Source organism: Marmota marmota, unplaced genomic scaffold (assembly GCF_001458135.2).
Source record: "Marmota marmota marmota unplaced genomic scaffold, marMar, whole genome shotgun sequence".
In the NCBI taxonomy this organism is placed as follows: Eukaryota; Metazoa; Chordata; class Mammalia; order Rodentia; family Sciuridae; genus Marmota; species Marmota marmota.
In genome coordinates, this window is record NW_025999869.1 from 23652477 (window position 1) to 23784329 (window position 131853).

Sequence of the window (131853 nt, forward strand, 5' to 3'; positions counted from 1 at the left end):
CCCCCCCCACCCCCACCCCCCCAACCCCATCCCCCCCTTAGGGAATCCCTCTGACTCAGGTTTTGACAGAACCATTCTGACTGCTGTGAGAAGTAAGGAAGGTGGGCCATGAGGCTCCCAAAGAAATCCAGGCAGGAAATGAGAGGAGACATGGCGGTGGGGGAGTGAGAGGTAGGAACATTCTGGAAGATGTGTGTGTGAGAGTATGTATGGATTAATGTAAATATCAACACACATATTTACATAAATATGTAAGATATTATGGACATAAATACATACAAAGGTGTACATGACATTAAGAAATATTAAATACATTTAAGTTTGCTATCCATAGAAGTTTTTGTTGTTATTGTTGTTTTGCTTTTTGGGGTGCTGAGGATTGAACCCAGGGCCCGGCCCATGCTCAGCAAGCACACTATCACTGAGCTATGCTCCCAGCCCCTTTAAGGCTTTAAAGTCTCTTATTATAGAAAAGTTGAAGGATTTAAGCCAGGCATGGTGGTGCACGCCTATAATCCCAGGAACTTGGGAGCGGGAGGCGGGAGGATCACAAGTGCGAAGCCAGCCTCAGCATCTTAGCGAGACCCTGCCTCAAAAATTAAAAAGGTTTGGGGATGTGGCTTAGTGGTTAAGCTCTGCTGGGTTTGAGTCCTGGTACCAAAAAAAGAAAGGAAAAAAGAAAAGTTAAAACATTTACAAAAGTAACTTCCTGGCGTCCATTGTCCTACCTCATCAGTTAGTGACTGAAGGCCAATTTCGTCTCATCCCTACACCCTCATATCCCTCCAACAATATTATATCATTAAGTCTGAACACAGTGCAGAGGCTGTGAGGAGGTTGGATGTGGGTGCGTGAGATTTTTAGGAGCAACTTGAAGGATAGAGTTGCCATTTGCTGAGCTGGGGAGGCCTGTGCTCCAGAAGATTCCATCGAAATGCAACTATAAACCAGGCCTCCATCCCCCTTGCAGCCTGAACCCCAGCAAAGTCTGCCTTTCACACACCACAGGCTCCTTCCAGCCTGCATCTGTTCTCACTGCACTCGGAAAGCATCTCACAGATGTCACCACTTATCAGTCCATCGCTGAATCCAGCTGACAGTCTTGTGCCTTATCTTGCCTCACCTATGAGGACCATCTGATGTGCTGACCACTTGCTTCTCCTTTCTGAGACTCTCATATCTGGGTTCTTAGCCTGCCCTGCCCAGGGCCTCTTGTCAGGTCTGCTGCCCCCTCTTCTGCCTCGTTACCTCCCAGTGTTCTGGTGTATCTTACGTCATTTCTTGTCCTGCTCTTCCCTTGACCCCTGACGATACATTTTCCCCCTGTAGCTTAGTCTATAGACTAAGAATTTCCTCCATGCTCAGATCTGTGGTCACACCTCAATTTACCATTCCAAACCACCACCTGCCCTCCTAAACCACCATCTTTTTGAAGGGCAGCTCCCTGAGCCAGGAACCTGGGGCCCCATGATTCTCCACTCTTCCTCACCCTGGGTGAATCTGGATTCAGCTGATTCCAAATGCTGCTGCTTATATCAACAGCTGGCTTTTTTGATTCGCCAGGCACCATGCAAATAGTTTCTATGTATTACCTCACACAATCGCCCCATACCCCAATAATTAGGCCAGGTTATTTATTTATTTATTTATTTATTTTTTTAATACCAGAGATTAGGTACCCAGGGGTGTTTAACTACTGACCCACACCCCCAGCCCTATTTTGTATTTTTCTTAGAGATAGGGTCTCACTGAGGTGCTTAGGGCCTCAATAAATTGCTGGGGCTGGTTCTGAACTTGTGATCCTCCTGCCTCAGCCTCCTGAGCCACTGGGATTATAGCCCAGTTTTATAGAGATGCTTGGATGGGGTAGCTTTTCCAAGGACAGAACTAGCTGGGTGCCCTCAATCCTAGACACTATATAACTGCTCATTGACAAATCCACAGTATTCTTTCCTATAGCGCTTTTTCCAGTCCGGCCATGCCAGCTTCTCTGTCCAGGGATGACTCCCTGCCATGGCTCCAGTCCCCACCCTGCCAGCCCTCTACTTCTAACAGAAATACATTTATTCCAATCTCCACTTAAACATCATTCATGCACAGAATTATCATTTCTTCAATAAGCCTGTTAGGAGCTGAACAGGGTTCTTGCCACCTAAGTAAGGGAAGAGGAAGGAAGGTGAGAGCCACAGGGCACAGGTTGGGCAGGGGCTGTGGGGATGGCTGCCTAGGCAAGCCTGAGGGGGGGAAACAGCTGCAGGGAAACAGCTGCCTTGCTGAACCTCAGTTCTTCTCCCCTTCTAGGGTGCCTTCCAATACTGCAGACTTGAATGAGCACAGTGACATTTCTCAGACTCCCTGAAGCGAGGGTCTGGATGCAAACTGGCTTCTCTAACGAGCTGTGGATGGGAGAGGAGAGGTCATCACCATCTTTCTTTTCCTTTGGGCTGTGGGGAGATAAGATTTTCTCCTGGAGCAGTTTTGTAGGTGATGGGAGGCTGTTGGGGCAGCATCCCCACATTGCAGCCCTGTAGGGTGGGGTAAATGACATAGCCTCAGAGGCAGGGCCCCCCCTGTGGGTCAGCTCTTTAGAATCCAGAGCCCAGGCTGGAGACTGCTCCTCTCCCTCCCAACACAGTTATAGCACCTGCTTAAGTCCTGTTCTGACTAAAGCATCCATGGCAGTGTGTATTTCCTATCTGGAATCCAGCAACAAGAGTCTGAGGGCTGCAGAGTAACAATCATAACTCACCAGAAACAAGGACAGGGATCCACAGGCTAACAAGGAGACACCTGGGAGGGACAAGTGTGGGTAGCATCCATGAGGCTCCGTTGCCCAGTCCAGCCTTGGATTTGCTAACATCTGGCCAACCAAGAGAGGACTAATGATAACAATCTTGCCACTCCCGGAGGGCTCACGTATGTGGGCACTTTTCTAAGTACTTTAAGTTTTAACTTATTTATTCTTCATAACAACCTCAAGAGCCAAGTACAGCTGCCCCTCCCCCACACTGTACAGAAGATGCTGAGGGCATGCTCAAGGTCATCTTGGGAGGACACAGTGCAACTAGGCCTGATGGGCTGTGGAGCTGAGTCTCCTCTCTTAGCCATGTGAGCTGGGGCAGCCTCTGGGAACAGCCACCCTTTAAAGAGTGACCTGTGCCAAGTGCTAATCTTTCCTTCACTCCTCAAAGGAATCCAAAAGGAAGAGCGACACCATTCCTGAGGAAACTGAGGCCCAAGGTTAGTGATCCGCCCATGTCACAGAATCAATAACTGACTGCTGTTTCAGGGTCTGAGTGGAAAGTTCTTTGGCCAGGGAGAGGCTAGTGCTGGTTCTCAGCTTGTCTGAAGGGCAAGGGCAAGGGCAAGGGTCTGAGATGGATACTGCCAGAGCCCAGGAGCGTCTTTCTGCTTCTCTCCTAAACTTTGGTGCCCACCTGCCCACCAGTCACTGCCCACAACTCCCGCTGGCGTGGTGGTTCCTTCGTGGTGATAGCTGCTGCTGTCCTCTCTGTCTGTGATGGTGCAGACATCCATCTTCCCAACCTCTGCCTGGCCGGCCACACTCACAGGTGCCATGGTGCTGTCACTGCAGGGCAGGACAGCCACTTTCTTCCCTTTGAGAAGGGAAACTTCTGGTTACTTTCCAAAGTTCATCCTTTTTTCTCTTGCCTCATTCAACAAACAGAACAGTCAGTATTCTGCTTCTGAGCTAAAGGCTCCCATATTATATTCCTTTTCTGACTCACCTCCCACTGCCTCTGAGATGCTCCAGAACCCAGACTGCCTCCAGCTCTGGCTCTGCCGCCTGGCCTTTCCTTGAGAATCTGAGCTATTTAGCAGGACTCCTCCAGCGTGGCAGTGCTCTGAACAGACTTCCTCTGCTCACTCTGAGCCGCTACCCTGCCTCACTCCACACAAGGGTTAATCTGAGCTGATGTCCCCACCTGTCCTGCAAGAAACCTCATGTTCTTCTCACAGACTCTCCCCTGACTTCACTCAGAGAGGTCTGGCTCTTGGTCCAATGGCTACGCCCCTTGGAATAAAGAATGCAGTTATTCTTTTTCACTAGTGCCTGGAAAAAATCCTAAATCCATGGGATTTCCTGAGCAATAGGCATATCTTTGTTATTCATGGTGGGACCTGATCATTTGCACCAGTCAAGAGACTCCTGATGGACCCCGAGATACTTTTTGCTAATGAGACGAATCAAGATGAGGTTGGCCACACCACTGAGAGACTATGGTCTTGGTCTGGCCTCTGCCAGTGGAGGGGGCCCAGAGAATGGGTTCAACTGAGTGACCAGTGGTCCAATCAACCATGCCTGCACAGCACAACCCCAGGAAAAACTCTGGACACCAACACTCAGGGAAGTCTCCCTGATTCGGAAATACTCTGAATTCTGTCACACACTGAGGAGCTGAGAAAGTGAGGCTCTGGGACTTCATGGGGGAGAAGATAACGGAAGCTGAGTTTGGGTTCCTCCTAGACTTCACCCTCCACTTCTCCTCTTTGGGCTTGTTCTCATTTACATTTTTGTTCTAAAGAAAAAAAAATTGTGCCAGATGCAGTGGTGCACACCTGTAATCCCAGCAGCTCGGAGGGTGAGGCAGGAGGATTGCAAGTTCAAAGCCAGCTTCAGCAACTTAGGACCTAAACAACTCAGTGAGACCCTGTCTCTAAAAAAAAAAAAATACAACAAAGAGCTGGGGATTTGGCTCAGTGATTGAGCACTCCTGAGTTCAATCTCCAGGTCAGAAAGAAAGAAAGAAAGAGAGAGAGAGAGAGAGAGAGAGAGAGAGAGAGAGAGAGAGAAAGAAAGAAAAAAAGAAAGAAAGAAATTATGACTTTATGTAGCACTTTCATGATTCCCTGAGTCATTCTAGCAAATTACTGAACCTGAGAGCGTAGTGGGAACCCCCAAATTTGTAGCCAGATGATCAGAAGTGAGGGGGGGATGAGGTCTCCCAAATTTGCAACCAGTATCTGCAGGAGGGTGGTCTTGTGGAAGGCTGTGCCTTTAACTGTGAATTGTGGCACAACTGCAGGAAGCTGATGTCAGAAGTCATAGCACCGAGTTTGCATGGTCCCAAGAGAAGGATCCTGAACAAGGTCTAAGGATCCTCCTGACACATTTTCCAGAGTCTCAACTTCACAGAGCCTGAGACACTGCAATAAGTTCCAAAGCTGCATGTGCACAACAGAACGCTATTCAGCTTTAATAAAGAAGGCTACTGGGACACCTGTGACAACGTGGATGACCTGGGAGGATGTCATGCTTAGGGAAATAAGCCAGGTCCAGGACAAATACCACATGATCTCCTTTACTTGTGGAATCTAAAAAGTTAAACTGACAGACACAGAGTAGAATGGTGGTCACCAGGAGGAGAGAGAGGGAAGGCAGGGGCGATATTGGTCAAAACATACGAAATATCTCATATACTTAACAGCAATGCATTGTATTTTTTATATTTATTTTTTAGTTGTAGTTGGACACAATACATTTATTTTATTTACTTATCTTTATGTGGTGCTGAGGATCGAACCCAGGGCCTCGCATGTGCTAGGCAAGTGCTCTACTGCTGAGCCACAACCCCAGCCCCAATGCATTGTATTCTTAAAAATCATGGACTGTAGGTAGATTTGAAGTGTTCTCACCACAAATGAATACTGTGTTTAGTGCATGCTTAAGCAATTCCACAATACACACATTTAAAAAAAATATTCAGAAGCCTATCTGAACAACTCAGTGAGACCCTGTCTCAAAATAAAAATTAAAAAGTGCTGGGAGGTAGCCTGTGGTAGAGTGCTTGCCTTGCATGTGCAAGGCACTGGGTTTGGTCTCTAGCATCAAAAAAAAAAAAATCGAAACAACAACAATTTCATATGCCATAAATACACAATTTTTGTCTTTAGGCTGACTAACAGTGTGAGGCAATGTTCACCTCACCAGAGTCACAAGAATTAGATTAAGAAAGCATGTGGGTGACGGGGTATTCACAAAGAGAACTGATGGGTGACTTGGAAGATTGTAGTCCCTTTTCCTAAGTAGCTGGGAATGTGTTCAAGTTTCTCTTAAAAAGTGGTCACTCCTGAAGCCTCAGGATAGACAACCTTCAACCTTGCCCAGGGCCTTCTTCTTGGTATAGACCTTAAAGGACCTGGTGGGACCCAACCTGGGCCCCACCTGATGTTACTTGTCCCTCACTGAAGACATGATAGCCTCAGGATAGACAACCTTCAACCTTGCCCAGGGCCTTCTTCTTGGTATAGACCTTAAAGGACCTGGTGGGACCCAACCTGGGCCCCACCTGATGTTACTTGTCCCTCACTGCAAAAACAGCAGGTCCTGTACTAGGACAGGAGAAGGCCTGGGCCTGTTATTCTTCCACTCAGAGAAGAACCCAGGTCAGCTTTCCCATGACAGGAGAGTTTCCAAGATTCCCCCCATACCTGGAAGAAGCCAGGTAGAAATACCATGCAAGTCAAACTTTCCTGACATTACTCGATCTTTCCCCAGGAGGATGGCACTAACACAAATTCGGACACCTGTGGCCTCTTCCTTCTATGCAAAGTAAAAAGCCAGCAACAACCCCAAGCTGATAAGATTAATCTACAGAGCAAATTATGGTGTAATTTCCTATGCTGAAACTTTGTAGTTAATTTTAAAAAAAGGTTTCATTTTCCTACTGGTCTGATTTCACAGGAACATTTTACCTGTTTTTATGAAGTATTTTTTCTCCTGGAAGAGAGGCGCTGATTGGCCTCAAATAACTGACAATCTGGTGTAACGAAAATTTCCAATGTAAACTTATTTTCCTTTGGTTTCAGCAATTTTAAATCTATATATAGAGATATCTTTGTCAGAATTGCATTGTTAGCCTCCCCTGATAAACTAATCGTCTCACATTGTCACTGCCAAAAGACACCTATTGATGGGTCTCACCCCCCTGCTGATTGCCACTCTCTTCTGTCTCCTAGTATGCCCTGGCAACTTCACCCACGGATGCAACGTTACCTTAGAAGAGATCATCAAAACTTTGAACACACTCTCAGGGAAAAAGGTGAGTAGCCTATCTGGTACCATCTCTCCAGATGTTCTGGTGATGCCGTGGGTAGTTCCAGATTATGAGAAAGACATAGTTTGTGGGAGAAATTGATAGTGGATGTTGGTGGCCAGGCAGGGAGCATAGCAAGACTTTTCCCTGGCACTTTCTTCTGGGGAAGTCTGGGAAGTTTTCCCAATGTGAGGGAGTAGGAAATGCTTATCAGGGATTTCTCTGTCCTGTTGGAGGCTAACTCTGTCTCTTGCTCTCTCGTTCCTGCTTGTGCCAAAGACTACATGCATGGAGGTGATGGTAGCAGACGTCTTTGCTGTCCCCAAGGTAAGAAGCTGTTCTATGGTCTGCTTTGGCAGATGAGTGACTTGGGAGAGGAGGGCTATCCACAAAAGTTTGAATGGAACATTTCTTTAATGAAAAATGAACAGACGCAAATTAATTATAGGGTGTTAAATGTTTTCATATAATCGGAATTCTGATTTTTTACTCTTAAGCGTGTTTTGAAGTTTTCGGTTTCACTTGATTTAGAAGATACATAATAGAAAACTTGGAGTTTGTAATCCTAATTTAGATCTTGTCAAAGAAAAGCTCTCTAGGGTTTAACTCAGCATTGGGTATAATACCTGGAACACAGGAGGCACTCAATACATGCCTGCTGAATGGGAGAATTTTTTTTTGGCCCATGCAGTTTTGAGAACCAAATACTCTCACAAAAACAGATATTGAGATTACAGGTTGAGGGCTCTTTCACTTTGTCTAAGAGACTTCCTATGGCAACAGAGAAGGTATTGCCAGAGCCCCTTCTCTCTCACAGCCTGGTCACCTAGCAGTCTGCTGGGATCTGGGGCTGGCTCTCCAAAGACCTCAGCTTACTTGGTCCTGCCAAAGCTCCTGCAGCCTTGTCTACCGCCATCCTGCCAGATAGAGTCCAACATATTCCTGCTTCTTACTGCTTGGGCATCTCGCCTTTCTGCCTCCTGCAGTCTCACCACCCCCCATCTGTAGTGGGAGGAGATAGATGTGACAGCTGATAGTGCATTTTCTCTGACAAACACATGACTACAGCCATATCAATAGCTTTGTGCACTTCAGTTCCTGTTTTCATGGAAACACACAACTGAGAAGGAAAGCCCCAAAGCCTCAATTCACCAGTGGTCCCTTAGCTACCTGCTTGCCATGTGAACTAAGGGCTGACTTGGCCAGCACGGAAGCCCCTGTTCAGCACCCAGGCCATGAACAGGGCCCATCCTACTCCACAAGGAAAACTCTTCTTCAGCCTTTTATCTGGACTATCTCATTTCACTAAAGATTATTCTGAACTCTGATGCAGGATAAGATTCTGAAAGATAATACACACACACACACACACACACACACACATATATATATATATAATTTTATATATATATATAAAATCTCTAAGTCCTTCCAACCCATATGGTACCCACTGGAAGCCAAGAGTCCCTGGATTGTGCCTTGGGTTCTCCCATGGCTTGCTGCATGTGGAGAGGGCTGTACCAAAGCCAAGGAAAGGGACCAGCTCATCAGCATCTGGCCCTCATGGAGGTAGGAGGGTCTAGAAGTGAGAGAGCCTGAGATTTTAGCCTCAGTTCTGCCATTAACTATCTGTATGGTCTGTGATAAGTCTTCACACCTCTCAGAGCCTCAGCTTCCACATTTAAGGATATGAAAGTGATCTTGAAGGTGATTTGAAGGTTGATTGGAATGTAGCTCTTGAGTTAGTGGAGAGTGTTAATATAAGATAATATAACCATGATTAAAGTCACAGATTGGATTGTAGAGAAGTGATGATTCTGAGGAGGCCCAGCAGTTGGAAAAAAACTTAAAATATAATCTGCACTTCTGAGGAGGTCCAGCAGTCACAGGAGGTCCCCCTGTGACTCTGGGCTGCATCTAGATGACCCCTCCCCACCTGCTGACTCCTAGTTCTCACACACAGGGTGTCCTGTGTGGCTGCTTTCATGCTAACCCATCTCACAACCTTACCCCAGACTGTGTCTCGTCCTGCTGGAATTGACAACCTCACTTTTCCATTCTTTTCTTTCCCTCAAACACTCAGCACTGCCTACTTATATATTAAGATGTTTCTAAATGGAGAAAGAGTGTTATTTTCAAAATCCCACAAAGTGGTATATGGTAGGAAAAGCTACTTCTTTGTGTTCCCCAAACACAATATCTTTCTAAAACCAAGCATATTCATTTGATTTCTTTTGGGAATCAAGAATTCCAGTAGCTTGGCCAGGTATGATGGTGCACACCTGTAATTCCAGCAACTCAAAAGGCTAAGGCAAGAGGATCGGAAGTTCAAAGTCAAACTCAGCAACTTAGTGAGGTGCTAAGCAACTTAGAGAGACCATATCTCAAAATAAATAAATAAAAGGACTGAAGATGTAGCTCAGTGGAAAAGTGCCCTCGGGGCCAGTGGTCACATTTTGAGTCTCTTTTTTAGCAGGTCTGAGCTACAAAGTGTGCTGGGTTGTCAAAGTATGCTCTGTGAGCCACTGCCAGACCCACTGAGGCAGAAAGTTCCACAGGCAGATGACAAGAAGTCAGGGATGGGGTGGAGTGTTGTTCTTTGGCGGCAAAACCAATAAGCTAAAATTTAAGGTCTTTAACCAAAACTGCCTTTAGAATTAGTTCCTTTAAAATTTTTCCATTTGATGCAGATTCTTTTCAATTACAATTTTATCTTAATTACTTTTAGAAAGTTCTTTGAAAAATATTGTTAGAGGGTTTTTTTTTTTTCCTATATGATGTAGCTATAGACTGGTTTAAACTAATAGGCAATTTAATTCCCAGGTTCCAAGCCAAAGTTCCAGAAAAGTCTCACTAGGTTTTGATGAGGAAATAAGCAGAGGGGCTCTTCTTTCTGCCCTCTCGGATCTCAGGTTCTCTCTCCAGCAGCAAGGGTGTTGCCCCTCTTTGCTCACCACACAGCCCTGAGCCCCTGGCACTGCTCTCAGTTTGCAACTAGAGTCAGAGACCAGGAGTGACTTGCAGCTGGTTCACTAAGTGTTCTTCCATCTGCCTGGCCCTGGGACCCCAACCCCCACATGGCAAAGGAGAAGCCTGTGTAGTCTGGGGTTCTGGTGCCTCAGTCTGGGTCTAAGTCTTCTTGGAAAAACCTTAAAATATAATCTGCACTTCTAGAATTTAGTCTTCAGAAATGAGATGAACGCAGAATCACTCACTGCTACATTATTTACAGAAGCAAAAAACTGCTACCTTAGAAGATTGACAAATCATGGTACAAATACATGGGAACAGTGGGTTCCTATGTAGTTCTTGGTCCCACTTATTATTTTTTTTTTTTTAGCAGTACTGGGGTTTGAATCTGGGAGTTCTTCACCAATGAGATTCATCTCAAGTCCTTTTTGTTTTTATATTTTAAATTTTGAGACAGGGCCTCACTAAGTTGCTCAGGCTGATCTCGGTCTTTCTATCCTCTTGCTTTGGCCTCCCAAATCGCGGGTATTACAGGCATGTGTCAGCGCACCCTTCCTAATCCCACTTTCTTAAAAGACTTAAATGGCTTTAGAAAATGTTTTTAGTGTATATTGTGTGAAAAGATTATGAAACAGTTAGTTCCTGTTTGGGGAAAAATGTGTTTAAAAAAAACCTGGGAAGATATTTACCAAAATATATTAGTAGTTATATCTGGCTGGTGGGTTGAATGAATTTAATTTTGTCAATGAATGAGGTAATGTTACATTACCTTGATAATTAGGGGGGTAAACACAACTGTAAGAACTCAGATGCTTCTCATGTAAATTCCGAGGGGATCTTGTCATCGCACACTCTGACTCAGTGGGTCCAGGATAGGGGACGGGGAGTTGTGTTTCTAAAAAGTTCCCAGATGATGTTCATGCTGCTGGTTCATGGACCGCACTTTGAGTAACAGGGGCCCCAGGCATGTCCTGGCAGAGGCTAGAAGCAGCTTTTCATCAGACTCAGTTAAAGAAACTGGGCCCAAGCTAAGACCACTCTGGGTTCTGTGCCTGTGTTCTTTAATGGAAAATGGGAGAACACTTAGGCCTGGTATAGACTAAAACACAGTTCCTCTCCCAGGTTCCCAGCAAGAGCTTCTCTAGCTTCTCTGCTGCTTGTACATTCCCTTTTCTAAGGCTCAATGTCCCCAAGAAGAGCCATGTGGCCAGACCCACATCAGCACTGCCAGCATCCACTCTATACCATTTTATGTCCAAGCCTTGTTATAGCAACTCTTTCCAAGGCCTAGCTCAATGGTGTCTTTCCAAGAAGCCTCCCTGATCTCCCCAGACCAGACTCCTGGGCACCTTTCCCAGAACTGGGCACCTACCTCATGCTGCATGGGGACATGCCTGAACTCCTCACTTGGACCATGCCTTTTACACACACACACTCTATCTCACAGGGAGGGTCACGTAGAAAAGGCTATGCAGTGCAGGCCAAGGACAGGCATTTGTTTATCCAACAAGTATGTTGGGTTCCAGGGAAAGCTGGATTTTAACCCCTTGTAAGAATGAAAGCACCTAAGAACTCACGTGGGCATCTCTCATGGTGCATAGACGCCGCACCAGATGGCCCTGCATTCAAATCCCCACTGCCATATACCTACTTGGTGACTTTATTCAGGTACCCCTTCAGCAAAACTCTCCAAGGGAAGAGAAACTTGGAGGTTCAGAGGAGAAGGTTGCTGCATTTCCAGGTAATAAATAGAGGTTATTTATAGAGATTTATGACTGATACCAGCCTTTATTCATGTCACAGAAAGACTTGAATGTAGCTCCACAGTTGAGCAAATTCATCTCCATGTGTTTTCCTAGGAGGAGGAAACAAGGAGGAAAAATCTCTCTCCCATGCTCAAAATAGTGTAGCACATGGCTCATCTAGGCCATTTCTCGTCCTAGAACACAACCGAGAAGGAAATCCTCTGCACGGCTACAACTGTGCTTCGGCAGACCTATCAAGACCACCCGGTGTCTAGGTGTTTGAACAAAAATGGAAAACTTGACATTCTCAAACTCCTGAGAGGACTCTACAGGAACCTCCGAAGCATGGCCCAGTTGGTAAGCTACACTGTCCTACTGGTGGGTTGAGATTGTGGCTGCTGGTGGACAGCAGCCTCTCTTGTAAATGACTCTCCTTATTAGTTGTAATGCCCTTGATCAATGAACCCATTCATTCAGCAAGTATTTGTTGAGGCTTTACAAGTGCCAGGTGCTGGCCTAGGCATTGGGGATGCAGCATTAAAGATTGGGGGGCAGAGTAGGGACTCATGAAATATTCTAGTGGGGGAATTAGACAAAAGAATCAGATGTCTGGTTATAATACTGGCTATGAACGAAAATATAGGAATAAAGAACATAGGTCATAGGAGCAGGGGGGTTAATTTAGGAGTCAGTGATATATTCTGAGCAGATACTTGAATTAAGTGCGGGAACAGGCCACATGACTTACATGCAGAAGGAATAGCTATGCAAAGGCCCTAAGGTGAAAATAAGCTTCAGGTGTGGCTGAAGCAGAGCAAGTGAGGGGAGGTTTACTAGATCAGCTCACACAGGCCTTTGGATCCTGCCCCAGGTATGGTGGAAACACCTGTACGGGTTCAGGCAGGTCACTCTGGCTCCCATGTGAATCCACTGAGTAGGAAGTGAAGAGCCAAGGGCCTCCTGGGAGGCTGCCACAGTAGACCAGGCTGGAGATAACAGTGGCCTAGTGAGGCTGAGACCAGGGAGGTGGTTCAATGTGGGGTATAATGAAAAATAGACCCCAAAGGATTTGCTGACAGGTCAATTGTGAGGGTTGAGGGAAAGAAATAAAAGGTACCCTCTTGGTTCCCACCTGAACTCCTTTGGGGATGGCTGGGACTGTTTACAGAGACATGGAAGACCTGGGGCAAAGCAGGGTTGGAGACTGAGCAGAGAAAGAGTTCAACATTGTTCATAATGAATGCAAGGTACCGAGTAGAGAATATGGCTCAGAGGTAGAGTACTTGCCTAGCATGTGCAGGGTCCTGGGTTCAAACCCCAGTACTATGCCTCATCCCCCCAAAACTGAGTGGATAACAAAGTGGAAATGGTTAAAAAGGCTGGAGCTTAGGGGAGAAGTCAGAGCTCATAACATAAAATGGAGAGTCCTCTGATAAGTGCTAAAGTACAAATGAAAGAAAATAGAGAAAGCAAGAGATCCAAGGCCCCATCCCAGAGGCATATATAGAGTTCAGGGAAGAGGAGGACTGAAGATTATTACCAGTGAAGTGGGAGAAAATCAGAGTGTGGTTTCATCCCTGAAGGGAAATGAAAAAACCCCTGGGCAGGGGATGGACCTTGTCCAACATCCTGACAAATCAAGTGAGATGGAGGGAGAGTGATGGCCACAGGTCTGGCGTGATGGAGGCCATCAGTGATGCTTATGTAAATAGAGAGGAGGGATGAAAGCCCACCTGGAGTAAGCTCAGTAGAGGATGGGTGGGCAGAGGTAATAAAGAAGTCACAGTGTGTATGGAAAACTCTTTTGGGGTGTTTTGCTATAAGGTTGCAGAGAAATGGAATCGCAGTTGAAGGGCAGTTGCAGAATGAGGAGAGTTCTTGAAGGTGGGGTCTGTTCAGCATGTTAGTATCCCAATGGGAATAATCCAGTAAGAAGAGAGAATGGATGCCACAGGAAAGAGGGAGAGTGGGACCAGAAGTCTTGCAGCCACGGTGGGTGTTGTCTAATGCCAAGTGGAGGACCTGACTTTCGAGAAGGGCAGGGACATTCATCCCCACCCTGCCTACTGCTGCATTTAAAAGGAAAGCTAATGAATAGGAGCTGGCACAACACACATTTTCTTTTAATCCTCTTAATTAACTTATGAAGTAAGCACTATTGTCTCCACCTTACAAAAAGAGGAACTGAAGCTTTTATAAATTAAGTCGTTTGTCCTAAGCTATGCAATTAATAAGTGGTAGAGCTGAGATTCATACTGGACTGGAGGCCAAGCGGTAGAACAGCTGCAGCTGTTCCGTGGGCAGGAGGGTAACATGACTTGTCTCGTCACCGTCCAGGTGGCCAGGCAGTGGCACCGGGCAGGTCTGAGCCTGCACGTCACATTACTCTCTCTGAGCCTCTGCTAGCTGTGACACACTGTTCAGAGACTGTAGCACACCCTGAAGGCAGGCAGGGGTTGGTGCTACAGTAACCAGCTCTGCAAGTGGAAGTAGCATCCTGCTGGACTCCCAATCAAGCTAGACGACGGGAGGTCCCAGTTTGCCAATTGTTCAGGCCACGTGAGCTTGACCAAGCAGACAGACGTAGTGGAGAGACTTGGATGCCTACTCATGCAAGCTAATGCAATGTTTCTTTTGTAGCACAACTGTCCCGTGAGTGAATCCAAGCAGAGAACATTGAAAAACTTCTTGGAAAGCCTAAAAAACACCATGCAAAAGAAATATTCACAGTGTGGAAGGTCCAAGTTTTAATTTATAAGTTTTTAATGGCTTTATTTTTTAAATATTTATATATTTATAATTCATTATAAAATAAAGTATATGTAGAACCTAAAATGACGTTTAATGGTATTGGCTATGTTTACTCAGCAAATGAAGTTATGGTTTGCAACTTTTAGGGAAACTGATTTAATTTTTACTGAGAAGCAACAAATGGTGTAGCAACAAAACAGACCACTTTCTTTTCAAGGAGTTCTCTGTCTAGTTGGGGACATAAGGCACAAGATAGCTAAAGAATAAAAGGTCACACGAGATGTAAGTGATTAGAGTGAGTCCATGATTCCTCCTAACTACCACATTTTTCTGAGTCACAAAAGTATCAAAGGGATGCTTAGAACATTCTTCTCCCATTGGGACAAGAAGCATTTTATTGAATCTGTAGGAAAAACAAGTAATCCTTACACAACATATGGCTCTGAGGTGAATAATAGTTAAAGTCATAATAACGCACTCTCTTGATTTTCAAATCCAAGAACCAACCAACAGACAAAGCCCAGAAGACTTACGGTTAGAGAACAGGCTCTACCTGACAACACAAAAGGCATAGCCCAACATGGTCAGAGCAGAAGCAAAGAAAGAGGTGCAGCAGTAACACCCCCAGCCTCAGCAGGGAGGAGCTCAGTTAAACAATAAAGTTGATGAAACCAGACCAAGAGATTAAGGTGCTCAAAACTGCAGAGATAATAAAACTAAAAATAATTTACTCAAAAAAATTTGGAAAGGAAGTCAGGCATGGTGGTGCATCCCTGTGGTTCAGCTCCTCAAAGTCTGAAGAGGGATGATCACTTGAGCCCAGCCTGGGCAACACGGTGAGATCCCATCTCAAAAACAAAACAAAAGCAAACAGAAAAATACTTGGAAGAGGTAAATTAGGGGTAAAGCCTCATTCTTTCAATGGGGGAAATATATAATATTTGAAGTTGACAAAAATAGAAAGAGTGGTCCTGGGTTGACAATTGTCGTAGCTGGGGATGGGGATATGGGTCTGCTTTTAAATCTACTTGAAATTTTTGTTTAAAAAAGTGAAAAAAAAAATAATGAATCAAGAAATCTTTGGATTATGATGATAACCACTAGAACAAAAACAAAGGTAGGATGATGGTTCGCTTGGAAAGCTATTTAGATGGGAGAATATTGCCTTTCTTGTGTGTGTGTGTGTGTGTGTGTGTGTATGTGCACGCATATACATAAATGATTGCATGTATTTTAAAATAAAAGAAGAAATAAAAACCTAACAATAACTAGTATGGGTGAAAATGTGGAAAAACTGGAACACATAGCTGGTGTGATTGGAAAGCGGTGTGGCCACTTTGGAAAAACAGTTTGGCAGTTCATCAAATGCTTAAACCTAGTTGATGGGCTAGCAATTTCAATCCTATACCTCCCCCAGAGACCTGAAAACATATGTCCACACAAATTCCTCTACACAAATATTCACGGTAACATTATTAACAGCAGCAAAAGGGTAGAAGTAACCCAAATGCCATCAACTGAGGAATGGATAAGCAAAATGTGATATATCCATACAATGGAAGATTATTTGATGATAAAAAGAAATGAAGTACTGAGACATGCCCAAAATGGATAAACCCTGGAAACATTATGTCAAGTGAAAGTCGCCCAGGTCCAGAAGGCCATGCCTGGTAAGATTCTATTTATACAGAACAGGAAAATACACAGTGGCAAATAGGAGGTGGAGCAGTAGATGGAAGAAGGGGGAGTGACTGCTAACAGGTATGGAGTTTCTCTGGGGGGTGATGATGATGTTCTGATATAAGACAGTGGTATAGGATGTACAATTCTATAATAGAATAAAAACCACTGAGAATGTGAGTTATATCCCAACAAAATTCTTTATTTAAAGAAATTAAAGGGAGAGAAAAACAAAATCAAGTGTCAAGACATCAAAATTTTCCTTTTGATGCATTCTTTGCAAGAGTATGGATCTTTTAACAGTGATTGAGCGCTTTTCATCCTCGCTTACACATGTGACAAAATTAATACTAGTTCTAAAATTACACCAAAATATACAACATCTTTTTAACCCTTTCAAAATAAGGGGAAAAAATCAAAAGCTTAAAGTCTCACCCTGACCACAGCCAGTTTCACCCTGCCCACATAAAATACCAGCATGCCAAGGGCAATAAGTAATAGAGAGAGTCATGGAGGCTTGTAAGGCCAATCGGAGAAGATACACGCTGAAAATTTTAATTTCCTTTCTCCTTTGATTGAGGCTCATTTGCATTCAATGGCTAATGTGAGCTGTAGTCTGCCACAGGATATGAATTGTGGGTTACACTTTGGGTATGAGGCCAGGATGATAAAGGAGAGGCTGTCAAAAAGAAAGAATTAGAATAGGCCACAGAAAGGACACGTGCTCTTGAGCCAGGGCTGTGATAAGATGAACTTGGATGGTCAAGGTGTAACTAACATTCCTATTTACTTCCGGACAGGAAGTCCTGGAATCTGGATTTAAACATCCAACAATGTCTTTAAATTTACCAAGAATACGAATCAAGGATACACATTTTTTAAAAAGTGAGTGAAGACAAATTGGATTAAGATGGCATTTGAGTAGTTACTTAGGCAACTTAGTGGCAGCCAGTGCCTGCTCCATGGGACGAACCTCTTGTCTGTGCAGTCTGTGACATTGACAGCAAAGACCAAACTCCATCCCCGACTGGGCTACCTCTACCTTTGGCCCAGGAAGTATTTACCTCTGAAGTCTGGCAGTAAGTATTTATTGAATGAATGAATGAAAAAAAACATAAGGATCATATCTATAACTACATGTCTCCCTGAAATATTCTTGAGTTACAATTAGAAATGCTGTCCTCTAATAAAAATGCCACAGGGACTTTGTTTTGGATCTGTCCATGCCATGGACTCTGACTTTGGTTTTCCTCTGCCCTCTGCCAAGAGTCTTAGCTAGCTGCCAGAGAAGAACACTGAAAATTCACCTTCCTTTACCTCAGCCCTCAATGTGTTCATTCTCCAGTTTTGAGGCCACCTGCCCTCTGAGGGAGGCTGAGTTTTGCAAGGGCTGGCATTCCTGTGTTCCCAAAGACATTCTACTCAGCATAGGGCAGGTGCCTAGTAAGTAAAGAGGAGATGTACATGTACAACATAATGGGCTAAAGCAGAAGAGACACATTAAAAAGAGGACAACTTTTAAGTAGAAATCAAGGCAATACATACTTGTAAAGCAAAACACAGTTTGTAAGGCAATACACAGTTTCTGTAATGACTCTGGCACTTTTGGATTGGATTAAGCAATATCCTCTTGCTAAGATACGTATCGACCCTGAGAAATTTTATTCAGTTTGTAAAGTCCCAGTTAAATTCTTTTGTACAATTGGAGAAATAAAAGCCTTTGATTACAAACTAAAATTTCCCCAGCCCTCTTAAAAAGGGATGGGGGAGGGGAACAGGTGTGGAAGAATGTCTGATCTGTCATATTCTGTAGTCAGAGCCATAAACGTGTTTGGGTAAGGCAATCTGATGTTCTGATAACGTTGATAGAAGTAACATGAAGATTGGGTCACAGGAAGCCCAAGATAAATGCTGAGAGGAAACAGGTTCTTTTTGAAGTAGCCTCTTCATAATCATTTTCCCACACATTTGTTCAACTTCCGAAGGAAGAATGAATACCTGATTTGCTTTGCAAATGAAAGAGCTTAAGAACAAGATATTCAGCTAATATTATAACAAGTGTGTTTGGAGGCTGCTCCAGCTCCCTTTGAATTCAGGCTGGGGCTTCAGAGCTGTGCTAACTGTTCCCATAAGACAAAGGCTGTGGTCTTCATTTATTTGGATATATTTGTTTGATAGTTGGATTCAAAATGACTTATTGAAAAAGATTAGAGCAGAAAAATAACAAAAATGTTATTAGGGGAGTAGAAGTAGAAAGGGAGTAGAAGTGATGATCCAGGGTGACACAGATGGTACAAGAGGCTACCAAATTTTATTATCCCATCAGCCAAAGCAAAATTCTCATCATTTTACCTAATTCTTGCTTTTACCTAATACTTAGCTTTTAGAGATATTTAATGAGATGACACGATGGACAATGTGCTCAGCCACCACCCAACGAAACTGGCAGTTGCAGAAAGGAGCACCTTCGTGGTATTGCATGAAGCTCTGAAATTGAGGGAGGGGCAAAGCTGCAAAGGTGGCCCTACTTTTTACCTTGCTAAGGCCATGGCAAGCTTTTAATTTATTGTCATGTTCTGCATGCATCTAGGAGTTTTATATAAGCTGACCATTGTGAAAAGAAAGAGAGCCAGAGGAATCTCCTCCTCTACATGCAAAAAAAAAAAAAAAAACACTTAAAAAAATCCTTTGATACTAGCCACGGGAGGCTCAGGAGTCTGAGGCAGGAGGATCACGAATTCTAAGCCAGCCTTAACAACTTAATGAGGCCCTAAACAATTCAGTGAGACCCTGTCTCTAAATAAAACACAAAAAAGGGATGGGGATGTGACTCAGTGGTTAAGCGCCCTTGAGTTCAATACCAGGTACCAAAAAAAAAAAAAAAGTCCTCCTTTGAAACTAGTCCACAAATCCAAAATTTCTCCAGACCCACTTTGAATTTCTGATAGCTGCCTGGCACAGTGCCTAGTAATTGGTGTTTGTCAAAAGAACATGTGATTGATAATATAATTGATAATATATAATCCAAGAACTATGATTATTTTGGAGATGCTCTAAGCTTATGAAGAGTTTTGAAATGAGATCATGGTCTTGTTACCAGTAGGTAACACTGCCCCTGACTTTCCATGGGATACTTTCTACATACACATTTCTTTACGTTATGACCTAAAAACTGGTTTTTGTTCTCCAAAACCTAATGAAAAGGATAACAAAAATTGGCTAAAATATTTTTGGTGAAAAGGAAATTTTATCAATGAGAAAAAGTACATTTAAAAATACTTCTGCCAGGCGTGGTGGCATATTCCTATAGTCCCAGTGGCTCAGGAGGCTGAGGCAGAAGGAAGGATCACGAGTTCAAAGCCAGCCTCAGCAAAAGCAAGATGCTAAGCAACTCAGTGAGACCCTGCCCCTAAATAAAATACAAAATAGGGCTGGGCATGTGGTTCAGTGGCCAAGTGCCCCTGAGTTCAACCCCAGTATTCCTCCCCCCAAAAAATTTCTTCCTAATTTGTTTCATGACTTCTGTTTAAAAGACCTACAACATTAAGAATTTCTGGGTGTGAAATTAAAAACACAGGCCTCTTTTAACCACACAAAATTGAGATGTTAAGCACAAAGAAACTGCTCATTAATATCAGGCTCAAAGTAAACATAAAAGTAGTTCAGAAAAAAAGACCATCACTACAGGCTTTATAAAGGTAAAAGATTTTATTTCTTATCTAACCATGCTGCATGTGTACATACAATATTGATATATACAACTTGAACAAATACAATTTATACATGAAATACCATGAAAGTGTGGCTTTTAAATTTAACACAACAAACTTGTACAATTTGTAATTTTGGCCAGTATACAGTATTGTTAGTAATGCTATTGAAGTTATTAAGGATTTAAATTACACTAAAGTTAAGTTCAAAGGCACTAGAAAAGATCTATGTTTTCTTGTAGTATTTTACGAAAAAAGAAAAGTTAAAAAGGAAAATAAATGCATACATTAAGAAATTGGGCAGATACTGGCGTGCTTAAATGTAAACTCTACCCATTCCTTAATTCACAGCCCTGTAGGAAAGAGAGGGACTTTCCTTAAAAATTAAGGGGAACACATGTGCCACTACATAATGACTATATACTGTATAATTACTTATGTTCTAATTTTAAAAAAGGAATTAAGGGGAAAGATATTAAAACAGACTAAAAAAAGAAGCAAAAACAAAACCCCCAAGCTATAATAATTTAAAAAACATGTTACAGATGATATTATAACACTTCCTTCCCCCAAAGTAATGTTAAATTTTTTAAAGAAAAAATTCTTCTTTTTCTAAAAAGTACATGAAATAGCTTATCAAATGAATTCTTACTTGTGCAATAAATGTGTAGATGCAGAAGTCCCCCACCCCCCTTAAGGAATCTTACACTTCACAAGAATCTAAGCACAAATGGGGAATACCATTTTATATTTTAAATTACAACTATCTATATATATATAATTACAAGGTTTACTGAAGACCATACTTAAACTAAACATGGTAGCAAGGCCTCTTTTAATAAATAAATATTACTTTTTAAATTAAAGGGAAAGAGAATATTTGTTCAATAACCTATTATATATTTGTGATATTTTAAATCTGCACATTTACTTCAAATAATGAGCAAATTTTGTTCGTTTATATTCTTTTAGGAAATTAACACTGAATTTATAAAATATTTCATTTGTGAAATAAAACACAGTAAATGTGAAAAAAACAGAACTACTGTGACTGGAGCTAAATGAATACCTCTGAAGTCAGTGTCCTATATATTCAAATGGATATTCAGACCTGGCTTGAATATTTGATTTTGGTATATTTAAATATTTAATGTCCATCTAGCAGAATCAGTTCTAGCATTAATTCTTTTTTTAATAAATTGCTAAAGCAGGCTGCTCAAGAATTTCTCAACATTTGACACTTCATAGATTTCTTTTTGTTCTTGTGTTGGGGTGGGATAGAAAAAATATTTTACATACTGTGGCTTAAATTTCTATAATGTTTTAAGCTTAATTCAAAAGGTATTCCTTTCCTATTAAATAAACTGTTGAAGGCTAGAAACATGGACTTTTAAAAAGAAAGAGCACTGGTCACTTTTTTCCTACAGGTAAAGATATCTGTAGACTAATTACTTAAGTTAAGTGTGCATCATCAAAAACATTTTACAATTACCAAGATATTCTACTCACATAAAGTCTTGACAAGACATACTCACCTCAAGTCTTCACAGTACCTAAACAATGCCCCTCGGAGCAAAGTTATATACTTCTAACTCTCTCATACACTACAAAGAAAATGCTGCCAAGTGAAATGCAGTTCTCATTACCTAGCAAATACCACACAGGACATTCAGGACTCCACTTCCAAAAAGTACTTCAATCATATGGACACATTTTTACTACCACCTCACCAGTATTCTACCTCCACTTACCACCACTCTAACACAACTCTAACACCCCAGTATAATTATTAAACTAATGTTTAATCAAACTTATTTAAATAATGTTAATTTAATAAATCCTAACTTGAGAAGTCTCAAAACCTTTGCAACTCACACATGTTAGGGTTGATTATGAAATTTTAAAACTCACAGAACAGAAGACTAAGTGGTTTAAGAATAGAAAAACTTTTACAAAAAAAAAATTAAAATTGTTAAGTAGCCAACCAAAAACAAATTATCTATTACTTAGATTACTATGAAATAAATAAATAAATATAATTTTTATATTGAGAGGAATATGGTCCAACTGGGTTTATCAATAGAAGAAATTTAGAAAATATTTTCTTTTATAAAATATTTTAAAAAATAATAAAGTGGTGTTTAGTTTTTGTTTTGCGGTACTGGGATCTAATCCAGGGGCACTCTACTACTGAGCTACCTCCCCAGCCCTTTTTATTTACTTTTTAAAATTTTGTGACAGGGTCTTGCTAGGTTGCTGAGGCTGGCCTCAAACTTATGATCCTCCTGCTGCAGACTCCTGAGTCATTGAGATTACAGGTGTGCACCACAACACTTGGAAAAATAAAATGTTTTAAAGGTCAAGGATTCAAAAAGATTTTTCTGACTTAGTTGCATTTTCTGGAAAATAAAAGCCCTTTTCAATTGGGATATAGGTAATTTCCATCAAAATTTAAAACTTATACAAGGGAAAGCATACACAAATCATACTTCAAAGAGAATTTTTAAAAATAGACAATACAGGCAAAGATACTCCTTTACGTTTGTACAATTCAATGTTTCAAGAGAAGATGAAGCCAGAACAACAAAAAAAAGTGTATTTAATTGAACTCAAAGTAGTAAAAAAGGTCAGAAGAGATCGAAATGAAATATATTTTCAATATTTGGTTTCAAAATGTATACTTGCTAGGACTGACCATTTAATTACAAAATTTTCTACAGAACATGAATAAGATCAGTCATCTCATACTTAAATTCAATGGATATTAATATAAAAAATAAAATATATATGAACAGGCCAACAGGGTTGGTGTTAGGACAGAGTCATTTCTTACATGTGCAGCCCAACATTCACATACAGCAGCACAACATAGGGTAATTCAACCTGCTACTTTCTACATGCAAAACATTTTTTTTTCCCCTGTACTTTGAAATTATTTATCTAAATATAGAGTAGTTGGGTAAATAGCTAACAGACTTATATTACATCAAATTGCAACTCTATAGCATGAACTGCTCCCCCAACTTTCTGGTACAGTACAGTTCAAGAGTAGTATAACAATCTGAACAATCATCAATTGTACAATTTTAATATGTTAACTTAATGTATATGTTTAAAAATTATGCAAATCATCGTTTCCAAGTCTTATATCATGATAGTTTTCATTATATGAAATTACACAGAAGTCTTCAGTGTTTTAATTAAAGATTTGTCCAGGCATAGGAACATCACTAATTTTTATTGTGACTTTGACTCTATAACATTTACTGAAGTAAAGAATCAATTACTGTCTCAGGCTTTGCAGAACGCTTTCTGTTTGAAGAAGAAAAAAAGAAAACATGAATGCTTTTAAAAAGACAAAAATGCAAACACTTTACAACATGTAGTAGAAAAATAATGGGGTGGCTATAGAATCTGGAAATTGGCTGACATCACACCCTAGTATACAGAGTAGTGAGAGATTGGGGAGATGCTAGTGTCCAAAACTGGACTAGACGATGTGGCCACGTAAAGTGGGTTGCACGCTACCAGTTTGGAATCTCTTACTAATCTCTTTTGGGCTATGCTAATGGCACAGGTGGATTGTGTAAGAATTAGACACAAATCATCTTAAGCAACAACTCACAGATACCTATATAGGGACTGATGGAAATGCTATATTATTGTACTGTTTATGCAATTAAGCCCAGCACAATGAATTATGTATTTCTAATGAGGACTATCACATTGAACATATCATGTAATATAATATCGATGAACCATTTATTGTGTATATTTGCCTAGATTTATGGCTATCTACAATTTTTATGATACAACAGGATATTTCTGGTATACAAAGATGCTGATTTTGGCTCACATAATGTTAGCCCACACTGTTTTTTTTTTAGCTTAACCTAAAGCTAAGCTAAAAAAAAAAAAAAAAGGTACATATTTAAAAATGAACATTATGGAAGCCATATCCAAAGAGCTCATCAAATTTGATGTTTTAGGTCTACAAAATAAAAAAGTAACTAAAAACTGAGGGATCTCATGTAAGTAATCTGAATTTCTTGCTTCTCCTTAGAAAAGAGAAGATTCAGAAACAACAGGCCCACTATTCCCACAACTAATTAGGAACTTTTAAAAGCACAGCTCTCCAGCTTGCCCCAGTCCCCTCCACTAGCTACTTTCTACTATGCCAGGACCAACTATCTTACCATCATATTTGTAGTGTCATATTTCCTAGTAACTGCAGAGTTAAGAGGAAAATATTTCTAGTAAAAGTGGAAAAGTAAAACACAAGATCTAAAAGAACTTGTGTTTCTTAGAACTGATTTGCTTCATTCCTTAATATTGCATGTGTGTCTTCGGTGGGCACATGAAAGTTTTTAAACTGCTTATCTAAATGCTGAAGAATGCAAAAATTTGTACACTAAAGAAGTTGGAAGACCTTAATTCTTTAGTCAGATTTTACTTGCTCAAATTGTGACTACATAAGAAATTTGATTTTTAACTTATTAACCAAAATATTTATCATGCTAGATAAATTTTAGTTTCCTCTAAGTGTATTAATCATCATTTTATTGGATTCAAGGATGGTCCTTACCTTCTCCCTGTTTTTGGCCTTGTTTTCCCCTTTGATGTCCGTGGCCTTTCTAATTTCATCAAAGACTGACGCAAACTCTCCTCAGTATAGGCAAGATACACATGGGAAAGATCTACTTCAAAGGGCTAGTGAAAGAAAAAGTTAAACCAGATACTCTTTAAAAAGTTAAACCAGATTTAGGGGAAGATGTAAAATACTGAACAAACACCTAGCAAAAAAAAAACCAGAGAAGATAAAACTAAATAAATATTTAAAGACTTCTTCTAATTCCAATATCTGAAATGTATTCACCAAAGTTTGGTGAATTAGAACGTCTGAAACACTATAAATTTCCTCAGACATAAAGAAAAACTGTTACTAACTTCCCTAAACCTTGTTCCTCTTCTTGTTGACCTACAACTAGAACAAACTTTGAAAGGGAAGGCAGATGCATTCTTGTCTCTCACCATATCCCCATGACCTAGAGAGGTGAAAAGAAGATTCCAAAGAGTGTCTCCAGGCCATTCTTATGACAGAAATAAGCTGGCCATCAGGATAAGCCTGAGAGTGAGCAGAACTGTCCTAACAACTGCTCCATCCTAGAGGAGCCCACTTTTCAGCAGAGCTGATTAACAGATACCAGGTTAATAGCACACTGTAATGACCCACATTCCTATAAAGAAATATGTGTAATTTTTTAAAAAAAGTATTCTTACATCTTTCTCCTTTTTATCAGGTACTGGTGTTTGCTTCCTCATGTTATTTCCTGTATAGGCAACACATTTCTCAAAAAAGGAAAGGGTGGGGAAGAAATGTCTTGATTAGTAATTAGTACTGTGAATTAGGCAAACTACTGTGAGATATCCTGATGTTTCACTAGTAAAACATGATTTGAATATTGATACAGAAAAGGAACCAGAGGTCAATCAGTTCCATATCTCCCAATCTAGGCCATTTCTACCACATGATCTCTGTTACAGTTAATTAGAAAACCATCTTAAATGCCCTACTAAATTCTCATCTGATTGATCCTCTGGACCACTTCCCACCTCACGGCAGCCAGCACAATTTCTAGTCCAGAGAAAGTAGTTCACATTATTTCATGAAAGGATGAAGATAATACTCACTAGCTGCCATTCTCCTATGTCTTCATTCCAGTGTACATAGTTTTCAATCATTTCCTTTTAAAAGTCAAGGACAGTTCATTTTTAATATTTAATAGCATTTAAATTATTGAAAAATAGTCATAGAATGCTTAAGTGACAAAAGTTTCAAGACATTATATTACTGCATGATACCATTTCTATTAAGTTTTAAAATATACATTCTTTTTTTTTTTTAATATTTATTGTTTAGTTATTGGCAGACACAACATCTTCGTTTGTATGTGGTGCTGAGGATCGAACCCGGGCCGCATGCATGCCAGTCGAGTGCGCTACCGCTTGAGCCACATCCCCAACCCTTAAAATATACATTCTTAGGAACATGTGTAGGAACTATTAAACTATATAAAAATAGGGCCAGGGATATTATTATTCAGTGGTACAGCACTTGCTGAGCATGTATGAGGCCCTAGGTTTCATTCCCAGCACCACACACACACTCTCACACACACACAAATATGTTATACTGTATGTGTACACTATTGTGTGTGTGTGTGTGTGTGTATATATATATACACACACATACATTTACATATATACATATGTCAAGAGAATGAGAACACAGGAATCAGAATGATGGGTACATTTGGTTGGAAGAAGCATGGATGGAAGAGTGTGGGAAACCATTTGGTTAAAAGTAGGTTACTGTCAAGGTCCTAGCTTTTGTTTTGGGTGATGAATTCACTACAAAATAACTAACTAAATTAAAGCAGACCATCCAAGGACAAATAAAGAGAGTGGGCTATGTATCCAGTATTAATTTTATACACCTGAGGTCCAAAGGAAAAAGTACTAAGGCTTATTTTCAGACAAATTCAAATTTGTCTGACATTCAAAACAGATTTTTAAGAAAATCATGTTCAAAGTTGATTAAAATGAATTGGAAAGAGAATTTTTGGTTATGAAAAAGAGGATAAGATTTTTAAATTATACTTGACTAAGAATTATCATACATTTGGAGATGAATGGTGGTGATGGCTGCACAACAATATGAATATTCTTAACATTGGTGATCTGTACACATTAAGGATGGTTAAAATGATAAATTTCATGTATGCTCATTTTACCAACCAGACACACAAAAATTAACATCCATAAACAAGGCAAAATAGCCTAGGGGTTCTATTTACTGGACCTATACCTTGATTCTGATTGCATTTACATGAATCCGAGTTCTCCAAATGGAAGAGAAATTCTTAGATACTTACATATTAAGGGAACCTTAATTAGATATTTAGATATTGAGGGAAGTTAACCGAAGTTAACTGGCATTGTTCAAGAAACTTTTATAGATAATAGCTAAATTAAATTAAATTACAAATTTTATTTCCTTTTTTTAACCCCAGTCCAGTGACTAACATCTAGATTAGAGAACTTCCTGCTTACCTGATAGTCCTGAGGTATAAAGTTATCAATAATAAGCATTTGAAGTCGAAGCTCCCGGCTAAGTTGCCGAATGTTTTCCAGTAGGCCTTCAATTTCCCTCTGATGTTCTTGTTGGAGATCTGCCATCTACCAGAAAATCCATAAAAATATTATAAATAAATAAGATTTTGAGTACAAAAGTTCCTCTGACATAGGACATTGGCTTGTCAAACCTTATGCAGTTCTTTTATAAAAATAAAATAGACTGACACTATCACTATGTCAAGTTATTAGTCAAAATTGGGGAAAAAATTAGTTTGATAGCTAAAACTAAAAATTGCACATAAAGGCAAAGTATTTTATTTATTTCTTTAAAACTGTAAGCTCATGTTATGATTACGTATGCATTCTTAATCAAAGGAATTTCTTCTTTAAAAATTCAGAACTAGGGCTGGGGCTGTGGCTTAGTGATAGAGCACTTGCTTAGCATGTGTGAGCCATTAGGTTCGATTCTCAGCATCACATATAAAAATAAATAAAATAAAGGTCCATCAACAACATCAACAACAATAAATATTTTTTAAAAATTCAGAACTACATTTGTAGATCATTCTAAGAAACCAACCTCTGACTTTGCAGCCATCAGCATAGTCCAAACTTTCTTTAATTTCTTGGTCTTTCCCTGTGCTTCCTCTTGTAAACTGGTATATTTTTCTTCAATATCTAAGCGTTCTTGCTATGATAAAAATTGGTAAACTTCAGAATCATTTTAAGACACAAATTTAAATTATTTTAAAAAGTTAGTGACTATTATCCTCAAAGTAAACCATAAATCTGCTTTTAGTGCCTGTCTCCCAGTTATTTAGGAGGCTAAGGCAGAAAGATCACAAGTTCAAGGTCAATTCAGGCAACTTAGTGAGGGCCCATCTCAAAATAAAAAATAAAAAGGGCTGGAAATGTAGCTCAGCACTCTGGTTCAATCCCTAAACCCCCTAACACACACCCTATTTCAAAATTTTATTAAGATTATAGATATTAAAAGATAAATAACTTAGGCAACAAATATTAAACTTAAAGCAAAAAGTCACATCACCTCTTTTTCCTCAAGTTCTCTGCGAAGCTGCTCTGCTCTTTTCCTCCTTTCTTCCAGCTCCATGTTAGATTCTTCAAGAAGTTTTTCTTGTTCCTCAGCTTTGGCCAACAAGTCAACACCACCAACAATTACCTTCTTCTCCAGAGCAGATAATTTTTCCAGCAAAGATTGATGCTCTTGTCTATTGATTCAAATGAGAATACTCTAAATTCACTGATCAGCTACTGTTCTAATAATGGCATTTCTCAAAATTTGATAAGAATTTTAGATGTACAATTTCAAAATTAAAAAATAATTATATAACATTTCTATAAAACTATACCTCTGTGTAGTTTTAATTCATTAACCTCTAATTCAAACTCACCAATATTTTTCCTCCCACAGAGATTAAATAATTGAAACAGATTTAATCTTTAGAAATATATCACATACATGGCATTTTCTACCCCAGAACAGCTATAAACAACAATCAAGCTTTTAGTTACTATTCAATTTTCCTGCTTATATATCTTATGAAAACTATTAGAAATTTAAATCATGAATTCATCTCAATTCAATAAAACTCACTGAGCTTTAAGAAGATCTTTTTCCCGCTTCTCTAATTCAGCTCTAGCCTTGTTTCTTTCTTCTTCTTCCATGTCAAGCTTTGTTTCAAGTGCTTTTCTCTCCTCATCAATTTTTGCTTGCATTTCAACCATCTTATCTGGAGAAACTTTCTTTTTACCTATTTGAGTCATTTAATTGCAACAATCACTAAAACAAGTGAGTGTTTCAGACATGTAAATTATCTTTGATATAGAACTGACTAGACTCCTCAATAATACAAAATATCAACATTTTAAGAAAATCAAACTGATAGTATCACTCATTTCCATTTATGTTCTAGAAGAACTTTTTTTATATATATTTTTTAGTTGCCAATGGATTTTTCATTTTATTTATTTATATGTGATACTGAGGATCAAACCCAGGGAGGGCCTCACACATGCCAGGCAAGTGCTCTATAACTGAGCCACAACTCCAGTCCTAGAAGAACTTTTTAATTCACTGCTAAATTCAAATTGTTGTTCAATTGTACAATGATATCTAAGAACAAAAGTAGGTTAAAGAGAAGCAAAACAGATGGGCTGAAAATAGGGAAAGAAAGAGTAATAGGAAAGCCAAATAAAATAGCAAAAATTTCTGTGTCCCCAAATAATACATATAGGATAAAAAAGAAAGCAAAATGATTCTTCAGTTTCTTTCTCCTGATAATTAAGTACAATCACAAGTGGCTTCTCAAAAACCGTCTCCCAAATAACAGAAATTAAAGACACATATAGATATAAAATACAGATAAAAATATCAGAATTTGTATCAGGTAGTTTTTAATTTATTCTTGAGAGTTTTAAAATTTTATTATTCAGGGTTTTTCTAAAACTTTTGTTTAATAAAATTATTAGAAAGTATTTTCTACCACATAGTATATTTCTAAAGAAAGAAATTCTATAATAATTATACAACAGTTACATAGTATTAACCAAGCATTTTATAGCTGATTAGCTGTCATGATTATCATCAGATCCTAAATGAGCAACTAAAATGCTCATTACTATGACAAACTCAGGATCCTAAATCTCCCTAATTCAGATTAAATAAGTGTCAAATATAATCAAAAATACTACCAAATAATAAAGCTGGAACATAACTTCCAGTTGATTATTTTGATTATAATGTCTAATAGTGTTCTATATACATATAATAGGTATTCAATGAAAGTTTACTGATGAATTTCAAAAATCATGAAATTCATATGAAAAATCAAAAAGAAAATAAAAACTAGCTTACTAAAATGGTTATGGAACTGAATCAATGACAATTCATTTCTGGCAACTATTTCTCAGAAACATATGTTCCTTCAGAAAACCAATCAAACTTTTCACAGAATTGGTCTGAGGCTCTCCTGAAAGCTTTGTCATTCTTAACTTCCTTCCCAAAGGACTGTAGAAGAAAAGGGTAAACCAGAAGAGTTTATAAATTGTTAATGCCTCTACCCCAATCCAACCCCTTCTGCTAATAATGAGGAAAAAAACTGAAAATAATTATGATGGTAACATATATCTGAATATATTCTTTGAAGAACCATGAGAAGAAGAATCATTCATAGGCTTCATTTAACTCTTCAGGCCAAAATTATATTAAAAACAAACAAACAAGGGTTTAAAATACAATATCCTTCATTTCTAAGATCTGTAAATTCAAAGCAAAATCTAAGCCACAAAACAAATTAAAATAAAAGCACTGATCCAAATTCATGCTTTGGTATGGTGTGATTCATTGCATTCCAAAAGTCAGGATGTGGACCTGAATCTGTTGGCTTGTTTATCACAGTCCCCTGTATGGTACCTTCTGGGTTATATGGTTAAAAAATAACTTTTAAAAATAATTTAACTCCTTTTCTCAATGAATACTTAGAAAGAATTTCCCATAAGTAATTCAATTTCTCAGAAATTTGAGGGACAAAAGATAAATTTAGGTGTGTGCATTTAAAAACCTGTAACTTCCTTTCCACCTCAGAATTACAAATATTTAAAGAAAAAATGGCAAATATGTTAAAAGGAAAACAACACAGGTATGAAGACATGGATGCTTGACATATGAACATGAATATTTTTAGGCCTTTAGGATTCTAATTGTTTTTGTTAATAGTTAAAAATAGTTTTTACAGGGCCTGGTGGCACACAGGTAATCCCAGCTACTTGGGAGGCTGAGGCAGAAGGATCACAAGTTCAAGCTTAAAGTCAGCCTCAGCAACTCAGTGAGACCCTGACTGGGGATGTAGCTCAGTGGTAAAGCACCACTGGTTTTAATCCAAACAAAACAAAACAAATAAAAATAGTTTCAAAACCTACAAAGTGGTGAAAAAATAAAAAGATTGAATATGTAGAAATATAAAAATGCATGCCTCTTGATGAATTAATACTATGCCTGAATTATATTAGTAAAAACCATCTGGTAATGTTTTTCAAAGTGATGCTTTCGCAGCAAAAAACACTACTATGCTGCTCTTGTAACATTTTCATGAAGATGACCATGCATATATAATCAGTATAGCTAGAATCAATTTCAAAAGTCTGATATTTACCATGTTAGTCTAGCCAGAATCACTTTGATAAATCATTATATTTCTTCAAATAATACTTTAAGCTAACCTTGAATATGTTCCAACTCTCCTAACCAATCATTTTAAAATGGGGCATTACTAATAGTCACTTTTACATGTACTTTTTAAATTAATTTATTTATTTTTACCCTGTTCTTTATGATACAAATAAGGTTTAGTCTCCAGGGGGCTGGCCTGTGGACTCCTGGGTTAGGGTTAAGGTGCTTTAGTCTGGGGGAAGGTGGATACCAGGGGCAAGAGCCTGGTATCCAGGAGCACAAAGGTGATCTCCCCTCGTCACCGTCACCGTTAAGTAAGAACTTTGATTCTTCTAACTACAAATATTTTAAAAGACTTTTTTAAAGGGTAGGGGAGTAAGGCTGGGAAGTAAAGCACTTGCTTAGCATTGGTAAGGCCCTGGGTTTGATCCCTAACAACATACACACATAGCCTCTTTTAAACAAAGCCAGTTAATTAAAAAAACAACAACCACCACCCCATAACAACATAGTTTCTAATATTACATGATAAAATTTCAGCACAAAATTTCAGGTAAGTAAATTTTAATAATGCCAGAATAAAGAGTATTTAATTAAGACAAACAGAACTAGTAACATTTTCCAGTTGCACTTTGTCATGTGTTCTAACCAAAACTGTGATGGTGAACTGGCAAGGAAAGTCTGAGGGGAAGAACTTCAGGGAAGTATTAACTGAATTCATTTCATATTATTAAATGAGTACCCACCAGCATAGCTCACAGGCACGTTATTCTTGGCTTTAAAAGAAAAGAGTGGAAAATGTTTGTGAAATCATTTATAATTGTATTTCTAAAATATGACTTTAAGAATTTAGGAAAAAAGAAAGTTTTATTTTGTTTTTGGTATCTGGGCTTGAAACCCATAGTGCTGAGCTACATCCTCAGTACTTTTTTTTTTTTTTTCATTTTGATACAGTTTTTGCTAAGTTGTTTAGGGACTCACTAAGGTTGCTAAGGCTAGCCTTGAACCTGTGATCCTCCTGCCTTAGTCTCCCAAGTGTTTTTTTTTTTTTAAGTTGAAGTTGAAAGAGTTTTTGAATACAAAAAAATGGATACTTACCTTGCAAAAAAATATTAAATTAAAAAATGCTGTTTAATTAACAAAGTTCTTTATAAGATAAATAACTACCAAGTGGAGTGCAAATCAATCACACCAACCTGCTTGATCTTGCAATAAGAAGTGGTAAGCAAATCGTAGACAGGAAGCATATGCACAGAGATGAGGAAGAAAAAAAGGAAAACATTATTTCCTTTGTAAAACAAAAAAAATGTATAATAGCATTTACAGTATAAGTAGAGAAATAAATCAAATCATTATCAAAACGGAAATAAGAGCCCAAGTAAAAAGAAAGCATACTGAATATAATGAGAGATACAATTTAAGCAAAGAGAAGATTACTTTACTCTAAGATTACAACTCAAAGAGCTCACACTGACTCCCAAATTCCTGCAAATTTAACAATTCAGCATCATGTGGTTATGTTAAATGGTAGACAAAGAATTGGGAACCTGTTAAGACCTGGGAAATTCCAAAAGAACAAAGCAGAAAATTAAGCCAATTTTTAAAATTAATAAGTTGAAAGTAACAAAATTCACATTGTCCATTTCCAAAATTTCCCAATTCAATGTGTCTCCTAGTACAAAGATCCATTACAGGTGTGCCCCATTTTAAGAAAATCCAACTCAAAACCCTGAACCAAAAAGAGATAAAAGTTTATAATTTTCACTATTTGACAAAAAAATTTTATGAAGAATTTTTAAAGACAGCAAGTTCACAATACACTGTTTTCCAACTTGATTTATAAGCAATGTTTTCAGAGGAAAAAATTTACTACATAAAATGGAGTACACCTGTATAGTAACAAACTTACATTCAACCTATTAGTAGATTACAGAAGTAAATGACAACTGATGATTCAAGCAAGGGACACCTAAAAAAAAAAAAGGCCACTCGGGTTTTATAAAGGGAGGGTACAAACATAACAAGTTACACACAGCAACCACATGCTTGGGACAACTATCTCTCCACTTCACCAATCTACCCATGTTACAACAACAACATATTTTATGTGCTAAGTATGTAAATAGCAATGAAAACTTCTTGAATTGAACAAAGTACAACTCATTTCACACTGTAAGTTCATGTAACCATTCTTTAAGAACTAAGATAAGTTTTGCATTAGAAAAAATGCAAGGTTACCTATTCAGATATTTCTCATATTTTAGTTTATAAAATAAAATTAACCTCTATATGGTCTCTAAAGCAACATCATGTATTTTTTTCAAATTATCCTCTGAAGTGAATCATTTTGGTAAATTGCTTAAGAATCGTCAATAGACAGATTTTTGCTATTCTTGGATTCTTCCTCTAAAAAGCTAAATGCATAAGAACAATAAGCAATTATTTTGTTATTAGTTTGGGAAAGGTAAGAATATAGATAATGCTTTAAAAAGACAGTAAGCTGCAAGCTGGTACAAGAAGGTATCATCTCCCTTCTGAGAATAAAATATGAATAGATAAAATTAAATAATATTTTTCAACTTAATTAAAGTTTAAGAAAAAGTCTTTAAGTCTGAAATAAGTCTAGACAGATCCTGAGTAAACTTCATGTGGTTCTTAATTCTTTAATCACATCTTGGAAAAATTCTTAAAACCTATCAGGTAATTAGAAATGGAGATAAAGTCCATTTGAAATAAAATACTACTCAATTTATTTTTACTTGCTTGAAACACTCCATTTTTCTTTATTTGGGAGCCTTTAATCTTAAGCTACTGCTAAGAATAGGACACCAAAGTGTAAAATTTTTATAACTGTATGACATGTTATAATGGGTACTGATATACTGCCAAATGTAATTGGTACTTTTAGAAATTCAGGATTTGTTGTTACATGTCCCTTATACTGACCAAGATTAAACATTTATAATGAAACATAAAAAACAACCATAAGAATTTTTCTTTTATACAGCTTACTAGCTCTCTTTACATTATCTCAACTGCAAAAGCATGAATCTCTCTTCCATTGTCTCAAACATAAGCTAAAGCATATGTTTTAACAATTATGGTTAACTGGAAGCAATGAAGGGGCATAGGGGATCATCAACATGCTTTGTTCTACTGAGAAGTCCAACATGTATTCTTCAAATAATGACAGGGAGCGGTGCAGCATTGCTCAAATGAAGCCCATGGGTTATGGAGAAGCCAAAGCTCTGTTAGAGAATTTAAGAGCTACCACTCACTAGTCAAGAACTTATCCAGAGGTTTCTCTATGACAGAACATGTGGAGTCTGAACTACTGCTGCTGCTACTGCCTGGAAGACAAAGAAATGAGCCCAACGCCAACCAAAGAAAGAAAAAACAGGAATATGAACACACATATAGAGAAAAATTCAGTTCCAGAGAAAGAATTTTAAAGGACAAACAAGCTTTGTATTAAAGAATCAAAACTTACTTTCCCTTAAAACCAGTTTTGGTAGTAGTCTATCCAATGTTCTCTACTTCCCAAAGCCATATGGGGGGGATTAAAAACTGTATAAAGATTCACTGTGTGCAAATTTTACTACTCATTTAAAACACTGCATGTTGAAATGACAAGAATAAAAAATATGTTATTTGGTGACATTTAAGTCTATTTAAATTATTTAGGTTATAAGTTAAAGGAAGTTTTAAAACTTAAAGTCAAATTCAACTAACGTTATAGGTCTGTCACCAATTTCCCTCTCTCCCCTCATGGCATCAAACTATCAAATACAAATATTTATGTTTAAGGTATGACAGCAAAACTGAAAAGGCTCATTGAAAAAATTTAAATTTCTAAGCCTGGAAGGCATATTATCATTAAATATTTTAATATATTAAATAGTGGCATTTTTCTACATAAAGTTTTATTCTTAATAAATCTATTATATGCTTTATAGCTTTCTAAACAACAGTTCATTTTGTTAAAAAAAAACTAGATATGAACAAAAAATACATTTCTCTAAGTCAGGGTTTGGCAAACATTTTCTACAAAAGGACAAATAATATGTGTTTATAGGCCATAAGCCATGTGAAAGCAGCCACAGAACATATGTAAACAAATGAACATAGTTGTTTTAATAACATTTTACAAAACAGATATGGGCTAGACTTGGCCAGCAGGTTGTATTTTACCAGCTCTTGCTCTAAATCATGCTTTTCCTCTCTTCTGAATTTATACAATCTTTACAGTTTTTAAATTTGGGACTCCTGATCAAACGGTGATGGGTTTATTTTCAGCAACATCATTTAAATAAGACAAGCAAAATATGCACCAGCTGGAAAACAATGATCCACACTAATGGAAGAGAGTTCTGAAATAAATATTTAGGATAAATAGGCTTGAAATGCAGGCCATTATAATATGTCCATCTCTTTTGCATGTTATCTATAATCTTAGCATGACAAAGTCTTAATTCACACATGATAACATATGCCCCACATTGGGGTGAGAATGAGCACATATTATAAAGAAAAGGAATTAAATTTTAAAATACAATACTTAAACAAATTTATTATTTAAAAATCTAATGAATTCTAAAGATTAACCTTACTTGAGGAAAAACTCCACATTTTCCTAATTTATTAAAATATGTAGGTTCCTAACAGATCCAAGTCCTCACGTAAAATCAAAACTCTACCTAAAATTTCAAAATGTTATATCCACTCTCATAGTTTTATAATTCTAAAAAAAAAAAAAAATCCAAACTATTCTGAGTAAGCTAAGAACAGGTTAGTGGAGAAAAAAACAATGCAAAGTTAACCAGGTATATGGCATACATCCTCTGTTCTAATTGTTACCATAACTATAAAAGCAAAATAGAAGGCATGCACTCTATTGTCTTAGAAATGTGAAAGCATTATTAGGTAGCAATCCTAATTATTTCTACCAATTAGAACACTTAACAGAACTTACCCCTTCTCTTTTTCCTTTTCTCTCCATCTTCTCCAACCTCACCCTCTTCATCCTCTTCCTCCTCTGATCCACTGATATCAGAGCCTGATATTTCTTCTCCTTGGATAGAAATTTAATGCAGTGATTTTAGTCTGTACAAGTCATTGGTTATTTCAGAAGTACTTATACCAATTTTCTTCATTAAGCTTTTTTTTGACTCAAATATACTTATACTTTTTGCAGTACTGGGATTGAACCTGGGCAGGGGTGCTCTATCACCCCAGCCCTCTTAATTTTTAATTTGAAGATAGGGTCTCAATAAGTTGCCCAAGCTGGCCTCAAGTTTGTGATCTTCCTGCCTTGGCCTCTTGAATAGCTAGAATTACAGGAGTGTATCACTGTGCCTTGCTCAAAATATAAATTTAAATGTTTCAGGGCTCCTAGATAGTATATCAGTTGTGCTAATCTCAGAAATAGCTAAGATGTACACAGAGACTTTATTTTTCCAAAGTTCCTAAAAAAGTTAAAATCTGACCCATTTAAAACTTCAAATAATTATTTTAAATAGAGTTCTAAACATATACAAAAGATTATGTGTTAGAATTATTAGTTCAGTCTTTTTAAATGTGATGTCTTTGGGGAGTATCTTCTCCTTGTTTCCTGCTTAAGATTTCAAATAATTCAATCTGTATATTTTTTGAACCACAAAACTGTCAGTTAACACAGTGATCCCATATCTAGGATTATATCACAAAAAAATTTCAAAGACAGCTTTATCTGTACAAAGATAATGTTAACTACATATTCTCTTAAAGACAAAAAGTCAATAAAATGGAACCATTAAATAGTAATACAGAGAAGCACTAAATTAACTTCAAATTAGTTATTTAAAAACATCATTGTCCATACATGAAGTTTTTAAGAAAGCAAAGGTGATTGGGGGAAAAAAGTAAAATACATACAAATTGCAACTAGATTATATAGTTATAAATAAAGGCTGGAAAGAGAATAGTGTCTTAGGTAAAGAAATCATTTAAAATATTTTATTCTTTGAGACTAGAAACAATGATTCTTATCAGCAATGACCATACATAGTGTCCCATTCTATATACCATTCTCCAATAAAAGGAACCAGGGAGAAATGTATTTTAAGATTATGGTAGGGAAGATACAAAATGAGCCTAAAACATTATCTTGCAGGACCAGAAAAACAAGCAGGTGCCTAAAAATAACTTGATGAGAACACCCTGAAAGAATATAGGAACTACCCCACTAGAGCTCCTAATAGCCAAAACTGTGACAATATGAGCAACCTAATAAATGATAAAATACTGGATTGTAACACACAGGCTAAATAAAATAAAAATTTGAATAAATAAATGGAGATTCCTCTTCCTAGTAACAGAATTCCAAACACTAAAAAAATGAATGATGAGAATAGAAAATCATCATTGAACAAATGCAACAGAATTATAGTCACAGGCAAGAACCACTGATACATGCTAAAATTAGGAATAAGGTACTTATTTTCTCCTACTATCTCTTAGTAGGAGAACCAGGATATTTACAGAATCTCAAAGTATCTCCCCACAAGATACATATTAATTGCAAATGAAAAAAATAGTAGGTTTACAGTGGAGGAGGCTTCAGAGCAACTATGAGAGAACTGCAGACTAGTCCAAATTAAAGGACAATCTAAACATTCAGGATCAGCACTTTTCAGGAAAGTCAAGATTCTTCATTTTCTTTTTCTTTTGCAGTGCTGAGAATCAAACCCAGGGCCTTGAACATGCTGGACACATGCTCTACCACTGAGCCATATTCCTACTACTGAAGTGTCAAGATTTTGAAAAACAAAAGGAACTAAGGCAATTGGAGGAGATTTAAAAGACAGAAAAAAAATAGACTAATAAAATTATTGTGTGTGATCCTGGATTGAGTCATAGACTAAAATAAGAAAAAAAAAGGGGGGGGGCTGGGGATGTGGCTCAACTGATATCGCGCTCGCCTCACGTTTGTGCGGCCTGGGTTCGATCCTCAGCACCACATACCAACAAAGATGTTGTGTCTAAACTAAAAAATAATATTAACAAAAATTCTCTCTCTTGCGCGCGCATGCACGCTCTCTTTTTCTCTCTCTCTCTTAAAAAAAAAAAGGAGGCATTGGAAAGATAACTGGCAAAATTTGAAACAGCATATAGATTAGTTGGTGAGATTGTACTGATGTAAATTTCCTGGTTTCAATAATGGTACTGTGACAGATGTTAACATTAGGTAGCTGGATAAGGGTAATGAAGGGTATCATAGAAACTCTGTACTACATAAATTTTCTGTAAGTCTAAAATAATTTTAAAATAAAAAGTTTAAAAATTACTTTAATGCTTTTACCTACTTTTTATTGTTTATATGATCAACTCTATTAACTAAGTTATAAAAACAAAAGTGCAGAGCAAATAAAATAAAATGTGCTAAAAATACTATTACCATATGATCCAGCAATTCTACTGTTGTTTTTTACCCAAAACATTTAAAACAAGGACTGTCTGCATCCATGAACACAAAGTAAGCCACACAGGCCAAAAGGTGAAAGCAATCCAAATATCCACCAATAGATAAATTGATAAACAAAGTGCAGTGTGTGTGTGTGTGTGTGTGTGTGTGTGTACACATACATACATACACACACATTGGAATACTTTTCAGCCTTAAAAAGAAAATAAATTGTGACATGCTACAAACATGGATGAATCTTTAAGGTATTATGCTAAGTGAATAAACTTACATAAAAATTAAACTTAGATAAAAAATCATTATTTAACAAGTAGACATAGGAAATCTACAAAATACTGTATGATTTTACATATCTAAGGTACCTAGAATGGTTAAATTCATAGAAAGTAGTACAGTGGTCCCCAGGGACTTGGGGGAGAAAGGAATGGAGAATTAGTATTTAATGGGTACAGAATTTCTGTATATGGGATGATAAAAAAGTTCTGGAGATGAAGAGTAATAATAGTTTGCACAACAATATGAATGTATTTAATGCCACTAAACTGGTTAAAATGATACATTTTATGTTTCATATATTTTTGCCTCCTAATAATGTTAAAAATAAAGACAGCAAAATAAAGGTATGCACTGAAAATCAACATAACCAAGAAATTTAAACTCTTTAAAGCATAGTGGCTATAAATACCACCTAGTGGTCACATTTAAAACACCAAATTTCATTAGTTCACTCATTGCTTTTTCTCAATTATCTTACTCTAGTTGATTGAATTAGCACCTTCTCCAAACATATGTGATGGGGTTAGCATCTCTAAATTTCACCTGTGATGGAACTAGTTTCCTTCCCCAAAGACTGCACAAGTGCAGTTTCTAAGCCCTCTATTTACGTGATACACAGAGGAGTTCCTTGCCAATAAGAAGGACCTATCTGTCCCTAACAATGAAGGTGCAGGGAGTGACTAGGTACTTAATGATGACTGAGATGAATAAGATCTTTAAATTTCCCAACCATTTTGCATTATCATGTTAGAAAATAATTTCCAGCCAGGTGCAGTGACACATACCTATAACTCTAGCATCTTAGGAGGCTGAGGCAGGAAGATCACAAAAGTTCAAGGCTAGCCTTAGCAACTCAGTGAGACCCTAAGCAACTCAGTGAGATCCTGTCTCAAAATAAAAAATAAAAAAGGCTGGGGCTACAGATCAATGGTAAAGCACCCCTGGGTTCAATCCGTGCTTTAAAAAAAAAAAAAAAAAAAGAAAGAAAGAAAAAAAATTTCCAAAATAGAATCTCACATTCAAATTTGAGTATGAAAGCATATTTTAAGGCTATGCAATGCGCTTTTATTGATAGCAAAAACAACTACTATCTTTCCTTAACAACAGTGAGAGGACTGGGGCTGTAGCTCGGTGGTAGAGCACTTGCCTAGCATGTGTGAGGCCCTGGGTTCGATCCTCAGCACCACATAAAAATAAATAAATAGAATAAAGGTATTGTGAAAAAAAAATCTTAAAAAAATAATAATAGTGATACTAATCACAAAGCCAGAACTCTGATCTTTTTCACAATACACACACAGTAGAATGTGCTTCTATACATAGATAAAAATTTATTATTTCATATGTAAACATAGGAAATTTACAAAAGGTCATGGGAATAAAGATGACAGCTTTAATTTAAAAAAATACAAATGTTATATAATTTATTTATTTATTTATTTTTTTAATTTATTTTTTGTATTGGTTGTTCAAAACATTACAAAGCTCATGATATATCATCTTTCATACATTATATAATTTATACTTAATTGAAAATGCTAGGTATTAATTGTTTTCAGAAATATTCTTTTAAAAATTAATGTTAGAAGCTCAAAAAAGTTTAATAGGTGATTTCTGTTAGAATGCTTCTCCGTTAACCAACATACTTTTAGCCAAAATTAAGATTTATATTTTTCAAAGAATTTACCTTCTTCCAGCTTTTTCTTCAGTTCTTCTATTTCTTTCTGAAACTGGCGAAGCAGAGCATCTTTTGGATCTTCATTAATTCTAGCTTTATTTTTAATATTCTTAGCACGGTTGGCGTACCGTAATGTACTAATAGTTTCATCATAATTATAATCTGCTGGCCCAATATTTGCACACTGTTGAATTAGAAATGCAAATCATTTTACACTACCATTAATTAATAGTACAACTACAAATATATCAGAATAGATGTCTGAAGTACATAGGCACTTTGACCTTCTTAAAAAAGAAAGTGTCATTTATATGGGTTTCCAAGTGATACTACTGCAAACTAATACACATGATATATTACAAAAAGGATAATAAAAAATCAAAGAAGTAAAATAGTTAATTTTTTTAAAAATGAACATAATATCCTTTTTATGTATTTATTTTTATATGGTGCTGAGATTGAACTCAGTGTCTCACATGTGAGAAGTAAGTGTTCTACCACTGAGCAATAGCCCCAGTCCATAATAGTCAATTTAAAAAATGTTATTTATATTACTTATGGACAAATTAGAATCTTAAATTTGCTAGATGTTAACGATACCACAAATGAAGTCTTACCATCATGGTTTTTGAGTTTCCTCCTAAAGAATCCTGAAGAAGACGAGTCAATTTAGAGTTACGATAAGGCACATGAGTGCTTTTTCCATCAACCAAGGCAGAAATTACATTACCAAGGGTGGAAAGTGAAAGATTGATTTTTGTAGCTTCCTTCAGGCGCTGTCCAGTAGCTCCAGTTTTTGCTTGTCTTTCTGAGCCCTAGCAATATACAGAGACAAAACTCAAGCTAAAATTATAATAATAATACAGAATATCCTTTTTTTTTTTTTAATATTTATTTTTTTTAGTTTTCGGCGGACACAACATCTTTGTTGGTATGTGGTGCTGAGGATCGAACCCGGGCCGCACGCATGCCAGGCGAGCGCGCTACCGCTTGAGCCACATCCCCAGCCCCAGAATATCCTTTTAAGGATTTTTTTAAAACGCAATTTAACAGTAATATACCTGATATAACACCCGAGATTCACTTCAAAATAATTAAGGAAAGGAAAAAGTGAGCAAGAAAAGATGAAACAAGACTGACAACGAGTTGATAACTGTTAAAAGTTGGGTGACAAGAACATAAGGAATCATTATGCTAGTCTACTTTCATATACATTTGAAATACTCCATAATGAGTAGTAAGTTAAACACAAGTCACAATTTTAAAATCTCATGTAAATCACACCTTTCCACATTAATTCTTATTTATGAGATAAATGTAAGTCATAGTACAAGTTATTCCTTAAGTAGGATCCTGTTACTTACAGCAAGATCTACAAGATGAAGCTTCCCCATCCTGACATGCATATTACCATCGACACCTTTTTCACTGCACTCTATAGTAATTGTAAAGATGGCATGCGAACGGGAACTATGTTCATTCATATTAGTTGCACCAACAGAACCTTTAATAAAGGAAGGAAATCCTTAAAAACTGTAACAGAGAGTGCGTACGGTAATAATTAAATACCCAGAATAGTTCAAAATACTTAATATCATTATAATAAAAGCCAGAGAACATGGCTAGACCATAAAAGTAAAGGTGTGCATTTAGCCATTATATGAAGTTTCCCTTACATTTTTTTTTTTTTTTTTTTTTGGTGGTGCTGGGGATTGAACCCAGGGCCTTGTGCATTCGAGGCAAGCACTCTACCAACTGAGCTATAGCCCATCCCTCTCTTACAATTTTTGTTGAAATAAATAATTTACAAAGCCAGACAGGGTGGTATGGTGCCTATATAATCTCAAGTACTTGGGAGGTTGAGAGAGGAGGATCCCTGATACCAGTAGTTTAAGACCAGCCTAGGTAATATAGTGAGAACCCCCTTCCCCCCACTCTAAAAAAAAAATTACACATAAAGAAGAAACGTGTTAAATAACTGGAACAATTATTGCTGATTCAGCTCTCTCTAAAGATAATTATGGATGGGCTATAGCTCAGTTGGTAGAATGCTTGCCTCGAATGCACAAGGCCCTGGGTTCAATCCCCAGCACCACCAAAAAAAAAAAAAAAAAATGTAAGGGAAACTTTAGTTCTAGCAAACTAAACCACGGAAATACTTGCAAATGTGCTTTAGGAATATATAGTGTAACATTGTTTGCAACAACGAAAGACCAGAAACAACAAATAGGATAATGGCTAATCAATTATAGAATAGTCGCACTTTGGACAACTAAGCAGTCATTTAAAAAAAAAATAGGCAGAAATGTATCCAATGATGTGAAAGATGCCCACAGCATTTAAATTAGGGTGTGGAGCATATCGAAGATTGAATCCAGGGGCACTTAACATTAAGCCACATCCCCAGTCCTTTCATTTTTTCCTTTTTAAAAAAAAAAATTATTATTTATTTTTATTTTGAGACAGGGTCTCACTAAGTTGCTTAGGGCCTCACTAAATTGCTGATGCTGAGTTGAAACTTGTCTTGCCTCAGCCTCCCAAACTGCGGGGATTACAGGTATGCACCACCATGCCCAGCTAGCATCTGACTTTTTAAAAGTAAGAGAGGAATATATAGTTTGATCTCATTTATATGAAGCAAAAACAAAAGCATCCACTTAAAATATACAAAATATTCATGTACTTATACAATTTTACATGAATATATTGCATAAACATGCTTTTTTTACAATAGTCACGTGCTAATTTTTTTCTTAAATTCCAAAGTATTATAAAGCATTAATTTCTATCTTCCTACTATTTATGCAGAACTTCTCTGTGCAAACATTGATTTTAGAAATGAGACATTAAAAGAGTATATTAGCGTGTGGCTATATTAGAAGTCATATAACTGGAATGTAAACTGCATTGATAAAGTTCAATGAAAGAAAGTACATGAAAAATCAGTGAAAGAACAAAGAAATAATTTATATGAGGACTAGATAGAATTAATCAAAGAAAACACAGGGATCTGCGATTCTATATTTTTCTATTTTCTTTTAAATTAAAATATGAATTTTCTCCAAAAAATACAACCATTAAATTTGATACCACTTTTCAAAAATCATCTAATCAGTCAGTAGCAATATACAAGCCTCTACAGTGTGTTAGGTCTCACTTTATCTTGTTTTTCCCTCACTTAACATTATCTCTTATGTATATAGTATTTTTGTACCATAATTATAAAAAAAATAGTGATTTATTGATGGTTAGATTGTTTACATCTAAAAATATTTTTCTAGACTATATATCAAGAGTTAGAAATACTAGATCAAAATGAACATTTTTTTAAATGTCAACAGATATTGTTAATATTGTCCTTCAAAAATGCCATATCAATTTCCACTCCCGCCCCAGTGCCCATTTCTTCAAAGCATAAAATAATCTGGAGCTGGGAGAAGTGGCACATGCCTGTAATCCCAGTGGCTCAGGAGGCCGAGGATGGCAAGTTCCAAACCAGCCTCAGCAACTTATCAAAGACCTAAGTAACTTAACAAGACTCTGACTCAAAATAATAAGGGTTGAGAATGTTGCTTAGTGGTTAGGTGTCACTGAGTTCAATCCCCTGCTACCTGCCCCCTGCCAAAAGAATATCTCTTACTATAGTTTTAATCTGCATTATCCTGATTACTTATGAAGTAATTTCATGTGATCATTGCTCTGTATGATTTTTCTGTGAATAACACATTATCTTTTGCTCATCTTTCTGTTGAGATTTGGTCATTTTCTTATTGATCATTTTTCTGTTAGTTTATGTATAAAAATTGAATAATGTTTAATTTCTTTGTGTTTGCTAGATCTATAGTCAAGACACAGAAACTTAATATTTTCACTTTCTATGTTCTTGTCATTTATTTCTAACTTCTAATTGCTATTGGTAACATCACTAGTACTAGGCTTTGGGCACCTATATTTAAAATATTGCTGAAGTTTCTTATTCTTTAGATTAAAAACATAAAACAACTACTAAGATAAATGTAATTTTGATAAGATTTTATTTTGCTTTCCCTCTCAACAAAAGGGAAGCAGTATAGTGCCTGGTTAATACTAATAGCCTACATTCAAATACTCACTCTGCCACTTAGGAACTATACTACCATAGAAAAGTTACTTAAACTAAGTCTCAGTTGGTCATTCAAAAAGTAGGACTTTAGTATCTCCACAGACTACAGTGAGAATTAAGAGATCATCTTCATGAAGCACTGAGCACAAGTGCTTCCCACTTATTAAGTGCTCAAAAAATGCTCTCAATATTTAGTGTAACTAATAAAAGACAATTATATGAGAGTTTCAAAGATTAGCATAATTAAAAAGAAAAATTTTGGTCAGCATGGAAAACAATCTGATATCTTTCATTCATTTATATTCTCTACATAGTAATCATCAAAGGGAAAGAATTTTCAAGAAACCTTAAAGTTCAGTCTCTATAGAGCAAAGAATCACACTGTTTTTGTCTCTCAACCAATCTATTCAACACATAGACATTTAATCACAATTATGCACTATACTTACGATTTTTATGGCCTAGTGTCATAATTCTATCCATATCATCAGCATTATTTACCACATAAGCTGATAAATCTTTGATATAAACTCCCACATCAGGCCTTTCTTTAACCTAAAAAAAAAAGTAAGACTTTACTTACATTTATCATAATAATTCTTCCACAATTTGTTATTTATCATTTGACTCTCAAAAAAAAAAAAAAAACTATGGTAGAGGACATGTACACTTCTAATCTGGCAAACTAAAATCTTTGTAAAATATAAAAATACTTGGGTGCAATGGCAATGTCAAACTGCTATGGAAGTTTTTAAGCACTTTCTATGTTCACATTACTGCTAACTGGAAACATTCTTCAAGTTCATATCTGTTCGTGAACTATTGGTCTTCATGAACTTTAAGGTCTTTTCCAATCACATATTAATTCAAAATTCAATTAATAACTGATTAGCTATGAAAGATGAAGAAATAAAATACAATCTCGAATTTGTTAAGGTTTAAAAACTGAGAATTTGTTAAGGTTTTAAAAATATGCTTAATGTGCATAAGGCCTTGGGTTCTATTCTCAGCACCAAAAAAAAAAAAAAATTTTATTGTCAGGAGCTATCCATGGGTTGCATGTGAGTCACCAGGCATAGAAGCCTCATGGTAGAGACGTCTGGTGTCTGGGAATGACCAGTGGACATTCTTTTGGTCAATTACCCAGGGACAATGTGAATCTCTATCTGGCTCTGCAGTGACCCACCACAGCACCTGAGATGAGTGTGACCTGTGAAGACGTCAATCAACCTGCTGACTGCAAGATATCACCAAGCAAGACTCTGCCCCTGAAACCTTATCCCTGCTTTTGATGTACCCCCTAAAATAAACCACCAGAGCCATTTTTGTCATGTCTAGTTCCAGAACCCATGAGCACTAGATCTATCAGGGGCTTTACTTTCTGAGTATTTGTGCTTTGTTATTCACTAATTATTTTGAGATTGATTATAAATCTTAGGGTGGCTTGGATTATCCTGGGCAGGAAGAAGAACCCCTTAATGAGATGTTGGCCGTTATCCCCTTGAAAATTTATCATAAAAAATTTAATTTCTATAACAATACAGTTATAGTGGGGGCGTTTATGGTTTACTTGAAACACAATTAGTATTTATAGGCAAGGAGCAAGGATACTAAACATTCTGAAATGGGTGGGAGGGCTCACCCAAAGAACAACTGTCCCATATAAATTTCAATGTCCTAGTAGATATTTACATGGATTAAAAAACTATTCATAATTATCTGAGACTAAGATATAAAGACAAAGGTCTTTTCCATAATAATAATAACAATAATATAAAAATACAGAAAAACTGAGGAAAGAATTGTACTTAATTTTTCTCAGAACTCTACCAAAAGCTAATCACTCTTTTAAAAGACCAGGTCATTGACAACGATACCAATCAAGTGTTCCGATTACTATTACAACATACTTGTATGTTATAATATTCTATATCTGTAGTTCTTGCAGTCATGGTGATTCTCCATGCCTCTAACTATTTCATTACATCCTCAACTGTGGTCCCCCATCTAATCATTTCCACAATGAAGTACTAGCATTTTATTTTTAAATTACTGTTATTCTCCTTTTTATTACAGTAGGGCAGTATACTAACTTTTTTAAAATTACATGTGTTGGTAGATTTTATCACCTGTGAATTTCATTTCAGGATAGTCAAAAGGGCATTACAAAATGTTATTAAAAAAAGAGCACAAGGTCTAACAGGGTTGAGAACCACTGGTAAGAATGTTCCTGAGAATAAATCTGATCTATAATTTAAAGTACAAAAACAGAAGTGTTCCTTCTAAATAATTTTTTTGCCAAAAGTTTGAAAAATAAAACAATAAACTTTTCAGAGGCAAAAACACTAAAAGATAAGAAAACTAAAGATGACAACTAGCAACAAAAAAAATTATTTCTACAGTTTGCTATGTACATGTTATCATTACAGAATAGCCTTCATTATTACAAATAATTATTTTTTTTTTAATATTTTTAGTTGTAGATGAACACAATACCTTTATTTTACTTATTTATTTTTATGTGGTGCTGAGACTCAAACCTAATGCCTCACACATGCTAGGCAAGCTGAGCTACAACCCCAGCCCAACAAATAATTCTTAATGCTCCAATATGCTGTACCAAAACTCTATTTATATAAGCTTAAAATGAAAAATGCTAACAAATATTATTACATGTCAGACACTGACTTAAACACTTTAATTTGTTAATGTTGGCATCAATCCTATGAAGTAGATCCTATTATTATTTCCATTTTCATGTGACAGAACTAAGACTCACAGAGGTTAAGTAATTTGATCAAGATCAGAGCTAGAATTCAAGCTAAGATAGTAGGACCCCAGAAACCATCCTCTTAATCCTAAATGATATTACAATTCACTTGCTACATGACCTTGAGCAATGGATGAAACCCCTGTAAATTTCAGTTACCACATCAGGAAAAGTAAACTGCTGGGAAGATTAAATGAAATGAAATATCACTACTACCAACTGCCATTGACTACATCAAATGTCTACACAATTGGAAAGGCTCAGTAATGGTGGCTGATGCAATGCTGCATATATTCTTCACCATCCTACAATGGTGGCTATTGTAATTCTACCCCATTCTACTGTTATTCTGCATATGTTATTCACCTCTATTTTACTGAAAATGCAATTTCAACAAAAAATTTTAATATTAATATTTAAAGGCTATTCTTTCCTTGTTATTTGTCTCATATTTTATAGGGTGAAAAATTTGACAGTATCAAACAAACTGACATCATTTACTACTTGACTCACAAGTCTTGCTTCAGTAACTCCCCATCTCCTTTGTCTAAATTTAATAAGAAATAAATGTACAAGGTTATTTAAAACATTAAAAGTATTTTTTATACAAAAAGATTCTTAACTTAGAAAATATTCTATTGCTTTGGAAAGTATTCTAATTTCAGTTACCCTTACCTCTAATCTCTGTGTCTGATCCTTGCCCAAAAGGTCACGAACTTCTTCATTATATATTTCCAAATATGACACTCGAACCAAAAATCTATAAATATTTTAAGCACATAAAAAGCAGTGAAATGTTTATGGGACCCATTTTAAAATGAGTTTATAACTGTAAAACTTTCTTGTGTTTGTATTTCTTATTAATAGAAAATAAAAGAATTCCCTTTTACCTTGTATCACCCTCTGCTTTTGCAATATGACCAAATATGTGAGCAAATGAATTGGGAATGATTCCTCTAAGTTCAGGAACAGCTCGAACACCTTCCATGGTAAAAGTTTTGCCTGTTCCAGTTTGTCCATATGCAAAAATAGTTCCTGAAAATGATCAAGATAATCAGCCACTTTTTACAACCTGATGCGACAGAACAATAACTCTTAAAATTAATTAAAAGGAACTCTTAATTCCTTTGATATTGTGATGTAATTTCTTCCATGAATTCAAAATTTGCTCTAGTACAGATTCCATCTTTATTATCAACATGTACAATATGAACTCTGTGCCACATAAATAAAACACTGCTAAAGCACTAATCAATAAGATATTACTAATTAATAAAAAAATCTTAAACCCCAAATGCAAGAATCTTATTCTTAATTATAAGAAATTTCTTTTAATATGTATTATTTATTGTAGACATTAAATTGTAGAAGGCAGCAGAAGAACACAGGATCTGGAGCAAAAAGACTTCAATCTGAATCCATATCTGCCCATTTTTAGCTACTTGACTTTGGACAATTTATCTACCCAGAGATTGTCTCCCTGATGGTAAAACAGGGTTGAGAATATTCTATATTGATAGTTAAGAATCAAATGAAACAATTTAATTCAAATAACCAGGGCTGGGGTTGTAGCTCAGTGGTAGAGCACTTGCCTAGCATGTGTGAGGCACTGGGTTCGATTCTCAGCACCACATATAAATCAATTAAAGTCCATCAATAACTAATAAAAATATTTTTAAAAACACAAATAACCAACACTGTGCCTGGTAGAAAGTACCAGTAAATGGTGGGGTTTTTTTCCCTTATTAATCCTGAATAAATTCATTTTTTTAAAATTGTTTTAAAGTAACATTTATAAGAAATATGGGGTGTTAACTAAAAAAGTGACAATGCAATTCTTACAGATTAACTAGAGACACAACTTAAAACCTTCTAAATACTTAAACTTTTTCATCCCACAAATATTTACAACACACCTGAGTGTGGCATTGTGCTAGGCACCAGGGCCAGAGTCACAAACAAGACTAATAAAATCCTTAATCTTAAAGTGCTTATAATCTTAGGAAAAAGATACTGGCAAAACAATTTTTAGCCTGATGAGTACTGAGAAAACTGTTCCAGATGAGAGTAGGATATAAACCAGACCAGGGAATGGCTAGGAGTAGCGGTCAGAAAAGGCTTTCCAGAAGAGGTATGGTTTAAGATAAGATCTGAAACACAAATGAGATGGGAATAGAGTAGAAGAGGCAAAAGGGAAGAAAGAGAATGGAGGTTTTCAGACACTGAAATGAGATCAGAAAGAAAGAAACATGTAAAATGTAAGGTAGATACATAGAGAGCAAGAGAAACTAAACTAGCAATGTCCTAATCACACAGGGTCATGAAAACTGTATTAAAGTTTTTAGGCCTTATCCTGAAGCAGAGTGAAGCCATAGAATGATTTTTCTATGGTTATATTGTGGACAGTTGGAATAAAGCAACGGTAGACATAGAGAAACCAGTTAGAGAGTTAGAGTCAGGAGATGATATGGCATGAGAAGATAGCCTAGGATGTACAGCATAAATGAAAAAAAGTTCCTTAACTATGAATACTCTATTCAGTTAACCTCAAAGGACACCATCATTTTCAGACATTTTAAAAAATAAATCAATCACACCAGAAATAATTTTTTACACATTGGAATATAAAGTCTCAGTTTTTTCAAACTGGCTATTTCAAATTCTGCCATTAGGAATGTAACTTATTACATTCAAAGGATCTGAAAATATTGTAACTTATAGAGACACAATGAATTACTAAATAATAAGCTCTATCATGATATAGCTACTATTTACTGATCATTTCCTATGTACTAGGCCATGCACTTTACATGCAATTATATTTCTTTTTTTCACCCCAATCCTAAGGGATAGACACTATTTGTATTTCCATGATTTATTTAGGGAAATAGAGGCTTAAGTTTAGTAATTTGGTCAATGTTATAAATGCAGAGACAAGGTGTGAACATAGTCCATCTGGCTACACAGCCCATATTTTTTCAACAGTATGCAATGGCCAAAAATTTTTTTAACTCAAAATTAGTTCCTATTTCAATTTCTGTGACTTCATTAAATACTTAAAATTTACTAATTAAAAAAAAAAACCTATTAATCTATACTTTTTACACCTGAGAAAAGAAGATCATGGATTTCCTATAATAAGAGAATCTCATCTCAATTTTAGAGAGTCAGAATTTCTGGTTTTAAAATGTCAAACTTAAACAATTCTAATGGCATATAGTTTTCTTCAACATGCATCTCTTAAAACTTGTTAATATCGAAAACTGTGCTCAGGAGGCTGAGGTAGGAGGATCACAAGTTCAAAGTCAGCCTAGGCAACATTAGTAAGACCTTGTCTCAAAGAAAGAAAAGAGGAAAAGCCAGGTATGGTGGCACATGTACCAATAAACCCAGCTAGCTACTCAGGAGGCTGAAGCAGGATTGTGAGTTCAGGGCAGCCTAGGCAACTTAGCAAAACCCTATCTCAAAATAAAAAATGAAAAGGGTAGATGATTGGTAGAACACTCCTAGGTTCAATCTGTAGCACCGCAAAAAAAAATACAAAAAAACTAAAACTGGATTGAGGTTTTTACTCAGTCTTCTCATTACCGTCATATATTAAAAATGGTAAAAGATCCACATAAAAACATGATCATTAATGTTCGTGGCAGATTTATTCATAATTGCTAAAACTTGGAAGAAACCAACATATCTTCAGTACGCATAAGGATATAATACCATCCAGACAATGAATTATTATTTATCACTAAAAAAATGAGTTATTATCAAACTATAAAAGAGAGTATGGAAACTTAAAAGCATATTACTAAATAAAAGAAATGACTATATACTATATGATTACAATTTTATCGCATTCTGAAAAATACAAAAGTATAGAGGCAGTAAAACAATCAGTGGCTGCCAAGGTTAAAAGGGAGGGTGGGATGAACAGGCAGAGAGCACAGAGAATTTTTAGGGTGATGAAACTACTATGCATAAAACAAGAGTAGGTAGATATTAGCATTAATTTATCTAAACCATAGAATATACAACAACAAGAGGGAACCCTAATATGAGCTATGGAGTTTGGATATAATGATGTATTGACACAGGCTCATCATTTTAACACATATGCCAACCTGGAAGGGGATAATCGATTCAGAAGGAGACTGTGAATGTATGGGGATGAGAGTTATATGGAAACTCTCTACTTTCTGCTGGGAATTTTGCTATGAACTTAAAAACACTTAAAATAACATTTATTAATTTCTTTAAATTGTTTTATTTATTTATTTATTTATTTAGTTTTATTTATTTATTTTGGGACTCATTATGTTGTCCAAGCTGGTCTCAAATTCCTAGGCTCAAGAAACCCTCACGTCCCACCCTCCACAGTGGCTGTGATTACAGAAGCATGCCACTGTCCCTGGACAAAATTATTTTAAAATGGTAAAAAGATTATGTACTTGTCATTGAGAATCCAAGAAGTTATAGCTAAATCATATTTCAATAATGGAGAGTACACTGCATTACATATTATTTTGGTCCTTTTTTTATGTTTTCTCTTAGTAATGACAATTTTCAGTCAGGCATTGAAAAGTAGGTATAAACTCTTGATAGTCGAATACTATTCTCTCTATATATTTATTTTTAAAACACATAATTCTGTTATTTCAAAATTAAACTAGTGATATTTCAGTTTCCAACCAAGATAAACAAGGACTAAATTAACCTACCTTCTTGGCTAAAACTAAAAGTATACAAAAGTACACAAAATCACAGTTTAATTTTTTTATACAATACCTTTATTCTTATTTTTATTATTTTTTTATGTGGTGCTGAGAATCGAACCCAGTGCCTCTCACATGCTAAGCAAGCATTCTATCACTGAGCTACAAACACAGCCCCCAAACCACAGTTTCAAAAACAATGAACATTCATAAACAAAGGACTGTGATTTCTAAAAAATGAGACACAAATGAGGTGGGTCTCTTGATTTCCCATCTTACTGCCTTAAGAGAAAATCCAAGCCATGGAGCAGGAGGGAGAACTCACAGACCAGAAGATACCCTGAGCTAAGAAGAAGGTGCTGAGAAGCTACAAAATAAGTCAGAAGAGGCAAGAGTTTGGAGGACACAGTACCAGAGAAGAGAGAACTGAATAGAGTGAGCTCTGTGCATCTGCCCAGGGTCCTCCGCAAGTATTCTGCTGAAACTGATAGGCTTATATGAGGAAACTATCTAAATAGGGGGGATGGGAGGATCAGCTAGACAGATTGTAAAAAAGAATACTCAGCATTCACACAGGCCAGGAATAGTAAACAGGAATAGTATCTATTTCCACAGGCAGACTGGAAAAGCCCAAGACAGGACATTAGGTACAAGTATGCAAAAGGGTCTTTGCCTCAATGGGGAACAGGTTTTAACCTCAGATTAAACACTGCTCTGATACTTACTAACAAGTATTTAAAGAGTGATCTGAATGAATCAAATTGTTTTCAAGTCACTGCAAAACTCATAAATATTTACAGGAATAAAAAAAATCCAAGACCCAAGGTGAATTCAGAATGTCTTGCATCCAACCAGAAATTGCCAACTTTGCAAAAAAGCAAAACTATATTAGCCATAATGAAGAAATGAATCCATCAATCAAAACTAATGCATAGGGTTGGGGTTGTGGCTCAGAGGTAGAGTGTTTGCCTCGCACTTGTGAAACATTGGGTTCTATCCTCAGCACACATAAAAATAAACAAAATAAAGGTATTGTGTCCATCTACAACTAAAAGAAATTTAAAAAAAAAACTAACGCATAAATGATACAGATGTGAGAATTAGCAGACAAGTACATTCAAATAGTTATAAAAATTGTATTTCATAGGTTAACAGGCCAAGTAGAAACATGGATGGAAAACATAAAGTCCAAATGAAACTTCCAGAGATGAAACCTACAATGTGTGAAATGAAAAATAAAATAAACAGTATTAATAGCACATTAGGTACTATAGAAGAAAAGACTGGTAAACTAGGAAACACACTAACAGAAACAACCCAGAGAGAAAACAGAAAAAAAAAAAAAGAGAGAGAGAATATTAGTGAGCTGTGCTATAATTTCTAACAGCCTACTTTTTAAAAATATTTTTTTAGTTGTCAATTGACCTTCCTTTATTTATTTATTTACTTATGGTGCTAAAAATCAAACCCAGTGCCTTGCACATGCTAGGCAAGCACTCTACCACTGAGCCACAACCCCAACCCCAAACAGCCTAATTTTTAGCCTTCCTACATGTCTTTGGAATTCCCCCAAAAGGTTGGAGGCAAGGAAAGAAAAAATGTCAAGAAATAATGGTTGAAATTTGTCCAAATTTGATGAAAACTACAAACTACAAATTCAAAATGCTATTTAACAAACCACACACACAAGAACACAAAGAAAAACATACCAAAGCATACCATAATCAAATACCACATAACCAACAACAAAGAACAAAAACTTTAAAACAACCAGAGACCTACCATTTACATATAACTATAATGCACTAATAAAAACAGTTTTAAAAAATAGAGGAAGAGGGGCTGGGGTTATAGCTCAGTGGCAGAGTGCTTGCCTCATACTTGTGAGGCACGAGGTTTGATCCTCAGCACCACATTAAAAAATAAATAAAAATAAAGACATTGTGTCCATATTAAAAAAAATAGAGGAAGAAGGACATGCTATGTACAGAAGAACAAAAATGAGAATGAAAGCAGCTTTTGGATCAGAAACAATGCAAGTGAGAGGACAAGAGCACAATTCTTTAAAGCACTAAAAAAAGAAACCGTCAACCTAGATTGTATAGTGAACATATTTTTTTCTTTTTGGCACTGGGGATTTAACACTGGGGTGCTTTACCACTGAGTTACATTCCCAGTCATTTATATATTTATTTTTTGAGATAGGGTCTCACTAAGTTGCTGACCTTGATTCAAGAGAGTAAAGTAGGAGAATTGCAAGTTCAAGATCAGCCTGGGCAATTAGCAAGGCCCTCAGCAACTTAGTGAGAGTCTGTGTCAAAATAAAATAAAAAGGGTTGAGAAGTAGTTCAGTGTAGAATCCCCAGTGTTCAATGCCTGTACAACATAGACACACACACACACACACAAAAAAAAAAAAAAAAAAGTGAAATAAATGCTTTTTTTTTTACTATAGGAGCTGAAAGAATTCATAAGCAGTAAATCTACACTATTATAAATGTTAAAGTTTTTCAAGCAGAAGGAAAACAGTATTAGATGGAAATATAAACTGCATAAAGCAATGAGTACCAAAAATGATACTACATAAAATTTTTTCTTGGGCTGGGATTGTGGCTCAGTGGTAGAGCGCTCACCTAGCACGGGCGGGAACCGGGTTCGATCCTCAGCACCACATAAAAAAATAAAAATAAAATAAAAAATAAAATTTTTTCTTATTATTTAAGTACCTTTAAAGGATAACTAATGGTTTAAACAAAAATAACAATATGTTATGGAATTTACGATATGTAGAAGTAAAATATGTGAAAATAACAACACAAAATTTGAGAGGAAAGAAATAAAATCTACTGTTAAAAATTTCTTATACATTGTGGTATAATATCATTTGAAGGTATACCATAATATATTAAAAATTTATATCATGGGCCGGGGATGTGGCTCAAGCAGTAGCGCGCTCGCCTGGCATGCGTGCGGCCCGGGTTCGATCCTCAGCACCACATACAAACAAAGATGTTGTGTCCGCCGAAAACTAAAAAATAAATATTAAAATTCTAAAAAAAAAAAAAAAATTTATATCATAAATCTTAACACAACCACAGATTAAAACAATTGTGTATTCCTATAAACCAACAAAGATAAAACAAAATGATAAGAATACTTAATAAAAAAAAAGAAGAACAAACAACAAATGAGACAAAAAGAAATAGCAAGATGATAGGTTGCAGCCCAAACACATAATCCCACTAAATGTAAATACTCTTAAAAAACACAATACCCCAAATAAAAATCAAAAAATATAATAAAACAAAACAAACACAAAAAAGAGATGATAGATCTGGAGTGTACCTCAGTGGCAGAGTATCTGCCTAGCATGCGTGAGGCCTTGGGTTTGATCTCCAGCACCACACACACACACACACACACACACACACAGACAGCAAAACTGAATTTAAAAAGCAAGACTAACTATATGCTGTTGTGCAGAAAAGAACAAAGCCAACCTGAGGCTGCTGCTGTTTGAAAGCCCTGCTTGCAAGACTGGCCCTTGGGAATTTGAAGTTAGGGGGTTTCCATCATTCCCTAGCTGAAAAGAGTGCCTCATCTTGCCTAAATAGTTTATACAAAACAATGTCATTTATATATTTATTTTTTGAGATAGGGTCTCACTAAGACCCTATCTCAGCTTTCCTGCTAAGAGTCTGGGATGCTGGCATGTTCTGGGCTCATGGTTCCTATGTGACCAGTGCCCAGTAAAAGCAATGGGCACTGAGTCTCTAATGAGCTTCCTCAGATAGACAATACTTTATATGTATTTTCATACTGAAAGCCAAAAAAATTAAGCACATTGTATATCCTGGGTGACCAATAGGAAAGAACTCTTAAAAATTTGCATCTAGTTTCCTGGAAATTTTGCTCCAAGCACATTTTACCTTTTCTAATCTTTTTTTCTTTTTATAAGTACAACTATATGATCGTCTTGTGAGTCCTCTGAACAATCACTGAATCTAGGGTGATCATGAGGGTCTCCACTGCACTTACCTAATAGAAATGGACTTCCAATATAAAAACACATAAAGATTAAAAGAATGGAAAAGAGTCATGCATGTTAACACTAATCAAAAAAAAGCTGAAGTATCTATATTAATATCAGACAAAGCAGGTTCCAGAGCAAAGAATATTACCAGAGAAGAAGAGGTAATTTCATAAAGAGGTTTTTTCATCAAGATAACCTAAAAATCCTAAGCATCTATGCATGTACGCACGGAATTTCAAAACACATGAAACAAAAACTGATAGAAAAAGGCTAATCTGAAAATATGTTCAGAAACTTCAATACTCCTCTGTCAATAATTGACAGACCAAAAACACATGAAACAAAAACTGATAGAAAAAGGCTAATCTGAAAATATGTTCAGAAACTTCAATACTCCTCTGTCAATAATTGACAGACCAAGTAGATTGAAGATAAGTAAGTACACAGATGATTTGAATAGCACTATCAAATTGACCAAATAGACATTTACAGAATTCTCTATCCAAGAACAGAAAAATATACATGCATTTTCAAGTATACACAAAGATCTAATAATAATAAATTACATTCTAGTACATAAAACAAGTCTCAATAAATTTAAAAAGATTCAAGTCAAACAAAGTATGTTCTCTGACTAAAATAAAATTAAACTAGAACCAACAAAAAATTTTCTGAAAAATTTCAAAAAATATAAAAACTAAGCAACATATTTCTAAATAAGTCAGAGATTAAAAAAGGAAATCCAGGGGTGAAGTAAAAAAGTATTTTGAACAGAATGAAAATGAAAACAGTTATAGTTTGGATATGCTCCTGTTAATGCATGAATATTCAGAGGTGAAATGACTGGATTGTGAAATGACTGGACCTGTTCATTGTAGTTTGAATGGACTCATTGGGTAGTAACTATAGGCAGGTGGGGTGTGATTGGAGAAGATGAGCCACTGGGGTATGTTCTGAAAGGGTGCATCTTCCCTGGAGCCCCTCTCAGTTTCCTGACCCACCATAAGCTGAGCAGCTTTGCTTACTGAGCCCTTCTGTCAAGGCATGCTGCCTCACTTGAGCCCAGAATGGACTGAGATCTCTGACACCCAAGCCTCAAATAAACTTTTCCTCCTCTAAGTTATTCATGTCAGGTGTTTTGGTCACAGTGATAGAATAGCTAACTAAAACACACAGTATGACAAAATCTGTGAGATGCCACTAAAACAGAACTTGGGGAACAATTTATGCCATTGAACTCCTATATTAGAAAGGAAGAAAGTTCTCAATTATCTCAGCTTCCACCTTAAAAACAGTAGAAAATAAAGAGCAAATTAAACCTAAAGTAAGTAGGAGAAAAGAAACAATAAAGATCAGAACAGAAATCAATGAAATAAAAACAAGCCAGATACCATGGAGTACATGGATAATTCCAGCAACTTCAGAGGCTAACGCAAAAGTATCACAAGTTCAAAGACAGCCTGGGCAATTTGACAAGATCTATCTCAAAATTTTTAAAAGAGGACTGGAGGAGACATTGGGTGGTTCAATTACCAGTATCACTCGCCACCCCCGCCAACCAAAAAGAAAGAAAGAAAATAGAAAAAATTAAACCAAAAGCTGGTTCTCTCAGAAGATAATCAAATTGATATAGCTCTTATCAGTGTAATCGGTAAAAAAGAGAGAGAGAGAGGAGATACAAATTACAAATATACCAATATCATGAATAAGAAAGGTTGTATCACTATATTTTAACATACTAAGAATAATAAAAGAATAATATGAACAATTTTTTGCCAATAAATTGACTTCAATGAAACGGACGAATTCCATGAAAGACAAACCACTAAAACTCAATAAAAAAAATGCACAACCAGAAAAGCCCTATATCTATTACAGAAACTTGATCTGTGGCAAAACTTACAAATCTTCCCACAAGAAAACTCCAAGACCAGATGGCTTCACTGATGGATTCTATCAAATATTTAAAGTAGAAATAATGCTAATTCTAGACAAATTCTTATAAAATTTGAAAAGAAGGGAATACTTCCTACCTCATTCTATAAAACTAGAATTGTTCTGATATTTAAACCAGATAAAGACATTACAAGAAAACAACATTCTTATATGCCTCATGAACACATATACAAACATTTTAAACAAAATTTTGGCAAACAAAATCTAACAATATTTGAAAAGGGTATTACTTCCTGACCAAGTGGCAAAGCTGGTTTCACACTGAAAAACTAGTAATGTAATTGACCACATCAACACACAGAAAAAAAGATTATTTCATTAGTTGCACAGAGTAGGATATAGTGGTGCACACTTGTAATCCCAGCTGTTCAAGAAGCTAAGACAGGAGGACTGCTAAATTCAAGACCAGTCTTGGAAACTTAGACCTGTTTCAAAAAAGAGGGTGGAGGGCAGAGGCAGAGGATGAGGCTCCGTGGTAAAGTGCCCCTGGGCTCAATCCCCAGTATTTAAATAAATATTTAAAAATATAAAAAGGGCTGGGGTTATTAGCTCAGTGGTAGAGCATTCCTGAGTTCAATACCCAGTACTGGAAAACTTTTTTAAAGTTTCCACATTTGAAAAAATTCAATATACTTTCCTTAAAAAAAAAAAAATCAGCAAACTAAGAACAAGGGAGACCTACCTCAATCTGATAAAGGATATTTATTTTAAAAATCTATATGTAATATCACATTTATTAGTGAAAAAATAAATGTTATATGAATACATAACCAGTAAAACTCCACATCATGTACAACCACAAGAATGGGATCCTAATTAGAATAAGCTACACTCCATGTATTAGGTAAAAAAACACTCATCATGTATACCTAAAAAGAACAAAAAAACAAAGAAGAATGCATTTTCCTTAAGATCATCAACTAAACAAAATGTCCACTCTCACCATTTCTATTCAGTGGAAGTTCCAGTCAGTGTAATCAGGCAACAAAAAGAAATTAAAGTCATTAAGATTGGAAAGAAATAAAAAAAACACCTTTATTTGCAGACAACATAATATTATATGCAAAAAAAATCCTACAGAATTAAAAAAAAAAGCAGCAACAAAATATAGTGGCTAGTAGTGTAGCCCAGTGGTAGAGCACTTGCCTAGCATATGCAAGGTACTGGTTCCATCACCAGCACTGCAAAAAGAAAAAAGCAAAACAAAAAATCTACTAGAATTAAAGAGCAATTTTAGCAAGGTTGCAAGATACAAGGTCAATATAAAAAAAATCTATTGCAAATCATAATGAAATACCACCTTATGCCCCTTGGAATGACACTATCAAAAAGACAAGTAAAATTGTTGACAAGGATGTGGAGCAGTTGAAAACCTCACACATTGTTGGTGGGAATATAAAATGATGCAGCCACTCTGGAAAAGTTTGACAGTTACTCAAAATGTTAAACAGAGTTGCCACATGACTCAGTAATTCCACTCCTCCTTATATATTCAAGAGAATTAAAAGCGTATATTCACACCAAAAGTTGCATAAGAATGTTCAAAGCAACATTATTCATAATAGCTAAAAAGTACAAACAATCCAAATGTTAATCCAAAAGAATGGATTAACAAAATGTTATATCTATATAACATATAAGAGAATATTTGGCCATAAAAAGGAATAAAATACTGATACATTCTTATGACATGGGAGAATTTTGAAAACTGTATGTTAGAGAAACTTTGAAATATGTTTGTGCATAGATGTATAAATGAATGTTCATAGCTGTGTTATTTATCATAGCCAAACATCTAGATGCATAAACAAAATTGTTGTATTCATACACTGGAAGGCAATTCAGTAATAAAAGGCTACAAACTACTGGTATATGCAAAACATGGGTGAACTTCAAAACATTATGCCAAGTAAAAGAAAAAAGATTAAAAAGATGACATTTCATTTATGTGAAATTTTGAGAAAAGGTAAAGATTATAGCGACAGAAGCAGACCAATGGTTGCCTGGGGGTGGAACTGCAAAATGGCACAAAATAATTTTGGTGGATGATGGAAGTGCTCTAAAACTGTATTATAGTGATGGTTTCACAACTGTATATATTTACTACAACTCATCTAACTGTACTATTACAAGAGATAACTTTATGGAACATTAATTATGCCTTAATAAAGTTTTTTAAAAATAAACTATATATTCACTTACCATTGTAGCCTTCAAGAACAGAATCAATAATAGGTCTTGCAGTTAAGTTATAAACATCAAGTTGTTTACTCTCTGGTCCAAAAACAGTATCAAAAGTAAATGTTTTTGGAGGTTCATTGGAAGAATCAGTCTTATGTACAGTGATAGTTCCCCTCATCTCATCCACACTGACAGCCTGTTTGTAACACATGGATTTTTCTCTCTCATTGAGGGGACGGCACCTAACAACAACCTTCACATTATCGCAGCTTTCCGGCTTCTCTGATTTATTGATCTGTGGAGACAATATTTACAAATAATGAAAAGAACATTTGCTTTTGCTATCAACCTATTAAATTTATAACTTAAAAAGGACTGTGTTGCCATCTCAGTGTTCTGCATATGTTAGGACTTCATAAGTCTTCATTAAATGCAATTAAAGATCTCATATATATATACAGCAAAAGCTTATTAAAAAGATATTAAGGGGCTGGGGTTGTGGCTCAGTGACACATGCGGTGCCCTGGGTTCAATCCTCAGAACCACATTAAAACAATAAATAAATAAAATAAAGGTATTGTGTCCAACTACAACTAATAAATAAATAATATATATATATATATATATATATATATATATATATTATTTATTTATTAGTTGTAGTTGGACACAANCCTAACAACAACCTTCACATTATCGCAGCTTTCCGGCTTCTCTGATTTATTGATCTGTGGAGACAATATTTACAAATAATGAAAAGAACATTTGCCTGGCACTCATGAGGCACTGGGTTCAATCCTCAGCACCATGTAAAAATAAAAGCATTGTATGCATCCACAACTAAAAAAAGACTTCAAAAAAATATATTAAGCTATGGGGCTGGGCTGTTGGTAGAGTGCTTGCCTAGCATGTATGAAACACTGGGTTTGATCCTCAGTACCACATAAAAATAAAATAAAGGTATTGTGTCCATCTTTACTATTTTAAAAATTTTTTTAAGATATTAAACTAGGCCTGGTGGTATACACCTGCAATCCAAGCAACTTGGGAGGCTGAGGCAAGAGGATTGCGATTCCAAGACACACCTCTGCAATTTATGGGGGCCCTAAGCAACTTAGTGAGACCTATTCAAAATAAAAAATAAAAAGGGCTGGGGACATTGCTCAGTTGTAACATGCCTCTAGCTTTAATACTCAGTACCAAAATAAATAAATTTTAAAAATATTTTCTTTACAATGCAAAAGATGGGATAGAAAAACTAATTTACTTCTATAGTAAGTGCAGAAAATGAACTAGTATATTATTGACTGTCTTTCTGCACAAAGTCCCTGACAGCCGGGAGCAGAGGCACTTGCCTATAATCCCAGCAGCTTGGGAGGCTGAGACAGGAGAATCTTGAATTCAAAGCCAGCCTCAGCAATTGTGAGGCACTAAGCAATTCAGAGTGACCCTATCTCTAAATAAAATACAAAATAGGGCTGGGGATGTGGCTCAGTGGTTGAGTGCCCCTGAGTTCAATCCCCAGTAACAAACAAACAAACAAAAAGTCCCTGACATTCTGAGTTTCCTGCTTATAAGAAAACACAAGTGAGCATGGTTAATAAATTTAATTCAAGATGTGGGGGCGGGGGGCAGGCCTGGGGTTGTGGCTCAGTGGTAGAGCACTTGCCTCATACGCATGAGGCACTGGGTTCCATCCTCAGCATCACATAAAAATTAATAAATAAAATAAAGATATTGTGTCCATCTACAACTAAAAAAAATTTTAAAAAAGAATATAGTCAGTCCTTAGTTCCCCTGACACATCTAGTTTTATTTTCTATAACACATTAGTAAAATTACTTTTAAAATATAGCTCCATGCATGGCTTATCTTCTCTATATAAGACAACAGAAAGTTAAGAGTGAAAAAAAAAAGTACAATAGCAGACAGAGAAACATGTCTTAGAATGACCTAAACTCATGAAAATTGTATATACAAAGTTTCAATTTTTGAAATTTTATAAATCAAAATACAATTCTATTACTGAAATGAAGCTTAACATTTCCATTGAACATATACTTATCAAATTCCTGTTTTTGATACTCTTATAAACATTAAAAGAAACATGTAAGCCATTGACTTTGAAATTGTCATTGACAAGTTAACAGATAATACCAATACAACACATTTCTCTCCATCTTTACCTTCATTACCACAATCTAGGTCCCCATCATGTAGGCCCTTTACTCCTGTAGGATGTCAAATTAGATTGTCCTACAGTCTGTACTCCTGGAAGTCAGTATCAACACAGATCTAATCATGCTGACTCCTCTACTTTAAATTCTTCAATAGTTTCTCATAGATCTTAGGATAAAAATAAAAATTTTTAAGGTGGTCTGTAAGATCTGTCTGTTGCCCATGTCTACTTCTTCTGCAGGCTTATTTCACAAGATACTTCACCTGCTCTCAACTACATCCACCCTGGGTTTTATGGTCTTTTCTAATCATCATGCTTCTCCTTTACCACTGGCTTTTCCTTGTGGTATTCCTTCTGCCTAGAACATTCCTTACCCCCCTCTTCATTTAGATAACATCTACTTATCTTTCAGAACTCAACTCAATAGCCACTTAATCTGGGAACACTTCTTTAATTAGGTCAAATGCTTTTATAGGCTCTCAGAGCACCCTGCTCTCTTTTCCAAGGACAAAATTTTACTCCCTTCCTTATTTGATTAATGTCTTTCCCTCTGTCTACATCAGAAATGCAAATGAATAGTCAAGGGACTGAATTCAGCCCATAAATATCTTTTATCTCACAGTACTTTAAAATATTAGTTGGTAAAATTTCACAAGCACACAATTTCTAAAGTCTCTTAAAAAACAGTTGATCCATCTCTAATAAAAAATACATGATTTGATATCAACGTAGGCTAGCATTCCTACATGGTAACACTTTCCAATCACTAGTATACACTAGTTTCTACTTTATGCCACCCACTCACTTCATGCTTTAAGAATGTGTATTATCTCTGTAAATGTGTATGATTTTCACCTCTACCTAAGAAAGCAAGTCTTTTTTTTTTCCAAATTCAAAAATGCGTCTGGTTTTGCTCAATACTGTATCTTAAGTGCTTAACATGTGGTTGATGCCCAGCATTGACTGAATTAATAACTTGAAAACAATAAAAAAAGATATAGAGTAATGAATGCTAAATGTCAAAACTGTCCTTCGTCTCCTGTGTATTATCTTATTTCGCCCTAATAAAAACCCCATGAAGAAAAGTTTCATTAGGCAGGAACTAAGAACCCAGACAGATTAAATAATTACCAGAGGCCGCATAACCAATAAATAATTCTCCAAGGCTCAAGTTTTCTCCATGACCCTTTATTGGACTTAAAAAAAAAAAAACAAAAAAAAAAAACCTTATTAAGAGAACGGTAACTATGTATATCCACCACATACACACACAAAGACACCTACAGGTTACATTCTGCACGGTAACTACAGCGCCACAAGAGGAATGACAGCTCAAACCTGGGAAAACGCAAGTCAGGGCCCTAAAACAGCGACTGGCAACCTTCGCCCGGCCACTTTCCGGGGCGTGCCTCCGCTGCGCAGACCCCACCTGGCGCGGAGCGCACGAACGACCCTCGGTGGCCGCCCCCAAACGCCCTACCCAGCGGGCCGGGCTGGGAGCCAGGACGCATCCTCTGGCACAGTGCCTTTATGTCAAACAGCGCAGGCCCCATGGGATGCAGCAAGGACAAAGGCAACAGGGCCTGCTCCCGAGTGCTTCCACAAGAGGGCTGGACCCCCACGGGCCCTGGGCCCATCTACCAGTTCCCTTAACGGCCGAGACCCACGGGGTCCGGCCCTGCCCCGCCCCACCCGGGCCTCCCGCCTGCTCCGCGCTTCTATGGCAACGGCCGCGCCCCCGAGCCAGGCCGCTGGGATAAGGAACCCTAGCGGCTGAGTGGCTCTCCTCACCGGCATCGTGGCCCACTCCCGTGCCCGGGAGACGTCCCCAACCGGGGTGTAGCCCAACGACACCGGGTCCACAGGAGAGGCTGGCCAGAGTCTACTGTAACACCTCCTGGGCGCTCTCGAGACTGCGGCTTCTTCGACTAGAGTCTGCAGTGCGCAAGCGCACTCCAAGTTCGCCCCGCCCAATCCCAGGTTTCGGGCTCCCTCGGCCTCTTGAACTACGCATGCGCGGAGGCGTTTCAAGTCCATCTCCTAGGACGCCAGACTGAGGCCGCGCCTGCGCAATGGTGACAATCTCCTGCGCTAAAGAATCGGTTAGCCCTAAGGAAGGATACCTGGCAGGTCCCCGCTGGGAGAAGGAGGCGCTCCTAGGTCGCATGGCTCATTTATCTTCTGAGACTTATAATATCCCGAATATTGAAAACAACAATAGCATTTGTACATTGTCCCATCTGGAGAGCTGAAGACCTTACATACGTTACCTCGCTTGATTGCTAACTTGTTTATGACCTGTTTTACCATTAGGAGGTGAGCTTACAAGAGTCAGTATTCCTGCGTTTATTTCCAGAACCTAACAATAAAACTTGGCACAGGGTGGGATATCAATAAATATTTGTGAAAGAACCAATGATTTGTTCTTTTTCTGGTCCGAAACTCTCCTCTCCCCTGAGCATCAGTTTACTTGGATGTGTAACAAACATTTGGAGTTTAGCACAATCAAAAATGTAAATCCTCATCCCCTCTCCACTTGCCTCCCTGACTCTTTATCTTAAGCCCCTAAAAAAAACAGATAAAATAAAATAAAAATAAAAATAAAAAAGGCTCCTCTGACTCATCTCAACAACTAGACAATTGCTCAGATTAAACTGCAGTCTCTTTCTCACACCCAATATCCAGTCTACTGGACCTATCTTCAAATTTAAGAACCAGAATATGACCACTTACCACCAACATCTTTCATGTGCATTATTACAACATCTCAGAACTAATTAATGTCCTTGATTGCATCCTTGACCTCTTTTAGTATACAGTCAGGCCTCCATATTTGTGGATTCTGCATCGTTGATTCAACCACCAGCAAATCAAAAGCATTTGGGGAAAAAAAATTCGCATCTATACTGAACATATACAAACATTTTCTATCATTATTCCCTAAAAAGTATAGTATAACAATTCTTTACATAGCATTTGCTTTGGACTAGGTATCTAGAGATGATTTAAAGTATATGGGTATGTAGGCTATATGCAAATACTATGCTATTTTATATGAGACTCAAACATCCAAAGATTTTTATACAGAACCAATCACCCACAGATACAGAGGGATGACTATATTTTCACCACAGGAGCCAGAGTGATGGTGTTGAAATGTGAATCAGATCTTTTCTCTCCCCCAAATCCTCCATTGATTTCTCATCTCACAGAGTAAAAACCACAAACCCTCCCTCCACCTCCTACCGTTTTTATTCTTGCTTCTTCACCAGCCCCACCAGGCCTCCTTAAACATTCCAGGCATGCTTCTATCTTAGCATGCAAAGGCTGTGTGCTTGCCGCAGAAACTAATGAAAATAACTATAAAGCATTTTCTTACTGCCAGTGTAATGTTCGAAGTGCTTTATTTTCTTTTTTAATCACTTAAGCCACACAATAATCTTTCAAAATAGGTAGTATTTATTATCTTTATTTTACAAATAAAGAAAGTGAGGCACAAGGCCAATAAATAACTTTTCCAAGGTCACACATGTGGGCCATGATGAAGTCCAGCTTCAAACTTAAGCAGCCCAGGAGCTCTTCTCCTTGATACCTCACTTGCTTGCTCCCTCACCTCCTTTAGAAAGATTTTGTTCACAAGATACCCTCTCAGTGAGCCCTAACACGACCACCCTATTTAAAATTTCAAAATTTAGCCCCAGTTTTTCTTATTTCCCCTCTCGACTGTATAGTTCTCCATATTACTTATCATCATCTGATATTTTATATATACTGGTTATACGTGCCAACTTCATTTTGTTTTCAGGCACTGGAGATCAAACCCAGCGCTCTATACATGCTAAATGAGTTCTCCACCACTGAACTACATTCCCAGCACTTGAACATATGTTTTTATTTCCCTCGGGTATGTATACCTAGAATTTTTGCATCATTTCATAACTTTAATGTTTATAACATTTTGAAGAACTTCCAAGTTGTTTTCTACAGTAGTTGCACCATTTTAAATTCCCATCAGCAATGTATCAGGTTTTCAATTCTCTATACACTCACCAACACTGTGTAAAATAGTATCTCATTTTGGTTTTAAATTTTTCATTTCCCAGGTGACTAATGGTGTTCAGCATTTTTTCATGTATTTATTGACCATTTATAAAACGTTTTTGGAAAAATATCTGTTCAAATCCTTTACCCATTTTATTTGTCTTTTCATTGAATTCTTTATGTATATTCTGAGTGCAAATCTCTTTTCCGATATATGATATACAAATATTTTCCCCATTCTGTGGGTTGTCGTTTTACTTTACGATGATGTCCTTTGAGGTGCAAAAGTTTTCAATTTTGATCAAGTTCAATTTCTATATATTTTCTTTTGTCCTTGTGATTTTGTTGCAAATTTAAGAACCCATTCCCTAACCCAAGCTTGTGAAGATTTTCTCTCCTCTGGGTTTTCCATTTTTAGCTCTTATATTCAGGTCTATGATCTATCTCAAAGTAGTTTTTTGTTTGTTTGTTTGTTTGTTTCATTTTGTTTGTGGCACTGGGGAATCAAATTCATAGGCTTGTACATGCTAGGCAAGTGCTTTACTATTGAGCTACAGCCCCAGCCCTCAACTTACTGTTGTATATTGATAGACATGGGGTTCTAACTTCATTCTTCTGCATGGTTCTCTTCCAGCTATCCCAGCACAGTTTGCTGAAAAGAATATTCTTTTCCCTACTGAACTGGCACTTCTGTTGAAAACCAATTAATCATTCCTAAACTCTTGGATCTAGTTCACTGACCTATACATCTGTCCAAATGCCAGTACCACACTGTCTAGAGGAATGTAGCTAAGATTTTAAATCACATAGTGTGAGTCTCCAACTTTGCTCTTCTTTTTCAAGATTGTTTTGGCCATTTGATTCAGGGATTCACCTTGCATCTCCAAAGGAATTTTAGGAACACATTTGTCAATTTCTGCAAATAGGCAACTGAAAATTGAACAGTGATTCTGTTGAATCCATATATCAAGAAGTTTCGCCTAAAACAATTTAAGTCTTCCAATGCATGAACACAGAGTGTCTTTCCCTTTAGTTATGGAAAAAATATATATAATGTTCCACTTAATTTTAGCAATGTTTTCTAGTTTTCAATGTACAGAATTTGCATTTTTATTACATTTACTTCTAAATATTTTATTTATTTTTATGCTGTTGTAAATGGAATTTTTAAAAATTTCATTTTCAGATTATTCTCTGGTAATGTACAGAAATCAAATTGACTTTTTTTTATTCTTTTGGTACCAGGGGTTGAACCCAAGGTGCTTAAACACTGAGCAACATACCCAGCCCCCACCCCTTTTTTTTCAAACAGGATCTTGCTAAATTGCTTAGGATCTCATTAAATTGCTGAGGCTGTCTTTGAACTTGTGTTCCTCTTGCCTTAGCTTCCTGAGCCACTGGGATCACAGGCGTATACTACACCTGGCTCAAACTGACTTTTTAAATATATTGATCTTATGCTTTGCAACTTTCCCACCTTCTTTATTCTTCTAATAGTAGTTTGTGTGTGTATTCTATCCTTAAGATTTTCTATGTACAAAATCATAATCCAAAAGTAGTGTTTGTTTTACTTCTTTCTGTTTAGTCTGGATCCAAACCTTTTCTTTCTTTTTATGATCTAATTGCCTCCTATACAATGTTAAACAGAAGTAATGAGAATAGACATCCTTGTCTTTTTCCTGATCTTAGTTGGGAAGCATTTGGTCACTGTTAGGCATGATGTTAGCAGTAGGTTTTTCGTAGATGCTTTTTATCAAGTTAGAGAAGTTCCTAATTTGTGGAGTGTGTTTTATTATGAAACAGTATTGGATTTGTCAAATGCTTTTTCTGGCTCTATTGTGATGCTTGTGTATCTCAGTTGTCCTTTATCAGATAGGTGTACATGTGTGCATGCATGTGCGCACGTGCGCGCGCACGCACACATTTTGGGATATTAAACCAAGCTTGTAGTTTTTGTTTTTAGAAGAATCTTTTATTCATTGGTTATAGTATCAGGGTGATCCTGGCCTCATAGAATAATCTGAGGGTAGGGAGCAGGTTCTTTTTAGAAGGGCACCAATCTTACCATGACAGCTCTACCCTTATGACCTCATCAAACTCTAATTACCTCTCTGAAGCCTCATGTCCATATACTATAAAATTGGAGATTAGGGTTTAATTTTATGAATTTTAAAGGGACACAAACTTCCAGTTAATAATACAATCCCTATAGACTAATACAACTGTTTAATCCACTTACAGTTAATATTATTATTAATACTATTCAATTTAAGTCTTCTATTTTGCTTTTTGTTTTCTGTAATGTCATGTCTTTTTTTGCTCTGCTATTCGTTTTTCATTTAGTTAATATTGTCTAGTTTAACCTTTGAATTTTTCCATGGTTATTTTATTGTATTTTTTAGTTACTTTTATTAGTGGTTGCTCTAGAGTTTTATATATATATGTATATGTGTGTGTATATATATATATATACACACACATATACATACATATATAGTATTTATCATGAACAACTTCAGTGATATATCTTTTAAATTTATACTTCAGTGATATATCTTTTAAATGGTCTAAAGAAGGGCTGGGGATGTGGCTCAAGTGGTAGTGCGCTCGCCTGGCATGCGTGCGGCCCGGGTTCGATCCTCAGCATCACGTACAGACAAAGATGTTGTGTCCGCCGAAAACTAAAAAAAAAATAAATATTAAAAATTCTCTCTCTCTCCCTCTCTCACTCTATCTTTTAAAAAAAATGGTCTAAAGAAGCTGAGAGGAGAGCTAAGCTTAAATTATAGTTTGTTACATTAACCTTCTTATTTACTATTTTTATTTCTCTTCATTTTTCTGTGGATTCAGGTGACTATCTGGTGTTACTAGTATTTTATGGTGCCATTTCTATCCTTTCTTAGCATGTTATTTACATATTTCAAAAATTGTCTAGTGGTTACCTTAGACTTTTCAATGTATATTTAAAACTAATGCATTTAGGGCTGGAGTTGTGGCTCAGTGGTAGAGCACTGGCCTGACATGTGTGAGGCACTGGGTTCAATCCTTAGCACCACATAAAAATAAATAAAATAAAGGTATTGTGTCCATCTACAACTAAAAAAAATTAAAAACTAATGCATTTAAAATTAATCTACTTCTGACTAACATTTTACTGTTTTACAGATAGTGTGAGTACCTTATTACAAAGTATTCTTTTTTGAAAATATTTTTTAGTTGTCAATGGACCTTTATTTTATTTATTTTTATGTGGTGCTGAGGCATGAGGCCAGTGCTTCACACATACCAGGCAAGCACTCTACCACTGAGCCACAACTCCAGTCCCACAAAGTATTCTTAATTCTTCCCTTACATGCCTGTATTATTGTTGCCACTTATTTTGCTTACCCATAACCTATAACTATATAGCCTATAAGCTTTAATTTCAATAAATTATTAGATTAGTTAACAACAAAAAGTTTATTTTACCTTCATGTATTCCTTAATGTTCTTTCTTCCTTTATGTAGATTTGAGTCTATGGTCTATATGATTTTCCTTTTTCTCTGAAAGAAAATCTTTTTAAACATATTTTTTAATATTTATTTTTTTAGTTTTTAGGTGGACACAATATCTTTATTTTCTATTTTATGTGGTGCTGAAGATTGAACCCAGTGCCTCATGCATGCTAGGCGAGCACTCTACCACTAAGCCACAACCCCGCCCCTGAAAAAAATTCTTTTAACATTTTTTTTTTCAGGACAGGTCTACTTGTGACAAATTCCCTCAACTTTATTTGCCTGAGAAAGTCTTTATTGCATTTCACTTTTTAAGGCTAATTTCAATGAATACAAGAACTCTAGGTTGGTGGGGTTTTTTCCTATCAACACTTCAAATATTTCATTCCACTATCTGGCTTGCATGATTTCTGAAGACAATTCTAATATGATTCATATCCTTGCTCCTCTATAGATAAGGGCTCCCTGCCCCTGGCTTATTTCAATTTTTTTTCTTATATTTGATTTTCTACAAATTTAATGTGAACACCTACTTTTTTTTTTTTTGCATTCATCCAGCTTGGTGTTCTGTGAGTTTCATAGATTTGTGGTTTGGCATCTGACATTATTTTGGGGAAAATTCTCACTCATCATTACTTTAAATATATCTTCTGTTCCTCTTTTTTCTCCTTTAGTATTCCCACATATTTTAATAATCTCATACATTTAATGGGATTAAATTTTAACAGCATGTAACTTGCATAAGAAAATGTATAAATCACAAGTATAGACCTTGATCTGTTTTCACAAGGTAAACATACCTATGTGATCAGCATCCAGATAAAGAAATAGAGCATTACCAGCCCCCCATGAGCTCCTTGTGTCCCCTTCCAGTCATATTGCATTCATCTCCAAAGGTAACCACTTTCTCCACTTAAACAATGTAATGAGTTTTTCTTGTAAGGCCGGATACAATGGAAGGTAGCTGTCATCTCAGATACTAGGGAGGCTGAGCCAGGAGGTTCATTTGAGCCCAGGAGTTTGGGGGTCAACCCTGGGCAATGTAGCAAGACCCCATCTCTTAAACAAAATCTCATATAAACCAGTCATACAGTGTTTCTGTGCCCTTACACTCAGTATGTTTGTAAGATTCTTCCATCTTGCTAAGCATAGTGAAGTTCATTATTCTTCAACAAAATGCAATATTTCATGGTGTGAATATACCAAAACCTATCTATCTCATTTAGCTCTAGCTCCTGATGAGCATTTCAGCTAGAGTTTGGGCCTTAGCAAATAGTGTGGTTCTAAGCATTATGTGTCTTTTGGTACACACATGAACATTTCTGTTGGGCCTATACCCAAGAGGAGAATTGCTGGTATTTGTGTGTGTGTGTGTGTGTGTGTGTGTGTGTGTATTTTGACACCTGGGATTGAAATCAGGGGCACTTAACCACTGAGCCACATCCCCAGCCATTTTTTGTATTTTAGTTAGACACAGGGTCTCACTGAACTACTTAGGACCTCCATAATTTGCTGAGGCTGGCTTTGAACTTCCTGCTCTAGCCTCCAGAGCCGCTGGGATTACAGGTGTGAGCCACCGTGCCTGGTTTATCTCCATATATTCTACTTTTGTTTTTTGTCTCTCTCTCCTAACTGGAATGTAAGTATCATGCACTGTTATGTTCTGGCACCTAACATATAGCAGTCCTTCTATAAATAACTACTGAAAAGATAAATGCATGCATGGATGATACTTTTGAGGGAGGTATCATCACTTTTTTAGAGAAGGAGACTCCGAGAGGTCAGACACACACTGCAGGTTGGAAATTCCATAGCAAACCTGTCTTATTGAGGAGCTGAGCTCCTGATGCTTCTCTACCTGTATCCCCAAATCTGTACTATGAGATAAGACACAGGATGTGTGCTCGGACACGAATGTTCAGGGTCGGCTTGGTCACTAGCCACCACACGGAGGGCTGAAGACTGCATGAGGCTCAGGCCACAAGTGGGGAAGAAGCGTACAGAAGGTGTATGTGGAGATGGGAAGGAAAGATGGGGATCTTTCACTTACCTGAGTGAGGTCTGTCTAGTAGTGCCGGCTGTGCGCCGCCCATCCCCCCGGGCTAGTGCCAAGACCCTGCGCCTCCCCTGCGAGGGCTGGGGGTGGGGCCGGCCGAGCCCGCCCCTACCCCGGAGCTCCGGCTGCAGAGTCCCTTGCACTGGGCTATAAAAAACCGGGTTAAGCCACGACTCAGACCTAGGATCCTTCCCACGCCATGGCCTCAGACGCGCGGCTCCCACCGGAGCGGTCGGCCTCGGAGGAAAGCGCCTTGCAGAGCTCTGGGGGATTTAGCCTTCTCCCGCCTTCTTCTAGCAAAGCCTCTCCTGCCTCACCGCCGACCTCCAGCGAGTTGCAGGCGACCCTTAAGCCTGGGGCGGCGTCCTTCTCCGCGCAGTCGGCGAGCGGACCCCTGCTGTCCCAGCACCCGGCAGCGGTAGCTCAGCAAGCCGCAGGCGGGGTCCCTGCTACCGCTCCGGCCGAGTCCCCGCCACCCACACAGCAGTCCTCCCAGCGCGATCATGGTGTGCCCTCCGACTGGAGTGGCCTGTTGGACGAGCGCAGGCTGCTCGTTCACCTGCATCTGGCCCAGCTTCGCGAAGAACGTCTGTGGCGGGGCGGCAACCTCCAGGTACAGGTTCTCGGGGCGGGGCCCTTCTCACTGGCGGATCCGCTCCATCCGCAATCGGGTGTCTAAAACTCAGGAGGCCCGGCCCTTCAGGTGCGTCTCCATTCGAGGCACTAGGCGGGATTCCCTGACTTCCCGCACCAGGAAGGAATTTTGTTAATAGTTGCCTCCTAACCGGCCCTATTGCATTTGGGGAATTAGAACGAAAAGCAGGTGCCCTTGGAGTTGGGGTACCAATGGGTGAGACGCCGGGCCACCGAGAGGCACTTAATCCCATCCCGGGATTAAGGTGATGGGGCTTCTCATAGCCCTTCTGTTCACCTTAAGCAGGCAGCTCGTGCTACCGGTGGACACGGGCTGCCCCAAACTCGGAAATACTTCTGCCCTCCCTGCCCACCTTTTCAATCAGGCTGAGATCTGCAATGACTACCAGAAAGTCGTGTTGTGGCTCCTGAAACGTGAGAACATCTTTCACTTCTCTCAGACCACTTTTAACCTGGCTCTCACCATCCTCAACCGCCTCCTGGTTTCAGTGAAGGTAGGGAGGCCTCTAAGGGATGATGAGAGATAGTGGGACACGAAACTAACCTTTGTTTCCTATTGCTACCTGAGAAGTGAGTGCTCCATATGCATAAACCAATGCATATAAACTAAGTCACATGCCCCAAGTGGTAAAGCTGGGATTAGAACCTCTCCATGGACATTTGTCTGGGTGTCCTGTGATCCTCAGGATTGGACTTGAGGACCTATTTGGGGAAGGGCTTCCTGTTGAAGTAGGAAGTCCTTGTCTGGACCTGTCAAGCTGGGCTTGAGGCAGGACAGGATGGTATCCCTGAAAAAGTACCATATTTCCTAACTCCTTTCATCCCCTAACAAAGGAATTACTGACTAGTCACCAGTGATTCTGAAATCAGAAACATCTTTGTTGGTAATATTTAAAAGTGACACCAACTGGGTGCCTGATGGTAGAGGCCTGTGATTCCAGCTACTTAAGAGGTTGAGGCAAGAGGATGACAAGTTTAAGGCCAGCCTTAGCTCAGTGGTAGAGTGCCCCTGGGTTCAATCTCCAGTATCACAAAAGTAGGGGGAAAAGTTTGTTTTAATTAAAGAAAATATCCCCACAGATGCTTTGCAGTTTATTTCTGGCATTCATAGTCTTCTCAAATGTGTTCATACTGCAGATAAAAGAGAGGTTACTCCAAATTATCACAATTACCTCCTTGAGACTTGCTGTAAAAATGAATGAAGAGGAGGAGGTATGCATCCCTGGAAGTCTGCACTGGGCCACATTTGAAGGATAGAGATGTGACACTAGAGCACATGGGTTTCCTGAAAGGCTGTACCCTTGGGAATGATGAGCATTTTGGGAAAATCACCTGGGATCTCTTCTGGCCCCCACCCCAACTCCTGCCTTTTGGCTTGTCAGGCTCAACCTTCACAAATGGGGAAGTACAAACACCTGAACTCTCCTGACCCAGCAAACCCAGAGGCCTGACCTCCTGGCACATACTTCTGATATTATTGGTAAATGCCATGTGTCACGCCCACTAAATAGAGGCATCTGCTAATGAGGAAAAAAAGTCTTCCAAAACCATGTGGCTTAAAGTCTACTCCCAGAAACTATGTCTAAGAAAGATACTTGATGCTTAAGGACTTGGTTATGCCAATGAACTTAGTCCTTGGGGACTCTGGGATCCTTCTTCTGAGAGGGGCAGGAAGGCTATGTGCTGGAGGTAAGGAGAGTCCCTGCTGAGTGCTTCAGGTTTGCTTGCTTGGCCACCTTAGTTTCACCATGTTTTTCTGTTTTGGAGGAGACTGTCTTTCAGTACCCTTCCCAGACCTCCCCACCACCTTCTGAGCCCTCCCACTTCGGGATGGGGAAACTGCTGTCCTTTCCAAGGGTCTCCTTTAGCTGATCTCAAAGTCTGAGGAAGCAGGAACAAAAGGCTTGTGTGTCCAGTTCCAAACTTTCAATAAAAATGTTTTTAACCCTTATTTATTATAATTTATGCTCCCTGAACTTTTTTTTGCCCAATGAAAAAATCAAGTAAATAACCCTTAAAAGAAGTATTTCTGAAAGTTATAGCAATATTTTAAATACCTGAAAAAGTAGGACCAAATTTTTAATGCACTTGGTACATCAGTGTTTACTCATAGACAAGTTTTATTATTCCTCTGGACTAAGAAGTCCCTCTGAAGAAAAGTCATATTTTTCCCAGAACTAAACCACCTTCAATGCAGGTTGAAGGGAAGTGTGTCCAGCTGTAGTGGTACAAAAACCACAGGAGGTTTTGTCAATGTGCCTGCCTGGTGTGGACCAGGAAGCTCATAAGCAGAAACTTTCTATAAGAAACCATGGTAGGGATCAGGAACAAGAACAGTCCAAACCCATGGCTCCTGAAAACCTTTGAGGAGTTCTTGTAGCTGAACACAGGAACTGGAACAGCCCCACCCAGTCTCCAAAGCACCTTTGGGTCTGAGCTGGCATGCAGTTGGGGGATCAAGACCTGTTTGCAGAGGGTGACCATGTGACATGCACTACAGTGTCATAACTTCTGGGGACTTGATAGATAGCCAAGGTCTGATTTGGTTTTTCTTTTAGAAGCATTTTCTGTGGCATGCCATTGGAAGACAACTCTGCTCAGGTCGTATATGCCCAATCCCCCACGGATAAGAAAACAAAAGCTACTATGACATAATGTAGGGCTTTGGCCTCTTTATTTTCTTTTTACAGTTGATTCCACGCATAAAAGACTTCATAAAGCACTATGGCTTTGGCTACACCCCGAATGAGCTGCTGAGGATGGAGCTGGCTATTCTGGACAGACTGCACTGGGACCTACACACTGGGACGCCGCTGGAATTCTTGACTATAGTAAGCATGAGGAGTTTGCAGAGTCTCCCTGAGACTCATTTGTGCCTTTGGAACAGCTGTTCACAACATAGGACAGCAAAGCACAGGCGTGCACACGTCCTTGCACATGCACCACGGTGAGGTGACCCACAAGGCTCACAACATACGGGAGTGAAAATGTATCCAACACCATTCCACCAGACTCCCATTTCTGAAGGACATTAAGTTTACTTGACAAAGATTTTTAAACGGCACTATTATGGTGAACTTCTCTTTTAAATACACACTGCAAAAATATTTAACTTTCCATTCTATGAATATTGTACATAAATATCTGTCTGCTTTTGCTACACTTTACACACATTCACTTAGCTGTCTTTATTCACCTACACACAATCCTTATTGAGGCTTTAGACCATATTGATCTGGCACTTAAAAAAATATCATACATTAGTTTGGGTTTGTTTTAGTTAGGGGAATGATCATCATTTTCAAGGATATGATTCTGTTAGTAAGGCAAAATTATGCAATGTGACAATGTCATGGGATTTTGGTCTGTTATGAAGCATGAAGATTAAATTACTAAGGGATGTTTCATTATGAAAACTGACCACTGTTGCCAAGTTGAGTTTCTTCTAGTATCAAGCAGATACAAGTAACTTTTCTGCTACTTTGATCTTGAATAGTATGTTTCTATTTTTCAGATTCAAAACATTGTCATCTAAGTACTTTAGGCCTTCAAAGACTGTCACAAAGCAGACTGTCTTTTTTCTCTCCAGGGTTGAGGCTCAGGTTGGCCACAGAATGGGCATTAAGCCTCAAGCCCCTCATGGGGCCATGGATGAGAAGGGTTGGGCCACATTTGATGCTCCCTGAAGGAAACGGAGATTGTTTGCACTTTTGGTCATTGATATATGAAAAGTATGGGGTTTTCTGTTCTAACATTAAAAACCATGGTCTCCAGTTCCACTCCCTGGTGGTCCTGAGCCGGCCCCATGTGGTGGAGCTGCTGCCTCAGAGGAATCCTTCCCTCCACGTCGCGTCCCTGACCAGGCAGCTGCAGCACTGTATGGCGGGCCACCAGCTGCTGCAGTTCAAGGGCTCCACACTGGCTTTGGTCATCATCACCTTAGAGTTGGAGAGGCTCATGCCCGACTGGTGGACTCCTATATCTGATCTGCTAAAGAAAGCACAGGTAGACATCAACTTTGCCCCAAGCCTGACTCTGAGTTTTGCCCCTTTAGAAGATATACTGTGCCCCTGAAAGAGTACTCATGGCCCTTCTTGGCCCTTGTGAGCTCCAGAAGATGCTCTGGCCTTGATGACTCTGGCAAGAGTCTGCCTAAGGGCTATGCATTCCACACTTGGCCACACTCTGTGGACATCAGTATGAACACCTGCACCTTCACTGGATCAATGCAGGTGGGTCCCTGGCAATGAGAAATTTTATCTCAATGGCAATCCTTAGTGCCAAGAAGATTGGGTATGTGTGGGGGGGGAATGCCCAGCTCAGAAGGAAGCAAACTTGAGCTTAATATTGGGAATTGTAAATAGCAGACCCCACCCCCACCCCAATCTGTCTGAATCTGTGGCACCAGGCCCTGGAGGGTCAGAATCCCTGCAGACAGATAGGTCAGGATGGAGCTGTGCAATTAGACTCCTGACAGTTTACTGAGGTTGGAGAGGGACGTCGCTGACCCAATGGGGTTAATGCTGGCGGGTTGAGTGGTTGGATCCTGCTTGGGTATTCAATTGCCTAAACAGGCTGGCCACTGTTTTAACACAGGTCATCTATACCGAGCAGTATAGCTGCTGCAAGGAACTTGTAAAGCAGCACCTGGGAAGTTTGAATCAGCCTCTCGCATAGGCAGCTCCGTTCCACCTGCCACCCAGCCTCTCTGCCAGGACCCTGGTTCCTTCACAGCCTAATGGGAACCCTCCATGCATGGACTCTTATAAATTCTTTGGCTTTATGAATCCTTAACAAGACAGGAAGAAGGCCCAGAAGAGTAACTGAGAAAGATCCTCTGGCCCTAAGAGAAAAATTTCAGGAGAGGGGGAGGGTGGGTCATGATCAACAGTAGCAAGGGTGGTCTGACAGATACTATCTTGCCTTCTCCCTTCTCCCCCAAACCTAGCAGGTAATAAATGCATGCTTCAACGGCACTTGTTTTTCCTTCCTTCTCCAGCAAGGGCTGATATTGGCCCCTCAGAGAGCTGAGGCCAAAGGGTGGGCCCTGCTTAAGCCTGAAAGGCTGGGGCTGGTCCAGATCCTGACTGACCAGTTTTTGCTGTTCTACATGCCAGAGCCAGCCAGGTCCATGTGTCCCAGTCTCAGCTGCCATGCAGCCCCTTCAAAACTGGGACAGTCTCTCCAGACTCATTTACCTTGATGGGTCTTAGCTTAAGTCTTCTCCACAAGGTCATGATCTTAGAGTAGACCTTATTTAAGGAACAGTAACTCAAAAATGCTTTAAGCACTGTTTTCCCTTTGTTACTGTGAACCAAAGTAGTTTTTTAATCTAAGTAGAGGAATTTCATGCTAATTAATGGAGATTACTGGGTGACACCTGTGAGGGGAAGGCAGCAGTTCTGAGCGCTTTTGTTGGGGTAGACAGGTTTCGAGGCCCAGCCTGCTCCAACCACTGTGCTGCCAGGAAGAGGAGGATGTTACTTGTGTGGCTGAGAGAAAGACCAGCTGCCTCTCTGAAGCCATGATACTATAGGGCCATTCTCTAAGCAGTAGAGCCCAGCTGGCCCAGAGGCCAGCTGGAGCTGTGAAAGCAGTGTTGGGGATTTGAATGACTAGGGCACACATTTAGAGGTGGTTTGTGAAGTCTCTCCACTGTGAACGGTTGTTTTCAGGAATGTGCTAAGCCATGGTGGGTAGGGATATGGTCTACTACTAGGGGCAATTTGGTAAGAACCAGATACACTATAATCACTAAAGTCAGTATACATCTGTACCTTTTCTTGACACAAGTTTGCCTATTGGAGCTTCTGTAAAAAATAGACTTTAATTGCTTTCAACACTGTCTTGAATCTTATCTTGCACTTACGGAGTACTGTGCATTCAGACTTCTAGAGTCAAATACACTAGGAACACACTCTCCTGGATCCTATTCATAACTATCCTCCAAGTAGATCCTGGAAGGACCAAAGTGAGAAAATAGGGACTGAGGTTGGGGAGTTGAGAGGCCTAAAAAAAGGCTGGTATGCAAACATCTCCCATGAGGGTGTAGGTCAGTTCTACATCTGGTAGGCAGGTGGCAGAGAGGCAGAACATCCAGTACCCATTTTACAGATGAAGATGCCGAGCAGCTGCATGGCCACCACTGCCCTCCACCTCCTTGCCTCAATGTGAGTGAGCACTGCAGTGGATGAGGCAGGAGTTCATCCTGAGGACCCACACCAGGCTTTGGGGAACTGCTGGGAGGCATCTGGGCCTCGTAACCAAGTGGCTCTACATGTAAATCTTAGTGAAAGAAGACAGACCTGTGATCCCCGCCTTGTTGTTCAGCTGTTCTATAAATGACGTAACCCTCATTAGGAAGCTAACACTTGCATTGCCAAAGTACTAATTGTACATTTTTAAAAGTCTGTGCTGGTCACCCTTGCCTCAGAGTACCAGATCTGTGCTAGTCCCCTCTAACATTTTCCCCTCCTGACATTAGGAATTCACATTCCACTTTGGAGCAGACACTAGGGATCCTCTGAAGGGGGATTAATATGGACACAATCCATCTTTTGTCTCCACCCATACAGAAAGGCGGGGGTTGGTAAAGGACTGAGGCTGCAGAAAATGGAGATGGGAGAAAGCCCAGAGGAAGATGCCATAGCAGTGGGAAAGGTCAACGGGCTAAGGGAGGTGGTGGTGGGGGGAGTGTCATGGATCTTTCTTAAACATGTTCAAATGGTACTTCCCCCACATGGGTGAGTCAAGTTTGTATGATATTGCTCCTTCCACCAAGGAGGCCCAGCTCCCTCTGGCTTCCTGGAGAGTCTATCCTTCAAAGTCTGGTGAAGACTTTGCCTCCCTTAGGTAGAGTTGAACTACACCTTCAGCAGGGGTATCAGCATCCAGTATTCCCGTTGGGCTGTCAACTCCCCAACCTCAGTCCCTATTTTCTCATTTTGGTCTTTTCAGGATCTGACTAGGTCCTAGAAAGAAAGCTTCTCAACAAATGGACAACCATGTGCTTGTTATTTTCTCCAAACACAGTTTTCTCTTTCTCAGCCATTTACCTGTATCCGAAGGCTTTCCACTCTACAAAACCTTCCCAGGTCCAGCAGCCCACACTGTCAAACTATATACCCTAACAATGACCACATTTCCAGTCTTCTTACATGAGCCTACTGGAACGCCAAGAGGCGGTTGCAGCTTGGGACTTAGGGGTACAGACAACTAATGTTCCAATCCCAACTCTTCCATTACTTGCTTTGTGACCTTAGGTGCCTCACCTGTGGAATATGGAGAATAATGGTATCTAATTATAGGAAACTGATGAAGATTAGAGGAGTTAATGCATGTAATGCAGTTGAGAGCACACAAATGTTAGTTGTCCTGGGTCAAGGCTCCTTATAAACTCCTTGAGGGAGTTTCAGTCTCATTTCCTTAACCCAGTTGCCCAATAAATATTCATGCCACAGACTTCATTTTCTTTTTCTTGCAATTCTTTCCTCCACCCCGCACCATACAAAAGCCCTTCAGAGATGTCAATAGCAGGATTCACTACTGAAACATAACTTCTGCAGAAGTAACTCTCATGAAGTTCACAGAAAAGACAAGCTGTATCTTAACACCACTGTAGCGTATTAATAGGCTCAGGAAACTTGTTAAATCAAAAATTCTGTCCAAAAAAGACACCATAAAAACTCAAATAAATGCAAAATTTAATGGGAAAAAAAAGTACAAAGTGAACTGAAAGGAACAAAAACAGTCAATGAATGGAGTAAATGAATTAACAAGTGAAGCAGTTTTAGAAAAGCATGTTAACATAACAGACTAGCAAGCCACACTTCCCTCAGGCCTCTTATCTAGTAAAAAAAACAAAACAAAACAAAATAAACAAACAAACAAAAAACCCCCGCCAAACAGGGAACCCACACATGGACAAATAAAAACATAAATGCAATCAATCTGAACAATTACAAGCCTCCTATGCTGATGAGGGATACCACACATTCTGGTTTGCCTGGGATGGTTCTGGTTTATGGATGTTGACCTGGCTTAATTATTGACAGCATCCCCTTTCTCTTTCAAAAGTCCTAGTTTGGACAATAAATTTTATGGTGATTCTACCCCAAACCAATAGTTCAGGAGACATAACAGTAAATGCCAACATGATCCTATATGACATCCCTAGTAATACCAACGAATAATAACAAAAAATAAAAAAGAGGGGAAAATCAGATCTGCACATGGAGGCCATATTACATGAGGGGTAGATTAAATAATCATGCATTATGCTCACCTTGTATACCAAGGATTCATTTGGTCTCAGCTAAAGATGACAAAATCCCAAACACAAACAGGAGCAGGAGAGCACAGTAAGACTTGCTAAAGCTGATGACTGTGGGGGCAGCTCAGACCCCAGAAAATGCAAGTCTATCAGGTCTCCCCAGAGATGTTGGGAAGTCTTGGGCCTACGGGCAAGCAACTGGCCACAAGTATGGCTTTCCAGTATGCCTGGGGTGTGGCCAGCAGGTGTGGTGGACGGGTGGCAGAATCTTCCTTTTCCAGAAGCCTCAGGTTGGCCATGAGCCAGGAGTCCTCATTTCTTACATAACCAATGAACCTGTTGGGTCACTGAACCTCATCGTCAGATATATATTAGCTTCAAGAAGATATTTTAAAGGTCATGCTTTGACCCAACTGAATACACTTTCAGATATACAATTACCCCAAGGAGGAGTCGCTCACCATCCACATCTGCCTTAGATCTGCAGTTGACCTTTTCAGATACCCAGAATGAAGTATCCCTTTCCACTCACAACCAGAGGTGGATTAACTGCAAAGCTGATAAGGCTTAATCTTCAGGGTCCCTTCCAAGGCCCTGTGCCTAATTTTTCATTCACATTCTTTTTCTTAAACCAATCGTCCTAAATAGTTCAAGTTTCCAGCTCAGTAAAAAAGTCAGAATCCACCCCTGGTCATAGCATAACACTTGGAGGATTTTCATAACATTTACAGCATAAATAAAACCTGCTCTACTCTTGGCATATGGAGCCCCCCATATGTACAAACTGCCCCTTTCTGGCTGTGGCTCAGTTAGACATACAACAGCTCCCTACCTCCACCTCACTTGGAATGGAACATCATTTTACAAGGGCAGGAGGAATCCCCAACTTGGTCCTGGAAATCAATCAAGCAGGCCAGGGCCAGGTAGAAAGGGGGAAAGAGTGATGGAAGATGGGGGCATGAAAAACTGCCAGCCCAGCAATAAATCAACACATCTTCCTAAGACTTCTGGTGAGGGAGTGCCTTGAGGAGAGGGCTGGGCTTTCCTCCAGGTGGCACCAGGCTGCACAGTGCTGCAGCAACCTTGAGGCTAGTCTTCCTCTCATCTCTTCATTTTTTCACCAACCGATTTTCCCGGCCATGATTTTTAACATTCATATATCCTGGTGGTGCAAACCATCAGAAGCCAAGAAGAATCAGTGCTGCCCGAACTTTAGAAAATGTTCTGCTGTAGAATGCAGCTGAAGTGGGGAAGGCTCCTTGACTGCTAATTTGTTCTCAAATTGTCCTAAATACACCAGAGACCTTCATTCTGTCCTGTGACTCAGCCAGGAAAAAAGAAACAATGAGTTTGGGGCAATAGCTTTTTCCCCACTGGAAATAACTCATTTGGAACACGCAGGATTGGCTTGAGAGCCTTATTTGAAGTCGAACACTTAACACACACACACATGGAGTTGGTCCCTGGTTACAGCACCTTGGGGGCACAGAGACAATGGCTTTGGGCTGCTGTTCCATTTACATTCACAGTAAAAACGCTGGACGTGGTCTCGTTCATGTTCACTTTCATTCCGTAAAGAAATTCCAAACACTGTCATTACAGGAAGTTTATTACCCCCTCTCCCTTTATATTATAGGGGTACTTTTTTACATAAGAAGGTTTAGAGATATTTTTAGTTTTTAAAAAACCAGGAAGTCTGTGTTACTTATGAAAATAACGGGAGAGGATATTATTTGTCTTTACGCTGGTGCCAAAATAAAAATTTAGAAGTGTTTCAAAGTTATTATTGAAATTAAACTCTAGGTTAGAAAAATTAAACTGAAAGGGAACTGGGCAAATTTTGCAGCATGTATACCAGACCACAGGCCACACCTAGGCACCACGTGAGCTGCCATCTTGACGCTGAACAGTTAGGCCTAGCATCGCCGGCAGGGGCCTTCACTAGAGCGGCACATAACTGCTCCATCAAGGAATAGTGACACTGTAAATGGAAGACCAGCCACTGGCTCTGAAAAAAATAAACCTCATCAGTTTTGGATTCCAGCATTCATGGCTTTTAGGTATTTGCATAGAGAGGGGTGACAGGCCAGGCCCAGGGGCAGCCTGGAGCCAGACTGGGGTAGGGGCAAAGCAAGGCTGTAAACACTGGAGTCTGTACCGGCTCCCAGTCCGTCCTCACACCATATTATGGGAGAAGGGTCACAAGGTGTAACTCAAGCAACTTAACACATGAAAGTCTAAAGTCCGCTCTTGACATGTAAGTCTGTGCGTGCGTTAACTGAAAAATAAAAATAAAACAAACAAAACAAAAACAGACATATTAAAAGATACAGAGACCAAATCAAACAGAAGCAAAAGACAGCAAGATGGACACTGGGAAAGGGCAGTCAGTTTGGCATTTGTGACGGGCAAAGCAGAGAATTCGCTTCAGTTTGTGACGTCCCAGGCTGAGGGTCAAGATCTGATTGGGAAGTAATTTTTGCAAAAACGGATTAAAATCTGAAGAATAAGTACAACCAATCAAAGCTGTTCAACTAAATGGTCATGAAAAATACCCACCCGTAAAATGCACTCCCAACCCACCCTATCCCCTTGACCAGGGCAAGAGGAAAACATGCCCCCAGCCACCCAGCCCACCCACTCCAGCCTCTTTAGGCCAACACGGGAGGAGTTCTCTCTCCCAGGGCCAAACCGACTGAAACTTTCTGGCATATCCAGCAGACAGGAAGAGCCTGTCTTCCAGGCTTCTGCCTGGACAACAATGTACCACGGAGACCAGACACCAGGGACAAGCCCCCACTGAGAGCTCTGCTGGTCCCCTGCAGCCAGTCTGCACCCCACCCCCACTGACCCTCAGGCCTGAACTGGTCCTTGTCTTCAATGTCTGTGGTTTCTCCACAGCATGTTTCCTAGGGGATCATGCCTACTTTTTCTTTAACAAGATGACCTGGGCCAAGCTGTCAGAGAGAAGGGCAAAGTAACTTGGGTGCCAAAGACTTCACCCACCGCCCCCCAGAATGAAGTCCAAGATGGTTAAACTTGCTTATTTCCTGAGGTGGTAAGAAAATAATGGTACCAGATCCAGGCTGGGGAAAGAGAGATGTAAGGACAGATAAGAGCTCCACAGTGTTGCATGGCATGGGACTCTGAATGAAGTAGGGTAGGTGAGGGAGAGCCAGGGCATCTGGACTCAAGTTAAGGGTGTATAAATAGGACATGAAAAATATCAAGGAGAGCTAGGGGTATAACAAAGTGGTAAAGCACTGGCATAATATGTGTGAGGCCCTGGGTTTGATCTCTAGTACCTCAAAAAACAAAACAAAAGACAACAAACAAAAAGCCAAGAAGTGACTCAGAATTGCCCCAGTTGGCTGATAAATTGACAGCACTTGTGGATTGGCAAAAATTTGGCATCCTTTTCTCTTCCTTCCCTACTCTATATGAACAGCTCTAACCTCTCCTGGAGGGGCAGCCCAGTTACCTGGCAAAACCAGAGTCCTGCAGAGAGCTGCTATCCTTTCAACCCCACACGCCCTTCAAAACAGCTGAGTAGTAATCACAGTGTCCAGGTCAGTGCTAGCTGGCCTTGAGTCCGGCTGCTCTTGGTTACCATCTGCAGCCAATATGGGTCCCACACCCACCATCTCAGAGGCCGAGGATGGACAGCTATGGCTGTCTAAGCAGAAACCACGGGAAGTTTTGGAATCTGGCTAGAAATGCTGACAGTACCAGGCCTGGTTCCTCTCCTGGCCCCAGAGACTTCCCTAAGACCCCAGCAGCTCACCCAGGGCTGGGGGGTCAGCCTTCCCCATGTGCAGCAAGCAGGCCCCAGCTGCTGTGGGCGCTGCAGGAAAAGAAACGAGTGAGCAGAAGAGTGAGGGGGAGGGGTGATCAAAAGAAAGGCAGAGCCAGGAAAGGAGAGGGCAAGATCACCATGCAAGAGAGCACAGGCCATGAGAGAGAGATGCAGATTATGGTGCATCGAGAGCACTGGTGCAGAAACAAGAATAAGAACCATGAGCAAGAAGAGGTGGCAGAACAAGTGAACATGAGGGAGAACAAGACAAGGATGAAGCAGAGAGAAGGCCAGGTGAGCCAGAGATGAGCAGGAACAGCAGAAGCCAGATCCCAGGGTGAGTGCACAGGGTAGAGAGAAGCCAGTGTAGCGGGGGAGCCCACCACCTACTTCTTCTTGTCCTTGTCCTTCCTCAGGGGCTGCTGTGAGGTGGCATGCAAGGCCTGGGACTGCAGAGCCTCCATGGCAGCCTTCCTGCAGTTGAAGGCACTCGTCTCCTCCTCCAGTTCCCGGCGCTTTTCCTCCACCTTGCGCTTCTCCTCCTGGTGGATCCGCTTCAGGTGCTCAAACTTCTCCTGGAGCTGGGACGGAAGGAGAGGCACTTTGGCATGAAGAGGGAAGGAGCTGGGCCCCCACATCTAGGCCTAGCCAGTGTCCCCTCGCTTTCCTCACCACCGCCCCATCCTGGCACACACACCTCCCTTTCCTTCTCCTTCAACTCCAGCTCGGTCTCCTTCACTTTGTTCACAAACATCTGCCTCATTTCTTCCTCCTTTCTCTGCAGCTCACTCAGGAACTCCTTCCTCTTGGCCTCGTATGTTTCTTGTAGGCTGTGGAGACCCAAAGGAGAGAGATTCAGGGTAGGATTATGGAGAGAACGGGTGGGACAGGGCCAGAGAAGTACAATCAGGGGGACGCTGGGGTGAAGAGGAGGATGGGCTTCCAATAGCCTCTGCCTGGCTCATAAGACCATGGAGGCCGGTGCGGCAAGAGTAGCTGTGGCTATGAAGCTCAGGCTGTCACCTGAAGGGCTGGCTGTCACCATCGCTGTCCTGGAAGCCCATTTCCTCCAACTTGCAGCGCCGGTAGAGCTCATAGTGCCGACTGTGGGTCTGCTCACGGAGGTCCTCCATGTTCACCCGGATCAACATCTCCCTTAGCTTCACGAAGTCACAGTGATTCTCGTTCTCCACTGAAAGCAGGGGGCATGTGGGGCATGTGGCAGGCACACAGTTGGACAGGGGAAGGGCAGCATGCAGAAACGTGGTCAGAGTGCCACAGGTGGCAGGACAGGATGGGGACTAAGTTCACATCACCAGATGGGAATGTGCTCTCTCCTCACACTCACCCTGCACCACACCCCAGGGGTACTGCCGTGCTCGGACCAGCTTGTTCCCCACCTTCACCTCCTCGGTGCTGCCCACCACGGCAAAGGGCAGGTGAGCCTAGAAAGGGACCCAAGTATGTGTGAGTGCTGCATTATAGAGGGGGACACACAGACTCTCCCTCACTGCCCCTGGGTCCCAGGGAGGGGTTGCCAGACCTGAACAAAGGCCCTGGGCCCAGATGCTCATTTTCTGGCTCTCTTTGGATAAATGTTCTCTTCCAAACAGGGTAGTGGGCTGAAGCCTCAACCCCCCTCCCTGATGTTACTAACTCTCTAGGGTGTTCTTTTCAGGGCTCCACAAATGGACTTATGGACCTGGTTCCTTTTAAGGTTCCCATACTTTGGCCTCATGTCTGCTCACTCCTATAGGCTTTAAGTTCCTACTCTGAGTAAAAATATTTTAGCACTCAAACCTAGGAGAACTCCAGTGTGGGTCCAATATCCAAGTCCTCTTGTCCCCTGCCCACAGGAAATAGGAATGGCTCGTGCCAAATACTCATCTGCCTGTCCTAGAGAAGCTAATGCTGGAATCCTGGGAAACAAAGGTCTCCTGGGGCTGTCTGAGATTTGTGCTGGCTCCAAACCCTCTGGCCCCAGAGCCCGGAGACCCTTGAGCATCACTCACATTCATGACTGCATTAATCTCTGCAACAGCCTCATCATCAGTGGGAAATTGGTAGATCTGGACTCCATTGCTGACCAGCTCACCCATGATCTTGATCTTGAACTTGTGGAGCTCACTCTTGGAGATAGTGTCAGCCTTGGCGATGATGGGAATTATATTCACCTGCCAGACCATAGGGGTGTGGGGCACACAGCAAGTTAGTTAGTCTGAGCAATGGTCCCGGACTATGGACAGCTCTAAATAGAGGAACAGGAAGCCAAGAAGATGGAACTATCCCACAGACAGTACCAGCCCAAATCCAGCCATCATAATTGGCTGTGATGCTTCTTACAGTCCTGGTCTCTGAAACAACCATCCAGCCTCCTGGGCATAATAAGCTTTGACCCAGAATGCTCTGAAGGTCATAACCAGAATAGAATCTGACAGAAGCACTGATGGGGAACCAAGCTCCCCACTAAGCAGGTAAGATGACTTTTATATCAGCAGAAGATATGGAAAGATATCAAAATCTCCCAGGACAAGGTTATCATATTTTTCACATTAATTCCTAAGAGGGGGAGGTCACCTGAGAGCTGACAGGTTGACTAGAGTCACAGGCCTTCCAGGATCTCCAACCCTTCCTGACATCCCCATGAAGATGCTCTTACGGTCTCACAATACCCACTCCTTGTGCATATCCCAATTCTGGGGCTTCACTCTCCTCCCCCTAGAGGGCTCAGGATCCACGTTGTAGAAGAAAGAGGAAGTGAAAGTGGGAAGTAGGAAAACGGAAATGAGAGACAAAATAAGCAGAAAAAAGGCTGAGACAGGAAGGGGAAACAAAGCTCCCCTGGGCTCTGCCCCAGAGCATCAGAGGGAGGTGGAAGTCATTCTAGAAGGAGGGAATGAGCTAGCAGGGGAACAAAGAATGATTCAGCTGGAAGGGGCTCAGGGCCAGACTCAGGGGACAGGATCCTGAAGAAAGAGCCCAGAGCAAGTGTGGACCCACTGGAGTAGAAGAGACAGTTGCAAAATAAAATATAGAGAGGACAGCGAAGGGAGCTGCGTGCAAGGTCCTTAAGGACCACAGTGGACTGCCCAGCTGCAGCTGCCATATCACACCTTAGTGGATAATGAGAGAGGGAATAAGGAGAGGGCACATACCTTGCTGTCTAGTTTCTTCATGGTGACCAGATCCAAGGACTTCAGGGAGTGCCCAGTGGGTGTGATGAAGTAGAGGCAAACGTGAATCCTCGTGTCATGGTAGTCAAAGAGGGAGCGGCGGATCTTCAGCTCCTCTTGTAAATAGTTTTCAAACTGCGCATCAATGTAGTCGACTATAGGCCTGTAACTACAGACAACTCCATCACCTGGGAGCCAGGTAGCTAAGCTGCTTGGAGGGCTCAGAGCCTAGCCACACTATACTCTGGCCCTTCCTTTCCTCCATGGACATAAAAGGCTCTACCCTATCTGGTCCAGGTGGCTGACCCCCTTCCCAAGTAAAAACTGGTCAGTTAATGGCCACAATGCTTCAGAAGTCCCTGAGAGGCCCTGCCTTGGCCTCGCTGGAGTGTGGCAGCTCAGCTACTCAAATAGGGGCAGTTTAAGGTGACATGTGCCCAGGCAGTTTTAGAACTGGGGTTAACATGGGAGGGATGGACGAGGCTAGGTGGGGCTGCCCTTCCCATCTCTTGCCTCTCGTCTTTATTGATCTGATCCCCGAAGCCCACAGCATCCACGATGGTCAGCTTGAGCTGCACGTTGCTTTCTTGGAGGTCATAGGTCTGGGGCCGCAGGTGCACACACTCCTCATGGTGACTGGCTTCCTCAGTCTCGAAGGTTGTGTTGAAAAGGGTGTTCATCAGTGTGGACTTGCCAATCCCCGTCTCTCCTAAGGAGAGGCGACAGGAGGGAGAGAGTGGATGTGGAAAGCTAGAATGGGGACTGTCCCTGGCTAATGGCTAGGCCAGGGATGAAGGGGGAGGCTCAGGCACACTTAGGCCTGATACAAGAGAAAGGGGCAGGCCTCCCACTCCATCCCTCTCTGATCCTATTCCCTAGGAATTATCCCTTTTCTTAGTATAATAATGTGTGGGGGCTGGGATGTGCTAGAGTGCTTGCTTAGTTTGTATGAGGTCCTGGGTTTGATCCCCAGCACCCACAAGAACAAAACAAAACAAAACAAAAAACAAACCAGAAGGTAAAGAAATAATGTGTGGAAGAAAGCTAAAAGGAAGCTTTGGACATAAGACACAGCTGTGCAGAACATGCAACATTTCCTCATAAAGTGGAGAAGCAGAGTCAGACAGCTGTGAGGTCACCACCAGATGCTGGCTTCAGAGGGACCCAATCACCAAACACATATCCTCCCATGCATGCCATCCCCCTAGGTCCCAGATGATTATAAGGACAGCAGGGTCAGGATCTAAAGCCATCAATGGCTTGTCCCACAAACCCTGAGTCACCTCAATTCTATGTAGTCCTTTAAAAAAAAAATACTGGGGATTGAACTCAGGGATACTTAATAAATAAGCCACATCCCCAGCCCTTTTTCATATTTTTTATTTTGAGAACAAGTTGCTTAGGTCCTTACTAAATTGCTGAGGCTGGCTTTGAACTTGTGATCCTCCTGCCTCAACCTCTGGAGTTGCTGGGATTGCAGGCATGCACCACTGCGCTCAGCCAGCTCTGTGTAGTTTAAATGGGGCTGGGGTGTGTGTGTCTGGTAGAGCACTTTGTGCCCTCCTGGGAGTTCCAGGCCTTGAGGCACATGGTTCCTCCCAGAGCTCCTGTTTAAGGATTGTGTTTGTTCAGGCGTATGCTGGAGATTTTATTACATGATACTGCCATGAAGAGCAGGGTCTGGTTCACCATCGTGTCCTTGACACATAGAAGGAATAAGTGCATTTTTAAAAAGAAAAATGAATGAACAAATGAAACTAAATCTCTGTCTAGACACCCACAGTTTACAAAAGCATTTTCCTGTGCCTAATCCTATTTATTCTTCATGACAACTCTGAGTCAGGCCTTGACTCCAATCCTGTCTCCTTGACTCTGGCAGAGACACCAACCAAATCCTCTTCCTCTGCCTCAGAAGCCCCCACATAGTTTGACAGGTAAGGCAGCAATGCCCCATCTCCTAGAAGGTTCCCATTCATCCTCTGTCCGAGGATGCCCCTGATCTGGCCATGACACTCACCCACACAGAGGATGTTGAAACTGAAGCCCTGAGTGACAGACTTGCTGACCAGCTGGTCAGGGAGGCTGTCGAAGCCCACATGGCCACCCAGGGAAAGGGTCCGGGGCTCTGGATCCGCATTCTGCTGAGAGAAGCAAAGCAAGGCTGTGAGCCCAGGGGGGTAAGGCTGTACTGGAGTAAAACAAGCCCTGCCTCTCTTCCCCCAGTGCTCAGCACACCTTGAGGGCCCCACAGCTACAACTCCACACTAATACTCCCACAAAGGGAGCCCAGCAATACTCGGAGACCCTGAATCGGCTTTGGGAAAGGCAAGGCCCTTTCCCTCTGAGGCTCTGCTCCATGTGGCATGGCCAGGGACACTTGGGTCTCAGGCTCCATCTCTCTTAACATGGGTAGTCCCAAAGCCTATGACTGATACCTCAGAGGGCTCACCTGTCCTCCTGCCTAGGAGGAGACCCCAGATTATCCCTGGATCTTAAATAAAGAGTCCAAGAGTCCAGAGTGCAGAATGTATGTTCCTGTGGCTGGCTCTGAGGAGACAGTGATGCTGCTGCCCGTTCCCAGATCCTCCTTTTCCCAACCCCTCACACTCATGCTCCATTAGAGAGGACTACCCCATCAGTCTGGGCTCATGTTCCTCCACGTCCACCCCCTACTCCTTGTGCACTCAAGTATGTAATGCACACATGGGTCCTGTTAAAGGGGCTGGTAATCATGAAGACAATCCCACCCCTTAGGCTCAGAGAAAGCCTCTTACCTCCTTCTCAGTGATATTCTCTAGAGACCTCCAGGCTCTGGCTCCTGTCATCCTCCCAACCCAATCCAAGCTATGGTTGTTTACACAGAAGATTCTGGATGAGAATGTGGGGCCTGGCTTTAGCAGAAAGATGGACAGCAGGCCCCAAGTGAGCAGGGGTCACAGGAGCTGGCCCATAGCACCACAACAAGAAATCAATCATGAGAATATGAAGCAGAGGGTCAAGGTCAGATTCCCCTTTGTGTAGATGATCTCTCTGGCTTCTCTGGGAATGAAGGCAAAATGCTCAGCCCCACTGAAGGGAAGGCCCCACACAACTCCATGCTGGGCAGAAACATGGAGCTCCTTCCTGAGCTCCTCTGCTCTGACCACCAGCTAAAGACAGGAAAGGGCAATAGGTTCAGAGTCCCACCTTCCCAGAGCTCCCAAGGGGAGGAAGCAGGCCCAGCGGAGGTCAGTACAAGAGCTACTGCTCAGCACCATGGCTGCTCTCATACAAATGTAGATACAGGTAGAGTGGGCAGAGGTATAGAGGACTGGACAGGAGGGCCCTGCTCCTGCTCTGCGGAGGGATCTCCTCTGTACCTGAGTGTCTGACTCTGCAACAACAGCCTGTTGCCTCTGCCCCTCGCAGCAGTCTTTCCTCACAACCAGAGCCATCTGGCACGCAAACCCAACTTCCTTCCCCATTTACGCCCACCTCCCCATGGCAGCCCTGCACCACTGGTTCCTAAGTATGTCTCTTGACAGGCTATACCCCACTTGGCCTCTTTGGGCAGTGTACTATGCCCTCTGAAATAAGTCCAGGTTACCCCCTAAACTTGTTTTCTCCAGTGACTCTCTCTTAGTGGAGCCTCTTTTCTTACAGCTGAAACTTCCTCCCCCAGCTAACCCCAAGGCATCATGGTCCAAGCTCCCCACTAAGCCCAGGCTGCTTTAGGGCTGGAAACATAACCTGACAAAGAGTCCCCAAGCAGCATCTACATCAAGAACAGTGCATGGAGCCTCGGACGTGGCTGCCAGGAACAACCCCCTTGGTGTGGCATTCCAGGCCTTCTTCACAGGCTCAGCTTCCGCCCCACTGGTTACTTCTCAATTCACTTTATAAGCTCTGCCCTTCCCTAGGCTCCAGAGCTCTAGATTTTCCCTGGTACTGCTGTCGCCTGGCCTGCACTGTTATTTATCCTTTTATGCATCTTGGTTCTCCACCTATTCCATAAGCTTCCGGAAGTTGGCTGCAGGTTGGGGGAGATCATGTTTCCCATTCTTCTCACCAGCATGCTCAGTGCTAGACAACACTACCCATTTATTACTTACTCTATGGTCATCTGCCCACCTGACAGAGGGCTTCATTATTTGGTCTATTTTCCCCTTGCTCTTGGCAGTTTGAGGATCAAATGGAGGACAGAACAGTCAGTCTGGAGCTTTCTTCTTTTTGGGTGAGACAGAAAATCTCTAAAATTTAAGGCGTGCTGTGCTTGCAGAGAAGGCTATGTGTTTATTCATCCTCCTGTTCCAAGGGTGACACAATCAGGATGCAATCCAACATCCTGTAGTCTGCCGCCAAAACCCACCAAGTCAGCTGTGTCTGGAAACCACACACACACACACACACACACACACTCGACAGCAGAATACTTGCAGAGAAATAGAGACCATCCTGTGCCTCAGATCCCCACCCCCACCCCGCATACAGTTCCAGGTTTCAGAGGCTTAGAGCAGCACTGGGAGACTCACATAAACCCACCTACCCAGGCTCCTGCCTGCCTGCCCTTCACTCATTCAGCTCAGCTCTCTCTGTGGAAGTGTGTGGAGGATGGAGGTCGTTATCCCCCAGTTGTTGCACAGTCTTCACTCTGTCACCAAGGTCACACACCTGGGACAATTGCTGCCGGAGAGCTTCAGGGTCAGTGGGGGTATTCAGTTTATGGAGCACATGCACATACATGGCCCTAATAGAAATAGTGTTCTTCCCTGGTCTCAGGAGGCTGATGTGATCTCTCAATTTTATCAATGGTGGTGCTCACTGATGCCAGCCTCCCTGATCATATATTTGACATCAACAACATGTGATCCAAGATACATGGCTGGCTCCGAGGTGCTCACCACAGGTGTCTACTAATCTGAGCAGGGTCACAGCCTATAAGAAGCCAGCAGCCCCCAAGGCATCTCCTGCAAGTCTCAGAAATAAAATTGGGTCTCCCATTGGCTACCAGCCTTGCCATTTGGTGGGAATCGCTCAGCATGATTCCATGATTGGCTCAGATACAGGCAGGTGACCCATGGAGCCTTTATAGCCATCTCAAGATGGCTATAAAGAGCCAATGTCTGCCCTACTTCTGGGCCTTCCCCTTTACCCCTGGCTGTATATGCCCTTAATTGCTTAAGCCAGTTGGGTGAAGTACTCTAGTACTTGCAACTGAAAATACCTTGACTGCTGCTGTGAAATTCTGGATGCACAGGAATGGGGAGGTGGCGGTGAGCAGAGAGACCTCAGAGTGGAAAGATGTAGGAGGTCAAGTGTCACAGAGTTCACAACCACAGGAAGGAATGGGTATCAAAGATGACACCAGCACCACACTGAGGACCACTATGGGTGAACTTGACCAAGTGTGTTACACGATCTCTCCCTTAGTCTATGCAGCAGGCATCACTTTACCAGTGAAGGAAATTGAGGCACATGATGTGGGAACTAATCAGGGCACAGCAGGGATGTGAGAGTAAACCAAGCCCTTGCCCCTAACCATGCTGGTACATCAGTGTCACTCATCGCATACCTATTGGACACACCTGCTGTGTGCCAGGCACTGGGATGGCTGGCAATGAAAAGAGGGCACCAGATCCTTTGCCTTCAAAAGACTCATTCTAAACTCAAGTGCTTAGAGGCCAGACAGGTAATGTAAATGTATGAAGAGAAGCAATACAGTAATAATGATGATAAGAACAAGCTAACATTCATCGGGCACTTGCTGTTAATGGCTCTGATTTAATATCATTTAATTCACATATCGGTCCTGTGAGATTGGCCGTAACATAGTTTGCACTGAACAGATGAGACCACTGAGGCAACGCTAGCTTAAATAATTTGCACACAAACATGCTGCTCAGGAGGGTGAGGCCAGGCTCTCAATGGAGACAGCATGATGGAGAAACGCACACAGCTGGCTGCATGGCAACCCTGCATGCTGGAGGAAAGATGCCACTGACATGGCCAAGTGTGGGATCCCCCAGGGAGACTAAGAATATTGGGGAGCTGCAGAGCCCATGTGTACACATGGCCTTTGGTGGTCACAGTTCCATGACTCCAGCCAACTGTGGGAATGCAAGTCTAGTGTTGCCAAACCTTATTTTTCAAGAGAATTCAGAAATCTAGATCTTTGCGTGAAATCCTCTAAATTTTAAAGGTTGGCAACAAATACAATCTGAGAATCCTGGGAGGGCCCAACACGACATATCAGGGGCCTGGTCTAGACCAAAGGCCTGACCGTCTGCAACCTGGCCTAGAAGGAGAATGAGCTGGAGCTACGATGCACCTGCCTCTGTTCTCAAGCGTGGAGACTGACAGGACACTGTTCCACAGGGAGGAGCCTGGGTGAATGGTCAACTTGGACCCTGGAGAAAGGCAGACCCTGCTGCCTCTGGCCCTTTCCACATGCCCAGCGACTTGGGGTGTCATTCAGGGACCTCTTAATGTCTTCAAAGCCCAGGACGGTGAGAGTTGGCAGCTTGGGGCTCTACACATACAATGAGAAACTCTATGGGGACATTATCCCCTCTCTAATCACTAACAAGCTTTTGGCTCCTGAGCCAAGCCCCTGGCTTCTGTGTCATCATTTCTTTGGCATATCAAAGACAACAACCAAAATAATAACTACTCAGTCGGCTGTGTTCCTCCATGCCTGGCCATCCAGAACAAAGTGGAGAACTGTATTTTGTTATGCAGGCCAGCAGATAACTAGGACGTCCTATTACTGATCAGGAAGTGTTCTCTGAGTCTCCTGGATCAACCCTAACTTAACTGCCAGCCAAAAGGAGCTGCCCACTTTACCAAGAAGCAAGATGGGATTTAGGGGAGAAACTACAGTTTGTGGCTTAGCCACACACAAATAATAGCCTTTTATCCAGATTTAAAAAAAAGAAAGAAAGAAAAAAACAGAAATCTGATCAATGTCCAAACCAACACAGCCAGGAAAGCTGTGGGTAAATAAAGACCCCCAAACCAAGACAGTTGTTAGGGTGGAAATAGAGGGGATACCCTACACAGTGGCATGTGGCCTTCCACAGAGTTCTTTATGCCTTGGGCTTGGGACACTTGTCTTCACCTGGGTTCTCATGCCTAGCATCCACTGGCCTGTGCACCCTGCCAGACTGAAAGGAGGCCTTCACCTCAGGAGAGCTCCAGCCCTGGGAGAGGCCCTGTTAGGAACCAGGAGTCACTGCACCACTGGGGGCCTTCTCTACCAGTGTTCCTGGCCCAAACCATCCTACACCAGTTCCAGCTACTTCTAGGAGATAGGGCCTTAAATAGCCAGAGCAGAGGCCTCTGGCTGGAACTCGGGGTCTGGTAATAAGCACAACTGTCCTTGAGCCCAAGAGGAATCCTAGGAATTTTCCCAGGAAAGGCTTAGGCTCTGGTCCCAGGATTCCACAATAAGCCTCTAAAGCCCAGGTCAGAGGTTACGGGAAATAACCAAAAGGACTACATGTGGAGGGGGGGCGGGGGTGTGTGTGGAGATGCTGCTACCCTGGGCAGAGAGGGAAGAATAGAGGCAGGACATACCTGTCCCAAATCAACAGGACACTTAGGAACCAAAGTGTCTCTCTCCTACACCACAGAAAACCAGAGAAGACTCAAACAGGGATCAACCTTCCTAGCATCACAGTGGTGGCAGATGGGATAATAACAGGGATATAGGAGCTGGACCACCAGTCACTCCACAAACCAGCTGTTCCCCCCCACCCCCACCCCGCATTCTCAGAAGACAAGGAACTCTGGAGCAAAACTATCTGCGGGAGTCTAAGACCATCCCTCCGCTGATACTAGTACTCTGTCTTCTCTGCTTCCCTGTCTCCAGAAGGTACGTTCTCCTTCTTCCTGCACATCAGTCAGGTGGCAGCTTATTAATTGGGAATGATTTGATTTCCTATCAAAATCAGGTTTCCAGGAACCAAGGGCATACTTGCTGATTCCTGGGCCCATGCCTGTCACCTTCAGTGCCCAGGCCTAGGACACAGCCCCATTCTTGGGCTTCGATGTGCTAAGAGGCTGTCTGTCCTACAGCTGTGCAGATGGGAAAGGCTCTCTGGGCTACAGAAAGCACTGAAACCCAGGTGTTCCTATTTATTCACTTGGCTCAGGGCAGATGTCACTTACAACAGGGAAAGTCATGAGGGGTCTGACAATGCTGGAAGGAGGGGGCAGTCTTTGCTCCACAGAAAACGAGACCCTAGACATGGAAGGTGGAACATGGGTAGCAAAGGTGCCTCTTCTTTCCTCTCAGGACAGATGCCAGTGCTGGCAAAGAACAGAGGAATTCATGAGCACCAACATGGAGAACGGAAGTGTGGGTGGCACTGCTACATGTCTCTGATGCTTGTTCATTCACCCCAGCACCAGGCAGAGGGTCAGGCTTGTGATCAACCCCATAGCCAGGTCTGGGGAGTACACTTAGGTCCATAACCACTGCTCCTCCTGAACTTCCCTGGTGGCCCAGAAGGTCCCTCAGAGAACAGCCAACTGCCACAATCAGAAATGGACCCTTACTCCCTCTTCTCCTTGTTCTAACCCTGTTAAGTCTCTAAGGTGGGGCTAAGAAGCACCTAAAAGCTATGTTCTGAGTATGAGAACATCTAACTTGTCCCAAGACCTTCAGGGCAATTGCAATCACTGCCAAGATGCCCCCTGCCCTGTCTTCCAATGCCTCTGCCCAACCACGGTTCCTCAAGAGCCATGCGGGTGACAGCTCCTAAGGCACCCAGTCAAGAGCACCCAGCTCTACTATGAAGGCATTCTGACCTTGAGAAGCATCCTTTCACCAGGCAGAGGTGTCTCCCTCCTGCCTGCATAGCTCCACATCCCGTTGTCTGGCAAAGCTTGTGCCTTGGGGGCTATGTCTGGGAATCCCCAGACCCAAGCAGCAGCACAGAGGTAGGAAGACAGGAACGCATGGAGACCAGCTGTCCCTTAGGTCCTTTGCTCTGTCATCCTACAGCTGCTCGCCTTGCCTCAGGGTAGCTGGACTGGAGTCACAGGGACACTTGTAGTAGTCACTGCATTAAATATGCTCCTCCACCTGGTCAATCCTAGAACTCAAAACACAGAGGGCTGCCCTCTTGGTCATCTCAAGGGGTCCTTAGTTGCTAGTCTGGGCTTTGAGCCCTCTCTTCACTGGCCAATGACCAAAGTTGGCTTCCTCACCTATTAGTATCAAAAAGATGATGGACACAAAGCATCCAGTGCTGTCCCTGTCTCCAGTTTCAGACACAGGTCCAATCCTTGGGTGCTCAGCTTCCATCCATTCTCCTTGGCACTGAGATCAGTCTCTTCTCACCACCCTCTGTTCTTACCCTGGTCAGTCCCTTATGGAGTGCACCCTTGAACTGTCACTGCCTCCCCGACCAACCTCACAGCCCTCAACCATTCCAACCAAGATCCCACACAGACCCTCCTAGGGCAGGCACCATAGCATGGCATGATGCAATCAGAGAGAAGGGTAGGGCAGACCCACTGCTGGGGAAGACCCACTACAAAGAGCTGCGGCTTTGCCCAGGGTGCTCACATGTGACCCCTCAAAGTCATCAGGCACTGAGGGTTGCAGAGACATCTCTTGCTCAACTCTCATTTCTCCCTCAGAAAGGGAGGTCAATGGCCATGTTTACAGGACAGGGAGATACAACACTGTGACAGAGGCCTTGAAACACCACCTGGGTGAGAGGGCTGCTTCCCATATCCCTCACTTCAGGGAAGAATAGGCACTCTCAGATAGTCTGCTTCTTGGGGAAGTGTCAAGATTACAGGGGTGACAACGGAAGCAACAGATGGTGCTGGGGATAAAGCCGAGATGGGGGGGTGGGGTGACTGGCTGGGAAGAATGCCAAGCATGAGGCTGCCTCACGTTTCTTCCTCCCCCCTCACATCTCACTTTCCCCAGGCCTGATAAGGTCCCTCACCATGGAGTCTGAATCTTGCATCATGAGGTTCTGATAGGATTAAACAGGAACTGGCCCTCAGGGCAGGAAGAGGTTAGCTTCAGAGTCAGGGACCAGTAAGGAAAAGAGACCAAGCAAGAGTGGACAGGAGTCTGACGCACAAGGAGAAAGAGGCAACAGAAACTCCTGAGGTGTTTCCTGCCCCCGACATGCACATACTTCAGGCATCAACCCAAACCCCATGGTTGATCTAGAGCTGAGCAGGGCCCAGTCAAGGGTAAAGGCTGCTGGGGATGTGGGACACACAATCCTGCTACATCTTGATCTCAAAGGAACCCAGCACATCTTGATCTCAAAGCACAATTCTGTATGCTCTTCTGAGCTCCAGGTCAAGACAGTGCCCAAGCCCTTCAGGGCTGTTCTAACCACTGTGCTAACCAGAGGGGCAGTGCAGACCTACCATAGCCACATCCAGACCCTGGAGCTGGTAAGACACCTGAGACATCTCCAAACACACCAAGACTACAATTAACCTTCCACAAACTCTTTGACAAGTCAGTGTGGTGGTGCCCAATTTGCAGCAGGATAAGGAAAAAGCAAGATAAGAGATTATTTTCCTGGAATGACAAGACATGAGGGGGAGAATGGAGTCCAGGCTCCAAAATTCAGGCCAAACTCCACCCAAGATCTCCACCTAAATTCAACCCTGTCCAAGTCTTCCCAAGAAGCTGATGACCCAGAGCAGAGGGTGTGGTAAGCAGCCATCCCTCCAGTTCAACCTGGCACAGTACTTAGGCTCCATGCTCTTAGCTCACAGTGCACTCTCAGTGCCTCGTGCACTGAGAGATAATAACACCCAAGCTTCTCACAGGAATGGTCCAAGAGCAAACATAAAGAGGCCCTCCCAGATCACTGCTGTGTAGGCAGGCCTCTCAGTTGATCCTCTAAGAACTATCTGGACAAACATCAATGGAAGGAAGCCCTTCTAGAAAGTGCAACATGGGGCAAACATGTTCTCTGCTGCCTTCTCACACACAGAGGATCAGTCTTTATGTCCACATAAATAGTAAGTATCATGTGTCATTTATTGTGTCCTTACCATGTACCCAACACTGCTCAAGTTCTTCATCTGAATTCTCTCACTGAATCCTCACAGTAACCCAATAAGAAATAATGTCTTTTATCCTTTTATACAGCTAAGATCAACAAGGGGTTAATAACTTGCTCAAGGTCAGATGACCAACACATAGCATATAAGATTCAAATCAGGCCGTCTGATTCTGGTTACCCTACATACCACTCCCACCTACAAGATCAACTGCTAGAGCAACCTCTAGCAACAGACAAGAACCAGACATAACTTTCTGGTCAGCTGGGCACAGAAAATGCACACAGACACGTACAAGTACACATTGGTCTCAGCCTCCAGCGGGTCTATCAGGATTCAGGAACTGCCTTCCTCCAGTATATAAATTCCAATTCGCTACACAGGGGTGAAGTGGATTTCAGATTCACCCAGCCTCTGAATCTTAGTTAAATTTACTTAACTGATACATGCCTCCCCCCCACCAAGGGAAATAAAACACCCAGTCTATACATTATGAAACCATGAGCTCCTGCTTAGTTATGCATATTTCCAAAGTAGACCAACAAATGTATTTTCAGATTAAAGGGGAAATTTACATATATAAATTCAGATGACAGTATTTATAGCATTAATTACATAAGTCCTGGCTCCCTTATTTAGCCCCAGAACCAATTCGTTATCGGTCACATAGTCAGAATTCCCCCCGGCCCTCCCCTCCCTCCCTTTCCTCTCATCTCCCTCCTCCCGTTCCAGCCGACCAGGGCCTCACTTGCTGGCCAACAGGACACAGCTCCCTTCACTGTCACAGCCTAGCCTCTCAGACACACCCAGATCCAGCCTTAGACACCAAGGGACATACAGACACAACCCCCAAAGGGCCTCCCTCCCCCGGATGAATTATAAAAACCTTTAGGAAGTTGACTCTGGCCTGACTCAGGTCCAGAGAGACCCCTGCAGGGACCACCAAAAATGTTAGCCCAAGAGAAGGCAGACCCAGACTGAGCCCAAACACCCAATGGGCTGAATCTGGAATCACTCCCATTCCAGGGGAATGGCTGCCGCAGACCCGACCACTGAGGCCTGACCTGTCGGGGTCGCATCCAGGATCCCGACGCGGGGAGGAAAGTGGAGGGGAGAAGAGGAAGAAAAGTGGGCGCAGGGTCTTCAGGATCCAAGTGTGCAACTACCCTGAGCGCTTTGGGGGGACTCCCTGGATCCTTAGGGCTTCATCCCCACCGTTTGTGTCCATCCAACAGCACCTGCGCGGCTAGGAATCTTTCCCAGTTGTGCAGAAAGAAAAACCCTGGGAGATGGGGGTAGAGAGTACCCCGGATCCTTTCCTCTGGCCTCCGGGATCCAGGTCTATCTTCACACCTGCCCAGAGCCAGGCGGGTCTTTGCTTCTTCCCAAGAAGGGGGTTTGCCTCGCCAGCCACCGGGCGAATCGCCCCCGCCCGACTCCCCGAGACCCCGGGCTAGCGCGGCCGAGAGCCGGCTCCAGTGTTCCCGAGCCCGCTGGGCGTCGAGGCCCGGCCGCGCGGCGCTGACAGCCCGCCTAGCGCCCCCCGGCCAGCTGCAGGGCGGCCCCCTTCAGCGCCTCCCGCGCGCGCCGCTGCCACCAGGGCCCTCACCGAGAAGCGTTCCAGGTCAGTGGCAGCCATGGTGAGCTCCGCACCGGGCGGGCGGGCTGCAGAGAGCGCCGGGGCCGCGACGGTGACAAGCCGGCTGCGGGACGCGCTCCGCCCGGGCGGCTGCGGCTGAATGGATCCAATATGGCCACTTCCTGGAAACTCCCCTTGGCGGCGGCGGCGGGAGAAGCTGCGGAGCCGCCCCCGCCCCCGCCCGCGGGACCGGCCTCTCCGCCCGGCCCGGCGAGCGCAGCGGAGCCCTGTCGCTGGGACCGCCGGGGGTCTCCGCGGCGAGGCGGGAGGTGCCAACTGCGGGGGCTGCTGGGACTTGTAGTCCGCGATTTGGGGGGCCCGGACGTCTGTCTGGGGGGCTGGGGCGGGTGCCCAGCGGCCTGCCGCGTGTCCCTGGGAGCCTGGGGTCGAGTCGCGGTGGGAAGTGTCTTGGGCCCCCGCGCTAGGAAGCCCGGAGTGTGGGGAATAGAGAGGAGTGTTGTGCGCTTCCTGGGGGCTCCCCGCTCCAAGCTGCCTAGGCACGCTGGACCTGCGAATGTACTGGAACCACCCACCAGAGTGCAGACGGGCTGCAAGCGGCCGTCTGGGTCCTGGAGGGGCCGCTTCAGCCTCGTCTGCCAGTATCTTGGGTCCCACCTGATGCTCCCGCCAGAGCTAGGGCGGGAATCCGGGCAGGACCGGCGCAGCCGGCCGGGCGGCCTTCCCGGGCAAGGGACCAGCCTCTCTGGCTTCTTGCGCAATGTATGCGCAGGATGCGCAGTTCGGACCAGAAATCGTGCAATAGAAAACAGAGCTCAACGGTAAAAACATCATGTTGCTAGTGACCATCACCTACTGTCCCAAGAGTTTGGAATAGCATATTAATGGCATTCTGGATCTTTGCAGAAGTCCACCGCTCCCAGTGTATGAACATTTTCTCTGCTAAGCTCCCTATTCAAAACGTGCACAAAACTCAGAAAACTAGCACCTATGCCCAAGCCAGAGGCTTCAAGGGGCTCTGTGTTCTTCTCACTATCCGTACTAAATACAACTCCAAAACCCCTGAAACTCTCCTTTTCTTTCCGTTCTTTCTGCATTACTCTGGTTTCTCTTTGGTAACATGGCAGGGTTTGCTTCTTGATCCTCCATTGGCCTCATCCCAGGTGTGTCCACCCTCTAATCCCTTAAGAAACAACCTTCCATCCCAATCTGGACTTGGCACACCCCTCTTTAAGAGGAGTTGCCTCCCTGCCCCAGACCTTCTCACCCTAAGGTGACTTCCCCTTCCTTTCTCTCCCTAGAAAACAGTAGCTTATCACCCAGGTGAACTGACATCCCATCCTGCTGGACTTTCCTGACATATAATCACTTGGTTCCTCTCTCTATCTTGCTGTGTGGCTGTTTCTTGGACATTTTTGTGTATAAGCAGTGGTTAGGTGAGGTGAATCTGTGGCAAACCTTCCTAGTTGGAATCCTGCCTTCACCCCTTGCTAGTTTTTTAATCTTACTTAGGCAAGTTACTTAATTTTGCTTCCCTTACCTTGCCCTAAAAGTAAAGATACTATCCATAATATCTATATCACAGGATTAAATAAGGTAAAATAAGTAAAGGGCTGTAAACTGTAGTTGAATATAGTGTTTAATAATATATCTTGGGCTGGGGATGTGGCTCGAGCGGTAGCGCGCTCGCCCGGCATGCGTGCAGCCGGGGTTCGATCCTCAGCACCACATACCAACAAAGATGTTGTGTCCGCCGAGAATTAAAAATAAATATTAAAAAAATTAAAAAAAAAAATAATAATATATCTCTATAAGCTCAGAAGTGGAAGGGAGAGAGGGAGGGAAAGAGAGAGAGAGAGAGAAGGAAGGAAGGAAGGTAGGTAGGTATGGTGAATGAATGGCTGATCAATATTGATTTGATTATCCTAGATCTTTTTTGCTATTTCCTCTTAAGTGCCAAGAAGGCACTCCCGGCTACCATTTTCTGCATCACAACTCTTGGGATCTGCCCTAAATTGTTTTTAAAATGGTCATTATCCCTACTTGGGCATATCTCAAAATACCTACTCCTTGAAGTTACAGCCAGTGGCTATGAGAAGGAAAAACCCAGATTCCAGCTGATTTCCTTCTCTTGGTATATGTTCAATTTACCAGGAAAATTTACTCCTATTTTCCAAACCCCAGATTTCTTTCTCTTTGTATGCTGCTGCTGGTCAGAACTTATGAAGGAGTGAGAATTATCTATAGGGACTCAAAGGTGAGTATAACGATCATGTCTCACATTGCAAAGTGTTATTTCTTATAATAGCATTTCCAAGTGTTTCTTGTACTCCAAGGGGAATTTTAACAGGAAAGATTGATTCCATTGTCAAATAACCATGGGGAATATTGAGTTCCATACAAGAATAAAGTTTTTGTGGAAAACTTCCCTAACTCAAGTTCATAAAAGACTTTCCCTCCCTTTTTTCCTTTCTCCTCTCCTCCTCCTCCCTCTCCTCCTCCTCCTCTTCCCCCTCCTCCTCTCCCCCCTCCTCCTCCTCCTTATTCTTCTCTTCCCCCGCTTTTCTCTCTTTTTCCTTTGATGCTGGGTATCAAACCCAGGACTTCACACATGCTAGGCAAGTGCTGTACCATCAAGTTACATCCCCAGCCCTTTTGCTTGACTTTGAATGGCTTGACCATTATGGTCTAGCATAGTGTTACTGAACCTGCATTCCAGGCAGCAAAAGGAAATGAAAGTAATACAGAGAAAATGAGCAAACATTCTCAAATCTTTCCAGAAGCTGCCACATGGTGCTTCTGTTTACATCCCATTCATGAGAACTAAGAAATAGGGTTCTTTGCTGCTCATTGCATGCACAGCTAGAACTTCCTTAAATATTAGAAAAGGAGAGGAGATATTGGAAGACAGAAGCAATATCTGCCATATCTGGTTCTGGATGGTGAGATGTCTGAAAAATTTTTCCTGACACTTTAACATTTTATTTGTTTATTTGTTGGAGAATTAAAACAAAAAAAATGACAAGCAAGAAAATAATTAATCAGACAACACCATTCAGAATTAATCAGAGATAATTTCTTATCCTATGCTTTCCTTTTTAATAAAAATTACATGATTTTATAAAAATGATATATGGACACTTTAAATAATTTTAACAATACAGAAAAGTTTGAATTGTTCCAATGCCATCATACAGAAATGCCCATCATGAACAATACATTTCAGAAAGCTTTCTGAGAATATTTACATGCCAGAGGAAAGATAATAGATATTTTAAAGAAATGTGGGCCATAATACAGATGCTATTTAAATAAATGTATTACACTTAATTTTACTTGAAGTTGAAGTGAAACTGAAGGAGGAGTTGAACTTCAAAGAATGTTTCTTGACCACAAGAAATATTACTTCCTAAGAGACTGGGGCTATAGCTCAGCGGTGGAGCACTTGCCTCACACGTGAGGCACTGGCTTTGATCCTCAGCACCACATAGAAATAAATGAAGATATTGTATCCATCTACAATTAAAAAATAAATTAAAAAAAGAAATATTACTTCCAAAAAGATACCTCTGAGGTTAAACAAAAATTGTGAAAAACAATGTTACACATTGTTTTTATGTTAGACATTTAAATTATGTGTATGTGTGTATGTGTGTGTGTTCATTGCTCTGGAAAATTAGTTTTTGTGATTCTTCCCATCTACCCTGCTCCTGCCTCCTGGCTTTGTTATTTGTTATTATTACAATATCTAGGCTTACAACAATCATATTTTGCTCTGTAAACACTATTTTATAGTTACTTAGCAGACATTTATTGTTGGTCTTTTTTACAAAACCTTTTTCAGTTGCAAGTTCTTTATTTCAATTAATCTTTTTTTAAAAAAAAATATTTATTTTTTAGTTGTAGTTGGACACAACACCTTTATTTCACTTATTTATTTATTTTTTTAATGTGGTGCTGAGGATCGAACCCAGGGTCTCGTACGTTCGAGGCAAGTGCTCTACCGCTAAGCCACAACCCCAGCCCCTCAATTAATCTCTTAATGGCCTGAATTTCATTGTTTAGCTATTTTTTCCAAGAAGAATTAAGTATGTTTAAGAATGTCTACCTATTGCCTCTTTGCAGGAAGCATATCTTAGCTGGGTATAATATTCTTGATGGGCAGACTTTCCCATTTTGCAAGAATGTTATAAAAGATGGTAGATTTTGCTCCTTTCTCTTCTAGGAAGAAGTCAAACCAACCTCCTCAACACATACACACACACACACACACACACATTTATTTTGGCAGGTGTAGGAGGAAGGAACTTTTTTCTTCTTTTGTCCTTTGTTTCCCTTTTATCGATCATTATATTTTGTTCCCATTTGTTTTAATCATTTTCTTGTCATTTGTTTTGGTGTGGCTCTGTTCAGAGTTTTTTAATACTGCTGAAACAGAGTGATAAGAGAAAGGGTCTTAGTGACCATCATCCCACTGTTTGAGGCCAGTTTGGTTTTCCCTCTGAGCTAAGTGCAAGGCTGGGTCTTTGGATTCTGTACAGTTTTAAGTATTCTGAAGGGAAGGAAGACTTTGGAAGAGTTTGGTCAAAGCAGAGTGCAGACTTTGTTGGAACACCTAGGCATGCTCCTGTCCTGAAGTTCTGTTTAAAGTCCTGTACAAGGCTCATGCCACCTGATTGGGGATAGAGAGGAGGACACTATAATTCTCCCCCAAAAGGGGGATAACCCAGGCCTTAGATCACTGTCCCTATCTGGAGTGTTGTTCTGGAGCCTGTATTTCTATTAGTCAAGACAGCTGGGTAGACCAAGCTCTGCTCTATCCAGTCTCCCGAGCTCTTCCAGAAAAGGAAGAATAAGAGCATGATTCATCCCTGCTTCTTTTTTAGGTGCAGGAGCAGTAGATAGAACACAGGAGTTTGTCAATTTCTGGGCATTGAGGATAGGATAGGGAGCACAGAGAGATGTTCTTTGCAACTTCTGGTCACTCCGGGATCCTCCATATCTTTGTTTGGATGCTATTTTCGAGGCATACTGTATTGGTCAGTAATAGTAAATCTCCCCCTTGGTTTTATATGCTTTTATTTCATTAGGAATTGAGAACGAGAACTATGGGGAGGCCCTAATCCACTACCTATCCTGGAAGTGCCTACACTTTTTTAAAGCAACATTTGCTGTCTCTGACTTCCAGGTCTGACTTGTGTCAACAGCTGCAAAAATAATACAAAGCAAGGGGAGACCTGAAGAACCTGCTAGGTCCTAGGCACTGAGTTCACAAGTCCACACGGCCTCCCAGATGGGCAAACTTTCCCATTTTGCAAAATATGGTTCTTAGAACCCATATTTAGGGATTATAGTCAAATGGCAATACTGCCAGGTTGAGGCCTAGACCAGAAGTCCTGGCCTGATGGAAAGCTGGCCAGAGGTAAAAGACCATGTTCTGACACCTTTTGCCAGGAAAACCGCCAGAATTTGCACCAAGATTTGGTGTGGGAGCTGTGTAGCACCAGCTGTGTAGCACCAGGTGTGTGTGTGTTTTGGGGGGGCGGGGGGTAGCCAGTAGCAAACAGCCCTTCCCTAGCCACATAGCTTTCTATTTGTCCTCTGCCTCAGAGTGCCAGGGTGTACCCTGATGTAGCTGGGAGAGACTGCATGCCTTCCTGCTTTCCACCAGAGAATTTGGCATGGAGACCCTGAAGATAGTACTAGGGATTCCTTGGAAAGCCCTGGAAATGAGAATCTCTGCCTCTTCTCACAGAAGAGGATCCCCTTGTACTTGGATCCCTGGGTCCCCTGAGCGAGACCTGATGCATCCACAGTTCCAAGGATGCATCCAAGTTTTGAGGAGCTTAAATCTAGTAGAATGTAGAAGGTTTTCCTAAAAAAAAAAAAAAAGCACAGTTATATAGACAAAGTGGATATGGAAGTAGTTAGTTATTTAGACCGAGAAAAGGAAGGGATGCTTGCAAGTGAGAGCCCTGGAAATCATGCTCAGTTTCATGGTGTTCCTGAGGTCCAAGCCACCCTCAGTAAATAAGCCACACAGACACCCAAGAATCCCCAGTCCCAGAAGTTGCAGGGATCCCTGAAGCAACTCCACGGTCCAGAGCTGCCGCTCTGGACCAGAAACCCCACTCCAAGCTTGGCTTGGAGAAACGGGACAGGATTGACATCAACTTCATAAGGAGGAGTTCCACACAATCGTCCAGAGAATCTTTCCAGGGACCTGTCCCGCTGGAATTCTGGGCCTCACTAAGGTACAAGACTTCTTCCCTTTCAAGTTAGTCATAGCCAAAAAGAACTTTCCTGGGCAGGGGGGTAGGGGGATATGTCAATTGTCTAGCAACCACAATTTATATACAGGACTGTATGATACTCACATTATGGAGGTGACCAGGTGATGCACAGCTGGCTGGCCAGCCCATTTCAGTGTGGCCTCCATCCTGGCAGCCTTGAGTAGGCAGGATACATGCAGGTGAGAGGAAGCCCCACTTGGTGACATTGCTGGGCAGAGATGAGAAAGTTAAAATCTCTCACTTTTCTTGGGAAAATGTGACCTTCGAAGAGCATGAGAAGTGGAGAGAGAAAGAATGCTTCAGATTGTACAAAGCACTAAAGAAAGCCATTAAGGAAGGAGTCACTTAACTAACAAGAGGCAAGACTCAAAACCCTGCAGAGCAATGGTTTTCTAACTGGGCCCAGATGAGCTGTGGGAGACAGAGAAAGAGCCCAGTGGGAGGGACTCTACCCCCTCCCCAAACAGCTCCACTCCATCTGCTTTATAAATTAGGGTCTCATTTCAACAAACGTTCTTCGGCAGCTAAAAATATGTCTGAAAACTATGTCTCTGGGGAGAATTTATTCAGACAGACAAAACGGGTCTGGAAAAGGCTGCTGCTGGGAGGAAACGGGGAAACCACTAAGAGGGAGTTAGGAGACAGAGGTCGAGTTTCCCCTGGCTCCGAGGGGTTGGCTGGGGTGATTGGAAGAAAATTCAAGGGAACCAAGAGAAATTATTCTAACTTGAAGTAGGAGTAGAAATAACAGCAAATAAGCAAGAAGGAGAACTCACACACACAAGGATAGAGCCGACTGGCTGGGGGACAAAACTAGACAAAGCAAAGGATCTGAATAATGTATAGAAAGCCATATAGATGATGATGAACTTTCTCTTAATTTGGTTCACACTCCTGGATTTCCAAGAGTGCCTAGGATGCCTGCTGCAGTGAGAGGCTTGTGAGGGAGGGGTAACAAGAAGCCTTTGGGAACATGGAGAAGGTTCCAGGGAATACTCCTCTATTCCTTGATGTGTGGCAGAACTACTGCTGCAGATGTGTTATAGGCCCCCATGGGCGGGATGGTAGAATAATGGCTGCCCCCCAAATGTCCACCTCCTAATCCCCAAAACTTGAGAGCATCTTACTTTGCGTGGCAAAAGGGATTCTGCAAATGTGATTAAGTTAAGGAATTTGAGAGGGGGAGATTATCCTGGATCATCTGAGTGGACATGATATCACCACAGGGGTCTGTGTAGGAGGGAAACAGGAGCATCACAGGGGATGCAATGATGGAAACAGAGGCAGGTCAAGAGACTTGAGCAGCTTCTACAACTGAAAAAGGCAAGGAAATGGGTTCTGCCCTAGAGCTTCCAGGAACACAGCCCTGCCAACACCTTGGTTTTGGCCTGGTAAGCAGTTAGCAGTCTAAAATTCTCCAGAACTGTAAGATAACAAGTTTGGTTGTCTAAAGCCACAGGTCTTGTGGTAAGTTGTTATAGCAGCAAGAGGAAACGAATACAGATGGCACCATGTGCTCTCTGAACCCAAGTTGTCAGAATTTTAATGCCAGGGTCACCACTTGCTGGCAGAGTTATCTTACATTCTGTGCCTCAGTTTCCTCATGTACAAAGTCAGTATAATAATAATTGCCACCTTATATGGTTATTATAAGGTTAAATGTGAAGTGCTTAGAACCCTTTCTGACAGCATACGCTTTCCAATAAATGTTAACTATTATTAATATTAGTGTTATTTTAAATTATCATATCAAACTTACTTTTGCCACCCTGCTTTCATATTTTCCAACCTTGGACTCAGAAATGAAACTCAGTCATAAGACAAAGACTGATTTCAGTGACACAGAATTTAAGACTGAATGCAAACACTCATTCACTCATTCAATGAAGTATTTGTTGAGGGGTGCTTTAGTCCTTTTTGTAATTGCTACCACAAAATACCTGACACTATGCAATGTATTTTAAAAAGTGGTTTGTGGGCCAGGTGCGGTGACACATGCCTGTAATCCCAGAGGCTTGGGAGGCTAAGGCAGGAGGATCGCGAATTCAACGTTAGCCTCAGCAAAAGTGAGGCACTAAGCAACACAGTGAAACCCTGTCTCTAAATAAAATATAAAATAGGGCTGGGGAAGTGGCTCAGTAGCCAAGTACTCACCCTCAAAAAAAAAAAAATTGGTTTATGTTGCTCATGATTCTGGTGGCTGCAGGGTCCAAAGAGCATGACACTACCATCTTGGCCAGGGCCCCCTGGCTGTATTACAACACAGTAGAGATGCAGATACTGGTTGTGGGCTACCTGGAGTAGCCTCCCCTTATAACAACCTGCTCTCAGGAGAACTAATCCAGTCACAAGAGACTTGACCCACTCTTGCAAAATAGGATTAATCCATTCGCGAGGAAGCCTCCATGACCTTCCATTAGACCTTACTTCTTTTTTTTTTTTGTACCAGGGATTGAACCTAGAGGCACTTAACCACAGAGCCATATCCCCATCCTTTTTGTATTTTATTTAGAGACAGGGTCTCACTAAATTGCTTAGAGTCTTGCTAAATTGCTGAGGTTGGCTTTGAACTTACAATCTTTCTGCCTCAACCACCCCTCCCCAACCACTGGGATTATAGGCACTTGCCACCGTGCCCAGCTAGGTCCCACCTCTTAAAGATTCTACCACCTTTACTTTGCTACACTGGGGAGCCACACTTCCATCCAGCACATGAACCTTTGGGGGACAAACCACATCCCAACCATAGCAAGAGTCTATTATGTAGCAACCACCGTTTCAGATGCTGAAGACAAGGGAAGAGAGGAAAGGCATTGAAGGACTTCCTCCTTGCATTACTCTAGCCATTTGTCAAGAAAGAAAAGCTTTTCCAGATACCTCCCTAAACGTTTCCCCTGGGGTCTCATTGACTGCACAGAAGTTTCAAGATCTCCAGAGGTATGCCCAGACTGATGCAATGTGTGTTGCCTGCATAGTGAGAATATTTAAATCTGCTAGAAGGCAAGAAAAACAACAAAGTAGTAGGCAAAATTCAGAAGATGTGTTAAGTATAGATATTAAATTATTAACTTGTGAGATATGCTAGACACAGAATGAATGAAACATATGGGTGTTAAACATAGATTTTAAAAAAAGATAGAAGGCTGGGGTTGTGGCTCAGCAGTATAGCGCTTACCTAGCATGCAAGAGGCCTTGGGTTTGATCCTCAGCACCACGTAAAAATAAATAAAATAAAGGTATTGTGTCCAACTACAACTAAAAAATAATTAAAAAAAAAAAGATAGAACACACAAGGGTTACTTGTAGATAGGGATTGAAACACCCCAAGGTAAAGATCATGTCACATCGACAGCTGTAACAATGACTCTCCCCCACACACTATGATCCCTTTCTGGCCCCTCCTGTGCTCTTTCCTAGCTGTGTGGTGGTCAGTGATATGTGTTAGCTACAGCCAGGCATATTTGTACCGGTTTCTCTGACAGAGCACGTGTCAGCTCTAGGCAACTTCTGACTGTTCAGCCACTTTGTTCAATGTTGACTTTTGTTTTCAAAACCACATTGTTGGTGGGGACAGATGATGTGGAAGAGGGACTTAGGGCAGGCAGCGTGTGAACATAGGATTCAGGCAGTGTGTTCCTTACATCCCACTTATACCATGTCCTGACTAGGTTAATCTGCCCCATCCGTGTCCCCTAGTCTCGCTGTAAGTTTGAAATGGAATCAATAAACTGAGTGATGTAAGCATCTTAAACTGGTCCAGGAGTCTGTCTATTCATGACCTCCCGGCACTTGCCTGATGGAGAACTTGAAGGCTACATTGTAACAAGATAATTCCACACATGAAGATAAAGCTCTGTTCTCTGGGGCTGGGCACATTGCTATCTCAACAAGACTTTAGTCCTTAATGTTCAACAGGAGACACGGAGAATGGCTGTTAGGTAGGAGATTGAAGGCACAAGAGCTCACTTCATCCAGTCTTCTGACTCCAGGTCCGGTTCACTGAATTCTTATTTTATTTATTTATTTATTCATTCATTCATTCATTCATTCATTCATTCATTCATTCATACCAGGGATTGAACCCAAGGATGCTTAACCACTGAGCCACATCCCCTACCCTTTTATTATTTATATTTTTAATTTACACACAGGGCCTCACTAAGTTGTTTGGGCCTCCCTAAGTTGTTTGGGCCTCCCTAAGTTGCTGAGCCTGGCTTTCAATTCACCATCCTCCTGCCTCAGCCTCCTGAGTTGCTAGGATTACAGGTGTGCACCACCACTCCTGGGCCTCATTCATTTTAATAAAGGAAAGAGTTGTTTTGTTCTGATAAATCACAGATTGGGGCCTTTATAGTTTGTTATTATCTGTGACATTCCTCTTGGAAGGGGGTTGTCTGGCTCACTTCTCAGCATCCTGTTAGCCCAGGCTATTAGGACTGTAGAAGTTTCTGGACTGTGTTAATCAGCTTTTCATTACTGTGATGAAAACAGCTGAGATAATCAGCTTATGAGGAGAAAAAGGTTGTTTTGGCTCATGGTCTCAGTCCATGATTACCTGTCCCTGTATATCATGGTGGGAGCATTGGATGAAGGAGCCCTATTCACCTCAAGGCCACCAGGAAATGGGCTCAGGTCCTAATACCCCATTCACGGACACAAACCCAGTGACCTAAATTCCTTCCAGTAGGCCCCACTTCCTAAGCACCACAGACTGGTGACCAAGTCTTTAACACATGGGTCTTTGGGGGACATTCCAGATTCAAATTATAACAATGACTGGCTGAACACTGAGGTTATTTAGTCATTTACACAACAAAGGTTTACTGAGTACTTGGGCATGAGGATGGATACCAGAGTTCAGAGTTCAACAGGAGAGCAAACATAATAATTATTAATTATAATACATATAGCTCAACTTAGACATCCCTTTAAGAGTCTGCCCTCAGCAAAGCAAAATGAGTCGGATAACAGGGTGCAAACACCAGCGTTATGAAGCCCAAATCCTGAGCCGCCCTATACCAGCAACCCGCTCACATCTTTCACTGTCTGTCTTCGCCTTATTCTCCCTTGGCTCTGTCTCCCAGCCTGCCTCGTGTGATATTACTGCAGTTTTCGAATGGCCTCGAGAACCCCATATGCAACTAACACCATTGCTTCTGCTTCCCTGGGCACAGCCTCCTACTGAAGGCCTGCTGAGGATACCTGATGGCTCAGCCTGACTCTTGCCCTCCCAGGGTGGGCTCTGCGCTGGTGAATCCACACCCCCTGCACAGGATGTCCTGATGGGCCAAACACAAATCAGGAAGTTCACAGACATGGTACCCGCTGCCAGGCACCCAGAAGACGATGGGAGGAGTGATGGAGGGGAGGAGAAGATGTCCCTGGGTATGACATTTGGGCTGAGGCTTACACACTAATTTGTTCTGGTCAGCAGCAGCTTCAGACACAAAGGAGGAGCCCACCCAAGGCATAAACACCCTCCAGGAATGAAGCCAGAGCCTCGGGGAGCTACACAAACCCTTCCAAGCCACCACTGAGAGAATGACAGCAGGCCAACTCACATTACAAACAACCCATCTGCTTTCTCGGCATGTTCCTGAGCTGCCCAGAGTTGCATGAGGGGGAAAAAAAAAAAAGTCTTACAGCCCTGCAAGCCTGACAGCACTCCATCCTGACAGCGCCATGCTCAGCAGAGCTCCTGGAGTTGCTTGGAAATCCTGCCTGCATTCCTAGTCACCCCCTATGGTTGTTGACCCAAATATTAATCACTCTGCCCTGTTTTGTCCCCCTTCACACTCAGCTGATATGGTGGCCTCATTTTTATGGAGAAAAATCCACCTAGTCAACAAACATTAACTAAAGGCCTACTGTGTGCACTAGAGCCACGGGGACAAAGCAGGCCTGGTTCTTGCCCTCATAGTCAGAAAAGTAAAAATGGGCATGCTGTGCTATATCTGAACTGCCAGGCACAGTCTAAAGCCCTTCCTGAGGCCACCTCCCTCCTCTCACCCAGCCCAAGACTTGTGAGATACAGCTGCCTGGACCCCAAGGAAGACGTGGCCCAGCTCTTCTGTGGAGGTAGTTCCCTCTTACAGGCTCTGTTGTTCCTTCTTTTCCCCACAGCTAAACTCTCTCTTTCCTTTCGTCTCCTGAGTTCTTATCAAGCCAATACCCTCAAGTCTCCTCTACCTAAGAAGGCTTGTGTCTGACCCTGTCTCCATCAGGACTTCTCTTTATCTCTCTCTCTCTTTCCTGTGCAACCTCTTGAAAGAGAGATCCACTCTTCAACTTGTGTCTTTTGTCTTCATACCTCTGAAGAAATTGTTCTTGCTGAGGCCACCAATGTCCTGTTATTGGCCAAATCGAGTGGCATATTCTCCTTCTCTTTCTCCTTCTTTTTCTAGTACTAGGGATTGGAACCCAGGATGTTCTACCACTGAGCTCCATCCCAGGTCCTTTTTATTTTTTTTTTTTATTTTTTTTTTAAATATTTATTTACTTTTTTTAGTTTTCGGCGGACACAACATCTTTGTTTGTATGTGGTGCTGAGGATCCAACCCGGGCCGCACGCATGCCAGGCGAGCGTGCTACCGCTTAAGCCACATCCCCAGCCCATCCTTTTTATTTTTTATTTGGAGACAGAGTCTTGCTATGTTGCTGAGGCTGGCCTGGAACTTGCAATCCTCCTGCCTCAGTCTCCAAGGTAGCTGGGATTACAGGCCTACTCTGCTGCACCTGGCTCAATTCTCATGCTATTTCTTTCACACTGGACTCAGCCCCTGTTACTTTCTCTGTGGCATTGTATATACTCATTGAGAGGGGAAAAGCCAAATCTATAAGTATATACAAAGGAAAAACCAGGAGATCCCTGTCCCTGCCCCTTACACCATTTCCTGTGTCAACACATCTTTTTAGACATTTGTCCATGCATAAGAAAAGTAGAATTCATACACATTTAGTGTTTTTTTTTCCAGTGCTGGGGATTAAATCCAGGGGTGTTCTACCACTGAGCTATATCCTCAACCCTTTTTATTTTGAGACAGGTCTTGCTAAGTTGCAGAGGCTGGCCTAGAACTTAAAATTCTCCTGCTCAGATTCCCAAGTCACTGGAATTACAGCATATACCACCACACCCAGTTAGTTTGGATTTTTTCTTTCTTTTTTTCTTTTTGTACTGGGGATTGAACCCAGAAGTACTTACTCACTGAGCCACATCCCCATCACAGTTGGGTTATTTTTAAAACATGAAAGCTATACCTGTGGTTTTACAAGCTCTATCTCAATACCCAACTCCCCACAGTGGGCCTGGTTCTAGCCCCCCACTTTGTAAGGAGAATTGTTAGCTATAGGAAGCTCTCAAGAGCCACTGACCTGGATATCTCCCTCACATCTAGACTCTGCACCCATCAAAACTTTAACCTAAGTTTCTGGGTTTATAATCTATTTCTGGACCATGGAAAGTTTTACCTAGTTTGAGTATACCTCTAACTTCTGAATTCTCTCTTTCTTTGCTTATCTATCATTACCTTGAGACAAAACAAAACAAAACATGAACTTTCAATGTCAATGTTTTAGTTCAGTAAGAGATTCTATTAAAGCATAAGTCAGATCTATGGCCTGTAAAGTTATATAGTTATACATGATCTGAGCTCCCTCAATACTTCACTGATACTTTGCTTTCTCTGTTCCAGTCACACTGGACTCTGCTGTCCCCTGAGCACTCCTAGCCCTACCTCGCATGGGCCTACCTAGACATCCAGGTAGCTAATGTGCTTACTCTTTGAGCCTTTTCTCAAAAATCACATTCTCAGTAAGGGCTCCCCTGGCCAAGCTATAAAATCCCAACCCTCCCTATATCTCATACCCTTGTTCAGTGACCTTTTTTCTTTTCTCTCTCCTTAGCACTCACCATCTTCTAACATATGGTATGTTTCATTTATTTATCTTATTCATCATCTGTCTTCCTCCATGAAGACAGGGATTTTTGTCTGTTTTGTTTATTTAATAATCCCCAGGGCCTGGTACTTAATAGATCCTTAAGAAATACTGGTGGGCTGGGATTGTGGCTCAGCGGTAGAGGGCTCGCCTAGCACAGGCGGGACCTGGATTCGATCCTCAGCACCACATAAAAATAAAGGCATTGTGTTGTGTCCATCTACACCTAAATATATATATTTAAAAAAAAGAAACACTAGTAAAATTTAAAAAGTTGCTGGCTTCATTTCTCAAGTACATACTTTGCTGCTTGTTCCAAGGTGATAGTCATGTCACAAATGAGCCATTTCCCCAGGTCTTTTATTTCTTGAAACTCTTTCCCCTTGGTATTCCTGCCTCTCCTGTCTGTCCATCTCTTCCTCTTCCCCTTCATGGGTGTTCTTCCACAGCCCTTTTGGGACTAGGGGTTCTACCTGATCCTTCCTTCTTGCCAAACTTCTCCTTAAATGGGTTCACCATCTGGAAGCTCAGGACTCCCACATCCCAGTCTAGAAGTCTCTCCTGAGCTGTAGATTCTCATTTGCACCTCCCTCCCAGGTGACCCACAAACACCTCTTAACTTAGAACCTTTCTTATACAAACTCACTTTGCATCTTGCCTCTTGTTGATCTTTCTTATCTTAGCAAACAACTACAATTTTCCTCTTCTCACAAGATAGAAATGGGAGATTCAGGGCTGGGATTGTGGCTCAGTGGCCCAGCGCTTGCCTCACATATATGAGGCCCTGGGTTCGGCACATAAAAATAAATAAGTAAAATAAAGGTATTGTGTCCATCTACAACTAAAAAATATTTAAAGAAAAAGAAATGGGGATTCATCTTTGAATGCTTATTTTCCTTCATTTCTCTGTGAAGGGACACCAAATTCTGATCATAGTCTCCGATACATCTTCTGAACCAGGCTCCCTCCCTCTTTACCCCTAGTCCAAGGCTTTTTCAGCTTCTGGTGGATTCTAGAGATAACTTCCTGGTCCACCTCTCTGATAGGCATCTCTGTAGCTCATCACCTCCTTACCTCCAGGTAGCTTCCTAGAGGCTGGGATGGCCATGCATTGACTCCTGGCTGATCATATGAAACTTCTCTAAGCAGGTAAATGAGATCTTGAACAAGACAGATGACCTCTTGCCTTCAAGGGGCCCAGAGTCAGAAACAGATACTGAAGAAGTAATTGCAATATGGGGAGACATTGTTATAGAATGGTCTAGAAATGTGATGAGAAAGTACAGACTGTGATGAGAGCATAAATAAGGGGACTTGATCTAGTGGAGGGTCAGAGGAGACATAGGCACAGCCTAGAAGGTGAGCAAGAATTAACCAGGCCCAAAGTAGGTGCTAGGGCAGGAGGCAGAGAAGGAGAAATATTCCCAGATGAAGGAAGAGTTTGCAAATATCCAAAAGTAAGAGAGGTTGAAACCCCTTTCGGAAACGAGAAGAGCCAGGTCAGAGGCAAGATGGTGAGAGACAAGGCTGGGGCTTCCCAGTACCTGTACTTCTCCATTATAATAATTACAAGTAAGAAACTTAACAATTATTTGTGTGTGTGTGTGCTTGTGTGTGTGTGTGTGTGTGTGTGTGTGTGTGTGTGTGAGAGAGAGAGAGAGAGAGAGAGAGGTGGTGCTGGGGATCAGTCCCAGCGCCTTGCAAATACTAGGCAAGCACTCTACCAACTGAGCTACATCCCTGCCCTATTCCTGTTCTTTCTAGTGCAGAAAAGAGCAGGAGGAGATATTTGCAGATAAAGGATTTCAACGATTTTCTAGATGACAGAAAATTGGAAGGATGTGTATTCAGGGATGAAGCAGAATGGGTGACCCTCATAGATGTAGGCTGCATCCACCTGCCCAGTTGACCCTCCCAGGCTAGAGACTCAGAAGCCATAGATGCCATGGAGGGCATTGGAAGAGGGAGGAGCTAAAAGCCAGAGGCTGAGTGACCACCTGCAGATTGCATATTTTTTGCAACACTCATCCCCCCTCCCCACAAGTGTGGATCCAGGTCAATTTTTAAAGGCCCATACCTACACATGGCATGGTGATATTGCAGAACTACAAGGATAACTATGTAAGACCCTAAAGGTTCCCTTAAATTAAAAGAAAAGTAGGACACATATGAGAAAAGGAACTCAGAATGGCCTTTGATTTCTCATTAGCAACATTGTTTACTTGGAAGAAAACGGAGCAATGTCATCAAAGTTTGATTTGCAACCCAGTTCTATAGTAAGTCAGGCTATCAATTCACCATGAAGGAGAATAAAGTATGTTCAAACAGTTTCAAAGATATAAAGTTTATGAGAAGAAAGGAGAAATAAGATCCAGTGGAGTAAAAAAAAAAATCTTTAGTTTTCTATTGGATTTAGAATTTTTAGTATGAATTGATGATATATCTTTAAAGAATTGCATTTCTAGCCCTTTCTACTGAAAAGGCCTAGAAAAAAAATGACCAATCCAGTAACAATGAGAAATAGTAGGGCTAGGATATGGCTCAGAGGTTGAGTGCCCCTGGTTCAATCCCCAATACCAAAGGGGGAAAAAATTAGAGAAGAGTTCATTCCAGGTAACGGGCAGGAAATAATGAACCAGAACATCAAATAATTCCAGATATCAAGGACGAATCAAGGCAGGAGGCTCAGAGCTAACTGAAAGACATTTCCACTGGAAATAGAAGGGAAAGTGGGAGCATCGTTAAGGATTATAAGTGCAATGAATTGAAACACATTTGGTGTATCATGGGGAAAAAATTTTAAAACCCTCACAGTTTGGCTTTGGAAGTTGCCAAGAACTCATTATTTTGAAAAATGTTTAAATAAAAGAGAGAAAGCCAGAATTTATCTTACCTTTGGCATAGGAACCTCAGGGTGACTAAGTAGTAGATGAAAGGAAATTTCTCTCTACCATAGAAATCTTCCAGCTAATAAGTTAGGGTTGATAGAATTAGAATACAGTATCATTATGTTGTAACGCCTAATAAAATAATAGATCTACACAAAGACCTCCAATAGCAGACATGTTGTGCCTCTTTTGGGAACTATACAATACCACCTACGAAGGTACCTCCAAAATGATCCAACCTGGGCCAGGTTTGCTGGTACGTTCCTGAATCCCTATTACTTGGGAGGCTGAGGCAGGAGGATCACAAGTTTGAGACCAGTCAGGGCAACTTAGTGAGTCCCTGTCTCAAGAGAAAATAAAAAGACTCAGTAGTAGTCTGCTTGGCTAACATGCATGAGGCCCTGGGTTCTATTCCCAGTGCCAGGGAGTGTGGTGGGGAGGAATCCAACCTGAATCTGATGAAGACTGCAGATTTAATGCATAGGAATTACAGGGGATAAAGGATCACGTCAAATGTCACAATAGCAATGCACTCAGCAAAACCCAGACACATGTAACAAACACCTGCAGTTGGATCCAATTCAAACAAGCAAACATTTATATATATCAGAAAAATTTGAATTCCAACAGATGACATTAATGAGAAATTATACTTCATTATATATTACATATCAAAGTGCATTCTACTGTCATATATAACTAATTAAAACAAATTTTAAAATTCTTTAAAAAGAAGTTTATTGCTAACTTTAGATGAATTAATAGTTTAATTATTATATATTTTTTTAAAGCCCTTATCTTTTCCAGATATATTCTTAAATATTTTCTCATGATATGATATCTGGAATTTGCTTCAAAGTAACCTGGGAGTGGTAAGTCATGGGTAGGAGAGTAGGTGAAATAAGGTTAGTCAAGAGTCCACAGTCTCTAGAGTTGGTTGATGGATATATGAGTATTCATTATATTATTTTATATATGTGTGAAGTTTTCCATAATAAAAAGGTAAAAAAATTTTACCCCCGATGATATTACAATATATAAATTCTGGGTTTATTTATTTATTTATTTTTAGTTAGTTGATACCTTTATTTATTTTTATGTGATGCTGAGCATCAAACCCAGTGCCTCACACATGCCAGGCAAGCACTCTACTACTGAGCCCCCCCCCCCCCCCCCCAGCTAACTTCTGGTTTTCATCTATGGCTTGGCTCAAAACTCCCTCCAAAGGCAGGATATAAAAACTAGAATTTCTCTTCCTTCTGACTTACCTTTTCTGATAGTAGATGGTAGGACTCCAGTTTCACAAGGTGCCTGCCCCATATCTGGGAGGAAGGAATATCAAAGAATCAACAGTCAAGTCTTGATGGGTTTCCTGGCCCAGTCAATTAACAGTAGATCATACTTTTTTTTGTCCAATCACATTTCAACACTGTATCTACACTTCAATCATGCCTATGCAACAAAGTAAGTCTCCATGAAAGCCCAAAAGCACAGGAAGGGGGCATAGAGACGCCTGGGTCCCTTCTCTTCTACCTCTCCCTATGTTTCTCTTCATTAATAATATCCTTCATAATAAACTGATAAATATAAGTGTTTCCCTGGGTCCTGTGAACCACTCAAGAAAATTAATCAAACCTAAGGAAAGGTTTGTGGGAAACCAAATCTACAACCCATGGGTCAGAAGACCAGGTAAAGCAAGCACTGGGCATGGTGGCTCACACCTGTAATCTCAGTTACTTGGGAGGCTGAGGCAGGAGAATTGCAAGTTTGAGACCAGTCTCAGCAATTTAGTGATGATCTAAGCAACTTAGTAAGACCCTATCTCAAAATAAAAAAATAAAAAGGGCTAGAGATGTAGCTCAGTGGTAGAACATCCCTGGATTCTGTCCTCAGTACTGAAACAAAACAAAACAAACAAACAAGAAAACAATAACAAAACAACAAAAATGGATACCTTAGAGGTCCCACTACCCACCTTCTATGCTATTTCTTGCCTTAACTTTGACATGCATTAAGAGTTTGATAACATTATATTCTACTTAACCTTAGTGGAATCTTCTGTTAATTCCTTCTACATTGATTCTAAAAGGAGGGGGAAAAAAAAGCTGACTTTATAACAGTTATGAAAGACCATGTTCACTGCAGCCATCTCGGTGCTGTTTTATTTCATATATATATTGATTGAACCCAGGTGCACTCTTGCCCCTGAGCCATGTTCCTGGCCCTTTTTATATTTTATTTTGAGACAGGGTCTTGACAAGTTGCCCGGGCTGACCTTGAACTTGTAACCCTCTTGTTTCAATCTCCCTGGGATTATCTACATGTGCCACCAGATTTTCTTGTTTACTTTTTTTGTTTTGCTTTGTTTTTTAGGGAGTGTAATTGCCTGCCTTCCTCCTCCTCCTCCCCAACCCCCCACCAAGCGCTCTGGGGACCATCTGACCTGGATGTTGTCCTCACTTGCTGCAGAGCTCACAGCTCATCCTGGGCTTCCCTTTACTGCCCTCCGGGGTTGGAGGCACTGTTTCTCAATGCTGTATCTTTCCTTTTCCTGGCTGACTTTTTTTCTTCTTCTTTTAGAATGGATACAGAAATAAGCACCAGAAGTGCTACAACCTAGAACTGGTTGAAAGAAGCTCTGTGGGGAGAAAGCATCCCGCTGCCCCAGCGAACACTAGTGCTCTGTTATGAGTTCCTCTGTGCATTGTAGGGTTTTGATCAGAAGGTATAGCGTAGAGAAACTTGTAAGCAATTTAAGATAGTTTATAGTTTTACACAACCATCCAGATGATAGGATTAGTTGTGTTTTCTAAATGGAACATTTGGGCTTTAGGGAGAAGATGGAGCGAAGGTGAGCCAGACTGGAAGCCAAGAACTAGGGCGCAAGGGGTGGAGTAGAGGGAGGACCATCGCAGGTGTCAGGCTGGAGGTAGTGATGGCCTGCACAGGAATAGAGGGGACAGGTGGATCAGGAGATGCAAAAAGCATAGGATACAATCATGGCAGATGCTCAGGTCTCTGTCACCTGGGTGGGAGCTGGAGAGCCCTGGAGGAGGGGCAGCAGGGGTATGGAAGAAGAGCAGTTCATCTTGGACAAGTTCAGTTGGAGTCCCTGACGATGTCTGAGGCCCTGGATAGTGGCACCCACCACTATCTCCAACCTGTTTCTACACTCCACTACTATCCTCCTCACCAGGTTCTCTGTCACCTAAGCCTCTGATTGTCCCACAAACAGTCATTGCTTATGCTGATGCCTCTGCCGGAATGCTCTCTTCTCCTTTCTCAGCCTGCAGAGTTCTTGGTCATGACCCAGCTCCAATGTCATATCTTCTTAGAAGTCCTTCAGACTCTCCCTAGGAGAAGCCCTCCCTCCTCTGGGTGCCCAGCCTGTACACAGGTTGCTCTCTATCCCTGAGCTCAGACTCCCATAGATCTGTTTACATATCTAACATCCCCCACAGGGAGATTACTTTGCAGAGGACAGGAATCAGCACTTATGTCCTTTGAATGTTTATCTCTTAAAGAAGTCTGAAGGCTTTCCGTCTCGTTTGTGGATGATACCAGCTTGCTGACAACTACCTGGAATGCTATGTTATGGATGTTTCCAGAGGGATGCAAGCAGTGTCAGGTGGTGGTGGGGTGCTTGGAAAATGAATGTCACAAATAGAGAAGAGGACAGGGACCAGGAGTTCAGTGAAAATTCTTCTCAAGGGCTGTAAGAAGCCCTGCTGGCTTACTATCTCATCACACCAACAAAAACAAAACCCTCTTATAATAAGAATCTTTTCTTGGCATCTAGATACCTTTTATACTGAAGGGAAATTTTTGCTCCTAAAATTCAATGCACACATCAGGACTCTCCAACACGCAGCCAAGGCCGTGGCTTTTCCTTGAGAGATGCAGGGGCCAGATCTTGCATAATGTTGGGTCATCATCTGAATTCCTCAGGGGGAGGTATACTGCTTCTGTTTCAAGATGGAATCATCCATTTCAGCAAGGTTTAGGTAAATACATCATTTATATTAGTCTCCTGTCGCTGCCATAACAAACTGCCACAAGCTCGGTAGCTTAAAACAACAGAAATGTATTCTCCTATGTTTCTGGAGACTGGAAGTGGGGATCAAGGTGTCAGCAGGGACTTGATCCCTCTCACATCTCTAGGGGAGAATCCTTCATTGCTTCTTCCAGCTTTTAGTGGCTCCAGGTGTGCCTTGGAAGCATTACTTCAGTCTTTGCCTCTTCATTTGGGCCACATTTTCTCATACTATGTCTTTGCTCCTGTCTCTTTTAAGGACACTTGTCATTGGACTTAGGGCCCACCTGAATAATCCAAGATGTTCACATCTTAGGTCCTTAATTTAATTGCATCTGCAAAGATCCTTTTCCCAAATAAGGTCACATTCACAGGTTCTGGGACATGGACATACCTTTTGGGGGCCACCATTCAGCTTGCTATACCTTCTGAATGGAAAAAACGACAAGACAGGATGTGTTTTCTGTGAGATGTAAGCAATTTATCTTAATGGAAATGTAAATAATACTCCCTAAAAATTTAGGTTGAATACTGTAGTCAAAAACTACCACGAAGAAGCAGTAGCAAAAAAGCCCCAATCCTAGCAAACAACATTAACGTGATTGTTTTTGTCTTCACAGTCCCAGCCACACAGAAGGCTCTGTACAGACTGTGGTCTTATTGTCTCTCTCCTGGAAAGTTTCTAAGGCCCAGTATGTTGAGCTCTTAGGACACTAGAACATTGTGACATTTTGCCAAAATTTTCCAGTTAAAAAAAGAAAGGATTCTTTTGCCCAGGAAATTCTATGATCATTGCTAACGAAGAAAAAAGATTGGAGCAGGAAGAAGAGAGGAAGAAGCTCAGTGCCACGGTTAAATAACCAAGCACAGCCTCTAGCCTCTTCCTACTAAGAGATAAACCTTCAAGAGTGTGCATTTCAGAGACTGGATGGGGCAAATGGAGCCTTTTCTCATGCTGAACACCTCCAACCCCATCTGAGTTGTTATTGTTATTGTTGTTGTTGTTATTCCTTGCTCCGGCTTTATTTGGAATTGAAGCTCTGCAGGACTAATGTGGTTTCTATTCTAGGTGGATAACTATTCTATGTTCATGCCCATTCAGTTGATATCTGACAAGGTAACCAGAAGTTTACATTCAGAAAAGGTCCAGAAAAAGCATCCCTCTCCATGACCCCACTCCTAGGCTTTGAAGTTATGGGATTTGAATCATTTTAACCTATTGTAATATATCAAAGTTGTTTACTAACCTTCTGACCAGGATGAAAGTCAGGTACACAGACAATAACCTCTAATCCCATTTTGAAAAAGAAAAATCAAAATGATGGGAGTAACTACCATGTGAAAAATTGTTACTATTTTGTCATTATCAGTAGTTATTCAATGTAAGGTATGTCTAAGTCCATAGAAATATTGCTATCACAAAATACCTGAGACTGGTTACTTTATTAAATAAAGAGGTAAAAAAATAAAGAGGTTTATTTGGCTCATGATTCTGATGACTAGAGGGTCCAAAATGCATGGTGTTGGCATCTAGTGAAGGTTCCTGACTGCACTGCAACATGACAGAGAACCAGAAGGGGAAAGTAGCTTTATGTAAAAAAGACCAAGCATATGGGCCGGACTCCCTTTATAACAATCTACCCTTGTAATAACTAATCCAATCCTGAGGGACCTAACCACCCATTTTCTTGAAAGAGTATTAATCCCCACTAACAGTGGTTCCCCCATAACCCAGAACACTCTCACTAGGCCCCACCTCTTAAAGATCCACCATCTATCAACATTGCCACACTGGGGACCAAGCTTCCAGCACATGACCCTTTGGGGACAATCCACACCCAAGCTATAGCAAGGTATATAGACACACCCTCTGATCCCATTTGGAAAAAGAAAAGTCAAAGAGATGACAGTCACTATTAGGTGACAAATTATTGCCATTTTATCATTTTCAATATTTATCCCATATTTAGAGCCAAAACTCAACATGAAGACACAACACAGCATCTTTCTTCTGGCAGCTTAAGCCATGTTGGGCGTAGGTAACTGAAGAGACCTAGGCTCATCCTTATTTTCTTTTAGCACTGCTAGTATTTCATAGTCAGTTCGTTGGATAAATAAAACCAGTGGCTATTAATGACTTCATTTCCAGACCACATAGTCTCAGAGGTAGAGTTCATCTTTCTATTTCTTGCTCATTGTTCAATGTCACAAATTATTACTCTGAATACTGTTAATGAAACTGTTCAATATTTGCTTAGCTTATGGTCTCAAAGTGGCAAGCAAGTAGATCTTCCGAGGACCTGGAACTAGACCTTTGGCTGCCTGCCTATCCCACCATCCAGCTCACGTCCTACCCGCCATCACCACCCAGAGCCTAGCTTGACCCCCAAACAACAGCTGACTTTCAGTCTCTTACTACCACTGCAAATCATTTTGAGCTGTTAATGAGCCCTAAGAATTACTGAACAGGAAGCTAGATAAGCTGATAACTCTGAAATTGCTTTAACTAAATTGCTAAATGGAAGGTATGTTAAACATGGTAACTATTTCTCCCTGTCCATCTTCAAAGCCAGAACACCTTTTGCCCCAAGGCTGAATGCTCTTGGTGGGTTCCACATTTCCAACCTTTGGGTGCTGTAATCTCCAAGCCTATCTGAATGAGTAGCCACCATGGGATGGAAAGCTGGCCCCTTAATTGTTGATTCATTCAAACAGGGACTCTGTAATTAAGGGTGTGGCTAAATGGCAATTTTCAGCCTCTCAAATTAGCCCCTTCCTAATTCAGACACTTGACCCGTGTGAAAAAAAAAAAAAAAGGAAGCCCAAAAATGACCCTCTGTGGAGAGCAGAGGCAGGTAGAAACTTTTCAATCCAAGCTCACATATTAGGCCAGACGATGTGGCACTTAACTGTAATCCCAGCAGCTGGGGGAGGCTGAGGCAGGAGAATCACAAGTTCAAAGCCAGCCTCAGCAACCTAGTGAGGCCCTAAGCAACTCAGTGAGACCCTGTCTCTAAATAAAATACAAAACAGGGCTGGGGATATGGTTCAGTGGTAAAGTGCCCCTGAGTTCAATCCTTAGTACCAAACAAACAAATAAAAACCTCACATATTAGAATAAAACAGGTCAAGAAGGGATGACTAACGAAGGGTAGCAAAGGACAATGTCTGCTCAAGATTTACCTAACCAGGACACAGCTCTGCAAGTCTCTGAGGACCAGGCTTGCCAGCTCCCTACCTAGCAACCAAGCAACAGTCTCAACAACCAGAAAAGCAGCCTGAGAAATGAATCACAGCTACTAAAACTCAGTTTATAACACAGGCACTGGATCTGACATTTGTCAATAAGACTTGGAAATAAAGTCCCCTTGACCTCAGAGAGGACTGGGCTTAACGAGCTGCAGGCACGAGAAAGAAGAGGCCCCTCTTGCTTCCCCTGGGCTGGTAAGCAAGAACAAAACATGATTTGTTCCGGAAGGAAATCATGACTACAAAAGCTTGCTATCTGGGCAAAGTCCCTTTACAACCACTGTGGGGCAGCCCATCCCCCTGAGTCCCTTAGCTCCTGCCTCCCAGGGCCTCAGATACTCCTCTTCCTCTGTGTATGAAGATGTATTGGTGCAATATAAGAGGGCAGAAGAGGCTGAAGTGATGGTCTGAACACTGAAGGGGCTGGTTTGCACTGCCATGACAGGGGACAAGACCATCACAAACATAAAGCATCCACTGTGCTTCAGGGGACCCAGGCAAGAAGATCAGAGGATAGAGTGGGTTGAAATAGCTAATCTGATATTATACAATATGATTAGGAACAGGTTTTTATTTTGCGTTTATTTAATAATGTGGCTTTAACAATTACAAGAGGCCTTCCAGCCTGACCTCCAAGTTTGACATACTGAGTTAAAAACAAATGGCCTTCCTGCTGCCTTCTCTATATTCAAGACGCATTATGGAATTTTACCATTGCTATAAATATACATTTTGCATTTGATTTTCCTAATGTTTAAGGGCAAACTGCTGGGTCACTGGAAGAATTGATTCAGTGGCCTCACTGGCAGCAGGGCACCAAAATTACAGAGCAGTGTGGGGAACAGGATGTCATTGGCATCCTTGCCCTGATGTTTGTGCAAACTAGAAACTAATCACTTGAAAATATTAAAGTCAAGTATGTTCAGATGCATAATCAAAAAGGTTTAAGTCTGATTTTTATGAGGCATTTTCTATACTTTATTAAACATGCGGAACATTGACTTTGAATAATTGGTGATCTAACTTTGCATGATAAATGAACCCAGGCGACTCTGAGCTCAGCCAATTATTAACTGTGACCTTGGGCAAGTTTCTTTGTATAGCTCAGAGCCTGAAGCCTGTTAAGCATTGTCAATAAACTTTGCTTGTACCAGCAATTCCTGTTCAATCAGAATTTAATCCTGTCTGTTCTTGGTGATCACAGTCAAAGTGACTTCAAACCACAGAAATCAGTGATGCTCTTTAACAGGGGAGTCCTCACTCTCCTTCCCCTGGAGATAGGGAGCAGTAACAAGGTCCACACTGATGGAGACTCCAGTACCCATGGGTTCCTGTACCCATGAGGTCATGGAAAGAAATTTCAAGGGCCCCAGCAAATTTGTCCTGAAAAGGCCAAATAAAATACAGAAAGTAGCTTTTGAAATGAAAATCACAACAACATGATTGTGACTTAAAAAAAAATGAAAGTAAGGCAATGTAATACAAATTCTGCTTCTAAAAATCTCTTTGGCACCCATCCCACTGCCCTGGTCCATGACTAAAGGCATCTTTCCCAGGGGCCCTGCCGTCACCTAATTTCACTTCCTCCACTCAGTTGTCACACCAGCGCTGGTCATGGCAGTCAGGGAAGAAATGTGGGTTATGAGATGATGCGTGGTGGTCTAGTTCCACCTGCATAGAATGGCATGTACAGGGCTATGGAGACACTTACGGATATATAGAGAAAAACACACAAAAAGATTAAAAGTGGCTCTCTGACATGTGATCTGCTCTTATTATATTTTTGGACACTACTGAGGATTGGGGAAATATCGTTATTAATTTTATAATCACAAAATAATCAAAGCTACTTCTTAAAGGAAGAAAGCTTTCCATGGAATTCTACTGCAAATAGGATAAAAGTCCAAACTAGCATTTAAGATCCTCCTCCCATGACCAACTTTATCTTCTTCTGTATTCCTGGCACACACCCTAAACTACAAACAATGAGACACTCCGCCCTGATTCAGCCTTCGCAGTCCCACTTCCAAGCCTTGGCCTAGCTTGTTCTCAGAGCTGCTTCTTGAGGACTTCCCAGGTTCCCCCAAACCCCTGCCCTAGAACCAACCCTCTGGTAAGTTCCTGCAGCCTCCATTTCCCAGGGCTAGGGAACATAATTAGGTGGCTGTCTTTCTCTCCTCCACTGAGTGGTAAGTTCTTCAAAGGCAGATCATGTCTCCTTCACAGAGTACCTGGCTCACAGCCTTGCACCCAAAGATATTCAATAGATGTTTGCTGACATCAATTATAGAAGGGTAGAGCATGATACAGCTGCAGGGTTTACAGAGGTGGGACTTGGAGTGGGTAATATTTAGACAGAAATGATGACTGATCGTGGTATCACTGTATGATAAAACACGAAGACTTAGGGGCTGGGGCTGGGGCTCAGTGGTAGCGCACTTGCCTGGCATGTGTGAGGTACTGAGTTCAATTCTCAGCACCATATATAAATAAATAAAATAAAGATCTATCAAAAAAAAAAAAGATTGGGCTGGGGATGTGGCTCAAGCAGTAGCGCGCTCGCCTGGCATGCGTGCGGCCCGGGTTCGATCCTCAGCACCACATACAAACAAGGTTGTTGTGTCCACCAAAAACTGAAAAATAAATATTAAAAAATTATCTCTCTCTTTCTCTCTCTCTCTCTCTTTAAAATAAATAAATAAATAAATAAAATGTAAACACACACATACACACACACACATACACACACACACAGAGACTCCTCCCAACATCACTTTGATGTTAATTGCTTAATACTACAGGTTTTACTGATCCTTAAAGTTCTTCTTTAAATGAAAAAGATGCCTTCTTATTTTGCATTTACTTCCTAAGTGAAAAGAAGAGAATATTTACAACTAAAATCTAGTTGTCACCAGGTACAGTGGTGCACACCTGTAATCCCAGCAACCCAGGAGGATGAGACAGGAGGATTAGAAGTTCAAGGCTAGCCTGGGCAATTTAGCAAGATCTTGTCTCAAAATTAAATTTTAGAAAAGGGCTTGAGATGTTGCTCAGTTGTACAGAGCTTGCTTAACATGTGCAAGCCCTGGGTTCAATCCAACACTGGAACAAACAAGTTGTTTAAAAATGGAAGTGCCAGGGGCTGGGGATGTGGTTCAAGTGGTAGAGTGCTCGCCTAGCATGTGTGAGGCACTGGGTTCGATTCTCAGCACCACATAAAAATATTGTGTCCACCTAAAACTAAAAAATAAATATTAAAAAATAAAATGAAAATGAAAATGCCAGGTACAGTGGTGCACACCTGTAATCCCAGCAAGCTGGGAGGCTGAGGCAGGAGGATCACAAATTCAACATCAGCCTTAGCAACTTAGCAAGACTCAAAGTAACTAGTGAGATCTTGACTCCAAAAAAAATGTCTGGGGATGTGGCTCAAAAAAAAAAAAAGAATATGTCATCAGAAAACAAAATTAAAAGACAAATGACAAGCTGAGAAAATACAACATAGTAAAGAGTAAATTGCTACATATCAACAAGAACAATTTTAACATATGGATAAAAGGGGAAAGGTAATTCACAAAATAACAACAAACAGACAATAAATAAGACAGGGAATATTTAATATCACAATAATAAAATAAATGCAAATTAAAGCATAATACATTTTTTATTTGTTTCTAATTTGTTACACATGACAGTAAAATGTACTTTGACTCATTGTACATAAACTTCCGGTTCTTCCGGTTGTACATAATGTAGAATCACACCAGTAGTGTATTCACATATGCACATAGGGTAATAACATTGTAATCAACAACCTAAAAGGTACTACTCAATACCAAGGAGAGAAAAATCGGGAGGGTAGCTTTTCTGGGAAAGAATTTAGCAATAAGTTGAAACAATTTCCTTTGACCTAGTAATTCAACTCATGATTCTAGGTTCAGGAGTTCATCAGAAAGGTGAACAATTTTTATATATAAGAAGCATACTTTAGCAGTATAAAAATTCCTCAGAAAACTTGGAATGCAACCACCATTTGACCCAGCTATCCCACTCCTCGGTTTATACCCAAAGGACTTAAAACCAGCATACTACAGTGACGCAGCCACAATAATGTTTATAGCTACTCAGGGAACCAACCTAGGTGCCCTTCAACAGATGATTGGACAAAGAAACTGTGGTATATATATACAATGGAATATTACTCAGCCTTAAAGAAGAATAAAATGATGGTATTTTCAGGTAAATGGATGAAACTAGAGAATATCAGCTTAAGTGAAATAATGCAATCCCCCCCAAAACCAAAAGCCAAATGTTTTCTCTGATAAGCAGATGCTAATCCATAGTGGAGGATGGGAGGGAAGAATGAAGGAACCTTTGATTGTGCAGAGGGGAGTTAAGAAAGGGGTGGGGCTGTGGAGATGGAAGGATGGTAGAATGAGGCAGACATTATTACCCTATATACATGTACAATTATACTTCTAGTGTGCCTCTACACCATGCACAGTCAGAGGAATGAGAAGTTGTGCGATATTTGTGTACAATGTGTCAAAATGCATTCTACTGCCATGTAGAATTGAAAATTTTTTAAAAAGAAGCACAATCATAAAACTTTAAAAGAGAAACAATATAGACAATCAAGAATTCTAAAAAGTAGGGGCTGGGGTTGTGACTCAGTGGTAGAGTGCTCACCTAGCATGTGTGAGGCTCTGGGTTTGATCCTCAGCACTGCATAAAAATAAATAAATAAAATAAAAGATATTGTGTCCAACTATAAAGAAATACATTAATATTTTTTAAAAATAATTCTAAAAAGTACAATACTATACCACCTCCTTGATGCTATCATTAAAATCAATTATATACAAAAAACCATATATATATATATATATATATATATATATATATACACACATATATATATAATGCTATCATTAAAATCATGTTTAAATATCTATATCTACCTCCATATATAGGTAGGTGATGGGGATTGACTCCTGGGCTTTGGGTATGCCAAATTCCTCTCTACCACTAAGCTACCCCCCCAGCCCCTAAAATCATATATTTTTGAAGGCTATTGTCATTGGGAGAAATGCTTAAAATACAATATAAACTGGGAAGAAAAGTTTAAATTTTATGCATGCTGAAGACAGAAAAATTGCCTCTGGGACAAGGATTGGAGAAAGTGGGGGATTCTGCACATTTTACTGTTCTCTCTTTTCAATGAGTAATAGTACTGGCTATATTACTAATGATAATTTGAATGATTACTTCATGTCAAACATTGTTCTAAGTACTTATATCTCACCTAATCCTCACAATAATCTCAAGGTAAGTACTATTCTCATACACCCACTTTACAGGTATGAAAACTGAGGCATAGAGAGGTCTAGGATTTTCTAGGATTCAAGTGTGGAATTTTAAAAAATGTTTTTAAGTTGTCAATGGACCTTTATTTTATTTATGTGTATGTGGTGCTGAGGATGGATCCCAGTACCTCACACATGCTAGGCAAGCACTCTACCCACTGAGCCACAATCCAGCCCATCAAGTGTGGAATTTTGGCACTAGAGTCTTTTCCTCTTCAATTACTACAATAGGCTACCCCCAGCTACATATTTATCAGAAGTTTGTTGTACTGTGCTTATGAATTAAGAAACTGATCTTTGCCCTGATGGTTCCTTCTTCTCAGAGAACTCTTCTCCACCTACATAACTTCCTGATCTCAAATCCTTGCTTGTCACTTTCACAGTGAATCTTACCCTGCCCACCCAGTTCAAAATTGCCCCCTCCTCTGTTTTATCTCCTCCTCTTTTTTTCCCTATAGAATTTAGCTATGGTTTTATACAGTATTCAGATTCACTGTGTTACTTCTGTTCTCTACCGATAAATGAGCTGCAGTAGGTCAGGGTTTTTATCTGACATGTATCACAGGCTGACATGTATCACAGCCCCAAAAAGGCCCTAGCAAAAACTAGATGCTCGATAAATACTTGTGAAATAAATTCAGTTGTTTGTTTCTTTGTTCGGGATCAACTCCAGGCCTCACATATGTAAAGCATGAACTCTGAAACTGAGCTATATCCCAGCCCTAAATGAAGTTTTCAAAACACACTACAGTCTGGGGGTGAAGCAGCTTGGGTTCAATACCCAGCATTAAAACAATGATTTCAACTTTGTTTTATTTTAAAGCATTAACATGTGCACACATGTACATGGGAGTAAAATATTTCAAAATATTAATGGTGATCACAGGTGAATTTTTTTCCTTCATGTTTTTCTGTGGGCTTATTCCCAAAATTCTACGTGAAAAAAAATTTTTTATTTTGTCTAGAGAATGCTGCTTTTGAAAGCACCTCTTTTAAACCTCAAGTCACATACACTGCCAGGTACAGAATTGGTTTTGCTGTAAATTCAAAGAAGCCGTTCCTGTGTGAAATGCATTAGAAAATTGGGAAGGTATTGATGGTTTTTTTTTTTTTTAATTATTGCTTTTTTATGGTAGTTAAATTGCTTAAAGGAAATTATATCCATGCCTCACCAATCAACCTCGGCATCCTTGGGGAACACGCCCACCTAGCAACCGGGAGCCGAGCTGAAGCGCTTGCTCTGCCTTTAATTCCGGGTTTGGGGTGGGGGGGGACGGTGGACAATTTCCGCTCCCCCATTCCCTCCGCGGTGCCAGTGGCAGCTGTCACCTGTAAGGCGAGCACCGCGCACGGGGCATGGAGCCCGGCGCCCATTGGACAGAACATAA

At 40.8% G+C, this 131853-nt stretch overlaps 4 protein-coding genes across 16 annotated transcripts; 2 read left to right on the plus strand and 2 right to left on the minus strand.

Annotated features, from left to right (window-relative positions):
• Positions 1 to 6748: 6748 nt before the first annotated feature.
• Il4 (interleukin 4) lies at positions 6749 to 14606 on the plus strand. The gene is made up of 4 exons (XM_048783489.1): positions 6749 to 7064; positions 7338 to 7385; positions 11972 to 12130; positions 14414 to 14606. The coding sequence occupies exons 1-4, from the start codon at positions 6936 to 6938 to the stop codon at positions 14522 to 14524; spliced, it is 447 nt and encodes a 148-aa protein (XP_048639446.1). The 5' UTR covers positions 6749 to 6935; the 3' UTR covers positions 14525 to 14606.
• Positions 14607 to 22484: 7878 nt separating this feature from the next.
• On the minus strand, positions 22485 to 64544 carry Kif3a (kinesin family member 3A). Of its 3 annotated transcripts, XM_048783468.1 has the most exons (19): positions 64378 to 64544; positions 60429 to 60702; positions 48419 to 48563; positions 48204 to 48288; positions 45208 to 45313; positions 42021 to 42160; positions 41274 to 41471; positions 40666 to 40840; positions 36213 to 36311; positions 34519 to 34590; positions 32437 to 32445; positions 28667 to 28823; positions 28100 to 28280; positions 27632 to 27742; positions 27028 to 27153; positions 25606 to 25659; positions 25195 to 25263; positions 24500 to 24624; positions 22485 to 23226 (listed from the first exon to the last, which is right to left on the minus strand). In XM_048783468.1, the coding sequence occupies exons 1-19, from the start codon at positions 64381 to 64383 to the stop codon at positions 23178 to 23180; spliced, it is 2181 nt and encodes a 726-aa protein (XP_048639425.1). In that variant the 5' UTR covers positions 64384 to 64544; the 3' UTR covers positions 22485 to 23177. The 3 variants fall into 3 exon arrangements, with proteins under 3 accessions (XP_048639425.1, XP_048639433.1, XP_048639440.1); XM_048783476.1 differs by lacking the exon at positions 34519 to 34590; XM_048783483.1 differs by lacking the exons at positions 32437 to 32445; positions 34519 to 34590.
• Positions 64545 to 72213: 7669 nt separating this feature from the next.
• Ccni2 (cyclin I family member 2) lies at positions 72214 to 76518 on the plus strand. Its single transcript, XM_048814935.1, has 4 exons — positions 72214 to 72791; positions 73198 to 73326; positions 75523 to 75704; positions 76422 to 76518. The coding sequence occupies exons 1-4, from the start codon at positions 72378 to 72380 to the stop codon at positions 76516 to 76518; spliced, it is 822 nt and encodes a 273-aa protein (XP_048670892.1). The 5' UTR covers positions 72214 to 72377.
• Positions 75490 to 101281, minus strand: Septin8 (septin 8). 11 transcript variants are annotated; one of them, XM_048783515.1, is made up of 10 exons: positions 100714 to 101281; positions 90091 to 90214; positions 88587 to 88782; positions 88056 to 88236; positions 86913 to 87074; positions 86249 to 86345; positions 85924 to 86092; positions 85598 to 85730; positions 85291 to 85481; positions 75490 to 76822 (listed from the first exon to the last, which is right to left on the minus strand). In XM_048783515.1, exons 1-10 carry the CDS (start codon positions 100741 to 100743, stop codon positions 76657 to 76659), a joined length of 1449 nt encoding a protein of 482 aa, XP_048639472.1. In that variant the 5' UTR covers positions 100744 to 101281; the 3' UTR covers positions 75490 to 76656. The 11 variants fall into 11 exon arrangements, with proteins under 11 accessions (XP_048639472.1, XP_048639469.1, XP_048639457.1 ...); XM_048783512.1 differs by having other exon boundaries at positions 75490 to 76819; positions 88056 to 88242; positions 100714 to 101280; XM_048783500.1 differs by having other exon boundaries at positions 88056 to 88242; positions 100714 to 101278.
• Between the last annotated feature and the right edge of the window lie 30572 nt (positions 101282 to 131853).

Coding starts and splice junctions, on each gene's coding strand:
- Il4 (XM_048783489.1), top strand. CDS start 6,936: ATGGGTCTCACCCCCCTGCTGATTGCCACTCTCTTCTGTCTCCTAGTA. Junction 7,386..11,971: donor ACGTCTTTGCTGTCCCCAAG/GTAAGAAGCTGT, acceptor TTCTCGTCCTAG/AACACAACCGAGAAGGAAAT. Junction 12,131..14,413: donor TCCGAAGCATGGCCCAGTTG/GTAAGCTACACT, acceptor TTTCTTTTGTAG/CACAACTGTCCCGTGAGTGA.
- Kif3a (XM_048783468.1), bottom strand. Junction 25,264..25,605: donor ACATAGGAGAATGGCAGCTA/GTGAGTATTATC, acceptor TCCTTTTTTGAG/AAATGTGTTGCCTATACAGG. Junction 24,625..25,194: donor CTGATAAAAAGGAGAAAGAT/GTAAGAATACTT, acceptor TTCTTTCACTAG/CCCTTTGAAGTAGATCTTTC.
- Ccni2 (XM_048814935.1), top strand. CDS start 72,378: ATGGCCTCAGACGCGCGGCTCCCACCGGAGCGGTCGGCCTCGGAGGAA. Junction 72,792..73,197: donor GGCGGGGCGGCAACCTCCAG/GTACAGGTTCTC, acceptor CTTTTCAATCAG/GCTGAGATCTGCAATGACTA. Junction 73,327..75,522: donor GCCTCCTGGTTTCAGTGAAG/GTAGGGAGGCCT, acceptor TTCTTTTTACAG/TTGATTCCACGCATAAAAGA.
- Septin8 (XM_048783500.1), bottom strand. CDS start 100,743: ATGGCTGCCACTGACCTGGAACGCTTCTCG. Junction 86,093..86,248: donor CCCCTGGGGTGTGGTGCAGG/GTGAGTGTGAGG, acceptor CCCTGCTTTCAG/TGGAGAACGAGAATCACTGT. Junction 76,823..85,290: donor AAGGACAAGGACAAGAAGAA/GTAGGTGGTGGG, acceptor TGCTTTCTTTAG/CAGATCAGATATAGGAGTCC.